This window comes from Myripristis murdjan, chromosome 19 (assembly GCF_902150065.1).
Source record: "Myripristis murdjan chromosome 19, fMyrMur1.1, whole genome shotgun sequence".
In the NCBI taxonomy this organism is placed as follows: domain Eukaryota; kingdom Metazoa; phylum Chordata; class Actinopteri; order Holocentriformes; family Holocentridae; genus Myripristis; species Myripristis murdjan.
In genome coordinates, this window is record NC_043998.1 from 21,238,112 (window position 1) to 21,351,284 (window position 113,173).

A 113,173-nucleotide genomic window follows, 5' to 3' on the forward strand; every position below is an offset into this window, starting at 1 on the left:
GCTGTAGGAATAGATTTGACTTGATTTGGCCTGTGGACATTGTCTCTTTGACATGGCAGCATGCTGGGCAGCTGGAGTTGGCCCTCTTTTTAAACATCAATTATTAGCTGGGTTATGTGCCGCTTCCCCAGCCCGGTCAAGGCGGCAAGCGCTGTGGACATGTCAAACAAGAAACACATGGCTGCAACGGGGGATACTGAATTTTGTTCTGAAAAGAATTACCTGAAATGTATTTAGCCATATATATAAAAAGTTAGTTGATAAAATGCATTTTATTTAGAATTTAGATTTTGGTTAGTTGAAATATTGTTTATGTGGCTCCATTTAATGTGGAACCCAATCATGTGATTCCTAAAGCGGCTGAAAGCTGGTACTCTGCTTGTACCACCATGACAGCGAGCAGTGTCAAGTCAGAGGTCAAAGAGCATGTGATTAAATCCTCGGTGCATGTCCTGTTTTTATTTGGCGAATGCATTTCCATCGCAAAAGATCTCGTTTCTTTTCATAAAATAAAAAAAAATGTATCCACCCTAAAGTGAGCATAAACACTTTCGGTCACATTGTTGAGATTTTATTCAATATTTGCAGTTTCCAAATGTCTTAACTTCCATCAAGTCTCCTTTATTCGCATAAAAAAGGCTTGATGAAACATGTTTAGTGTTGTCACTCCTCCATCTGTGTAACATGGTGCACAGGCTTATACTTGGATAGTGTGACTGAAAAAACTACAGGAGACAGTCTCAACACACACATTGTTTCCTCTTTGAAAGCTGAATGGCTTATTCTGAGCTCAACCTTGTGAGTGCATGTTCATGTGTGTGTGTGTGTGTGTGTGTGTGTGTGTGTGTGTGTGTGTGTGTGTGTGCATGTAGGCACTAGTCCTCTGACATTGTTGTGAAATTGGCAGAGCGTTCATTTGGAATGAGGAAGTGAAAGAAAGGCAGAAACACATCTACGTGCACGCGCTCATACACACACACACACACACACACACACACACACACACACACACACAGGGTGTTAAGTAAAGCAGTGCATATACACCCCAGCAGACGTGTGGTTTTCAGATTGCTTGTTGTTTTTACACAGGACAACATATGCTGCTACTGATAGGCAAATCCTCTGGGTGCCATCACTGACTTCACAGTGCTCTGCTCACAAGCTGAGAGAGAGAGAGGCAGAGAGAGAGAGAGGGGTCAGGGAGAGAGAGTGATGGAGAGGAAACAGCTGGAAAATGGATGAGAAGATAGATTGCATCTATTTACAGTTTCAAAGGTTTCAGCTTTTATTTGAAGGTCAAAAAATGACGCTTAGAAAATGGCTCCATCCATTCAACAGTTAAGACATTTTCTGTGTTGTGCCAACAGGAAGAAAGACATGTCGCTTTTCCCCCTGTGTGCCACTCCCTGGCTGGAAGAGAGAGTGAAAGTGACAGAGCTGTTATGAGTAAAGACCTTTGTTTGAGAACATTTGATTGATTGTTCCCACAGTTCCGGCTAGTTTCTTATACCAGGGGATTCCCAAACATTTTCATGCTGGGACCCACATGTAATGCGCAACCGTTTGTTACAAGGCCCACAAATTATTTTGCAAAGTGAAGTTGTCAGAAAAGCCAAAGAAAAAAAATCCTTCAATCTCTCCACCTAAGCAAACCGCTGAATGTGCCTTCTCAGTTTGTTGCACCGCAGTTTACGTTTCCTGCAAAGAACAAATTCTGGGGGTTCCACACCATCAGGTCGTACAAAACTGTAATCAGTGCTCATATTCATCTTCTGGTGTTTTTGGAGCAGGATCCTTGTTGATCTAAGGCTTTTCTTGGTTTTCAATATTTATCCGTGAGTTTGAAAGGCTGCATGTTCACGTTCACAGGGCATCATGTCAGTGATGCATTACATTGTTCTCGTTTGTATCATTTAAAAATTGTATTGTTATTGAAAAAAAGAATACATTGATGTAACTCTCCCAGGGCCCACCCATCCCCCACACAGGGACCCGCCACAGTTTAAAAAATCATTGTGTTTGTTAGACCAAACTGGCCATTTCTCTGTGTTTTTGATGACACTGTTCTAAAAAAAAAAAAAAAAAAAAAAACTTTTTTTGTAATAATTTTTTGGTCTTGTTGAATTGAGCTGAATTGTATTGAACCGGGCTTAATTGAAACTTTCTCATAAGTCAGAAAATAGTTCATTGTTTTGAGATGATTATCTGCTAACTATGAGAGAAGATCCGTATCATAATTCTGAGATAATTGTTTTAATTCTGAGATCATGAGATCATCTCTGGCCAAATATGATCTGAAGGAAACTTTAAATGTGTGTGTTAAACGCTGCATCTGATCCAGCATCAGTGATCTGACTATTGAACACACAATTTTAATAACTGTAAATGTGGTTGTCTTTCCTGTTTTTAATTTGAGATGGTATTTTTTTTTTTTATTCTGTTGTAACAATCAAAATTATGTGACAACATTCATGTTGGCCAGAAGATGAAACCTGGCAACTTGGGTGAGCCCCTGACCTTTGTGCCGTCAGGAGGCCCAGAAGAGCATCTGTGTTAGAATTAAGAGTTCTGTCTCCTAAAAATTATGTTTTCATACAACTAAACTGCATTTTAAACTACATTGTGAGGGGAGTGAATTTGGAATTTTGGATTCCCACATTACATTTCTATAAAATAATTTGATCTATACGTTCTATAAAAGAACGTTTGTAATCACTTAGTCTGAAGTCCACACTAAGAGAGATGTGGGGTGGCAGATCGGCCACACAGCCACCTTCCGCCCAGGTGACCACGTTCAAGTCGAGTCTGAAGCGATGGTGCCTCATTTGTTGTAAAAGTTACACGTTACATTTCCATAACCAAGTTGTTTTTTTGTCTAACCCTAACCTTAACCAAGTTGTTGTTTTTTTTGTTTGTTTGTTTGTTTGTTTGTTTTTTTGTCTAAACCTAACCTTCCTCTAACCTCAACCAAGTGGTTTTGGTGGCTAAAGTAACAAAACAGTAACAAAACTGACTAACATGCCACGCGACATGACATACAAGATATGTTGATTAGAAACTTATTTGTGATTTGTCAGAGAAAAACATAACCTGCAATGTGTTTCCCCAAAACATAATTAAGAATGGAGTTGTAATTATTTTTGTAATAATTTTAAGGAGACAGGGTTGGAAATAACAAGCTTGCTTCCACAGCAACTGTAAACTACATAAATTTGACTGAATTATAATATAGGAATTGTTGATTCCATTACTTGTCATTTTATACATTTTGTAATTAATGTATGCCAAAACAATCTAGGTATTTACTATATTGCCAAGCACAGACGAAAGTAATACTTAAACAACGAACTGCTTTACTGCATCCTCCATAGTGCTGCACACTGTCAGTGCTATTTGGTCAGAGTGTTATGACTGACCAAAAAAAACTGGTGTTTGTGTTTTGGTGAAATGATTTGATTTAGAAAAATGTGCATCGTTCTGGTAGCTTTGGTGCATTGTGGGCATGAAACTAAGCGTTGTGCAAAGCAGCGTGTTGGCAGAGACGGTCGTATGAAGAGCTCCGATAAAGTCATCTCAGGCTTGTAAAATGCCTTGGACCAGTTGTAAAAAAAACTGTAATGTTGTTTCCTTTCTCTGTGACCATCACTGTTTCCACAGTCCTTTGCAGGAAACCAGATAAATTAACACTGCATTGTTCTGGCTGCTCACATTATGGCGGGAAACATCAGTACATCAATAGCTTCCTTAAGCTCCACATTACAGTCATATGCTTTGGCCAGGGCAGCAGAATGTGTGTGTGTGTGTGTGTGTGTGTGTGTGTGTGTGTGTGTGTGCAAGATATGAGACAGGAAGGGTGTTTGGATGTGACGTGTGTCAAGTTGATATGTATTTGAAAGTGCAGTGTGAGGCATGAGAAACATTTGAGAGAGGTGATTGTGACAGTCATGCATGTACACAGGTGTGTGTGTGTGTGTGTGTGTGTGTGTATGTGTGTGTGTGTGTGCGCAGTGTGTTGTGGGAGCTGAAAAGGAGGCCTGATAAAGGATTTGAGGTTCTCAGTCTCTCTCTTTGAATTCCCCTCACTGGGTCTGTGTTTGTGAGTTTGTCTCTTAGCAAGACAAGGGATTTTTTTTTAGGGATTTTGATGAAAGTTCATGGATTGGTAATGAGCTGATTACGTTTTGGATAATCTGAGTCAAAGGTCAAGTTCAAGGTTACCCAAAGTTCAAAATTCACATTTTAGCTAATACTTACAAAGAGGCTACAAGCACCTAGCTAAAATAAATAATCCTTTCTGCTGAGTAAGACACTGACCCCCTACCAGCCCCAAGGATGTTGTGTGCAGCTGACTTTGACCTCTGACCTCCCTGTGGAGAGAACCATTTCCCTCGTGAATGACATAAATATATTCTTAAAACTGACGAAGAAACTATAATTCTGCTACTTCAGTGAGACAAGAAATTCTCACTTCATTTTAAAATTAACCAGTCCTGTGCCAAACTGCCATAACTGTATAACCATAGATTTCACACCAGCTTATTATTTCTGTCTTCATTATAAATACTGGGCTGTGTAACATTTTGACCATCACATTTTTGTGACGGTCAGGTGTCTTTTTTCTGTCCAGCAGCAGTCAGTGGATTTGGTTTGCTTTTAATTTTCTATAGCCTGCAGAAAAAGGGAAAAAGGGGAAATCACAGTGGTTAGTGCAAAATGTATTTCTAAATGTATCAATGTATCAAAATGTATGAATTAATGAAACACAAGCCACTCTGGTAAACTGACATACAATTAAGTACAGTAAAAGTAGAAACATCTCCATCCTTAGCATTCAGTATGTGCATTCAGTCATGATATAGGTACCTTACCTCAGTCTTTTTATATGCATCTGGTACTGGTCATTATGTGTTTGTATGTTAACCTGTGATTGTGTGTGTGTGTGTGAGCAGGTAGGATTTTGATTTTTTTTTTTTTTTTTTTTTTTTTAATTTATTTCAGGATGTTTTTAGGTTCAGGCTTTCGTCAAGACCTTTGTTTGTTTTTTGCCTATCTAAAGAGAGAGACTTGTGCTCTCCAAAAATCAATCAGGCTACAGCTTTCATTGTTAGAAATTAGTGAATTGAGGACCTACTGAGGACTCGAGGAGCTGTGTTGCTGATTCTAGTGCTCTCTTATAGAGAGAAAAGAGAGAAAAGAGAGAATGCCTGTGAGAGATATTGAGAGAAAGGCAGGCAAAAAAAAGGGTAGAGAAAGAGGCATAGAAAAGAGACTGACAACAACTGAAAACTAGCTTTGCTCTGTAGTTATGTGCTTGTTAACTTTAAGGCTTGGAAAATATTACAAGAATAATTCATTATTACAGCTGAAAGGAAATCTCCAGGCTAAAATGACATAACTCTGTTGAAAAAAAAAACTGTTATATTATGTACCCTGCATTCCTCAGCCCATTTTGTTATTTGAAGGTGTATTTTTGGAAACTATGTAATGCAAGCCATGTCTGTGAGCCAACACAGATAAAATGAGTTTGTGAGTTTGGTCACAGAAAAATGTTCCACCGTCTAAAATTAAAGAGCATGGGCTTGTTTCAAGTCAGACAGTCAAACAGGGAGAAATACATCACAGGAGATGAAGCGACACCAGTTTCTGCACTAAGAAGATCCTAACAGTGGTAAGTAATGCAGTGCAGAGCCAAAATGTGCCATGAAAGAGATGATCAGCTTTTCATGCTGATTGGTTAGAAGGGGGCACGGCGGTGGGCGATGCCTATCACAAAAAGGCATATGACTTCTGAAAGGATTCATGAAAACATGGCAAAACTGTGTGAAAAGCCTGGTCATGGGGCAAGAAAGAGCTGATTAACCCTTCATTCTGACTGTCCGAGAGGGAGTGTGGTGGGTGTGACCCAGCACAGGAAGGCACATAACTCCAGCAACAGAGATACTAAGAAAGCAACCACACACACACACACACACACACATAAATGTTTGAATCTATTACAGTTTTTTTCCAGTATAATGAAACTGGGATCCACTTTGTCGTCATCTTCACCTCCAAACCACAGCAGAAGTTTTCTTTTGCAAATGTGTTCATACCTTTTCATTGGATTCACACATTTTTCAGGCTCTTTTGCACAACACTTCTCACATGTGTCATTTACATGGCCCTGACTCCATTGACTTCACTCTGGTAGTCAAAAGCAAAACATCTGCTCACAGCTGATAGAAATGACCTGCATCACTGTGAAATCACTAGTGCACCTGCATCACTGCCCTTTCCACCAATCACCATTCACCAATCAATCAGGATGCACCTACAAAAAAGGGGCCTATAAATTGTATTCTGTAATTTTTTTTTCAACTCCTTTGAGTTTTTCTGTGTAATACTGTATGTGAATTACAGTATTTCAGTTTTTGCCATCAATACAGTAAAATTTCACTTCAAAGTCTTTCTGAGTTTGGGTACAATTCTTTACTGTAAGTTCACATTTGAATGTGCAGCTCACAGGAGAACTTGTTCAAACTGACAGCTGTATTTTGTATTCTGCTGTCAGTGTTACAGATTGAAAGAATCTGCTCATTTGGGCAGAAGTTGAGCTGTTTGGGGGAAATATTGGCTTTTGCTACTTGCTTTACAATATGTAACTATGTAAATTGTCAAAAAAAAAAAAAAAATGACTGCAATACACACAGGAGAAAGTGAGGTTGAACCTGCTCAGACTGAAAAGGGTGTGTTACATTTTGGTGTTGAATATGAAGTGAGTGAGTGGCTGGGTTAGTTGTATTGGGCGGTGACAAAATGTGCTTTTGCTGCATGTTTGAAATGTTTTGTCATGGTAAGAGCCTTCTGCAAACAAAATGTGTTATTTTGGGAAGAGCGCCTCTCATTAGGCCGATGGATTAACTGTTTTGATACCAGGGTTTCTGAGTTGACAGAGAAGGTAAAGCGATTGAAAAAAAAAAACTGTAAAAGGTAACTACAGCTCATAATAAGCTGCTGAACAAACAGGAGGGCAGTCTCCTTTGGCCACTTAAGATACCATCTGTGCTTGAAATATTTTTCTAAGTATTAACTGATAACTGATGACTTTATTTTTTATTTCAGAAGTTTCTTGCTCTTATTAACAAGGACTGTTTCGTTAAATGTCATTTTGTTATGCACTGATTGTGTACCTACTGTACACTTAGCAGGTGGGAGCGTACACCGGGGGGGGCCTCGCGACAAAATTTGCTTAGGGCCCCAAAGTGGCCAGGGGCAGCTCTGCTTACCTTACCTAAAGTAAACCCTAACACAAATAGAATAAAACATTTTATTGTTCTTTGTGTCAAAGCTCATTAGAAAGAAGAGCAGTTAAACAGTGTCTCTCATTGATCTATGATTATCAACTTCCAGCCACAGTGTACACATACACACACACACACACACACACACACACTGTCCCTAACCCTAACTGGTATACTAGGCCAGTTTTACAAGGGGGCCTGATATTTACACAAGCTCTAAAAATCAATGGCCTGGGATTGGAAAAACAGCAGGAGGATGTGTCATAAAATCACCAGTAGCAGATCAATAAAAGCTTTTAAACTGGGTGATTTACCTTTGCTTGTTTCCATGAGGACTTGATAAGAGCTCCTATTCAAAGCTGTTGACTGTAAAAATGACACAAACTGTGGCACTCCTACTGACACATACCTGTAGAGATAGTGACACACACACACACACTCAGCACAACCAACCTGTTTAAGATATGTGGCCATTAAATCATGATGAATTCATGAATTGATTATTGTGTGTATATATATGAACCCTTTGAAACCTCAGGAAATTCACTTGATTTTTGAATCATTATAAAAGTACCACAAAAATGATCAAAAATTTGAAAATAAATAAAGAAAACTGCTGATGAAACTGCCTCAAAATAAATAAGTTCATACAAATAAATAGATAAATATTGAAATGTTCATCACTTCCTGGAATTTCTGTTCTTTTGCTGTTTTTGTTTAATTGTTTGTTTTTGATGTTTTACTTGTTTTACATTTTGTGTTTTTTTTTTTTTTTTTTTAATGGGTTCTTGCCAAATTTCAGGTTATTTTCTGCTAATTGACTCATCTTTTTTTCCCCATGTTTAAAAAAATTAACAGAATTTGCTTCGGTTTCAAAGGTTTAAATGCTGTTGAAGGTGTTTCACAAGCATTTAAACAGAAAAAAGACACTGGGTGAATTATTCACTGACTGGACGAACTGTAACAACTTGTAGGTGGAATAAAGTGCAGAGGACAGAGGGAGCAACTTCCATCCCTTCCCCAACCTTACATTTCCCCAACCTTAACAAAGTGGTTTTAATGCCTAAACCTTACAGTTCTCAAACCTTAAACAAGTAGTTTTTATAGCTAAACGTAACTCCTCTCTTGCCTTAAACAAGTGGTTTTGGAGGCTAAAGGTAGTGAAACTGGCTAAAATGCCACCTGACATGATATAAGAAATATGATGATTAGAAACACATTTGTGATTTGTCTGACAAACATGACAAAATACATTTTCCCCTAATTGTAATTAGGAATGCAGTTGAGTTGTATGTTAATGTGATTTTTAGGAAACAGGGTTGAATTAAGAATAAAAAGCAGTGTATCGTGAGGAGTGATTTAAAATGGGCCACTGATTCAGCACATGGCATAAGCCAACACACCCAGTTAAAAAGCTTATCTTTATTAAGTTATCACAATGGAAAATTCAACTTTCCATTTTTCAACAGTTACCCACCCACCTAGGGAGATATCCTTTTATATTGTTCCTAAAATGTCACTTGTGCGCTGAATAGCGCCTTAATTGAGTCGGATGTTTGCCACATTTGGCCATAACTATTTATTATCAGTGTGTGTGCTCTGCCAGGGGACACTGTTTGAGCAGCTAATCGTTCGGATGGACTCTATCTAAATTGGATGGTGAGGCAGAAAATCCTGCACTCCTTTAACTGGTGTCTGAATACTTTTAAAACGTCCCTATCTCCCATTTGGATATGGCCTAATTGAAAAGCAAATAGCACACTTGAGCACACACATGAATCGGTGAGTGATATCTCCTTAGTTGCCTGAGGAATGAATCTCTTTTGCTGCGCCCCTGCTCCCTTCCTTGTTTTCCATCGCTTCAAATGGCCTCCCTGATGCATTATCCATTGGATTAATGTTTTAAGGATTAATGCCTCGACGTGAATCCTTTTCACACACACAGAAAGTGGTTTCTGGGACAACTCCAGGCCTCACTGTTGACTCACCAGATGGGTGGATAACTAACACCGGACTTACACTGAATATTAAATGTGGGTTTGATTGAGGTTTTTTTTTTTTTTTTCCAAAATCAAGAATTCATTTGAAATGAAAATGAAAGTTGCAGTCGTTCAAAACCATTGAAACTCGAGCACTGGGGAAGGGAAAGTAGTGCTTTTCTCTTCTGTGCATGTGTCTATCCGCTAATCTCACATGCTGCTGGGCCTGTCAGTTGCGGTGATTCAAAACCCTTGAAAAACCTGTTATAGACCACAAATGAGTGCTAACTCCTCAGCTGTTTTTTCACTTAGTCCAAGCACCAGAGAAAGGGACCGATGCAGGTAGTGCCTCCGCATTTTCCTTTCTCCAGGTAGGCTGGTTTACCACCTGAGTGTGAGCACCAGAGAAGGGGAGATACGCCCGGCAGTGATCTGCACTCTACTGAGTGCTCTATTCTGATTGTTTTTTTGTTTGTTTGTTTGTTTGTTTTTGGTCTTTTAATTGGGGCAGGGATTTGACTTGATTTGAATATGGAATTGAAATTGCAACTTTCAAGTCACAAACTCGTCTCTGTTATATTGACACTGCTGCTCTAAAGATCCAGGTATTGTAAGAGCAAGTTAATCTTTATGCAGTTGACTCAACACAGCCAAAAATAAGAAGAATAGGCTGTTGATTCTGGTGTATATGTGATAGCATGATAGTATGTGTGTGTGTGTGTGTGTGTGTGTGTGTGTGCATGTGTATGTATGTGTGTACATGAGTGATTTCCTTAATGGCTCTTTGTTAGCCAATCTCCTTAATGATTAAAGAATTTTCAATCAACTAACATAAACAACATTCCCCACAACTGTTTGATCGTGAGCCAATTGTATATGTATGTGTGTGTGTGTGTGTGTGTGTGTGGAGATACAGTCAAGATAACACAAAGGACAATAGTTAAGGCTTCACAAAGTCGTAAGTGTTAATAATGTCTTTTGTTCGTATGTGGAAGTCTGTAAGTTAAATCAGGCTCTACTAAGATGCTTTCCTGAGATGTGCGAGAGAGAGATTTTTCTTACTGCTAAATGGAAGTCATGATGAGACAACAATATGACAACAACCAATGTGTTGGTCATCAACACAGACATGACGCATTGGTAAACCTTCTTTTTACAGTATGGTAACATTACTTCGTATTTACAGTGATAATTAAGCACGTAAATGTGGGGAAATACAGTTCACATCTGCACTTAAAGGACCAAAGCCGTAATTATGGATGTGTAGCCATAACCATAATTGACATATAATCACATTTTTTTAAATATGATTTTTTTGGTGGACACACCCACTTTATTATGATCTGCTTCTGCTGCTAAAAAAGTCATCCCCCTTCATAAACCAGGGGACTGATAATTGGCTAAAGCAAACATTTCCCACTATTTTCTACTATTTTCACTATTTTCCCTGGCGGAGGGACACATTTCAAATCATCAAAACGCAACAGTGCTGCTGCTTTTAGGAAAACTAATGTCTGAAGTCTGAAGTCTCTGAAAGTTCATTTTCATATCATAGTGGAATTAATGGAAACCAACAGCTGGATAAAAAGGAGGAAAAACGATATTGGAGTTCCACAATATGACTGCTTGCTCTGGGAAAAGATTCAAAGAAATGGAAAACGTGCGCTTTCCAACACCTAAAAAAAAGTCTCTTCATAGTTCAAAGTTGTAATTTTTAAAATGTGTATTTAGGGTTAGGGTTAGGGTTAGGGTTAGGGTTAGGGTTAGGGTGTTTAATTATTTTTGTCTAAAAAATTTTTTTAGACAACGCTCTATATGAGAAAAAAATTGGGTCTTCATAAGGCAAAGCATCAATTTTTTATCAAAGGAATTTTGTTCAAAGGGTCAAACAAAACATTTCAGAATGAAAGTGGATGAGTGTCAGAGGGCTACAAAGTGGGGTAGAAAGAATTTCAGGTGACAGTTTCTTTAGAATGGATATACAGTATGTGTAGCTTTTTAGAATAAAACATCCTTTTTCTTTAGGAGGGATGCAGGTCCTCTCAACAGGACGCTAGGCTACAACCACTGTCTAATGGCAGGTTAATGATAAGGGGAACCCTGGTGTGCAGCTTAGCTGTCTCCCTCATAGCAAACCAGCTAAAAAGGTATTTTTCATCATTGTGAGTCTTCAGAAACCTGTTTGGTTTTCTGTGCCACCCACCAGAGAACATGAGCCACTGTTTGCTATCTTTCACCACAAATCAGTGCACAGCTAATTTAACTCCGAGATCCTTTGTGCTGGTGGGCGAAGAGATGACTAAATGGGAGTCCCATGAGCCATAAGTGAGAGAGAGTTTGTGTGTATATAGGAACCTAAGGGGACCCTCATCTATGCTCTCACTAATGCTCATTAGTAACTCACACAGGAAGCTGCGTTCAGTGTCTCCCTCTGTCTCTTTGTCTGTCAGTCTCTTGCTCTCAGTGGCTGACTAGATGTAGGGTCATTGTAAATGATGGCTCATTAATATATCTGTGGTTCTCTATGATACTATCCTTTCATTTCCTTTGGCAACATAGTAGGGCCAGCACACATAAAATCAGCCTCTATTCTATCTTTTCATTACAAAAAAAAAAAAGAAAAGAAAAGAAATTTGTTTGAATGGTTACTAACTCCAGCTGGAACACCTGTTCTGCCCCATTCTTTCAAACCCTGGAGACCTAAGAGGCATAGTTCACCCATATTGAAAAAATGTGCAATATTTCACTTTCAAGCTGTTCTGTAGGACAGTAGTGGTGCTCTCTTCCTCTCATTGTCACTCAGTGCTGGAAACTGGCTGGATGCTCCAGATGCTAACTGTTAGCCTCCTGAGCTAGACTTCCCCCAGCTAACATCTTAAAAAGAGCAGACTTAATCCACTCAAAGATGATTTAACATCACTTCATAAGAGTTGCATTCAAAAACAGAAATGCAAATACAAATACCAAGTGCATAGTGATAGTTTTGTTTGTTGTTGTATTTTTCCTGTTATCACCACCCAGAAAGAACCCGTAACGTCTGCACTTCCTGTATCACTCCATGCCAGAGCAGCAGTGGCCTCCACAGAGATAGGAGATTGCTGGAGTTTGCTATTGTTTGTTTTCCTGATTGAACACATGAACACATGTTGGAGGACAAAAATAACATCTTTCCCCAGAGTACTAAAAGATAGCAGGTAGGTAATGTTGTGGCCAGCTTCTTTTCCTCCCCTCCCCTCAATTATATCAACCTTTCAGGCTCCTGCCTGCCACTTTAATTGTAATTGTGCACCAACACAGAGAGCTTAAACCAGAGAATAGTTCCACCATTTTTTAATTTAATTTAATTTTTTTTTTCTTTTTGGATTAGTCAACATTTTAAGCCATTTCGGTCTGTAAAAATTCTGCTACACATCATCAGTCTAAACTTTGTTTATTCAACTATTTGAGTGGAGTGAAGTGGTTATTTTTAAGTCTGTTAGCTGGGGGGAAGTCCGCCTCAATGGCAGGAGGCTAACAGATAGCATTTGGAGCAACCAGCCAGTATCCAGCCAGTATCCAGCACTCAGTAAGACCACTCCTGTCCTACAGAACAACTAGAGGGGGAAGCGAAGTATCACATTTTTCAAAATGGGTGAACTATCCCTTTAAATGCCATGCAACGAGACTAAACCAGTTGCGTGTTCCCATTATTATTCATTGCTGAATTTTCTCAATCAAATTCACTTCCCTTATCAACACATTTTTTTTTGGCATTAAGGGTTATTTGATTTAAATTTGCTGTTTCCATATAGAGCTTTCATAATTCAATACAAAACAATACAGACACTCAATATCAACACTCATAAGGATGTTGGCTATACTCTCTCTCTCAGTTAGGAGCTGGATGCCCCCCACCCCAACACACACACACACACATACACACACACCACCACTACCACCACCAACCACCCTTCACAGTAGTATTGATGCAAACAGTGTTTCCTCTCATTAATTTATCAGCTCAGTGGAGGAGGGAGGCCTCGGCGGGGACAGATAATGGCGTCCATTTGGCCAAGGTCAACAGTCAACACATTCCTCAGTTGTTCAATTGCAACCACACATTAACTTGTGTGCACCAATACCGCACACACACACACACACACACACACACACACACACACACATATGTAATTGATTGTTAGCAAGTTGTAGTAAGACTGCAGCATGAGGGCTTGGTCCTGTTGAAGAGGTAATAGAAAGTCTGGAAAAGAACTGGAACAACAGATGAATATCAGAACTGCTAACCTTGTTACGCTACCGGGTGCAGAGACCAAAAGCTCAGTAGTTTAGCCCTGCCAGTGCCCACATGATCTCTTTAAATCTCACCTGTTGTTCTACATTATCTTGTACATTACCTTGTAGACGCTTCAACAGGAAAACACTAACTTTGGCTCAGTAGCCTACTGATGCTTTTTAATACATCTTTGGCTGTTAGAAATTCAGCTTTGCTCTGAGGTCAGGGCTCAAAGTTCCTCTGTTACAGATCGAGATTAGTAGAATAGAGTAACAAGACATGGACTACAGAACAATAGAGAACAGTGGAGTATAATTTAGTGGTGTAAAATAGAGCTTTATTTAACCCTTTGAGCAAAATTCCCTTTGTGTCTTCTCACAAATATTTTAAAATTGAATAAGAATTACATTTAGATGCTACCCACACTATTATTTGGACGGTTCACCCATTTTTCAAACTGGATGAACCATCTCATGAAAGGGTTCTGCGTAGTACCTTTAAGGTACTGTAAAGAACCCTTGAAGAATATATGAAAAGTTCCAAACTGTTTTTAAGCATCATATGGGATATTTAAATTAAAACCTGATGTTTGAGCCATTAGGATTCCTTTTTTTCACAGCATTTCTTAGTCTTTTGACAAAATACCTATATATTTTGTGTAGTCATGACATACTGCTGAAATTCTGTCAGTTGCTACATACTATTTTGCAGCTCCACCTTAGAATAGAAAAGAAGTAGTTTTTTGTCATTTTTTTCATCAGAATGAAAATGAAACAGACTTATTTTGCATATTCTCAAGGGACAGAATATTTGATGAGATTATCATTGTATTCAGAAGTATTACCCCAATGAAAAGGCCCAGTTGAACAACTCTCCTTATGCTTGGTGTGTAGACATCAAAACATTGTACAAACACACATTTAAAGCACATGGTCACATGATGGAAGCAGTGACAGGCATGAGACATTTGGTGGTCGGTGATGATGTGACCCTGTGTGAATTGACCAGATTAACCAGGCCCTTTGGAACCAGCTAGCTATCTGCTGACCGTTTCACTGTGTGTGCTATTTCTGCAAATGTTGACTTTGGCTGCACAATTTGTGAACCATTACACAATACAGAACCTGAGATCAATGTGCATACTGTTGATTTTGGAATGGTATTGTATGTGTAAGGCCATTGAACGTCAGTGAATGATCATTGTGCTAATCAGAACTATGGATGGCCCTTTTGCTGGAAATTAATGTGAAGGGACAAACATTAACTGATGTTTCTCTCATAATATTATTTATTTTGCAGCAACTTGAACACATAACTGTGGCAGAGTAACTGCAATAATCCTTAAAATGATCACATAATGTATACTGTAAATTGAGATACTATTAGTTATCTAATCAACTCATTAATCACTCATCTATCATTATTTAAACTGACAGTCCGACTTTTACATCAACAGCTGATACTGTGAAAGCTTACTGTTTACTATTTGGAGAGGTGAGAACAAGAGGGGGTGAAATGGAGATATATGTATCATATGAAAGCTCCTGATGAGCTCTTTCTACTGCCAAAAGGACACAAATGAATGCTTAATCAGTTTAGAGTCATTTATCAAAAACTAAAGGACTCAACACTGAACACTGAACACACTGAAACAACTGGAGCCAGAAGGATGTAAGCACACCTATGCCCTTTTGGCATTGAGAAATATATTGTGGTTAAAGCCTGTGATAGCAAATGAATCAAAATGGCAACCATCACATGTGAGCCAGGTAGGTCAGCCAACAGAGGAAAACTGTCTTACTGCTGACCAAGTGTTACTAAGCAAATTTCAAAATGAGTAAGAGCTGGATGAAAATGGAACAAATGAAAATATTATCAGTCAAGAGTAACAAAGGTGAGATCGGGCTGATTGCTGGCATTTTGAGATCATCGGCTGATATCTAAACATCGTGCAAAAAGTAAGGAAATTTGTGTTTGGTAGATTATTTCTTTGTTGTAACAATGCTTCTTGGCAATAAATCTTAGAGTGTTGGAAAGTCTCTTTATTTCCCTTTTTAATGGTGCCACATTTGTAAGGAACATACATTTGTGGGATGAGCAGCAGAGCTGAGTATGTGGGTTGCGCCCATGAAAAATTCGCCAAATCTTCTCTGCCAATGTGACTTCATGATCTCAGAATTTTCAAGTTTTTTCTCATATATTTTCCACTTTAATTTCAGAGAATAGCCAAGGTTTTTTCTTGTAAATTTACGAATATAATCTCAAAAATTCTCAGAATATTAGCCCCCTCATTTAATGATACTGGCATCATATTTTTTTTCTTTACTACAAAGACATCTGTGTCTTTTCAATCGCCCATCCAGCCAAAGGATTAAGTGGCTGGGATTAATATTTTAGCCAAATTAATAACATTCAATGAACTGATTTGATGTAAGGATCATTTTGATTTATCACAATGGATTGTTCTCTCTTTTAAATGTATTAATGTATTTATTAATATTGTCAACAGATGTGCCTATGTTTTATATTCAAAATGGAATGAAACGTTGGTGCGAAAAAGGCACATGTGACTTTTTTGTTTGTTTGTTTTTCAAATTTAAAAGAGGAGTGGGGGAAATTTATTCTAATAAATGATAAAATATTGTTCATTAAGTATAATGTTATCAATGTCTGTGTGAAATTAAAATCAGTACACAAACTAAGAACAAACTATGGTGAGTTTTGGCCCTCCTGTAAAGTTGGTGAAATGTCACTTACGCCCCTTTGGTTCTAAGCCCTCAATCTATCACTCACACTATCTGTTGTCTGCTGTTCTGAGGGCTCACACAATCATTAACCTAATCTACTTACTGAAAAAACTCCCTCACAGTGTTTGCATGTGAGCTAAATGATAAACTATTTGAAGTTGAATGTGCTGATGGGACAGCCATTGACATGAGCAAAACTGTTTGCTCATCTGTGGTTGCCTTCGATTCCCCAGGAAATCAGGGCTGAGTGAAACAACAGTGGAATGAGCATGAAAAGCACCAAGGCCCTGATAGGTTCCATTTCTTTTCTGATTTTAATTTTTTTTTTTTTTTTTTATTATTATTTGGGGAAGGTCAACATCCAGGTTCTTTTCCAGAAACACTTTGCTTCACAGTCAGACTGGGAGCTCCCCAAAACAACCACAGGCTTGAACTGTTGGCCACTGTTGCATGAAGCTTTTGTTGCAGTTTCATCATTTTTGTAACAAATTTTGGGGTAATTAAGTGGGAATTTTCTTTGTTGTGTGGGGTTACTTTTATGATAACTTTATTTGTGATATAATTCTAGCTTTTATATACTTTTATATGAAATACAATAATGATAATTACAGATATACCTTTATGGATTTTAAACTATTTTTTTTTATTATCTTAAATAATTTATGGCTAATTGTCTGATAAATTTCTGGTAATATCTAGGTTTGTGTGTGTGTGTGTGTGTGTGTGTGTGTGTGTGTGTGTGTGTGTGTGTGTGTGTGTGTGTGTGTGTGTGTGTGTGTGTGTGTGTGTGTGGCTTGTGCTAATCATCAGGTTATTTTCTTGTAATATTTGAGGCATTTTTTGCTAATTTGCACACTCCTTTCCCATGTAGTCAAAATAAATCAAGTAAATTTGTTCAAGTTTCAAAGGGTTAATTGAGCTTTCCAAAAAAAAAAAAAAAAAAAGCATGGGGCATAAAGACCATTAGATCGTCAGAGGACACTGAACTGCTCAGTGAAAGCAACAGATCCAAAATTCTTCTCAGATTAGCAGCTCTCTAAGACGAGCCAACCCCTTCCATCTACTCAGTGGTAGCATACATCAGTGTCTTAAGGTCCTTTATTCAGCTTTCATCATGTTTGGTTAAGCCAGGGATGGTAAACCCAGTTAAAAATGATGATTTTATTATTTTGTATTATCCTTGTGCACTATCTTCATCATCCACCAAGATTAGAGAGGTCCTGAAAGTCACTAGCTTTAACAAAACAGAGTTTTAAAGGCTACACTTTGTACAGTGATCCATTCCAACAGGGCAGAGTGGGCATCTCCCTTTAGCAGCATTACTGTCGTAGCTCTGGTAAGGCCAACTGGAATAAAAACTGAGGCTGTGTTCTGATTGGATCACTCCACTCTTACATGTGAAAGAACCTTGTTAATTCCCAGTAAAACCTCTGTTTTGAGTCAGGAGAGAACAACTGACAGGCCTCTCTTTGCATAGACAAAACTTCAGGGTCTCACAGTTTCATGATGATTTCTACAGCCAGTGATGACAATGAAAAACAATCATGAAAAAGCGATAATTTTTCATTAAAAATTGTACAGTTTAGTTTACCGTTTAATGCTGCTTTGCCAGTAAATGTGTTTTATTCTACACAATAATGGACCATGAATGGCCAGCAACACTAGTTCCTGCAGTTCAGCTTTCCAATTCAAATGCTGCAAACTGGAGTAATTCTTCAGTCAGGATCAAATCCAGTGGTGGATTTGACCCTGATTTGATTTGGAAACTGAGGGGTTACTGCGTTTTTGAAAATGCATTGACTTTGAATGTAATTATTCAATCAAATTTAGATATGTCCTCAAGAAAATCTTTGATCATGCTTAAAATAAACAGACACTGGAATTCCTATAACAGGACTCCAATTAAATGGAGAATACAGTTCAGACAATATTATTGGAAAATTACATAAATGTTTAAAGAAAATAAGAATTTGTTGCAGATTTTACAGACTCTTTTATGTAGAGGGAGGAAACTTTGTCAAATCAGAGAGGAATGACATTAATAGTCCATAGCTTATATTTAATAATTAAATAAAATGGTGTCAGCCAAGTACAGAAAACACTGACTGCCAATCAAAGTCTTAACACTTTGAAACCCAGGAGCCCAAAGGAAAGCTTTTATTTGGAAAGGTCTAATTTAACGATCCAAACAAAATTTACTTTATTTCTTTTAATTCTCATTTTATTTTTTATTTTTTGGGAGCTATTTTTGCCAGTTTTGTTACTTTCGCCACTTGGTCAAGGTTAGGGAAAGGTTAGGTTTAGACATCAAAATCACTAAGGTACAGTAATGTAAATGTTTGCAAAAAACAAACACCACTGTCACTTCATGCTGGACTCGAATTTGCAGTGCTTGGATGAAAATTACATCCAATTACAAACATTCTTGTGACACGTTAAAAACACATAGTCCACAAGAAAAATATGTTCCCCTTGTGGCGTAAGTGAGAATGCAGTTTATTTGTATGAGAGCGTCATTCTTAGGAGACAAGGCATGAAATCTCCCTAAATTCTGACATCAGTGACATGAATAACAGCCAAACATTCGCAGAGATTATGAATATCCTATATGAGGCTCTTTATAGTGAATATCTGCAAACTGACAAACCTACCTGGTAAGCATGACCAAACATAGTTTTTATTTAATATAACTCATTAAATACTACAAACTGTTGTAGTTTAGCTCAACTTTAGTGGAGAACAAAGGGCTTGTGTTCAGAGTCTAATGGAGACCGGTTCAAAAGGAGTTGATCAGCTATAATGGGAACACATCTCCAACTACTCACTGTGCAAATATGTCAAACCTTTGACCTTCGTAAAAAGGCAGTAGCAACCTGTAAAAGTCATTACCCCAGCAGCCTAGCCTCTGTCAGCAAGGCTCCAGACTCCACTGCTCAGTTAATCGTTGCTGCAAATCATCATGTTAACCATGTCAGCCACCTGCCGCCAGTCAGTTTATACAGAAGCTAGCCCACTACAACAACCAACCATCCCCCTGTGTCCATTTGAATGGGAAAGTCCATTGTACTCCAGTTCAAGTTCTATGGGCTGGACCATTCACACAGAAAATAATAGCTCCATGAAGAACTGACAACTGCTAAAGAACCACTTTATGTAGTGGATGATTCCTAATAAAAATAAATAAATAAAATATTTTAAAAGGACTCAACGTTGAAGCAAGTGGCTCCACCAAGAATTACTTTCAAAAAGTTTCAAAGTTCTTTGAAGACCCATTTCAGTACCACATCAAAGAACCTTTCTGATTGGTCTTTGAAAAACCTTTGGGAATTCTTTGTACAACCATCTAAAGAAAGTGTACATTATATAAATGGTTCTTTGAGGAACCATGGTCTGAAAGGTTCTTTGTGGAATCAGACATTGTTCTCCTGTAGCCCCATTATGAAGAACTATTTTTGGTTCCAGTTGGGATCTTTATTTTTCCTTTAAGAAAAGAAAAAAAAAAATACTCTTTCCATGTACCTGTTCTCTTGTTTCTTCTCTGAAGAACCATTACTGGTTCCTCTTAGAACTGTTTTTCTGACTTTTTGAGGCAACTTTGAATAATTTAGAAAGACGATTCTTTAATAGTCCAGTCATTTTATGAAAACACCTAGGACAAATTGCAAGAGAAGCAAACTCAACTAATTTTATATCCTCAGTTTGTCCTGAGTGAGGGGAAAAAAGTCCCAAGGAATCCCATTGGTGGAAAGTTTTGAAAATCACCTATTTATAACCACATTTTACCAAAAAACACTGTTTTTAACACACAGGGGAAAGGGGGTCAAAATTTTACTTTCAGATATCACTATAAAAATTCACAAGTTGATTACACACACAAAGACAAGAAAAAAGTCAATTACAAGTTCTTTGAATTTTTCTGTTTACACATGCATATCACACATTATCTGATTTGATGTGCACTAATACGGAATTTAAGGAATAAATGCCAGAACAGATATTTAAACAGTGAATTAAAAGGTTACTGTATCTATAGTAACCTTTTAATTCACTGTTTAAATGTCTCTTCTGGATTTTATTCCTTATATTCCTCATTAGCGCATATCAAATCAGATAATGTGTGATATGCATGTGTAAACAGAAAAATTCAAAGAACTTGTAATTGACTTTTTTTTCTTGTCTTTGTGTGTGTAATCAACTTGTGAATTTTTATAGTGATATCTGAAAGTAAAATTTTGAACCCCTTTCCCCTGTGTGTTAAAAACAGTGTTTTTTGGTATTATATGGTCATAAATAGGTGATTTTCAAAACTTTCCACCAATGGGATTCCTTGGGACTTTTTTCCTCTCACTCAGGACAAACTGAGGATACAAAATCAGTTGAGTTTGCTTCTCTTGCAATTTGTCCTAGGTTGACCCCAATTTTGGCCTAAAATTACTGGACTATAAAGGATCATGGTCTGAAAGGGTCTCTGTAGAACCATAAAAGGTACTACTATAACATCACATTTTGGGTTCCAGTTGGCTCCTTTATTTTTCTGTGTTCTCTGTGAAAACCCTGTGGAACTGACTCCTGTGATGTCATCAGAGCCAGAGCTGTACAAGTGAACATGTGATGATGACGCAGTCTCTTTATCGGCTTCCACAACTACTTTCAAAATGTAAAAGATTATTACTCATTGCTAACAATTAAAGATAATGACTTCTTGTTTGATGTGTCAAGTCACCAACCAGAAAAAAGTCCTTTTCTTCTTTGGTGTTTTGCCAGGAAAGGAAACTTGATGAGATTGATGTTTTTTTCTGTTTCCTGGTGATTTCATGAATTCTAAATGAATAAACATGTGGACTAACTGTGATAATATTACTGAAATTATACTTGTGGTATGTTATGTTACTTAGTTACTGCAAAAAGCAATGTATTCAATTAGCAAGTTACTTTTGCAATGTGTTCCTCCCAACACTGTTTGTTCCCTCAGGAGGATGATGCAGAGCCACCAGAGCAACTAAAAATGTAGGCTACATCCCAGCTGCCATCACATTACTGAACTCTTGATCCACATGCACATCGCTCAGCGCTGTCATCTTTTGTGTTGTATTGAGTTTTGGATAGGTCTTCTGGTAATTTTCTTTTAATTTTGCTTTTCTCCTTAAACTTTTACCAATTTTCCATTTGTTAGCCTTTGCCCATGTTTTTGATAATATATTAATTAATTAATTAATTAATATATCATTTGATAATAATATAGCTCTACGGTTTCTTATAGCCACTGCAAATATTCCCTTCTGAAGTTCTAAAAATTCATTTTCATAAAAAGAAAGAAAGAAAGAAAGAAAGAAAGAAAGAAAGAAAGAAAGGAGGATAATAGAAACCTCAGCTACCAAAAGTAACATTTTTTCCTTATTACAAAATAGTTTATTAGATATGACCCAAGGCAACATAATTTGAATTACATCGACAATTTAGTGACACATCACTTCTTTTTCGGTGGTAAAACAAACAGCCATACAGGCTCAAGGGCATTTATCTTCCACAACAAAACAAAACCAAACCAAACCAAACAAGGTGTTATACTGGACTGACATTAGAAACCCTAATCTATTCTAGACTACTCGTTTACAGTGGATATCAATATAGAAAAAGCACAACAAACACAAAGTACAGCAAGTAGGCCATAGGCCTGGGCTACATTGGATACAAAAAGATGTCCGAAATATTTTCAAATGGAGACGACAGTCCTTTGAAAAACATTGGACGGATGAAGAATTGCCACTGAGGAATAAGGTGGCGGCACGACGGGATTCATTTATTCTCCCTGCAGTTCCAGAGGAAAGCTTAGTGGAACGAATGATCGTCAGGGTTTAAAAAGCCCATTCGGCTTAGTGACAGTTCATTTGGGCTAGCCTGGAGGCTTCACACAGCATGTCTTATGTCTGAGATTGCCACCATAGCTGCTTCATTCACGTCAATGTCAATTCAGACACTATTTCAACACGGGTGTCATTGTGTCAAAAAGGCCTAAGTGTTAGGAAAAGTTTTTCCAAACGGTGGACAATAACAATCCTGATGTGGTTCTCAGAACTGGGGGTTCAATGTGAACTCGTCGTCGTCCTCTATGTCCAGCTCTTGGTCTGAATCGTCTGACATATAAGAGTCCAGCTCTCTGTGGGCCTGCGGGGAGGCGGAGCGCGCACAGCGGCCCTGCGCCAGCTCGGAGCCCGGCCCTGGCGCTCTCTGCTCCGGGCTGTGAGCCCGGGACGTCTCGGTCGGCTCATCTCCTTTACTTCTCCCGACGGAGCCGTCATCCGACACCTCCCTCTTACCTCCTTGGGGATTTTCCTGACGGAGGCAAAAATGGCATTTTATTTTATTTTATTTTCTTAAGGCCCTTTTCACATTAAAAGCATACGAGCAATGTTATGTTCGCTTATGTTTAACCTATGGAAACTGCATCTATATAAATTACGCACTGGCTGCGCGGAGCCCACTGCCCACTGCTACCTGCCTTGGCCTGTACCCTATTACATATTTAGTTTGTAAATAGTAGAGTTTGAATAATAGTCACCCAGTAGCTACAAAGGAGGCTCATTTTAATTAAGGTAATTTCTGATGATCCTTGGGGTTACTGCGGATTTCAAAAAGTTAACATGGAAATGTCATACTGGCTTGTCTGGGGAAAAAATGAAGTCAGCGTTTTTTTGTTTTTTTGTTTTTTTTTTAAGTAGAGTTCATTCATGGGCAAATAATTCTTGTTTACTTACTTTGTACTAGTTTGATTTAGTCTCATATAATGGACTGTTATAGTGTGTGGGCCACCAGTTGTCCCACATTTCTTAACAAAATAGAAATGACTATCTCTCTGTTACCATCATAACAACTAATCATCATTTAAGAAACATCGTAAAAATGATTCTTGACAAAATAATGACACTTAATTATTGTTTGTGATAATGTGATGTGTAATTTCCTGTATTACAACTGATTTGGATTGATCTCTCTGCTTTGCCATGGAGATTGTCTTTGATATGTTCTTTTCTTAATCCACCCCTTCCCTTCATAGTGTATTTCTACTGATATCTGTATATGGGGAGGTATCCTTCGGCCTTCGGAGCCATTTTTGGCTTCAAACCTCTCAGTGTTTCATTGTAGCTTTGGAATATTGTCAGTCGCACCTGTTTAAGTCTTCGCCACTTGGCTCTTCGGTTTTGGAACCAAGTTTTAACCTAAAAGACAAAGACAAACACGAATTGTCATTTTCGATGCATCGAAAAAAGGCAAGTCTAAAATGGATCTTTGGATTTAAATACGACTATAGGTCCCTCTAAAATGCAATGATTTCCTATGGAGAGTTTAAATTGAAAACATCTTATTGTACGAGGCTATACTCTCCGGTGTTATAGATATTGATTACAGCAGTGACTCCCTGATCTCTCATCTCGCCCTGCACAATAAAGCGTCGGCCCTGCTGACTTAGAAAATCGAGGGCTGATGAAATTCAGCCACAAAGCCAAATTGTGGTTATGAAACCAAAAATCATATAAACAGATTTTTGCCCTATTGTGTTGATTTTTCACTAGCCCGCCAATAATTTGTGTTTCGGGTTTGCCACTGAAACATCACTTGTGTTTTACGTTTTGATTTTTTCCCTTTTAAGCATTGAACCTGCTGTGCTGAGACCATATCCCAATGAAAATCACTTTTAGCTATTGAAACCAACACAAAAAATGTTTAAATCATCAGTCCAAACTTCTAAATGGTGTTAATGCGTTTTAGGCTGCAGCAATATAGGCTAATTATTTCTTTCAGAGAACAAAGAGTAAGGAAGGCTACTCTTATTACATTTTAGAAAGTAATGAGTAGTACTAGGCCTAATAGATTATATTTTTTCTGAATAACTTCCCTAACTCTAGAATAAATGCGTCATGTTCTCAAGTTTCATATCTTTCACTGATGATAGGTCTAACTCTGAGGTGGATTAAAAAAATAGAAATATGCACCATAAAAAAAAAAAAAAAAAAAAAAGGACTGGACTGGAGGTGGACGTGGAGGCTCACCTGTCTTTCGCTGAGCTGCAGCATCTTGGCCAGCCGTTTCCTCTCCGGAGGCGACAGGTATTTCTGCGTCTCAAACTTTTTCTCCAGCTCAATGGTCTGGTCGTTGGAGAAGCGGACCTGGCCACCCTTTCTTTTATGTAAGGGCCGCTGGATGAACGGAGTCCACAGCAGAGGTTTCCCTAGAGGAATGGAAGAGACAGGAACGTCTTTTCATTCAATCATAAAGGCAAGGAAATCTTACAACATTTAATATCCAACTGTAAAAATGAACAAACGCGACTATTATTATGTGCGCCGAGTCGTGGGCCATCAAACGTGTTCTGAAGTTTTTTCTTTTCTTTTCTTTTCTTAAGACCTGGTCTGCAATTTTTACTTCAACTTGGCAGTGAAAACTACAAGATACACTGTGCATTCAAGTTTAACCCTTTCAAACCTGAGCAGATTCATTTGATTTCTTTCAGAATCACGAGGAAAAGGACGACTAGCAAATTTACCATAACATTAGTTAAAAGAAAGAAAAAACAAAGAAATTTTCTAGAAAATTAGGTAAAAATAGATAAACCGAAAATTTTCACAATCTATCAATCTATTTATTTACATGCGTGTGTGTTTAAGATAAGTATATTTCTAATTATTTTAATTATATTTAGAAGTCAGATTAGAGAAAGACTGCAATAGGGAGTGGACACTGATATTTAATTGACGCCAATTGAAAAAGAAAACTAGGTTGAGGACAATGCTTCGTAAAAAAAGATGACAACATTATTGTCATTGTTCCTGATTATTGTCTGTACTTTCAGTGCAAATGGAGATTCAACTGGTTGATAAAAAAAGAAAAAAGAAAAGAAAAAAGAAAGCCAAACCTAAACCAATCAAGGCTGTTTTTCTATTTGTCTCGTTTCCTCTCCAGCTAATGGCTTTAAGCAAACAATAAGCGAGGCTGTGGCCGCCACACTGGCCTGCTGCATGTTGCCTTTTGAGGAAGGTCGTGGCACAGCGAAAACTATGGCCAAATATCCGCTCATGTGCTTCCTGCTTTGTGGTGTGATTATAGCCCATGGCATTCACTAACAGACACAGTAATATCCTCTCCTCTTGCGACACGTTTGGCTTTTCAATCCATTGTGATTCAGGGGACCAGCAATGCTGTCAACCCTTCGTCTATAACAAGTTTTATCAAAGGAAGCCAGTTGTGTTGCAGTCTTGGCCTACTCAAACTGAAAATAATGAAAGATTTACAGCAAATCCAGAAAGTACAGTAAATGCAGTTTTCTGTTACTTGAAATTGTAGGCAGTTTAAAGGGGATTTTTTTTTCATGTAGTGTCACTGAATGGTTGTTTAGGCCTTTCCCACAGCAGAACTCTTAAATTAAGAACTTATGAAATGCTCCAAACCGGCGGGCTGTCTAATTCAATTAAAATTTCCCCTACAAGTTGTTGAGAACCACACATAGGGTCTTAAGTCTGAGTTTTTTTTCTGTTTCTTTTTCTTAAAAAAAAAAAATCATAATGATATGAGTGATTGTTTAGATAAACCACATAATTGATGTCAGTTCATACCAAGGTAAATGTGGGCAACATCAGTTGGAATACAGAGTACAGTTTTGTTTTGACAGTTTTTGTTTATGTAATTGCATAAATCTATAAAGATGACGAGAGGGGTCTATGGTAGAGACTGAATGTATCTTCAAATCCTCTTCCAATTTGAAAAAAAAAAAAAAAAAAAGCTCGCGGCATTAAAGTGAGCCTTTATGAGGATGGGAACTTTTTAAAAGAGGAGGACGAAACTTTCGCCCTTTTCTGAAAATACAGTCACATTTTTGTTGTTAGTGTTTTTTGCCGTATGATGATCATAACACTTTACATCCACTTGAGGGCTTTTTGCCACTGTATCAAACTTGCAGAACCCTCTATTTGTTAATATAAATTCAAACACTTATAAATATCTTTTTCGCTGCTGCCTTGAGGCATTATTTGATGTGCTCGCGGTCTGTTTGGTTTATTTTCTTTTCGCCGCCGACCATAAAGAAAGTCAGTCACATCCTCGCTGCCCAGCCAGAGGAAGTGCAACAATATGTGAAAAACGGATCCCGGGCTATCAGAGGCCGAGTGTTTCCTGAATATGTCTGTATTGAGGATGTCGATAAAATAATCAGCAGCGTGCAGCGGGCTCCCGAGGAAGCGGCTGGCCGGGGTGAGCCAGGAAAACATTTAACAGCTTCTGAAACCAGATTTACTCCTATCGACAGGCGCACGGCTTCCTGTATGAACGGAAAAAGGCTCGGCTTGTTCAGCACTGCTGCAGCACAAGAGAGAGACAGAGAGAGCAAGAGACAGAAAGAGAGAGAGAGAGAGAGAGAGAGAGAGAGAGAGAGAGAGAGAGAGAGAGAGAGATGGTCCGGCAGGCGCGCACACGCACGTTTATCTTCCTATATTTGTGAGGGCATTTATTAATTATATTAATTCCCTAACCTATAAACCTAAAATCCTAATTCAAATCTCAACCCTAACTCTTAACCCGGACTGACCTAAATCCAATCCTAATTATAATAGTAGTCCTAATCCCACACCCCAAATCCAGACCCACCAAAATATCCGCAGTTTGGAGGATTCCTTGTGAAATTATTTGGTACTTAAAGGTGTATAAATGCAAGCGCGCGCGCGCACACACGCACACACACGCGCGCGCGCGCGCGCGCGCGCACACACACACACACACACACACACACACACACACACACACACACACACACACACACACAGTGCATGCCCTTAAATAACAAGTGATTTAGACCCCATAGTCGCAAGCTGACTTCTCTGATGTTTCACAACAATGGGAGTCAGGAAAACGAGTCAAGGCTGCCACATACCCCCACCCCACCCCCCTCCACCGCACTCAGTGGACAAGTTTTGCTGATATTGTGGCACAAATATGTCTGACACAATATAACAATGTGACTCACACATGCGTGATCCGGCACGGCCTGAGAGCTGCACTCGTGTAAAATACCCACTCTCTGGAGCCGAAATGAAGCTGAGAAATTCACTTTGGAATATAAAAGCACCAAAGTTGTAATTGTGAAATGTGGCTGTATAGGGGCCACCTGAGCCCGACATGCACGACCAAGCGTGATATACTCATGCAAAACGGTTTCATTCGCTCTGAAACGAGGTTTACCAAGACAGAGCAAGATTTGCGCTTATATGGAAAGACTCAAACTGTAGATGTGAATACAGTCTATTCGAATACTTTGTTTTACGGTTAATGTGCTGAATTTATTCATTTCCGATTTTGAAAGGATGAATGAAAAAATCACCAACTGTGCAATGAGGTCAAAAGTAGGCTATTGTGTAACGTGATGTATCAATAAGGCGTAGGCTAAGTGTAGAAGGTTATGGGCTTTTTCGTCCACATGATATGAATTCTTGAGGCATAAAAGGGATTGACAGCCGCTGTGAAGTCAAAAACAATGAAATGTTTTATAGGAAATATAACAGATAATGTCTAGTTATTCCCACCTAAGATTAATTTCACATATTAACCTTTAGCCCTTAGCGCAAAAAGCTGTCAGCAACTGAACCTATAGTTTTTTTCCCCATTCCGAGAGAAGCGTGGGTTAGCTCGATAGTATTTCAGTTTCTGAAGTGAAGAATGGGTAGCCTATAGGCAAAACGCGGCTGCTAAAGAGCTTTACGCACGACTGTATCCAACTTACCTAGAGGGTCGTGCCTCAGCAGCGCCTGTGCGTACTCCCCCATGGAGCGGTGGTGTTGGAACGGGTAGATGGAGCCGGTGAAAGCTCCGGTGGATGCGTAGGTCGCCGTTAATGCCGCTGCGGCGTGGTGAGACAGGGCCGGGTGGATGGGTGTAGGTTCGTAAATGGGCGTCCGGTAAGGCGAAATTAAACTGGTGAAAGAGGAATTGAGAGACGGGAGAGTCGGTGTGGGGACAACCGGAGTCGAAGAGGAGGAGGATGAAGAGGAGGAGGAGGTAGTGGTCGCCCCGTTCCTCCCGAGAATGTCCTCGATGTAGAAAGGAGTCGGGTGAGGCGGCTGGATGGGAGTGGGTGCGTAAAGAGGGACGCTCATCGCTGCTGCCGCGCGTTGGAACTGCATGAGAGGCGAGTCAACCACAAGCGGCGTCCCTCCTTTCTCTCCCTGCGACTTTCCTCTTTGTGCCCTATCACTATCTCAGCCTTTCACTGTTTCATTCCACTGCAAACCAGCCCGCTAAGTATCCTAGCCGACCAACAGGTAGCCTTCATGAGCTGTGAAGGAGACCGTTTGTGTGCGTGCGTCCATCGGGCCCTGGTGGTTAAGTAGCTGGCACTCCAGCCAACTGTTTTTGAGGTTGTTATCTGGCTGCAGGCGAAGGAGGGAGGAGATAACGGGACGGCCAACTTCCTGCAGGTGGCCCAGCACCCGCCTCTGATTGGCTTACAGGTCCGGCGGAGCCACATAGTGATCTAATGACAAGAATAAAGAGAGAATGAATGCCGAAATCTCAGGAGAGGCAGCCCGAGAAACGCAACTGCCTGCCTCGTCAAAACCGGCAAATCAAAATGCTGAGGGGTAGTAAAGAATGAGCCACGGCTGACGTCTGATAACATATTACTTAGTCAACACTGGTCCTGTTTTATTAATAAGGAGATTTCCGTTGGTTTTTTTTTTGCCTTTGGGGTTAGTCTTTGGGTTCTTATTACAATGATAAAAATACAAGATCAAGTTCGGACTCAGTTAAATAGCCTACCACTCAAATGTATTTACAAGAAATCAGCTCATACTCTGTAAGACAGGGAGAGAGCGAGAGCGAGCGAGAGAGAGAGAGAGAGAGAGAGAGAGAGAGAGAGAGAGAGAGAGAGAGAGAGAGAGAGAGAGAGAATTATAATTGGCATTGGGCTTACAGTAGGTACAGAAATAGCAAATAAGCTATAGGGCTACCATAAAACGAATCTCTATTTCTGTTAACGTCCAAAGAGACAAGCAACTATCAAATCTGAAAATATACGACTATCTCCTTTCACACCGAGGGAAAAAAGCGTGACTGAAGATGAGATGCTTAATGGTTCTCAGATGTTTAGTGGCGGAATCAAAAAACAAGAAAAGATGAAAGTTGTGGGTGACGTTTTTTCTTTTATTATATTTTTCCCTCAATATTTTATCAATATTGTAAAGCTGCGTGTAGGGATATATTAATTTTAATTTTTATTATTAAGAGGTGAATCTGCAGAGATCGTCTGATGGTCTGAGTCTATGGCTTTTCAACCTGAGGTACCTTAAAGTTACATGTACATTGTTTAAAACACATTACACATGAGACTGTTCATAGGATATAGACAGCACCATATGGGACACTTGTATATTTTCTGTATGAGAAATAGGCTACATACAACATACATAACGCGTTTATCAAAAAGAGTGCAGGGCGGCCTCAACTAAAACACACACACACACACACACACACACACACACACACACACACACACACACACACACACACACACACACACACACACACAATAATCGCTCTATTTTTTTAAAAAAAAAAAAGACACGCCCACTACTAAAGACGTTATTTAGTGGATGGTCCCTCATTTAAAGAAAAAAACTTTGAAAAGTGTGCATTGAAACAACTGGCTCCACTGTTTTGAAAAATGGTTCTTCAAAGAACTTTCAAAGTCCTTTTGAAGCACTATTTCTGGTCCCAGTTGGCACCTTCATTTTTCCTTTAAGAAATGAGAATTAACTTTTACTTTCGTGTACTTTATGTTTTCCCCTTTCTCTGAAGAGCTATTGCTTGTTCCTTAAACAACTGCTTTTTTCTTTTTGTAGGATTTTTTTAGGCACCAGAAAGGGTTCTTCTATGGCATCACCCAGAAGAAGCATTTTTTTTTTTCTGTTTCAGTTGGCACCTTTATTTTTCGGTGTGAAAGGTAAAAAGACCAAGGCCTACAATCTAACAGGCGGTTTCACAGAATAAAATGGGGATTACAATAAAATGAATAAAATGTGGATGTTATTACGGACGTCATAACAAAACCACAGTAGTATATGATAGTAGCCTACATGTAGCATCCCTACTATCGGCTTAATGATAGCTCATTTGTCCTTGGTCATAATATGGACAAACACGGCCCTTCTGTTTTTTTTTTTTGTTTGTTTGTTTGTTTTTGATAAATAAATAAAGTCTTTTTCTTTGTTTATCCCATGAGTTTGAAGAGATTTTTGACAACAGTACAGGTTAGACTGGCACATTTCACATTTCACATTGCATAATATATCACAGCGTGCAACAATTCTTTTGTTAGTCACCACTCCATAAAAGGGAGTAGTTCGGTTAATATTACTGTGTCCTCATTGAGATCCGCTGCGCACAGCCCTTAAGCTGAGGTGAGACCTCTGCCACTGGTTTTACTCACGGCTTTAACAGTGTGTTACATGTTGTTTTGACTAATCAAACAGCTTGAATGTTATCTTTAACAAAGCAATACAGTACAATTCACTACAATACGCATCCCTAACGGTGTAACTGAGTGGCAAGTGATTAACTCATGATTTGAATGTTCCGTCTTCCCGTGAAGCTGATGTGTGGGCCTATCGCTGCGGTCACCGTGATAACACTGAAAACGTTAGTCACTTTAATAGCTCAGCAAGTACATGTTTATTCCCTGTCATAAGTTGTCGTTTCCCTAAATTGGTTAAACAATAACGAATAACTTCTCTCTTTGGGTGTTCCAAGCCCGGCCACCTGTCTTCCATTCAAATTGATTCATTTGCATTAAGCTATTATGGCCCAAGACTTCCTAATAGCTTATAGTATTATAAGTTCAGTAATAATTTTCCATGATTTAATAAACTGGCAGGTTATCGGAAACTTAAACCCAATTATTGATAAATGTGGTTGGACTTGGGAGCAGCACCCCCCTCCCCCGTGACCCTCAGCAGGAATAAGTGGCTTCGGACAATGAAAGGATGGATTTTCCTGCCACCGCTTAACGGCCAGTCTTCTTCCAGTTGTAATTTAGATAAACAGACACAAAGAGCAAACAGGGATATGTGCAGCCTTGACGATACATCGCCCCACATGAAAGTAATCGCTTAAATGGCCAATATTTGAACTGTGGCAATCATTGCAGGTAATTGATCCGGCCAGCCTCCCGTGGCGTCAGGCTCCTGTCCAAAAGCAATTGATAACTCCCCAAAAGAGCAGGTTAAGAAGCTCCCAGGCGACTCAGAGGGCGCCTCATGTGTCATACTATGGAGAATTCATAGCATTAAAAGAAGAAGGGGGGGAAACACGTAAAGGTGAGCTGTTTGAGATAGCGATGAATTTACAAGTCTGAAAACTCTTGAACTGAATAACTCCCGATTTAGTGGTTCATATCGTGACCACCTGACCATCATGATCTCATTTCCAGTTTATTGAAGTTTGGGGTCAAACGGATGATGTAGTATTCTCCTGTTCCCAGTACCTTACCAAAATTAACCATGGTTTACTATGACAAGAAAACTTTATAATAGATTATTATTATGTTTGTTTTTGTGTTGTTTCTCTATTTGTCTATTGGCGGAAGGTAAAACCATGGTTTCTTAACTATGATTAACTATGATTATGATTAACCACTGTCTTCCTACAGTATTACTACCAATTAATCGTAGTTACCATATGTATTAAAATTGGGGTCTACCATGGTTAAGAGTATCATAGTTATCATAAAGTAGTATGTTATGGGTTGTTTCATATTTGATTAGGGAGAGGCTCATAAAGAATGATAGGAAATGCATATGATAAGGTAGAGCATGTTGGCCTACACCGTCTAGTAGATATATATTTAGCTGTCTTTGAAATAATATCACCTGTTGATTGGAATGCAGAGAAAAGAAAGAAATAAGTATTTGCTGAAGTAGCTTTTTCATTTAAAAAGTGTAGAGCGATTCATCACAGCAAGCAATGTAGCCTATCTGTTTCAAAGATTTTACATATGTTCAGTACTCATTTCAGTCAGTTCAAAATTAAAGATTATTGTGCACTTTAACACGGTATTACTTTGTTAAGTGCTAACATTGTAGTGGGTGATTATTTCAAGCTATAGTGAACATTTGGTCCAAGGTGTCACATTTTTAAAATAGGAGATATACTGTTATTGTATGAAGTTCTTTAGTTTAACTCTTGTAAAAATCTTTTATCCCAAAAATCCCATGAAAAAAGGAAAAAAAAGAAAAAGAAAAAAGAAAGACAGGCACTGCATTCTATCTCATATATTTAAACTCTTTGTACATGTGTCTATAGCCCAATATTACAGTGCTGGAAATGCTCCGAGCACTGCCCTCTTTTGGTGGTAAGTTTGTGCATTTACAGATTTTAAATTGCCTTGGCCCATCTCTTGAAGTATTTCTATAGGCTATTCCCAGGTGCATTTGTCAAAACAGATGCAGGTGCAGCCACACCACCATATAGTTCACCAGCAAAAGGCTGTAACTTACCCAAAACATTTAACTCACTTTTCAAAATGAAAATGATTGTGTCAAGGAATATGTCATTGCCACCAAAATGAAACGTTTCTTTGCCATTGTGTAAAAACCAAGGTGCTCAAAATATTGGAATGTTTTGTCAATATGACCGTGAAGCCTGGAAATGTGTTCCTTAGCTCTAAATTTCAGTTTTGTTTTCTTTTTCACTGACACAGAATGCTTACTGGACTGGAATGCCATTTTTGTGTAACTGAATGCTAGTATTATCAAACTGAATAGCTTACTATTCAGACTCAGATTTCAACAGTATTATATTACAGCGATATAGGACTCTCATTTGCATGTAACTTCTGGAAAACCACACCAAGGGCAACTTCTTCATGGCCAGTGTTCACTTGTATTTATTACTCTTTCTCAAATTTACTGTGCACGTTCATAATCTAGAAAAAGAACCCTAAGTGATTTTGGTAATGCAAAGTTATACAAAACACTATCAATTGTACAGTAACACCTTGAAATATTATTGTATATACAGAGATTGAACGTAATTGCCTTAATTGTGGGGTAAATTAAACCACTAGCTCAACTTAAGCCAAGCTATTTCCTCAATTTGAGAAAAGTGCCTCCCTTGTACAGTAATTCAGAATGAACCTTTTAACTAATTCACATTTTATATCTCATCAGTTCACTGACATGATTGATAAACAGAAGGAATACTCAAGTAGTTTGCAAAAATAAAAGGAGGCCAGGGGCCGCTGATAAATTGAGCCATTTTATTCTTTATTTTCAAAATGGTCATTGCTAAAAGTAGCATGACTTCTTCCTGTTAGAAACCCCTGAGAACATTCTATATTTAAAATGAAATTACAAAAAGACTGGAAAATTGTCTGATAACTAAAAATAAAAAAATTAAAGGACAATAAAATAGGAAAAAAGAAGAAAAAAATAACCAGAAAACACATTTGCAATGATTATGAATACATATTTTAAATTTAACTACACAAAATAATAATAAAAATAATACCCTTAAAAATTAAAAATATGAAGGACTCTAGTAAATTTTGTTCAGATGGTGAAATAAAACCTTTCAGAACAAAAGCACTACTGTCCATGGGCTCCTGGGATTTACAGGGTTAACAGGACACTCTAGGATTGCAGTTATTCTGCACACATCGTTTGGGTTTTGATTAGGGGGGTGGTGGGAGGGGTGCTGCTCCTCAGTTACAACAGTGGCTGGCACGTGTCAGAAAGGTTCATGAAACATTTGATAGAGGGGAGGGGAGGAAAAGAAGCAGCTAGCTACAACATTACTTGCCCACTAGCTTTTAATGCTCTGGAGGAAATTGTTATTTTTGTCGTCCAACATGCATATATGTGTTCAGTGAAGAAAATGATAGCAAATTCAAACAATCTACTTGTGAAAAAAAAAAATCAGTTATAAACAGTAAATTGAACGACTGTCTATAAATACACTTTGTGGCTGTTGAGATTCTCCTGGCCACTTGTCGATATTTCCTTTATTTATTAGTTGACATTCTGATGAACATCTATAGGGGACTATCCACAGAAAGTTTGACCAAACATTTCGATATCTGAGAGATGGTTGCATATCTAAATATCTGGTTCACACTTAGCTCGTTTGATAAGGTTTTCTCAAATTGTTATCACACCATGTACTTCATTCAAACAGTAACATGTAGTATCCCACTGTTGTTGTCTTTAACAAGTCACAGATACACACAGCTGATATGGTCCTCTTTGTGCAATGCTTGATTATTGCTACTTTATAAAGGAATTTCATTTAAAATTATTTTCCAGTTGTTTGTAACAATGTGAAAAGAGCTTAGTGGCAAAGTCTTGGGCCAAATTGTTCCCGAGTGCTTGACGTTTCCAAGAGTCCTGGAACAATGCACATTCTCAAATATGTATCCTCTCTATGCACTCTATGTATGCAAAAACATACATAGAGTTTGACTTTTAATCATTTCTGACAATACTGACACTTAAAAACATAATTGTGAAAAATTATTCAATCTTGTTTGAGAAATACTGACTGTCTGTCAGTAATTACTAATAGTTCCTTCATGGCCAGCAGCCTCTTGTGACAGGTGCCAAATATAGCCATGGTGAAGGAGTCAAAGAGCTGTTCATCCTTTTAATGTATACAGTAGTTGGATTCACAAAAGATGGATTGCATGCATTCAGTCTCATTTTAATAAATGTTATTTCTCAGCTGAAAATATAAAACAAATGATGTGAAGGTGTAACTATATACAGAAAACTCCAAATAGTTTAGCTGCAACAGTTTTGTGCAGTGGCACAGAACAAAACAACCAAAACAAAACAGCGTGAGGCTCAGCCCTACCTTACACTGTGTACAAAGCAGAGAAACTAGAAACGCTTTCACACCGATGTAGTTACACATTTTCTTTAGGTCATGTGTAATATTTTAAACAAACTTCAAGTATTATTCACTTTAATTTCCACAAAGCAGATTGTGTGTGTGTGTGTGTGTACACACACACATACACACATTTATATATACATATACACATGTATATATATGTATGTATATATCGATATATATCTATATCTATCTATCGATGTGTGTACACACACACACACACACACACACACACACACACGATGATGACCCATGGCAGACAGGATCTCCACATTTGTAAAGAAACATACAGTACTATGTACTTGTTCAAGGATGAGTCTGCTATTTTGGACCTAGGACCTATTTACAGATTACCTGGCATCATCCACAGATGTAGAGACCATCATTTCACCAGCTGCCTCAGTGATGATCCTGATATCGATGTGCTGCAGGCTCGACTATAACAGCTGTCAGTGGTGCAATCCTAAGTGGCTTTGGAAAGTTGAGGTAAGGCTGCTTTTATGAAACGAGATGCTTGGTGTTTACTCTCAGAATATTCTCCTCAAAAAACAGTCCGCAAGCTGATCATTAAATCAACAGAACTGCTCCGCCTGGAACAGGACGACTTTATTTCACAAACAAAGCACTACCCTTTCAAACTGTAATCTTCTGTGCCGTAGCTACACTCTGCCCAGACAAAAAAAAATCAGCAGAATCAGACAAAAGTTCCAAATGAATACTACTGACTAAGCCCATAACTATTGAGAAAATGCTTAATTGGCAATACCGTTTTCAGAGGAACATTCTGAGATCGGTAAGAGCATTCACTGATCTTCCCATTTACTGAGAGCAACATTATCTTAGTTTTTCAAAACCATTTTTGATTGCCCCACTGATCGCTGCTGCAGCTGAGTGGGAACCTGCAGTGCATCGATATCATGTCGACTGGAGAAATGATGCTCTCTACGTCTGAGGATGATGCCAGACAATCAGTAAACAGGGCAGAGATTCCAAAATAGTGAAGTTGTCCTTTAACCGTATCTAAATTTTACTACTCCGGGGTATTTTGAACACTCCTCGTGTCTGCCTCTGGTGGTTTAATACAGTCTGAATGGTCCTCTGACACAGGGCAGGGCTGCATTGAGTGGAGGATATGTTCCAGTGTCCAGTGTTCCTCACGTAAGGCATGGTCCTTAAGGGTGAACTGACCCTGCTTGGTGCGGGTCAGCTCCTTGACATGAGCACATGATGACAGAGCTGAGGCAAAGGAGAATCATTTAATCGTGATTCAGAAAAAATCACTTTTTTTTAAAAAAAAGCAGAGGCCTACCACATGGATTCTGCCACCTTCATATTTACTTTGTCATATTTGCACAAAATTATTCATCTTTTAATCAATCACTCATCTCATATCTTATATATGTTGTCCTCGTTAATGTACAAGAACATTATGGAAAAAAAGTATCTCACCTTTTCCAAGGTCATCCACCAAGCTTCTGACATAGAATCCACCACCACATTCAATATCTGTTAATAAAGTAAAACCATCATATTCAGACACCACAAATTCCGAAAAGAATATCTGTTATAGAGGGTGGCAACAGTGTTAAACAATGGACTAAAACAAACAAAACAAACAAAAATACATGATGTCCTTCTAACCAAGAGTGAAGAGAGGGGGCTTGAACTCCTGCAGGGTCAAGCTGTAAACAGTGACTGCTCTTGCAGGTTTGGCCTCAACCTTGTGACCTTTCTTAAGCAGGACTGACAGGCGCTGGCCATCTTTCTTCAGTGCTGAGTAGCTACAAAATAAAAATGTAAAAAATTATACTATGGTTATTGAACAGGCATGCTTTTTCCACTCCCATAATTAACCTGTGTACGCAAGATTTTTATACAAGTAAGCATGCTGTCCCCCACTAATGGTGCATCTGCGCCACACACTTTGATCAGTACCACGTGAGGCAGCTGGATGTAGAAATCTATGAAGAAAGCTTTTCATTCCCTCAACATGGTAAGAGATGAACCAATAAAACAAACATGAATCAAACTCAGTAGAGATAGTAACTCTGGTCTGAAATCTGTAATAAAAAGCACAACCAAAAGTGAAAGTGGCCATTTGTGTCAACTGACTTGCTGGCAGCTACATGCCGAGTCACAGGACACCAACCAAGGCCCCCTTTGGAGAAATTGCAAAAAATGGAAGCGGGCGTGGCCTGGAATGCGGGTGTGGCCCAATCAATGTGAGAAGTTAATGTGTTATTCCATATCCCCAGGACAAACCCTGTATCAATATTTGTGGTGTTACACTAATCCTTGGAGAAGTTCTGTGACATTTTGTGGTGTACCATACCCACTGCCACACCCCCTTTTTATTGAGTGGCCTGAAAAGTTGATCAGGTTTTCTATGGTCAAAGTTTTGTGATGATGTGTGAATCTGTTCATAAGTTATATACCTTATCGTGATATGGCATGTCCACGACCATGCCCGCTTTTGCAAAAAGTTAATCATGTCTTCCTTGGCTCAAGACCAACCTTTACACCAAATTTGGTGGAAATCCAAGGATTTGTTTGGAAGCTATTCCACTGTGTGATGAATGAACAAAAAGACAGACATTGATTTGTAGTCTCCTCCTCCAATTTCATCAAGTGGAGCACAAATAAACTTCTGCAAATGAGAAGAGCTGGTGGGAAATCCTTTGTAACAGGAGGTGACCTGTCAAAACTTAATGAAATCCAGTCTCTTAAACAGCAGCAGCAGTGAATTCCCCATCCAAAGAAAACAGCACCAACCCTTAAATATTTTGTCCTGCCACTTTGGTAACCTATGGTTTAAAGCTGGGCTGGGATTTTTGGGTACTGATGAACACCTATGTTTGGTGATTTTAATTTCAGTTTGTACTGTTGCTTGTTGCTGAACTGAAAAAATATTGCAGGGGATTTCGTCAAAAAAAAAAATTGGTCGCTTCCCACACAATTACCGGTGTCACTCAAATGCAGGATCCTTACAAGTTGTATCTCATTGGAAAGAGGACGAATCAGGCTTTACAACGGTATAAGATACAACATTATTGGGTATAAATAAAGGGGAGAAATTATAGACTGAAAAAGCGGTGCAGAACTTTTTTTGCCTAGTTTATATATATTCTATAAGCACAGGCAAAGCTCTCTAACAAGGGTCCTTGCTGAAGAGTCAATTGCAAACGTGTAAGTACGGGTTTCTACATGTTTGGCACACATACTCTGGAGGTACATCCTCAAGGCTATTGCCCTTAGAGTCCAGTTAGAGGGCCTCCCCTGTGCTTATAGAAGTACGCTTACAATATTGTAACACTAACAGACCTTATCTTAACCTTTATTCTGCCGTTAAAATAGCAAAAGCGGACTATATATAGATGTAGATACAGATATAAATACAGTTATATATACAAACACACAAATACACTACACGGACAACAGTATTGGGCCACCTACACATTATAACTACAGGAGCTTTTATGATATCCCATTCTAAATCCATAGGTATTAATATGAAGTTGGTCCTCCTTTGCGGCTAGAACAGCTTCCACTCTTCTGGAGAGGTTTTCCACAAATTTTTGGAATGTGTCTGTGGGAATTTTTGCCCATTCATTTGTGATTTGTTGGACGAGAGGGCCTGCCTAACAATCTCCATTTTTGTTCACCCCAAAGGTGTTGGATGGGGTTGAGGTCCTGGCTCTGTGTATATGTATATACATATATATACATATATATAATACACACACGCGCACACATGCGCACACACACACACACACACACACACACACACACACACACACACACACACACACACACACACACACACACACACACATTTATGAATGTACACAAAATGTGAGGAAACATATTGTAAGCTTTACTCACAGTGGAGGAACTTGCATGATATCGCCAGTGAATATTTTCAGCTTCTCTTCAAAGGCCACTCTGGTTATGTGCTCTGAAGGGTGATAACCATATTAGCAATTACTGTGACTGCAAGCAAGATTAGCTACATTCAGTTAGACACATCAAAAATGTACAGTCCATTCAGAAAGTATTCGGACCCCCTTCATTTTTTTCACTTTTCTTATGTTGCAGCCTGATGCTACAATCGTTTAAATTCATTTTTTTTCTCTCATTAATCTACACTCAGTACCGTATAATGACAAAGTGAAAAGAATTTTAGAAATTTTTGCAAATTTGTTAAAAAGGAAAAACTGATGTATCACATTGACAGTATTCAGACCCTTTACAACAACATCTGAAATTTAGTTCAGGTGCCTCCCATTTCTCTTGATGGTTGCTGAGATATTTCTACACCTTGATTAGAGTCCACCTGTGGTAAATTAAACTGATTGGACATGATTTGGAAAGGCACAAACCTCTCTATAAAAAACAAAGCCATGAGGTCAAAGAACCAGGCAGTGCTCATCACCTGCCCAATACCATCCCAAGAGTGAGAGCATGGTGGTGGCAGCATCAGTCTGTGGGGCTGTTTTTCAGCAGCAGGGACTGGGAGACTGTTCAGGGTTGAAGGGAAGCTGAATAGAGCAAAGTACAGATATATCCTCAATGAAAAGCTGTTCCACAGCGCTCAGGACCTTAGACTGGGCTCACCTTCCAGCATGACAGTGACCCTGAGCACACAGCCAAGACAACACAGGAGTGGCTTAGGGACAACTCTGTGAATGTCCTAGAGTGGCCCAGTCAGAGCCCTGACTTCAACCCTATCCAACATCTCTGGAGAGACCTGAAAATGGCTGTCCGACAGTCCCCATCCAACCTGGCCAAGCTTGAGAGGATTTGCAAAGAAAAATGGCAGCAAATCCCCCAATCCAGGTGTGCAAAGCTTGTTGTGTCATATCCAAAAAGACTCGAGGCTGTAATTGCTGCCAAATGTGCTTCAATTAAGTACCGATTAAAGGGTCTGAATACACTGTATTCAATTCAATTTTATTTGTATAGCATCAAATCATAACAAAAGTTATCTCAAGGCGCTTTACAGAAACCCAACAGATCTTGGCCAAATCCATGGACCAAAATCTCCCCCAAGAGCAGCACAGGGCAACAGTGGTGAGGAAAAAACCCTTTTAACAGGGTCAAAAACCTCGAGCAGAACCCAGATCTGGGTGGGCGGTCTTCTGCCTCGACCGGAAGGGTTGAACCAGTTGATGTGACATTTCAGTTTTTCCTTTTTAATAAATTTACACATACTTCTACAATTCTGTTTTCAGTTTGTCATTATGGGGTACTGAGTGTAGATTAATGAGAGAAAAAATGAATTTAAACGATTGTAGCATCAGACTGGAACATAAGAAAAGTGAAAAAAGTGAAGGGGGTCTGAATACTTTCTGAATGCACTGTATATGCTGTGTAAGTTTTGAATGTGAGGGCAAAAACTGCTGGTCAAAGAAATGACTGATAGCCTACAGAAGTGGTAACTTAGCTTGAGAAGAAAACTAATAAGGATTTGATTCTGACAACCTTTAATAGGCACTTTGATATGGACTGAATCAATAAGGAAATGACACTGTCTGATTGGTCCTGTAAGAGGGAGGAGACAAAGAAACACAGGGTTTGTTGAAGAAGCAAGCAGGTTGGTCGTTTCTATTCTGAAGAAGGTTCACTGACCAAAACATTATGAGATTTTTGTAGCTGAATCTGTAGCTTTGGCGATGTTTTAATGAAAATGATAAAAGTCTCTCTCTCTGCACATTTGGTCTTATCAAATGGAAATGATATGTGTTTATTTGCATACTGTGGGCAGGTGAGACGCATGTGGAGACATGTAATGCCAGGTGTCAACGGACGGAGCGTTGTCCATTTGTGATAGGAACACCCAAGACACAGTTTAATGCCAGGTGGATACACGGCCATGGTCTGGCTTCAAAACATTGAGCTGACTAAAACTGGAAGTTCTCCCTTTGTAATTTAGGCACAAACCAACAGTTCAACACAAAAAGCTAGATGGGGCTTTTGCCAGTGTTCTGTGCAGTTTAACAGTAGGAAACGTTTGCATATGGCTTGTGAAAAAGTCAGTAATTACACAAAGTTTGAGATCAAAAGCAGAGTTGTTCTACATTACAATGTTCTACATTACAAATGTGTACTCGGTAATTTCATATCATGCCAAAATAAAATAAAATCAAACAAACTACACATGCAAGAATCACAACACTCCTAAAAATCAGCAAAATCAAAAAGATCATGTAGCAATTTTTTTCCTCTAAATCAACAACCAGAAAACAAACTCAATTGTAAAATTTACCAAAGTCCTTCTCAAGAATCACTGTGCCAGTGGCATCAAGAGTGTCTGTTGCCTTTCCGAGTTCACCCACAGCAGTGTATTTCTGAAAAAGAAAAAGGACATGTCACTATCTCAACTCTGTGTATTCACATCTATTTATATAGAACCAATCAATAGATGATACTGCAAACACTATGTGTACTATGTCCTTTCAATGCAAAATGGATGAAAGCTTGTGATGCACAACAAAGTGCAGGGAATTCACAAGCCTAACTACTATCTAATATGATCAAACTAAAATTTTGTTTTAAACACATCTTCTTTGAACAAATAGCAAGCTATGATTCATACACAGGAGATTGGAGTGAGTGCCAGTAGGCCTACCTCTTGCTTTCTATACTGGCTTTTCATATATCTGCTCAAGTTCAATTATTTGCTAAATGGCTAAAACTGTGCTAAAATAAAAATTTTGGGACCTGTTTTCCTGCACTACAGAAGAGGCTGAAGAGATTAAAAAAAAAAAAAAAAATCAGAATTGTGGATTAGCAGCCTATAGGAGCACAGAGCAACTGAAGATATTTCACCACCATGTGGACTCCTAGCACCCAGGCAACTATACAACCCAGCCTAAGTTCAGCTTTGCTGAATTTTCATTTTCAGCATTGGCTGATGCCCGTTTTTTTTTTTTTGTTGTTGTTGTTGTTTTCCTTTTTACAAAGTTTTTTGAATAACTTATTTAGTTATTTTTTTTTTATTTAAAATAAGTATACTGCAGACAAAGTGCAGATCAACTTAAGCAAACAGACAGTGAGGACAACAGTACTGTTAAATAAATGTTTATTTTGTGTATTTGTCAAGTTTTTGTGCATTTTATTAAACCATTATTAAACTGCTATATTTTGTCAGATGTGTAAAGCACAAGGGACAGGACCCTGGCTGAGGACACTGCTTCACTTATCCTCTAGTCTCATCACTATCACATGCCTTTTACACCATAAAAAGAACACAGTAAGTATGTGCAAAATCAATGGTATGTATTTTTTTTTTTTTTTTTTTGGCAGATGTGTATGTTAATGTGAGGGAATTTCTGTTTAGTGTTGGCAAAAACATTTCTAACCAGACCACAAAGTTGTCTGGGTAGTTGTGTCCATCTTTCCTTGTAGAATAATACATGCCCACTTGGTTCCCACTTAAGAACTACTATTTTCTGGTTCCAGCTGAGAACCAACTTGTCCATTGAAGAATCAAACTATATGTGGTGGTAATGGGAAGAGGAGTACAGAATTTGCTGCACGATCCAGAATTGTGCAGTTCTTTGTTGGTGGAAAAAGCAGATCAGACTCCTTAGCTCACAGCTGGCACTTTGCTTCTGGAGTCATACACCGGATGCTTTACAACCTAGAGGCCTAACTGCTGAGAATGAATGCTTTAACAGTTTCTACTGTGCTGTGTCTGTCTGCTTTGGCATCTCTGATGAATCGCTGCATCATTTATCTATACCTAGCCATCATAAGAGAAAAGGTATTCTTTGATGTCAGCACAAAAAAAAACAACAAAAAAAAACACACCCACCTTTGAGCCTGCCAACATTGTGCTGAGCATTTTTGTACCATTGCCAACACCAACAACTGAAAGAAACACAGAGGCTAATTTAGGTGTCATTCAAATTAATGCTGTAAAAAAAAAAAAAAAAAAAAAAACAGTACATCGTCCAACACTCATTATAAACAATGTGTCTTTTCCTAAAAATGACACAACAAATGAAACAAAAACATATCTATTGTCTGTATTTCTAATGTAAGGCAGTTATGTAGTGCGAAAAGAGTGGCATGGTGTGTTTTATACCCAACTCACCCCACAGTTCTGATGTGAAAAATGAGTGTTTTTTATATTAGTGTATAGGTCCAATTGGTTCCAGGGTCCCATTTGTCACATTATTCCCAAACCCCAGTGGTCTGAAAAATGACCCATCGGACTGAAAGATCATCAGTGAGAAATGCATCCAATCCCTCAATGTGGCTATGCTTAGGCAGAGCTTTCCTCGGGTTAGGGTTAGGGTAAACAGGTGAATGCATTTTTCTGCAACGATGCAAAACATGGCTAATGGGCTCTCGGTCCAATGGGACATTTTTCTGACTACTACTGCAATAGTGGGCCGTCAGACCATTGCCACGGCACCAGCTTATATTAGCATGGCTGTGTTTTGGTTGTAGCCACAAGGCCACAGAGCAAGAGTCTGAAGATAACGCCAGGACTCTCTCTTGTGTGGTATTGCTACAGCGAGTGCAGGTGAAGACAACATGACAAGTGTCTACAACAGAGGAGAGTAGCGTCAGACAAGGCTGTCAGCCAGGAGCTAAATATCACTCTAAAGTTAGATTAAATTTTGGCAAGGCACAATCTGGCACAGGAATTTTCAAAGCAGTTTTCAAGAACATATTCCCTGACTTGTGCACATGCTCGTCATCTAAAAATGTTTCAGAACGGACAACTTGGCTGAAAAAGTTGAAAATACTGTGAAACTGAGGTTAAAGTAGGCCTACATGTTGTTTGTGCATTGTGTAATATGTTGTTTATGTGTAGAGAAGATTAACCTGCAAGCAACATGCAAACATGTTAACAAAAAACAGCAGATTGTTTATATGCAAACCCAATGTTGGTCAAAGTGTCAACGCCACCTGTTTTTGGCCTGTCTGGGCTTCCATACACCTGACACTGCACAGGGCCAAAACACAACACCTGGGTGTGAGGAGCCACTGAAACTGAGCAGTGTGAGCTGAGGGGAAAAGGGCTCGACTAAGATTTTTTTTTTTTTTTTTTCTTCAAATTATAGTGACTTTGCTCAGAAGAATTAGGAGATTTTTCTCACAACTGACACTCTCCCCTTAAGGATTTGATAACTGAGATAAAACTTAAAACTGTCATTTCACTCAGAATCAACAGACTTTTCCTGGTAATTGTGACTTCATTGAACCTGTGATTTTTCCTCGCAATTGCACTATTGTGAGATTTTAACTGACAGCTGTTACTTTGTTATTAACTCAGAATTGTGAGTTTTTTTTTCCCCCAACAGCTGTGATTAAAAAAAAAAAAAAAAAAAAAAAAAAAAAACTAAGTGTATGCATTCATTTGCCGGCTGCGAGTGACAGTCCCTGGTGCAGATCCGCAGGAAACTGGACGAGTCACTCACCCAGGACACCACAGGCGGCGCTGTCCAGAGTCCCTCCATGGCCCATTTTCAAATCTTGCTTTTTCCTTTTCCGCGGGTTGGGGTTTTTCACTCCAGCCTCTGCACCGTGAACACAACAAACACAGTTAGTGACAGGTCAGGCTCAGCTCATCAGGCAGCATGGACAACGCTAGCCTAGCTCCTCATGTCATGACACACTACCCTTCAGTAAGGCTTCCTTTAATTTGTTTAACACGTCCGCCGAGGTTGGTCCTTGTGTTTTGTAGATTGCAAACAGGCCGTTCAGAGCCTGCAGTTTGGATAAGGACACGCTTCTAGGAGCAGAGCTGCTCAGATTTCCAGCCATGCTTGCTGCTCTCCTCCCTGTCCCTCCTCATCCGTCTTCTTCTTGTATTCTGTTTTCAGCAGGCTAGCCAGTGCAAAATGCACTGCTGCCCCCTGCTGCCCACCAGCCACTTTGCAGCTCCATGGGCACCCCCACCCCCCTTAAATAAATTCAAGTCAAGTACATGATGTACACACTCAGTGTCCACTTTATTAGGTAAATCTGTGAATTCAATCCAATCCAATCTAACTGTTGAGCCATAAAGTTCCTTTCCTGCTGCCTATAATGCTCAGGGTTTCTTGTTGTCACGGTAACAGAGGTGTTCATTCACTTCTATGTTTGTCATTGAGCTCATAGTTAGTGCTGCTGTTGGACTGGACTTTGTTTTATTGAGAGCTGTTTCCACTATTCTGTCCCCCCTCACTGTATTCAAATAGAGAGGACAAAAAAATTAGAAACACCTCTCAATATAATGTAGTCCAGTAGCAGACCTCTGCAAACTACAACCTCAATAATAAACACAGAATAAAATTTACACATTCTCCACAATGTCAACACAAACTGAACATGATACACTTTGTTAAAAGGTAGAATTTATGGCCGAGCTGCTGCACTGAACTGCATTAGACTGTGCAGGTGGAGCTGATCAAATGGACACTGAGGGAATATAATACATATGTTTTCATTAGAAAAGACTCAGATTCAGTAAATATACTTCTGTATACAAATAATATATAAATAAATAACAATGAATGACAATAACAAAATGTAGGGAAAAGAAAGAAGAAAAAACCCTCAGGATATGCTAACCAATTGGAGTCAATTTAAAATGATAAAGGAGTTTGTATTTCAGACTGTACACACGTTCTGTCCTGTTCAAGAGGATATGTGTAATTTCTTCCCAACGATAAACAACAGATGCACTTTTTGTGACTGTGAGGAGGGAAACTGTTGAACATGTCTTTGTCGACTGATTTCGTAGAACTTCTTTTTGGTGTGATTCACAGAATCATTTCATCACTCCAAAATTTAGACAAAGATTTCATGCTCACAAACACTGATACACTACTCATGTTCAACAATCCCACTTTTGCAGCAGATGAATTTTACATAACTGACCTGATTAACATTTTGGCTTAATATTGCATCCATAAAAAGCTTTGGCTTAAACAATTGCTCTCCTTTTACATTTACATTTCAGATTTCAATTTTAAAACATATTAGACTGCTTTTGAAAATTTACAATTCAGAGAAAACTATTAAATTACTTATAGACTTTAAATTTATTCCAATTATAGATAGATAGATAGATAGATAGATAGATAGATAGATAGATAGATAGATAGATAGATATGCTTTATTCCAGAATCAAGGTCCGTACAAAAAAAAATTAAATTAAAAATAAAAATAAAACACACACAGAATAATAATAATTAGTTAGCAGTTGTTGTTTTTTTGTCTTTCTTTTCCTTACATTTTGTTACATGTGTTTCATTGTAATTCATTTTTATATAATTCTATACTGAAGTATATTTAACAAATTTATTGATTAATGAAGTAATGTATGTAACATTTATACTACTTGTACTTCACTTGAACTTAATCAAATAAAGAAAATAAAACTGAAGCCCACTCCTCCACGTGTCATCATTAGGGGGAGCTGTTCGACCAACCAAAACGCAATATTCAGTATATGATGAAGAAACATTGCTACGGGAATATATTTCCGCCGCGCGTTTTGGGTTTCTGGTTGGCTCACAAAGGTTCCGCCCCCCCGCTCTCCTGACGCTCCGTCCTGCCAGGCAGTCATGTTCCGCGGTGTGAGAGGCGTCCAGCGGCTCGGCTGCAGCTCCGTGGCTCTGCAGAGACACCTTGTCAACTCCAAGCTCGCTAACCAGACCAGAATGGTATGTTTTGTGACTCTGTGACGGGACAGACTGACGTGTTTCCTGAGTGACCTTCCTCACCGTAGCCCTGACGCAGGCCGGTCTAAATGAAAGAGTGTGCTAGCGGGCCAGCGGCATGCTGTGTCCGGGGAAAACACTGCCGCTTGTCGCGCTGGACATTTAAACAAGCGCACGCTGCTGCCTGCACGGACTTTAACCACGTGGCTGTTGCTCGACACGGAGAGTTAGTTTCAGCTCGACAGGGTTTTTTGTCTGTCAGTCACGCTGCTGTGCTGCTAACATTAGCAAACAGAGGTCAAAGTTGCCTTTCCCTGCGGGTCACCAGCGGCTCCAACTTCCAACATGGAGTTTGACAGGAGCTCCGGAGACACCGGGCCCTGCGACACACACACACACGAGGCCCACTTATGCACATACATGCGCGTGAATATATACTTCCACACGTGCTGTTCATAGTACATGATACACATGTAGAGCTACGTTACTAGTTATGTACGTTGCGTTGTGATAGTACACATACATAGTGCACTAAACGTAGTTTTGTTCGCAACAACCTGGTGCTGTAATAGGTTTTAGTTACATGCTTTTATCATTTTGACCATCATCTATGGTTTAAACTAAGGAAATGCTATGTTTTGTAACTGTATCTGTGTCCCAAGCAAGCTGTCATGGAGCTGATTATGTGAATTTGCTCTGCCACCTTTGATTTGTTCAAATGGAAGTGATTTATTAACATGAATGACAGTGTATTGTCATATTCATTTTTTTATTTACACAGACTTCACTAATATATTGTGCTATGTTACTTATGGAAAATTGACACTGATTGTACAACACCTCTCTGAAATCCTTACTCCAGGAATTCATCCTAGAGATGGAAAACTTAACTTCTTATGTAGGTCAATAAATCTACTCGAACGCAGAATTCCTATGCTTCTGCCTTAATCTAATACATGAGCTACAAATTATATTTGTGGATTCAAGCAACTCTCCCAAAGCTAGAAAAGGCTTATTGAATTTAGTAGCACCCTGTTAGCCCATTATAGTAAAATCATGGTAAACATGTGATGGTTTAATTTGCACTGTTAAATTGAGTGCGCATGCTTGTGTGTGTGTTTGTGTGTGTATGTGTGTCTGGGTGTCTGTGTACTTTTGCAGGCCAGTTCAGAGTACAGGGTTGAACGGGACACGTTTGGGGAGCTAAAGGTACCAGCGGATAAGTACTATGGTGCCCAGACGGTCAGATCCACTATGAACTTCAAAATAGGGGGACCGACTGAGAGAATGCCAGTAAGTTAAAAATGAACAGTTGAAACCAGCCAATGAAGTCACTTAAAAAGTGAATGATTTGTGCTTTTACAAGCCATGAGGAACATGTTTTGGTTGTGTAGGCCTTATGATCATCAGTACCTCCACCAGCAGTGTTGAAAGTGGCCTTTTTGTCTCAGATCCAGGTGATTAAGGCCTTTGGTATCCTGAAGAGAGCTGCTGCTGAGGTTAACAAAGACTATGGCCTCGACCCCAAGATTGCCGATGCAGTCATTCAGGCTGCAGATGAGGTGGAGTGGTTACACAAACCCACACACACTTTTACTTCCATTTGTTAATGAGACATCGGTGCACACATGTAGAGACGGCGGCATAACATGACTGATGTGTGCAGGTTGCGGCTGGGAAGCTGGATGACCATTTCCCCCTGGTCGTCTGGCAGACTGGATCTGGAACTCAGAGCAACATGAACGTCAACGAGGTGATCAGCAACAGAGCCATCGAGATCCTGGGCGGAAAACTGGGCAGCAAGGACCCTGTTCACCCCAACGACCATGTTAACAAAAGTCAGGTAATTTGTGTGTGTTCAGGTAACGTTTACTGAGTGGGTACGCACGGCAGACTTTTCTGAACACGTTATTCAGATGCTGTCGTATGTGACTACAGCAGGCTTACATGGGATGTGTGAATTTTTTCTAGGCATGCATGACATTTATCAGTACACAGGATATAATGATACTGTTTCCTGTGCCATAATCCAAGGTGAATAAACATTTTAGAGACCCAATTGAGAGGTTACCAGAATACCAAACGACCACACAAAGCAGTAACATAGAGAATATCAAGTCATGCTGTAAAAGAGTGTCTGTTGATCCTTAAGAAATCTAAGAAAGGCCTTTATTTTTCGTTTAAAAAAGGCCTTAATTGGCTTTAAAATGTACTATATCCTTCTCTCAAAGTTCTTAAAATACAATAGACATGGAAAATTGGTATTAGGATTGCGTGAAGTCTCAGGGAAGTATGGATAAGGGGAGATTTTGCAATTACTCTTTAGTGCGTCACACCCCCTTCTGAAAGCTTCTTCAGTCTGAAGATGAAGATGCTGCAGTTAGTTATTTAGATTCAAATAGGCTGTGACAATATAACCATCAAATAAATTATTGTACTCCATACATTCTGGTCAGTTGTTGCTTGAATAGCTAAATCTGCTTCCATTTCATAAATAGATAGATAGATAGATAGATAGATAGATAGATAGATAGAGCTTGATTTCATGCTGTTTTTCCCAGATTTGTTTCAAAGGATGTGCATGTGTGTGTTACCTTTTCTAGAGCTCCAATGACACCTTCCCAACTGCCATGCATATTGCAGCAGCCACAGAGGTCCACCACGTTCTGCTGCCTGGCCTTCAGACTCTGCACGACGCTCTGGCTGCGAAGGCCAATGAATTCAAAGACATCATCAAGATCGGACGCACGCACACTCAGGACGCTGTGCCCCTCTCACTTGGACAGGTACAGCAGTATGGGGGTTTCTACACGCTCAGCTGCTGAAGTTACATGGTTTTGCATTAACCTTTAGTTACAACAGAAGACTTTTAGAAGCCGTAAGACACTGAAGCCCTAACCACTACAGCTTTTGTCAAATGCAGCCCATTTACCATTGCTAACTTAATGTGCCACACTGTGAAAAGAAAAGGCAGTATTACATATATATACTTCACGTACAGAATAGTAATGTGTGTGTGTGTGTGTGTGTGTGGGCGGGCACATGCAGGAGTTCGGTGGTTATGTTCAGCAGGTGAAGTACAGCATTGAGAGAGTAAAGGCAGCCATGCCCAGAGTCTATGAGCTGGCAGCAGGTGGCACTGCAGTTGGCACAGGACTCAACACTCGCATTGGCTTTGCTGAGAAAGTAGCTTCCACTGTCGCTTCTCTTACAGGTATGTCAATCAAGGTACACCCATACATATGCATACATTTTCCGTTATTAGCTAGACAATAATTTATTGTTGACTGGCAACTGTGGCTTGTAAATAGCTGGTAAATTTACTCATCACTTTTACCAGTTCACAAACCAAATACCTTTCTTAAACTGAAAATCTCAGTTCCAGCTTGTGCCAGAATATATGCATGTTTGCTACTGTAAAGTGTTATGTATTAATGTCTCCATTAACGTGTCATGCTATCTGGCTTTTCTCATTGTGAAACCACAATCCACCTCACTGATCTACAGTATACTCTGAGTGGATAATCAAAGGTTGAAGCCACCAGAAATTAGTTGGCCACCATATTGATACACTCAAATAATCTGTAAAGGGGGTGTGAAAACAGTCCACAGGTGATAGTAAGGTTAAGAGAAGGCTTCATACTCGTGTGTATTCATAGGCTGTGTAGATCATCTAAGTAGTTTTTGCTGTCTAATGGTGATAACAGTATTTTACAGAACATTTCATGGATCTGTAAACAGACTAAGCTAGCCTAACTAACTTGTTTGCTCTGCATTAACACATGATAGAGTGGGACAGTTTTGCCTGGGAAAATATTATTCTGACATCAAGAAGAATGTATATATTATATATATTGCTGATAATTTCCTTTCATCGCTGATAGCCAATGCCATTGTCCATCGTTGCACATCTGTTTAGCAGTTAGGCTAACAGCCAGTGAACTCACTCACTAACTTAAGTTACTTACATCTATCCATACCACTAATGATACAAGCTAAAAAATGTAGTCATTGTTTCATAAATACAGTTTGCTTTTGTTCTGTGTGTGTGTAATGACTTAGATGACGAGTTTCACGTCTGTTAATCATAAAGGTAAACTAAAAATCCAGTGTTGTGCGTACCAGCATGATATTGGAGTGGCTTCACACACAGTCTTACATCCTTGTGTGTTTCCTGTAGGTCTGCCGTTCGTCACAGCTCCTAACAAATTTGAGGCTCTGGCAGCCCACGATGCCTTGGTAGAACTGAGTGGAGCGCTGAATACAGTGGCTGTCAGTATGATGAAGATCGCCAATGATATTCGTTTCCTTGGATCAGGACCGCGCTCCGGGCTGGGAGAGCTCATCTTACCTGAGAATGAGCCGGGAAGCAGCATCATGCCAGGTCAGAGTCAAAGGTCACTGTAAGGGACAATGAGGCTCATCCAGTGGTTGAGCTTCACGGTGTGTCTGGTCTGAACATGCTGAACGTTGCTGTTAGTCTGTTGGTCGTTCCCTTCCTTCCCCTTCCTCCTCTCTCTCCTCATCTTCCTTTTTAAAAATAAACAGCTTTATTTATGGAGCGCTGTAACAGCTAAATGTGTCCTCACCTTAGCAGAAAGTGAATCCCATGCACTTGCAAAAATTTTACAACATGAAATTTGAACTCATATCTCTTCCCATGATAGTTATTCCACGTTTTAGAGGCATTTTTTCCAGGGTAGAGGCACTTAAGCCAAAACTCTGGGGTTTAGTAACTCTTTAATCAAAAAAATTTGCTGTTAGTAAAATGAAGAGGTTATCACCACCAGGCTTGTTTTTTTTTTTGTTTTTGTTTTTTCTTTGAGAAAAACACACGTTTTGCAAAGTAGCGTTTAGCTCTGCAAGATGAGAAAAGTGGCGTTGGTTGCAAGGTATCAGGCATAAGCTGATAAGCGATGTTGGACTGAGTATTGACTATTTAGGATTTCCTAACCTGAGACAGGATGAATTATGGTAAGATAGCATCTCTAAAGTTAGTTAGGATTTACTTCTGTAAGATGAATTCAGGAAAATCCTATCTTAAGATTTAAGATAGAATGTTTCTGTAATACAGCCCCAGATTAATAAAATAACTTTCTTACTGGAAAATTCTTGGATTCCAGGTTTAGTGTAAGGCTACAAAGTTGAGTTACCTACAGTATATCCGTTTCAAAGCATGCTACTTGACTGAATCACAGTTGACAGGGAACTTGCATTAGTAAGGTGTTTCCTTCTTGGTTCTTCACCCTTGCACTTGTGTTGTCTTTGGGTTAGTAGCATATTACAAGTCAGGATCAATGCTCACTTGCTTCTGTTGACATCCGCTGGTTCAGGATGCCCCTCAGCAGTGGGCTGCACAGCCCTGTTACCATTGTGACTCTGACCTGGTTAAGCAGCAAGAGGCTGGTTTGTTTTGTGATAGCCACAACCATATATCTTTTATGCATGTCATTCCTATTTAATACAGTCAAATATCCGGTAAAGCAGAAATGTCAAATTAAAATGAAAAATATAGTGCTAAAACACAGTTTAATTCCTGGCCCAAAAAGCTTTGTATAAAAAGTCACTGAAAAGAAAACCTCATTAGACACTTTGAACTCAGTGTCTTCAAACCTGTGATGGTAAGAACTGTGTGTGTGTGTGTGTACGCAGGTGCTTTATCATATCAGTGTGTCTATACTGTGTCTGAACTCGGTTGCCTTGATTGTGGAAAGTGTTCTCCTAGTATGTTGGAGTAAGGGCCTTCATCAGGTGTGCATGTAAACAGTCATAAAGTGAGGCAGTAATCCAGTGAATTTATTATATAACCAGTGTTAATTTCCATCCCAGGCAAAAGTTTGTATAAAAAAAAACATTGATAAGACAACCTTATTAGACAGCAAGCTTTGTTGGCTAATTTGAGGCAACCCTCTGCCTATCTCACGTACAAACCATCTTTACGTTCCCTGTCCCTGTTATTATTCTTCTTTTCCCTTTTTGTTTACACTCTGCCTCCCACTGTGTCTTCCAATTCATTCATTGTTTCATTGTCGCTCTTCCTCTCTCATGTCACTATCTCTGTCTGTCTCTGGACCTGCAAACCACCATCCATGCCAGCAGTTTCATATTTCAAGCCATATTTTATTTTAGGCCGGGCCTTTGGTCACTCCTTAACCCTCCATGTAACACACACTCACATAAGCTCTAGTAACTGCTGTCACTGGAGCTGCACAACTGTAAACACGTGCTGCATGTTGGGCATATATTAATGCACATGTTACAGACTTGTAATGTTCCTTGGTGTGTGTTGGCTGGTTGGGTACAGTTACGATTCAGAGATGGGGCTAGGAAATCAGTCTAACTTCATTTAACACAATAACGGTAATAAATTTGTTTGTCCATTTTGTTTTCGTTCGATATATGTACAGGCAAAGTGAACCCTACCCAGTGTGAGGCCATGACTATGGTTGCAGCTCAGGTGATGGGGAACCATGTTGCAGTTACCATTGGAGGCAGCAACGGGCACTTTGAACTCAATGTCTTCAAACCTATGATGGTAAGAACTGTGTGTGTGTACATATACATATGGGCTATAGCACATGAGTTTGTCCATACTGTGTGTTCAGGTGTGTGCACTCAGTTGCCTTGTTTGTTGTTCTCATAGTATATCAATGACTGTTTACATGCACACAACAACCTGTCCTTATGTCAAGCAAGGCAGTTGACCCGCAAATTGGCTACATGAGCAGTGTTGATTCTGGTGACAAAGACTTGTTGACACTTTCTAGGATTAAAACAAGATAAAAATGAAAAAAAAACAAAAAAAAAACATGACCATATATAATGACATTTTCATGAGCAAATAAAAAAAGATGACGATGCCAGCAGCAGATGAATCACAACACAACTCCTTGGATAGATCCAGTTAGATAGATACAGTAGATAGATAAAACTTTATTCATCCCCGAAGGGAAATTCAAATGTCCAGTAGCTCATCAAAACATAAAAACAGCAACCACACTTCCACTCAAACAGCAATGCACATTGGTATTGGAATAGACACGGGATAAAATAAGTTAAAATAGGTGCAAAATAGCAGATGAAAAGTTTCAGTTAAAAATTGAATTAAACTTCAAATTAAAATTGCCCACTCTATCGTTCAGTCCAGTTGTGGCAGAGGTGATATCTGTGTGAGTGAGTGTGCGACTGAATTCAGGAGGAGTTGTAAGTTTTGCAACGGGCACAAAGTTACAAACCACTGGATAATACATGTCTAACCAGAGGACGTGTGGAGCTGAAATGAGCTGAATGCTACCTAAATGTGTCTACATAACACATCTACATGCCTTTAAAACTGCTTTTGGGAGGGAAAGAAACTGGCATATGGACAAACCATACTTTTGATATTTAGTTCAGTATAATAACAAATGCTAAGTTAGATAAGAAATGCTCGACGCACTGGTGGGGAATGCACTGCAGTCTGTCACTCTGTCACGTGTCCATGACAATTTAGTGGAGAAACCAGGGAAAAAATGTGAAACAGCGCCACTGTGTGGTCTTCAGTGTCAGCATTACAGCAGAATGTAGTTCTGCTGTAATGCATTCTCTGTCTCTCCTCTAATTTATTTTAGAGCAGAACACTCCTGATGAAACTCTCATTCTTGCAGTAGTGAGGGAGTTGATGGACCAAAGTTTGGAATACATTACACTCTTATGGGAATGACAGCAGGTTTCCATTAACTACTTTATGTGAATTATCCTGAATAGGGCGCTTCGGTTCTATGTGATTAAATGCAGACAGAAGATGGAGAGACTGAATGACCTACTTGCTATGGGAAGAGTGGTTATTACAGTCATCAGTATACATGGCTGATGGCTGAAGAGACACAGGAGAGGGTGTGCAGTGACTCATTTTGTTGTGATCAGACACCATCCGCCGTGTATGAGCACTGGTGTCATGCTGTAGCTCGTCCACTGCTACAGAGTGTCCCTAATTTCAGGTTTATTTAGTAGGAGTGCAGGAAAATATTGATACACATCAGTATGACAAAATATTGTGATATTTATAAAAGTTATGTTTTGTGATACTATATCAATTCTCAACACAGATTTTTAATCAGCCTTAAACTCAGTAGTAAAGCTAGAGCTAGATATAGTGTTGACCTTTTATCTCCCCTGAAGATCCCTTGTCCCCCACAAAAATGGGTGTAGAAGAGATTTTAATGGTTTACATGTAAAGATTTGTGGCAGACAGTGGTTCATTTTGTGTTGAGTGTGTTTAAACCTCCAGCCACTAGATAGCAGCGTTGCAATCTGTCTTCAGCCATTTGACTCTTCCATTCTATCGTAACAACTTAAACTGAGACAGGAACAAGAAAACACATATCAGTTGTACTACATTAGCTAAAAAAAAAAAAAAAAAACACACAATATATGGCCTTGCACACAATATTGCAATATGTCATAACACACTGAATCATAAGCCCTGTAACATGATATATGTTGTATTACCCCATTCTTGCCAATATATAGCCTCTGTTATTTAGAGTCCAAAATCACTCCCTCCCTTGCCGCTGCACTGCACACACAGTCAAAAGATGCTAGTATCACAAATTAGAGGTCCATATGTATTACAGGAACAAGAATTTGTCTGTCTCTCAACGTTTGGGTCAGGGCAGATGGCTGCACACCCAGAGCTGGGTTCTGCTCGAGGTTTTTGACCCTGTTAAAAGGGTTTTTTCCTCACCGCTGTCGCCCTGTGCTGCTCTTGGGGGAGATTTTGGTCCATGGATTTGGACAAGATCTGTTGGGTTTCTGTAAAGCGCCTTGAGATAACTTTTTGTTATGATTTGTTTTCTGCTTCTGTTGTCATGCTCAAATGTGTTCTCTTGCCTTGTACCTTAACCATACAGTTTAGTGTGCTGTATTGGGAATTTTTCAGTTGTGTTCAGTTCTACTTTGCTGCTCTCTGCTCTTCTCTTCTAATTCATCTCTCATCCTCTCAGATTAAGAACGTGTTGAACTCTGCACGGTTACTTGGTGATGCTTCTGTCTCCTTCTCCAATAACTGTGTGGTGGGCATCCAGGCAAATACAGAGAGAATCAACAAGCTCATGAATGAATCTCTCATGTTGGTCACTGCCCTGAACCCTCACATTGGTAGGTGCAAATATTTCTGTCATAGTATTCATTGTGTAAATCAAAAGCTGTGGACACAGACACAGAAACAGCTGTCAGTCCTCCTGTTTAGTACACAACACTAACCTCAGTCTGAGGCACTGGTGTAATAATAGAGTGGTTGAGCTTGTGCCTTTTATGTATGTGATTGTCACAGTATGTTTTTCCTTGTTGTCAATTTTTACTACAATAGTAATAAGGGATAGTTCACCCATTTTGAAAAATGTGATATTATTTCACCCCCCCACCTGCCCTCCGCCCCCATATCAGCAAATTGAATTGAATTGAATTGAATTGAATTGAACATTCATGCTTTGCAGTAGAGGTTCTGCTCTATAGGGTGCAGAAGACTCAGCAGGAAGCACAATTTGTACAAATAATGTTACTTAAAACTTCTCTCTCCTCTCCCCTCTCTTTCTCTAATACATATTATCTACTGCAGGTTATGACAAAGCTGCCACCATAGCCAAGACGGCCCATAAAAAGGGCTCTACACTGAAGGCCACAGCTGTGGAGCTGGGCTACCTCACTGAGGAGCAGTTTGACCAGTGGGTGAAGCCAAGTGAAATGCTGGGGCCCAAGTAAACGGCAGCTGGAAACAAAGAGGAAACCTTTTCTGTCCTGTCAAAATGGAATATTTCTTTTGTTTTTTTCTTTTTTTTTTCTCTTTTTTTTAACTAAGTTTAGTATAAAGGAGAAACACTGGGTCTGGATCCTGAAGAATTGCCCTCTTCCAAATACAAATGCCAAGAGTCCTTTGTTTTTACTTGATGAGCATGACCCTCTCTGCAGCAACATGGTGACAACAATTTTACATCTATTCATGATCTTCACCTTTGCTCAGCTGAAAAGAATTGAGACGGTTGGTCCAAATATTAATTGAAATCCTTTGACATTGTTTTGTTTGTTTTTGCCTACTTTTAGTCAGCTGGTCTTAACAGACACCTCCAAGACAGTTTAATGTTGCTGTGTGCCACCCCAAACAACACTAGACTGACTGTCTTGAAAGGATTTTCATTGTATTTTGGACCATTGTTTGTCCATGAATGGTTTCATGTCTTATGTCTTTGAACAAATAAAGTACTGCACTTTTACTGAAACAAACATCTGGTCTGCATTGAATTAACATCAATTTACAGTATTTGATTTTTTTATTTTTTACAATGCTCCTTTGCTATATTGGCTCTGTGTTGACATAAAGATGGAGGAAGGTTAAGTACATAAGTTCAGAACAATTTTAATATCTACAATACTTTTAGGATCATTTTTTGGTCTAAAGTAAAAAAAAAAAAAAATGCAGCCTTTGCAGTTTACCTTTTATATTCTTTCAATGTGCAATATCGATAAGAAATCAATTTGTCAATCTAGACATGTATGTGGAGGAACTCCAGGGGGTATGTGAGATTTTTAAAAATTATACAACACGTAGATCCGACCGAGCAATCTGATTGGTCAATCAGACATTTAGAATGTGCTCAAATGAGCATGACCGCAGGGCTAGCTGTGCTCAAATGAAAAATACCTCATAACTGAAAATATTACTGCGCCTACATCTTATTGCCCGAGTCTGTGTGGTTTCCATGGCAACACGAAACGTTTAACTGAAACCCGCATCAAAAGCCGCTGTCAACTTTGTTAGTCTGCATAATGGACCGTTTTGTCAATTTTGACTTATTTGGCGACCTAAGTTTGGATGAATGATTGAACGAGGAAAACAAAACAGAACAGAAAAAGCAGAGATACGCGAGAGTGACGAGTGAAGAGCTGGATCAGCTGGAGAGGTCAGGAAATGAAGCCGGTACGGCCCGGTCAACATCTTGGGCCATCAAATGTCTATAAGACTACCTGAAAAACACTGGGCAAACAGCAGATTTCTCAACTGTAAGGAAAGAATTTTATGGAGCTTTAATTTCTATAATAAAGAGAATGAAATAGCTCGGCAGAGTCAGCAGCACGGACAGTACCCGCCTGAGCAGATTCAGCACCGCGGACAGCACCGGCCAAGGCAGGTTCAGGACCACGGACAGCACCTGCCTCAGCAGATTCAGCACCACGGACAGCACCAGCTGAGGCGGCTTCAGCACCATGGACAGTATCCGCGGAGGCAGATTCAGCACCACGGACAGTGCCCGCGGAGGCAGATTCAGCACCACGGACAGCACCCGCTGAGGCAGATTCAGCACCACGGACAGTACCTGTCAGATTTTCCACGGAGATGTGCAGGCCATAACTTTGTTCTTGTTACTAATGCGTTAATGTTATCAGTTATTAATTTGCCTATTAATCGTTATTACTTTGTTCAGTCTTTATGAGTTTCCTAAGCCATTGATTTAATTAATTTGTCAGTTTGTTTGCATCTGTACAATGAAGTGAATATTTAATAAATCAACACATCTGTGAAAACTGTCATCTTTATTTCAGAGATAAATTGAAAATAGCCCGAAAAGGTAATAAGCAAAAGCCATGAAAAGTTGGGTTGAAATTATATAACTGTTCAGCCTTAATGTTACTGCTTACTGATGTTACTTTTGCTGCTTAGCCACATTTATCGGAGTTGATGTTAAATTGGAGTGACACACCCCCAGCTGAAATAAAACATCTGCCGGTGAGTTTCTGAAAAGACAGATGTTTGCTCTGGCACCGACACTGGAAAGCAGTAGCTCATATTTACATATAACTGTTAATATAAGTTCTTTTAGATAAAAATCAGCTGTGCTGGTGAGTCGCTGTCATGGCACCTGTTAGATTAAAAATGACTGAGAAGTCGGTAGAAGTATAACTATCAGTCATGAAGAAAATATTTTTTTCCAGCGGATATTCTAGTTACAACATTATTGAGCTAGCAGAGCAGTTTTGTGTTGCTATGTGTGGTATTTATTCAATTTGGGGGAATCACAATGTCTAGAAAACATGATAAGCTCAAGTTGGCTGGCTGACAAGGACTGGTTAACGTCAGATCTCATGTATTTCCGCTGAAACGGAGAGAATACTAGCAAAAAACTTTTATATTTTAGAGCGAAATGCCCACAGTATGAATACATTTTGGTTATACATTTTATTTTGTTGGTAATAGTTGTATAATCGCATTATTACACTCAATGGTGTGCTGGACCTCCATTATTGTCACTTCACACCCTCTCGTGTAATAATGCTTAAATATATATTAAAAAATAGCATCCATGCAAGGTTCCTTAAAAATCATTATTTAGCCTAATAAATATTCATTAAAATATTAATGGAAGTTCATAAACTGAATTTTATATTCAGTATTCAATTTCATCATCCTGAAAAACCCCGAGACCCCTCCCCCCCGCGCCCCTCCCCCCACGTGCTGAACTTGGGGGTACTTGGCTGAAAAAATATTTCATAGGGGGTACATCACTGAAAAAAGTTTGAGAACCATTGGTCTAGATCATTCCTACCTGATCAGAGACAGTTTTTAACATGTAAACATGATGTCCCATCTGCAGTGGACTAAACGCCTGCTGAGGGCCCTGTGGTCTCTAGGTGGGCCCCAAAAGCGCTTGAAATGCCCCTTGACATTTTTGATACAATGGTGGTCATGAAAAAATTCAGTTGCATTGTTTAAGCACTTTAAAGACAAAGTGTTGGAAACAAAATCTGATGACAGAGGACACTGGATTTTCTTGGTGATGGTTGTGAGTGTTAAATACTCTTGGTTATGATCATATTGGTTTGTTCGGGAATATTTACAAATATAATTCAGACTCTTTAAACTGTTTCTTATTGGGAGACTGGAAAACACTATCAGTTCCCTCACAAATAATTACTCTTCAGCCAAGACTCTTTTGGAAGGAGACTTTAACATGATATCGCCATATCAGTTGGACAGACGCCCCTCAACATCCAAAGATGGAGAGAACAAACTTATTAACTTTTGCATCCAATCAAACTGACTGGACATATGGAGATTTTGAACCACCTGATCGACAATACACTTGGAGCAACAAAATGTTCTCTCTCTGTTGTAGAACTGACTTTTGGCATTTTTTTTTTTTTAAAGGAAATGGAGAGACAGATCACAGGGGAAAAATTTGTCCTGCTATAATGATAGATCACACAACAATCCCACTCAAACTAAACCTTACAAGCCAAGATAACAAAACAATAATGTTTAATCACTACAAATCTAACAGTTCATTACTGTGTAATAAGGAATTTCATGAAGTTACAAAAAAACGTATTGGACAGTACTGGAAATATGCTATCTCTAACAATGCCTGGAAATATTGGATATTGCTTAAATATGAAATTAGGAAATTTGCAGTTCAAGGAGTTGGCAAGGAGTTAGCTAAAAAGAAAAAATCAAAAATAGAAAATGTAATAAAATGCATTTCAGACATCACATCAAATATGTTAGATGATGATGATCTGCCCCCACAATTAGGAGTTAGATTATTTTTACAAAAAGAAAGGCAAAGGTGCTTTTATAAGATCTAGAGTAAGATGGTTTGAAGAGGGTGAGAAAAACAGCATGTATTTTTTTTAAATATAGAAAACAAGAAACAAAGAAATTCACTGTGTAAATTAAAAATAGAAAACTTTAACAGGATTATATGGTGATATCAAAGTATGTGTCCAATTTTTATGCAGATCAACATAAAAATGATCTTTGTACTAACACTTCTTGTATATTCACCTCTTTGACAGATGTCCAAAAAGCAAGTGACAGCTTCAAAGAGGACATGATGAAATCTATCTATCGAAGAACTAAAGTGGGGTATCATAAATCAGATCAGGAAATGATGGCCTTACTTCAGAATTTTATCATGCATTCTCCACATAACTGAAATGTCAGATTTACATAACTTTTTTTCCCTTGTCCCAAATTTTAGACACACCCCAGAATCAGAGATTTATTGAAGTTTATTACTGTTTTTTTGTGAAGAAGTTAGGGTTGAGGCTGATGGAAAATAATCAGTATTACATTTGGAGATCTTTTAAATTTCCTGACAAAATTTCTATAATCTATGACTTCTCCCAACAATTATTTAAATCTCTTTTCCTGTCTAGAAAATCCCATGACTTTCCAGATATCCTGTGAGCCGTGTGAACCCTGGCAAAACACATCACATCCAGGTGTAAACACACACACACACACACACACACACACACACAACACACATTGTAAACCCTGGAGCTTCACAAGCTTAACAAATGAGTGTGTAGATCCAACCAGGCAGCACACACAAAACAAAGAAACTCCTCAAAAATGGATTAACACACTGCTGGATGGAGGAAAAGACGGCTTCTGATGCCTCTTGAACCAGAAATATTACCAGTATCTCCGATCTCTGATCCTCCCAGTGTCTGTGGTTAAACTGGGCAGCACCGTGAAGGAGTTTTCTGAAAACAACATTTAACTGGACCAACACATTATTTACCACTCACAAACAACCTAATGCTATTCAGCAAGCTGGACAAAACAAAAAATAATATTCCATTTGAACTAAAGGATCAGTTGCACACATGGAATTCTTCACTACTTTAATTTAAAAAAAAACAAATTAAATTAATTCAGATACAAACTGTGATGCACTCTTTGACCTTGATAGTCCTGTGGACCATCTAAGAGCTGTTCAACATGTAGGATGGGAGTGACAAAAAAAAAAAAAAAAAAAAAGTTTTCCACCCTATGGTTCTATATGCAGCATTTTTCATGATTGTATACTTTTTTTTATTATACATATTTTTCTTATTTACCTTGTTCCATAAAAAGGTGTTTGATTATTCTCTGATGTAAGCAGTATGTGTAGGGATGGCAGGAGAAAAGGAAAATAATTTGTTATATTAAAAACCAGCAACAAAAAGACTGCACTAGCAGCATTCAGCACACAGGAAACCGACTGCATTTTGAACAAAGGTCATTTCTGGGAGGAGCTCAGTTTGGTTTTTAGCAACTGACCTAAAACACAGTGAGGGGAAAAAAAAAACTGCGACAAGTGTGAACACACAGTTCCCATCCTGCATCTGAAGATGAAATCACACAGACGAAAAGAAAACCAGCCCCACAGGAGACTTCAATTCAACCTTTATTATCTTGTTCTTTTCTGCGTTAAATTAATTTCCTCTCCTCTTTTTTTTCTTTTTGTAACATCTGAAATAAACAAAAAAACATCCTTAACAGGAGTGATAATAAAGACTGACTTAATTTAAATTGATACACAATAACGAAAGGAAAAAAAAAAAAACAACAACAGCAAAACAAAACAGGTAACGTCTTTTAACGTGTCTGTAAAACACTGTTCCAGCTCAGCTTGGTATGGGTAGGATTTGGCATCTTAATACAAAATGCCTTCAGTTGGTTGCTTTGTCTTAAAAACAAAAACAAAACAGAAAAAAAAAACACTCTCTTATTGCATTTGGACAAAAAATATATATAAAACAGGAACAAAATGCTGCTAAAAAACACAACTTAAGAGACATATGCATTAGTGCCAATGTTCTTGAACGTTTCACCTACACAAGACTCAGACACACACACACACACACTCATACATGATGCAAGCTGTCAGATTAACATTTATTCACTTCCCTGACTGGCGCAGATAAGTGTTCAAAAGCACGTACATACACACACACACTCGCACACACGATTCATGAATCTCTCATGGACAAGAAAAACAAAAACAAAAAACATTCACCATTGTAGCAATAACACAGACACTCCTGATATCATCGTCATCGTCGTCATCTTCATCACGTCCTCCTCCACACATCATACTGTCATTGCTCCTTTCATGCACACACAGGCAGGCAGGAGGGCACCTTGTACAGCGAGTAAATAAGTGATCATAGTCATAATTATCATCATCATGACAATATATAATAACCAACTTGATTTCTCGAGTAAGAAAAAAATAAAATAACGAGGTCAGTGTTTGAAGGGCAAAAAAAGGACATCTCTGGATTTTTCCACAATGTTCCACATATTTCTTCTTGTTTTCTCGCTTTTTTTTTTTTTTAGTTTGTTTTAAACAGAAAAAACAATAAACAATTGACGTACATACGACAAGGAGATACAATTTTGCTTGTCAAATATAAGAGCAGTGTGTAACTGGTGAGAAGGGGGTGTGTTTCTGACGTGTTGAGGCGGGCCAAGGCCACTGCTGTTGTAACATTTTGTCGTCCTGTTGAGGGTTTCTGTGTAGCAGTTTGTGTTTGTAGCTCTGTGTCAAAAAATGGAGGGATTCTGGCGGATGTGTCAACAAACCCAGAGGCATATATAGTGCAAGTTTGGCTAATGTTGTTTTTTTTGTTTTGTTTTGTTTTTGTTTTTCACCCTGGGTGCCATGTTGATGGCGTATTTCTACCAAGGTAGAGGTGTCGGTACCTAGCTAAAAATGCTCTCCGTTTCCAGATGTCGGGCGGCAGGGTGGGGGGAAGGGGTTGCTGATGTTCCTTTTGACTCAGTAGTGTGGGGGCTGTCCCGAATTTTCTCCAAACTCCAGACCCGTTCCCACTCTCTGGCTTCCAAAACTTTGAGAACTTTGAGAAGCACGCCAGCCAGGTCTACAGGGGGGGCTCAGTCCGCAAGTCTGAATTTTTTTGAGATTCAACCATTAAATAGTAATACAAAAACAAAAAAACTGTGGCACACTAAAAACAGCAATAGCTAAACTTGTTCATGTACGACTCTGGCTGAGCCTGTCTACAGTGCATGCCTGAGTGATCGGGTCTCTGAATGCGGATGGTGGGACTTGGAGTAAAAAGACAAGAGCTATCCAGTTGAGTCCTAAGAGTTTGATGGTTTCACCTTTTTCCCCCGGTTCAAGTTTTGCTGTCGTCTTCATTTAAAGTTATACGGGTGAATGCATGTGTGAAGATAATGTGTGCATATACTATGTGTTTATGTTGTGTGTGTGTGTGTGTGTGTGTGTGTATCTGCATGGTGACCAGTGTAGTTGGAATTCATGTCATCTCTGTGTGTAAGTAAATACAGAGTGAGCATGGTCGTGTGTGTGTGTGTGTGTGTGTGTGTGTGTGTGAGTAAGTCAGTTGGCCTCAGATGGAGTCTGCCCCTCCACCCAGCAGGTCTCCTGGCAGCAGCGAGGCAGGACTGCCCATCTGGTGGCGGTCCTCCAGGGCGGGGGACCCCCAAAGGCTACTGCTGGGGTACCCTGCTCCGCCCATCCCACCCATCCCTCCCCACAGACCCTGCCGCCCGGCCTCCACGCCTCCGGCCCCGCCCACTCCGGCCCCGTTGCTGCTCCACTGGGCAAAGATGCCCAGGCCGGGCCCCTGGGTGGCAGACGGGTCCGAGGAGCTGCCTGTACCGTCGAGACTCTGCCAGCTGGAGCCAGAAGGAGCCGCGCCTCCGTTTCCTGCAGCTCCGGCTGCGGAGCCTCCTTCTACTCCTCCTCCTGCTCCGGCGCCGCTTCCACCTGCTCCCCTCTCAGCAGTCCCACTGTTACCGTTGGCCCCCACTGCCAAGGCTGCCGCCGGCCCGGAGCCCGGAGAGGTGGCTGTCGTCCCTCCGCTCCCTCCTCCTCCGGCCTGGGAATGTGCAATGTAACGAGCCACTTCCTCATCGCTCACAAACTCCGCCAAGATGGTGGTGTTACCCAGAACGCACCTGGTCGACACAAAACACTCAGTCATTCAGACAGAAACAAACACCTGCGTAAGTAAATACCCGAGTCATCACCTAAGGGTGCTGGGACATCTTGGGCCAATGAGTAAACAAGGCTTTCAAGGTTTGCCTCCAGGAGATTTTTTTTTAAAATGCTGTTTTCACTGTCCACATGCTAAAAGCATTTTACTACGTGGACGTGAAAACTTAGGGCTGATTTTGCTTCATTGCTCATGTTTACTGCAGAACGGCTGGCCTCATGCCACTGCAGCTTTCAGCCTTTACTCTGTATTCATTGGTTACTGTTAACAGGAGCTGACTCATCGTCTGTCCATATAGACTCTTGTTATTATCTGACAGCTTAACGTTATTATGACATTTTTAACCGCATTTCTACTTGCATTTGTGACTCAGTGACGTCAACAAATTGCTCCAGTCACACTTCAGCATCTTTTATACTCACACAACGAAGACTTGAGCATTTTAGGCATTTTCGAAAAACACTATGCCTACTTGTGGATGGAGTTTTTCATTTCTCAGTTTACGTCAGTAAAAACAGGAATAAAGGTTCATTTTCAAAAATATCTCTATCCATGTAGGCATGACCAAATTGGCAGACCAGCACTTTCAAAGTTTGACATTTTTCTTTTTAAATTACAGTGCCACCATCAGGCCAACCAGTGTCATCATCCTTCCAAGTTTCTCAGCATCAGTGTTGCCTGAGACATTATAAATTATAAGTTAAAAATGTGTCGCTCCTGAGTCTTACATGTGCAGCGCGCTCTGGGCCTTGGCTGCTTCCTGCTTGGAGTTGTAGCGAATCAGAGCGGTGCCCTGGGTCAGGCCGAGGTGAAAGGTCAGCAGGGGGCCGTGCTGCATGCAGATGGTCCTCAGGGTGGAGCCGTCAATCTGCAGGGAGACACAAGATGAACTGCCTTGAGCTTAGAGGAATGAGGGATGTGAGTAAATGCATGAAGTGAAATTATTCGAGTCTGGCAGCCTTTATGTAAGGTAAGCAGAGTTCCACATGAAAAAAATAACCTTAACTTATCTGATGGAAATGGAAATTCACTTGCCTGAACTGAACGAAAATACATGGTCATGGATGATGCATTCTGCAAGATGCATGTGTGTGTGTTTGTGTGTGTATACCTGTGGTGTGAGATTGCTGAGCACCAACCAGCAGCTTCCCCTGGAGCTACCATCACTCCAGGTGGAGCCTGTGGCAAGAGAGCAGACGACAGAAAACCGGATTGAGACTCTGAGACTCCTTCCTGTGCATTACCCACAGCTTCAAACACAATAAATGATGAATAACTTTCCCTTGCTGCTTTCACTGTGGCCCACCTGCTTCTCCAAATCAAATATGAATGAAGCCTTAAATTCAAAAGAGTGCTGTGTTGCATCTGAGCAATCAAATTTATGTTTCACTTCTTGCGCACATTTACATCAGCTGAATATTTTAACAGAAAGCGCAGCTGAACAAGGAGGAAGCACAAGTTTGCAACAACAAAAAACATGAGAAATGCGCCTGGGCATTACCGGTGGTGCCTGAGCCGCCACCCCAACCCCTGGCAGCCAGTCGCGGGGCTCCTCCTGACCAAGGGGACGGCTGCTTTTGATTGGCTAGTCCTGGAGGTGGGCGGGGCAGTTGCGTCTGGCTGCTGCCTCGACTGGCTTTCCACGACTTGTTGTGTCCGATGGGCTCCGGAGGCCAGCTGGTCTTGTAGTCTGTGTACTTTGCTGTGAGGGAAACAGGAAATAAATGAACTCAGACTAATTACTTATGAATTACTGGTAATTCTAACATTAATATACAAGTCACATGTAAACTGCGGGTCTTGACATATGATTTTATACTGCATGTCCATGTGACTGAGTTTTGTCATTTACACTGATTAAGAAACATCAGGTTTGTATCATTTGAGATATCACACAAAACAAATCAAAACAAAACAAAACAAAACAACAAAAATCATCTGGAAGTGTAGGACAATTAAAACTGAAGTGTGAAGGCAGTTATACTTGACTCAGAATTGTTCATTTACAGGTTGTGACAAAGAAAGAAAAGACTTAAGAGGGAGAAAAAGGAAAACCAAAAGCAAGCACACAAGCTGTTACTCTAAATGAGTGAATTTGAAATGGGCTGGTGTGTGTGTGTGTGTGTGTGTGTGTGTGTTACCTGAGTTGTGTGCGTTGTTAAGGGGGCTGTCTGAGGCACTGTAGGGCCAGGCACCAGGTGAAGGCAGCAAGGTGTTGAGGGGAGGGGTGGAATCTGAGGCAAAGCACCATTTCATCATCACTTTACCCAACATAACTATTCTGATGAAGTGACAACGATTAAATCTACCCTGAACTGCATTGGAATAATGATACGATCCTAAATAAATTTCTCATAAAAACAAAATAATGCGATCCATATTCATGCACAGGAATCTGCTAGCTGGCTAGCCTAAGAAACCCCTTTATCTGCAAAGTGAAAAAAGGCAAAATGACAAAGTGATAAAAGACCCTAATAAAAAAGAAAGAATACAAATTTGTTCAGGTGAAAAAATAGTGACCTCGGGGCACAACAATGTGAAAAATGGTAGAGCAATACGACATAAATAATGATGAAAATTACATTTAACAGTATGATTATATTTTGGTATAAGGCAGAGTTGTGCTTCTGCAGTGCTTACCAGTATTGTCTTGTAGCAACTGGTGCTCAGTGTCATTGAGGCTGGGGGACCCTGTGTTTCCCATCATGCTCCCTGGGGTCATGTAGGGGTCAGACTCGGGATCGACTCGGTCGATTCCCTTCCAGGGCACGCCAGGCTGGAACTCTGGAAAAGACACAAATATTTAATGTTGAGGTTAGTTTATCGAGAAAAGAGTTCAGGTGAAGTAAATGTGACACACAGTCATCAGTGACGCCTTATGAACTGAATACATGGGACATAAGAAGCTCATTCGTTTTCACTGCATAATTAAAAACAAAAAGAAAGCACAACTGGATTGTTGAGATGACAGAATGTCACTAAAAAGAAAATTTAAAAAACATTTTGGCATAAAGGTTCATAACAAGCATGACAAAGGTGTTTAATTTTATCAAACATTCTTTTCTCTAATACATTTGCACTGTATTATCATCCTACCAGGGTTCCTAGATTGGTTCAGACTAAAAATTACACACTTTTTCCACTGTGATTTGATGATTTTGATACAGTATATCTGGTATTTTAGTATGAGGAGACAGTCATGCTAACTCTAACATATCTCTCTGGTGGAGGATTATATTCAGAGCAGCACCCATCAGAATGTGTGACGTGACAAGGGTCAAACACCATAGAAAATGTGTCATATCGGGACTGTACAATAACATTTTTGAACATATATCCAAACTTTTCTGCACAATTCCTACACTTTTCATGACCTGAAAATACCTGATTCATTTCCATATATTTCCAGACTTTTCAGGCATGTAGCATCCCTGATCTGCAAGTACACAGTGACTATGATACTCAGTAATACTTTTCCTTTCCCACAAACTCTGATGCATGTTAAGGACTTGTTTTGGGGCTTATGTATATGACATTCCTCCCTCTCATCTATAGCCAGGCCCTCACTGCAGCTGTTTGTTCATGACCAACATGTTTGGGTGAATGATGGTCAAACAGAATTCTGTATCCTGAGTCACTCACCAGGGGGCCAGCTGGGCGCGGTGGTAGCCTTGGAGCCCATCTTGTTGCCGGGAGTGCGATGCCAGTGATCACCCAGCCCGTCTCCAACCAGCATGTCATACTGAGAGTAGGGCGAGCCCCCTGGCATCTTCATGGGGGTAACAGGACCTACGACGGGGGTGGCAGGTGAGGATACATTACATCATCTAACAACAGATGGGGGAACAGCTATTCACCCTGACATGTGACTACAGGTGTGATCTCATTCACAAACTATGTGCCAAGCTTTCTGCTCACAGTCGCCTCACTCTGTCCCTCACCACTAAGAGGAAAAAAAAAAACATATCTTACCATTTTTGTGGAGCGTGCTCTCAGGTGGGGTGGGGTCAGGGGGTGAGTGTCCCTCCATCATCCATTTGAAACGGGACTGTTGCCCTCCCAGGTCCTTCATGGACCCTGCACCCCCCACCACAGGACCTCCCAGGTCCAGACCAGGCAGGTTCACCCCTGAACTAAAACCTGTTCACAGGCAGAAAGAGAAAGGAATTATAAATACTCTTAAAATCATAAAGGTCATTACTGTTTTAAATTTGAAGTTAAGTATGTGCAACATAATCTCTAAATAAATGTGAATTTTGCTACTATCCTAATACTTGGGTTTGATCAAATGCAGAGAACAAATTTTCCTAGAGGGATGAACAAAGGATACCTTACTTATCAATTGCTGACTCAATAGAGTACAATAGTGATAATCTACACGCAATTCATCAAAGGTTTTAAATGTCCTGTTTGGTGTCTGTTGTTGTTTTTTGTTTTTTTTTTTTTACTTAGAAAAAGTCATTCTGCTACACAGGAAGTGATACATGTCATGTTTCTAGCTGCAGCAACAGTGGTTGGCTTGGAGAAAGTAGTGCAAGAACTGGTTAGCTGCTGCTATATCAGAAGAGAATGAAAATAGACATTTACAACAAAACCTCTTCAGTTTCAAATCGTCTGGAGTCACTTGATCAGTGTTATGTTTGGCTGCAAATTATATACGAAAAAAAATAAAAAATAAAAAAATCATTGTATTCAGAGCAAATATTAGGCAACAACATCCCAGTTTTTAATCAAAAATGTTTTCTAATTGACAAATGATCTCTTATAAGTGCTGTGCGAAACCACCACAGCACCAAAGATGTTGCCAAAATGAACTGCAACGAGATTTCAAATTTAATACAATCTCACAAGCTTTATTCTGATTAAAATTAACAGGCCAAAAGCTCACCAGAGTATGGCCCATGTGTTTTCGGATGCAGGTCTGCCACAGATCCTGCCAGTCCAGGGTGGGGCAGGGAGTCAGCCCCAGGCAGTTTGGGACCCCCTACGCCTCCTCCACCGAGGTGGGAGGGGGAGAGTTTGGAGCTGCCACCAACACCCCCGATCTGCTGCTGCTGCCTCTGCTGCTGCAACACCGCCATGATCCTGGCCAGCTGAGGAGGCACCACAACACACCAGTCAGCAGGACGGAAAAAACTTGTGGTTAACGCTGTAGTCATCCATGATGTGTTAGGAGGAAATGGACTTGAGGGAGCGTGTGATGTGACGTATGTGCACCTGTTGAGGGTCGGCCTGCTGGCGTACGTTCTGCGTGAACTTCCTCTGGCTTTGCAGCAGCTGCTGCTGTTGTTGCTGAGGCTGCTGCTGCTGGAGGAGGAGCTGACAGGCCTGAGGGAACCAAGGAAGGAGAAAATTCAAAGAGGTAGAAACGGAAATAAGTAAAACAGCAAGTTACAGAAATGAAAGCATGATGCGTGACAAGTGAAGGTAACCACCATTATATTGCATTAGGCTTTGGATATGTGCCGTGACATCACGCTTAATGCATTGATTGCTACTTGCCAAAGCAATTTTCATTCATTTCAAATTTAGAGCACGAAGAGAATGAACAATCACTCCATCATTCTGTTGCAGATGCACTATGATGGTGTTCCATGTGTTTTGTTTTTTTTTTTTTTTTTCCGATCTATGCACAGACAATGCATGTGTTAACTAAACCAGTGTTGCTTCCCTCAAAGGAGTGTTTGTGATCATAACATTTCTGCAATGAGTCAGAGCTACAACAAAAGGTTAAGCTGCGATACTACAGCTGATAACCATGTCGAATCAGTTTTATCTCAGTACATTTACATTGCAGGGTCCTTATGTGGAACACAATTATGGCAACACAAATTCATTTTGAGATTAACTATGATCCTGGCAATATATTTGATAATGACAAGGTTCCTACAGTTTCAAATTAGAAATTCCATTAAAAAAAATTATGATGATTCTTAATGGCAAAAATGTCAGAATGCGAGACAAAATTTCTATGTGCACTTAACTTCCTAAGACCTAGAGGCTTTCTTTTTTTAATTAGTAAGGGCACAGGAGTTTCAATATTCAGAAAAGTGATGCATAATGGTGTATTTTATCTCACAAAACAAAAAAAATGTGAGACTATCTTAAGCCTCTCTATACCACAATTTTCTTTTTGCACATTTGTGCAAGACATGCCAGATCTGCAGTGAGATATTAAAAAAAGTACTGAGCTGTTCCTCACCAGCTGAAACTGGATGTGAGGTGGGTAGATGCTGCTGAGCATGGCGATGTGCTGGGGCGACAGCTGTGGAGGGAACACACCTCCCCCGACTCCTGCCACTCCTCCCATGCCGCCGACACCCCCCACGCTCCCACTGGGAGGGGGCATCTGCTTCAGCATGGAGCCTGGCACCTGGAGACACATGCAGCAGCGGGCACACCTGTTACCACGGAAACCTGGAGCATGCAATGCTTCAGAGCCGTAACCACTAGCAACGACATTAGCCTCCCACTCCCCTGGCATTGACATTGATTATCTTTGGTGTTCTTATTAGCCGGTGTTAACAACTGACCCAACCTGAGTGAGTAGGTGAAATAGATCCAATTCCTGGAAAACCACATGAGTTTCACATAATTGTATTCCTTAGAAACAAGCAGGGAACATGATCAATGAGGTGCTGAAGAGTGACTCTGGTCTCTGGGGACTGCACTGACTACCAGAAGCCACACATGCAGCCGGCTGAGAAAACTCAAGAACCAGACAATTACCTCTTCTTCCACAAAACCCACAGCACAAAGAATCAAAAGAGATTTCTGGAAACTTGACTTCCTTGACAGTCATTCTTGAAGGTTTATCAAATTATGCCATCAATAGTAGGTGTATTTACATGAGGTGATAAAACTGGTGATGTGAAGATCCAACTATTTCATAATAAACACTACTTTTCCACTGCAACGGTACCATATCTTTTGGCATTTCTCTCAAGGTGAAAAATAGTACATTTTATTTATTTATTTATCTATTTATTTATTTTTATCACAAAAGGTCCTGTGTTCCACTTTCACTTCCACTAGATGTGTTTTGTTGTTGGCTGTTCAGCATCTCAAGAAGCCTAATGGAGAAAAACATGGTACCGTGGAGCAAATACAAGGATGAGGTTCAACGGTAGGTTGAGGGCATGAAAAGTAACGAGAAGAAAACATCACTGTGTTTGAGGGAACGGAGCTACAACCATGATCCAATCTGCAAAAAAATAAAACTAAAATAAATAGAAATAGAAATAAAATCTGTAGTGTCATTTGTCTTTGTCTGTTGTTACTACTATTATTCCCGTTTCCTGTAAGCTGGTTGAGACACAAACAATGACTAGAACCAGATCTAGCACCAGTTCCTGTTTGCTCCCAGTTTTGGACTAGTTGTATTTTCTTGCTGTGTCACTGCTGTTAAGTAACAATGCTGTAGAGGGAAAAAACATAATAACTCGAAAATATCAATGTGGTTAAGGGAACTGGGCTATGAGCCTGATGCTGCCCAGTGTCAAATGCTTTTAACATCACACTCCTGTGCCAAGAGAGCAAGCCAAGGGCGCTTGGACCCACAATGCAAACTCTACTATGGTCAGCAGTTTTCTCCATGTAAACAGCATGGCTTTGTTGTATTCATAATTTCACAGAAACAGTATGTTGTTATACCCCACTTACTATGTATAAATTAAGTACCTCCTACGATTTTCAGAAGGCGCTAATGCTAACAATGTCTGAGGGTTCCCAGTCATCCAGTTGCGCTCGATTCAACTCTCCACAGATAATGCTAACAATGCCACAATGCTTACATTTGGATCTCAGTTCAACAGCTTAGAAAGAAAGGTCTCATGTAGATGTTGTAGATGTAAAAATGTTTTTGGAGAACAGAGAAATATCGAACATCAAAATACAGTTTTATTACCTGTGGTGACAGGAACTGATGAGGCACTTGCGCTCGTATCCCTGGGGACTGGTTTATGGGTGGGACACTTGGCTGTCTTGACTGGGCCATCCCTCCACCGCTGCCGAACATATTGTGACCGCCCTAAGATCAAAACCGAAAATTAAAAACACATCGCAGAACTGGCCACAGAGGGGGGAGACACACAACACATACTGATACACAAGACGACATCAACAGATGAGGATAATTTGGGGTTATATTTGTGTGATTATCTTATGAAAGAATGGAAATCTATAAGGATTTCTATGAAGTAAAGATGGCAGGACAGAAACAAGAGGAGCGCAATCTTACTTGTCTAAGGGGGATAGTGTGGTTGAAGAGGGGATGGGACTTGTAGACAGTGGGTGGAGAGTACAGAGAGGAAGGACCCTCCTCCCCAAGGCACCCATCCTGATTGGTGAAAGGCAAAGCCTGTCACAGCGACAGCCAATGGAAGGTGCCCAATTAGAGTGGTGGTGGTGGTGGGAGTGTTGGGTTGGGGGATGTCGAGACAAGGAGAAATGGGGCAGACGTGAAAGGAAAAGAGAAAGTCAAAGAAGGTGAATCACTGCAGGAAAGAGGAAAAGACTGCAGCGGTCAAAGACAAAAAGTTAACTAGACATGAGAAGCACATAAAAGACAAAGAGAGGCCGTTAACTTGACAGTAAGCTAGCACCTTTTCGTAGTAGGATCCAGCGTCCCCAGGTCCCGCCTCTTTGGAGCCGGGTGAGCGGTAAGCCATGCCCCCTCCTCTTCCTCCCTTTCTCAGCTCTCCGTTGTAATCGTTCATTCCCATGCCTCTCTTCTCTCCGTCCATCTTCTTCTCCTGGAGAGAACCTGGAGCCAAGTCTATGTTTCGGCCGCTGGGATCATCACCCTATCCAGCAGAAAAGGTCACCATCGTCATCATAGTCATCATAGTCATCATCAACATCATCATCAGGTAGGAAACAACCACCAGCTAAATGCCTGCAAACTGTAGCTTGTAAGCCTGATCGTCACAGTTGCATCAAGGGCCCGGACAAACATGGATGCAGCTAATGATTCTTTTCATTGTCCATTAAACTGATATTTTTCCTTATAGTTTTAATTATTCAGTCTACAATGTGTAAAAACAATGACAAAGGCTGATGGGAAGTTAGCATAGGCCAAAGTGATATCTTCCAGTCCCTTCTGTATTCTGAGCCGCAGCCAAAAAACAAAGTACTGACTTTATAATGATATGAATGAAGAACAGAAAGACAATCTTAGCATTTTAGAGAAAGCTGGAATCTGCACATTTGGGATTTTTATGTGATAAATGACTAAAACCGTTGATTATGTAGATAATAATCAACTTATTGTCCCAACATCAGTGTCCATTTTCTATTTTGTGGTTTTAATTTGATTTCTTTTTCACAATTAAGCTATTTATTATTAGAGGTGCTAATCGTAATCTGAGTAGTACATTTGTATTTTTTTTTAGTGTTTCTTCATTGGCCAGATATCTAATCTTTAAAATTTCAAAGTGCATCTAAGTATTGCCTTTATAAAACAGTTACTAGATTATTTCTATGCATTGAGACATCCTCATCACACTGCAGATTAAACAATTTAACTTACAAATGAAAACAATAGATAATCTCAAATGAAATTAACTGTAAGGCAAACACTTTGCTGCAATTAAAAATGGCTTATGTACATCTAGCCTCCACAAACAAGAAAAAGTAAGCCTGTGGTTTTTAACAAGGATCCTTCATGTCCGCCCTGCACCTTTTGTATGAAAACAAATGTTTTTTTTCCCTCCCACTTAACCGCGGTATCAACAGTGTTGATCTCTGCGCACACCTGCGGTGGGGAAAATCCAGACAGCAACAGCTCAACACAAGTGACGTTTTTCCTCAGATCATCACCATGACTGGTGTGATACAGCAACCCTGCCACTGACCCAGATAGGCTCACACTTACGAAATCCGCTGACACGTGGCTCACTATCTCACCAACACCTACACATCCAAGTCTCAGGATACCAAGAAATTATTAGTTGGTTGTAGGAAATCCAGAATACATTCAAAGACTTTCAACAACAGTCCCACCATCAAATAATTTTCCAAACAGGACTGTCTGTAATATATGAACTTCCTTGTCATAGTACCAGCGTTTTGCTGAGGGAATTCCCTCCCCTTGACTTGCTGTAATAGCACTAGGGTGATAAGTAAAATAATAATAAATCCTCTGTCTTACCAGCAGCCCCATGTTAGAGAACTGTCTGTTGATGGGGTTCATCCATGAGTCTCCTCCACCAGGCTTCAGAGGACCCTGATGAAAAAATAGATATTATTCCCAAATCTCCAAAGATTTTTGCTGAAGCATAACTACTGAACCTTGGGCTGCACCCAACTGCACAAATTCCAGAATTGACTCAGAGTGAGCCTTTCAATATGTTCTGTAGCTATATCTTCATTTTGTGCACTTGCACGTTTTCATGTTGATCATGGGCTTTATTTATGTCCTATGACACAAACTGAGTAAGAGTGGCCATGGGCTTCAGTACTGTCCTTTGCAATTCACCTGTTAATCAATCTAATGTTCTAAAAGGATAGGAAAGAATAGAAAAATTTAAAATTTAACACAAAAAAAAAACAACAACAAAAAAAAAACACCTTGACTCTTCAACTCCATCTTCTGAGTCGACTGTGGAGCTCTATGAGGTCTAATCACCAACTTTCAGGTGGTAGTCCTGGTTGAACTTAATGTGAAACTTTCCTTTTTTCATTTTACACTGGATTGTCAACGAATACAAACTAAAGGTCTCGCTTTGATTTAATTTTTCTATTATTTATTCTTTCATTTTTCCTTCAGAGGGCAAACCAGAAACCAAGGAAATAAGTAAGATTGACATTAAGAGGCAATTTAGCTTTATTTTCCCAAAGGAGCCCACCTTGTTATTGGGCTTCTTTCCAGCGTGGCCCTGTCCCCAGCCCCCGTTGCTTCCTTGTCCCCAGGAAGAACCACTTCCCTGGGAGCCAGTGCTGTTCCACATTCCCCCTCCCTCCTCCTCTTCCTCCCAGCTCGAGTGACGCGAGGCAGCCACAGAGCCATCATTCTCCCCCCAGCCATCTTGCATAGACTTTGAACCTGCAGGTAAAACAGAAAAGGTCATGCTTAATGCCATTGCCACATCATGCATAAGCAATAAGCAGCTCCATAATGTGTGTCCAGGCATGCCAATGTCCAGTATGCACTGTATACTGGACACTGGCACTTTCCGCTGTCTCATGTCTGTATATGCCATAGCTTTTCCTTTATTTTCTAACCAGGTTTAATGGGGTTGGGAGATGGGTTGCCCCAGCCCGAGGTCTTCCCTGTAGCGTCGTCAGGGTCTCCCCAATTGGTAGGAGGGTCACTGGGCTTTCCCCAGGCCGCCGTGCCATTATCTACTGTAGGGCTGGTGGGAGAAGTACCACCCCAACCTGATGGACCTGGACAGACACAAAGACAAGACATGTTATAGTGCAAACAACTGACAGAAATCCCACATACACAGTCATCTATAGAGATAAGACAAAGCTACTTCAATTGAGCAAGATAAAGGCCCAATCCCAATGTCCAGACTCCAGATTTGAGCCCAGAAACTTTGGAAAATACCCAGCCATTGTCTAGAGTTCCCATTTTTTAAATGTTGTTATCTGATAAAATCGTGACTGGTGAATTTAGGGATATGCAAGCTGTCATGGTTGGTTGATAAAACAGTGTCCTACCCAGCCCTTCCTGCTTGGCAGGGAGCACCAGGAAACGAGAGGCCAATTATAAAGTGGTTTGTCTCTCCCTGTTAGTACCCTGACACAGAAAGCCTACAGTCGGCTGCTGGCCCTGGTCTGTGACCAATGATCGCCTGCAGTTTGTGCAATGTTCCATGCACCTTCAGCCCTATTCAGCTCTCCTCAGCAGGTTCCCAGCCGATTCAGCATGCTGAGTCAGCAGCAGAAGCCATCAATGAGAGAGAGCTTTCTGATTGGCTGTTCAGCCTTAGCAAATCAGGTCACGTGAAGGGAAACGCAAGTTTTTTGTGCTGTTATCAGCTACCAATTGCTAGCTAGTTGTGGAAAACAAATCTACCAAAGGCAAAGGTTCAAGAGCTGACAACTGAAGTGCAAGTTGCAGCTTCTAATTAGACGTGATGTATTCTCAGTTCATATAACATTATATAAAAAAACTGGCACTCATGCAGAGTGAGTTTGCAGAGAACAGTTATAATCTCTGCAGTGTGTTCAAGGACAAATCTTAGAGACATGAGAAGATGCAAAGCGATCATCATCAGCCTCAGCTGGCAATACATCTCTGATGTCAGCTCGGTGTGCCCCTAGTCTTACTGAACATTCAATGGTGGGAAAAACTGAATTTAACAAAATAACAAATGGCTACTGTGAAAATTTCAGCATAACAAATGACTGTGCTGAAAAAACATGACAGAACAGCTCTTCAAGTATTTTACCCATAGCTGTGGGTTTCCCAGGTCCAGTGTTGATGTCTCTGTTGCCCCCAAGTCCTGCAGCCTGTCTGCTGGGCTGTTGCTGCACCGGAGGGCCCTGCTGCTGCTGAGCCTGACCCTGGCCTAGCTGCTGCTGGCCAGCGGGGGCGCTGTTCTTATCCCACAGGTTGACCGGCTTGTAGTTGTAATGGGTTGGGTCTCCCCATGCTGATGTTCCATCATCTATCTCATTCTTCCTGCTTATGGACTGCGGAGAGGGTTCCTCCCAGCCACTCGGTTCAGATCCACTTCCACTTCCTCCTGGGCCGCCGGGAATGGGCCCCGAGGTCCAGCCTGAGCTTTGGTTCTGATTCTGGGCTTGGGAGACGGGTTTCCGCCCCCAGCCCCCTTGCATAGCCCCTTGGTCCAGCGCTTGCTGCTGCTGTGGATGCTGATTGCGGGGCTGTGATTGTTGCTGTTGCAGTTGTGCCTGTGGGCCTTTGATGGAGCCCGACTGGCTGTTTGGCATCTGGTGCGTTTTGTTTCCTCCGCCATTCCCTCCACCCCAACTTTGATGGGCTTTGGACCCCATGTCTCCGACTCCACCCATTCCCCCTCCTCCACTCCCTCCTCCCCCTGTGCCTCCAGCCCCCCAGGTCCTCCGGGGTGCACCCTCATCCCAGCTCCCCCATGCCCCAACATCTGAATCCCCACCTGAGTTTCCTCCCCCACCTTTCCTCTCATCCTCCCATCCCCCTCCTCCACTGTTTGATTTGGACTCTTTCTCTCCCCAGTCCCCACCTGCCCCAGCTCTCTGTCCTGAACCCCACCCACTTCCTCCTCCATCCCTTCCCATCTCTTTCCATCCCCCTGTCCCTTTCTCCTCCTGACTCCCTCCCCAGCTTCCACTTGCTGGATTACCCTGTTGTCCAAGATCACCCCAACCTCCTCCATTTCCTCCCCTGTTGTCCCTCCATTCCTCTTTCCCCCACCCTTTGGCCTGCTGGCCATTCCCAGATCCCATCCCTGCTCCACCCCAGCCTGTGGCCTTCCCCTGCTGGCAATGTCCCGTTCCAAGTGCCCCTGATCCCATTCCAGCTCCAGTGGTGGTCACTGACCCAGATTGTGAGACGCCAAGATTCCTTGTGTTGGGGCCTGAAGTCAAAGGGGCCCTCCCAGAGAGAGAGGCCCCGCTACTGCTACTGTTGCTGCTGCTCTCCCAGCCCTCCCCAGAGGACCCAGCAGAGGGAGCAAGGGGAGGATTGGCCCCTGGACCCACAGGATCAGTGATCATAGCTCTGGGACCACCAGAATACTGAGAAGAGGAACCGAGAGACGATGCATGTTTGGATGTAGCTGATGATGACGATCCCCCTCTACTTCCTCCTCCACTTGCTTCAACGTCCCAGGCTGTGTTTTGTCGGATCTGTGTCTGCCCCCAGCCGGTGTTAGACAGGACCCGTGGGTCCAGGTCAGACCGACTGAGCAGGTTCTGTAAGGCAGCTTCAGCATTAGGTGCCGGGCGGTGGGTCCGGTGACTGTGGCTGCTGTTAGGACCACTCCCACTTCTTGAATTCCCACCGCTGGACGAAGACCCTCCCCTTCCTCCCTGTCCTCCGACTCCCCCACCCCATTCCCCCGTTTCACTCTCTCCCTTCTGATTGTCCCAAGCTCTGGTCATAGTAGTGGCTGTAGGGGAAGAAGAGGAGGTGGCAGGGGGGTTGCCAGTGGTGCTGCCCCCACTGCTACTGCTGTTACTGCTGCAGGCTCCACCCAGTCCCTCCCCTCCTGGATTAGCTCCCCCCATACCTGTGGAGTTCCCACCCCAGTCTCCACCTGACCCTCTCTCTCCTCCTACTCCTGATGACCCCCACCCTCCCTGAGATACCCCGGAGGTTTGACCACCATTTCCCCCACTTCCAGCACTGCCCCAAGCGTTAACCCCACTGGCGGAACCTGGATACCCCCAACCCGAGGTCCCGTTATCCCCTTCAGCAGCTCCGAATCCCCCTGCACCACTTCCTCCACCCTCCCATCCATCAGTCCTTGAGGCACCCGTTTTGGAGTTAGCAGCAGGGTAAGAAGGCTGGCCTCTCCAAGAGGAGGCGAGGCTGTGGTCTCCCCCGCTGACCCCTCCTCCTCCCACACCACAGTCCATTCCTCCCCCAATCCCCTCCCCCCCTGCCATTTTTGGTCCTGCTGATCCACTCTCCCACTTCCCCCCTCCCATCTCTCTGTCTCTGGATTGCATTTGGTGAAGTTGGTGCTGATGGGCGCTTGATTGATTCACAGATAAAGGTGGGTGACCCCCCAGCACCCCGACTGCCCCGGCTCCCAGCCCCAGGCCCAGGGAGGCAGGGTTGTTGGCAGACAAAGACCCTCCAGAGCCCTGGTGATGGAAGGAAGACGGGCCTCCTTCTCCTGCAGAGGTGGGCCCATCCTGCTGCACCAGGGCAGGCCAGGCCGAAGGGTTGGCATTTGGGTTGAAGTTGGCACCTGGAATCCCACTGCTGCCATCAATGGGGCCACCGGCGTCATGGCTCCCTGGCACAGTGGAGGCTTTGGAAAGTGAGGAGGGCTGCTGTAGCAGGGGCCCAGCTGAAGCTGCTGCATTCCCTCCTCCAAGATGACCCTGGGAGGCAGCCGTCCCCCACGCCACGCCACTGGACGACTGCATACATTCATTGGGCAAAGAGAACGAGGAAGTGGGTGAGGATTGGTTGCCAGAGGCACTGATGCTGCTGTTCACAGGCATTCCGTTGTTGCTGCTGCCCCCACCAGCCACGGTGACTGAAGCTCCACCCCCGTCACCGCCAGCGATGCTCGGCCACTCCTCCAGGTCGTTGCCATCAACAATCACCTTCTCCCTGCCCTGAGAGGAGGCCTGGCTGCCTGAGCCCGCCCCCCACATGGAATTTGCATAATTAGAAGTAGTAGTAGAAGCAGCGACTGATGATGAGGTGAGGGCTAGTGAGGAGGCAGCTGCACCGGAATCTGAAAAGGAAAATCCCACAACACAGAGACAATAAGACTAAGGAAAGAGACACTTTGTGTTTTCAAAATGCTCAAACACAAGATGTTTCGTGTTTATTAAAGAAACAATTAAAATAACCTTTGCATGGAATGAAACCATCTTGAACATAACCTACTACTTCAATTTCACCGACTCTGACTCTCACCTGAGGCAGCAGCCATGTTTGCATTGGGGCCATCACCCACTCCTCCCCCTCCTCCCCCTCCCAGCAGCATGGAGGACAGTGGCGGCTGACCCCTCTTCAGTAGCACTTTATGGTCCTGCTGGCAGCGGAATCGCGGCGGCACTTCTCTCGGCATGTAGCGCTGCTGCTGAGGCGCCTGGGCACCACCACCACTACTTGTATTGCCGTTTCCAGTAGCACTGGGGCCGCCAGCGGTGGAGGAAGAACCGGTGGTGGAGGGGGACTGTCCGTTGGCCACCGCCAGGCGCTTGGCATTGTTGCCGCCCTGTGATGGGGTGGCAGCACTGCCAGGGCCCGGGGTGGCTGGAGAGGGGGAAGCAGAGGGGGTGGGTCCAGGGCTGGGGGAGGCAGAGCTGCTCTGGGTGGCAGGAGACTGGGCTGACGCCGGCTTGGTCAAATCTGGCACTGCAGGAAAGGAGAGGCAGGGGGAGGAAATAAGGAGATGAAATTCAGAACCACATAACCTGGTACATCACACTGCACAGTTTATTTTCAGTAAACTTAGTTTTTCCCTCCTCTGTTTATCAGTAAGTTAGAAAACTGCATCAAAAGAATGGTAGGAAATTCTTTCAGATGCTAATAAAACCCTCTGTTGTTTTGACAGACAAGCTAACAGCAACATTCATGAACAATATAGCAAAAGACACATTGATGAAACTATAAAAGAGGAAAAGGGAGACGGTATTATCTAGAAACCTATTGGACAGCATGCTACTAGAGTGGGAATGCACCACCAATCACCATAGCCAATGAACTATCACAAATACAGAAAATGATAAGTACAGCTTGAGTATACTGATAGCTTTTGTTAACAAAGCAACCAAACACACTCTACAGCAGGCATCACCTTACCTTTGTTTTTTTGCTCTGCAACCTAAAAAGGGACAGAAAAAAGCACATCAGTTGCCAATTCATCATTTAAAACAACATCAAAGTCAAGACACCATTAATGAGTGGCATGCCATCCATTCAACATGTCAAACATCAGTAAAATAATGTGGGCTGAGTTAAGAAAAAAAAGACAAGAGGCAGCATGAGGTTTAGAGGAAAGAATCTGTTATGGTGGTTAGAGAAAGAAAAAAGCAATCTCTCATCAAGGTGTGCCAGGTATAATAAATAATCATCCCTCAATTCAAGATCTAAGAGCTGTTGAGACTTGTTGGGCCTTTAGCAGTCCTCTGTTAACCCTGAGAGATGTCGTCCAAACATAACTCAGGTCTCAGAGTGTGACCATTTGCTCTTCTTTTCAGTAAAGGATCTGGATGGGTATGACTGAGGAAAACATTATGACAAGTTTCTGCAATCTTATTGATTCAGTACGTCCCTGAAGGAGAAATTAAAACACTAAAGCAATGTTGTGCATTTCTGTACGATTTTAAAATGGCAGATCCCTCTTTAGAACTTGTGTCATTCTGCTCTTGCATAAAAGCCAGAGAGGTGAATGATAGGAAGACACAGTGGGAATTGTCTTGGGAAAATAAAAACATATCTTGGGATAAATATAAAAACAAGTATCTACTTTAACCATGTCTTTAGGTTGGGAAAAAGAGATTTTAAAAGCACCATTATTAGACAAAGGTGATATGGAGAGCTTGCTTTTTGAACTGAAGACAAGCGATTCCTGAAACTAAGGTAGTACTTAAATGTTTGACATGAAGAGTACAAATGGGTAAGTGTGCCTTTTCTATGATGATGTAACTTTTGTCATAAGTTCCATTTTGTTATTTCTGACCAAAAGCATCCAAATGTACCAAAAAGCAAGTATTTGCAACTGCTGAGCTCAGGCTTAGGAGATTAAAAGAAGACTTTGACTTGTAAGTCTCAATGTTGAGGACACTCTCACTTTAATATTTATGAAACAATTTGTAATTTGGTGAAAGTGCTTACTAACCTGTTACTTTGTAAGATATATATAAAAAAACAAACAAAAAAAAAAACGCACTATGCAATAATTGAGCCCTTTTTCACAAGCTGGTAGTCTCAGACATAGGACTGGGCAACACAGACTGATTCAAATATCACGATATCTGTGACTGAATACCTCAATATTGACAATGTACGTATCTCATGAAAGCACCAATAGGTATCCTTAAAATATCATCACAAGACATTTTTAATAATCATTCCATGTGGATATGCAGTGTTTCCCTTAGGTTGACTGCTTTGGGGTGTAGATGGGCCGCGGTCCAGCATTTGGGAAACAACAAACAGGACTTTTCTTGGTCTTGAGAAGCTGCAGCATTTATTAACCAACACACTGTAGCCTAGTCTGACAACTTAGTGCTAACCTTTTCCTCTGCTCACATTCAGTCACTGTTCTGCCGCTCACTCTCTCATACTCCTTCAACCACACATTCACTACACACACAAATTACATATTGCCCTATTGTGTAAAGGTGCTACGCTACTCTCATAACAGTACCTTTCAGGTAGATGTCATTTAAAGAACAAGGAGACGGAGGAGACGGAGGATTCTGGGATTCGATGCACTAGTCGGTGACTCAAAAAAATTCTCCGATAACACAGGGTGTTATGCTCACATAGTATGTGAGTCAAAATCACTAGTAGCCCACTGATATGATTGTGCAGCAGCACTCATAATTCAGAATGAATACAGGCAGAAAACTGATATGATGACCAAGCAGGCAGAGGCAAATACTAGAACAGCTAGACCAGTCTAAGTCCAGAAAATTCATTCTGTTACTGTAATGCAGCCTTTAAAACCAGGAAAAGAGAAAACATATACTCCCTCACAATATAATGATATTCAAAATCCCAGATGATATCCAGTCTTAAATCATAATATCAATATATTTCCCAGCCCCAATCAGACATCACACTGTGTTGATCAGTGATGTAAAACAGCCAATCAAAAGAGATTCATAGTTAGCCTCATGTCTATCTTGCTGCCCAGAGTTTGGCCTACAGTTAGCTAGTACAGTTAACTAGCATCAGTTATTTTGTGGTTTTAATGAAAATGATTTTTTCGACATCAGCTCTGTTTTATTAATGTGGAATTGACATTTGGGTCACACAAATTCACTTGAACTATTTGAAATATCTTTAAACTCTAAGGTGTGATGTGGCATAAAGAGGATGTGAACAAACTTCTTCAATCTCCACATCACAACGTCACATTCTAGATACAATTTTTTTTTTCAATAGACAATATGTGTAAACATCGACTGGTATGTGAGAAGCGGTGCCTGGACCAAAACACCCCCAACCCCAAACACCAAATTTCAACTTAGCTCATGGAGAGAAGACGATCAGATCACCCTAATACTGATTAACTGCTTCTTCAGAAACACTGACTTAACCGTGCACATGAATGCTCTTAGGTGGCCGCTGGCATGAGGCCTCCATTCAAGAAAGCTCTTACATAAACTTAATGACATCAGTTCCTTTTGATATAAAGACACTTTGTTCAGAAATACAACCTTCCATCATGACAAATTCAGTCAACTCAAAGCACAACTCTCCTGTCTCCAAAAACAGAGCCCAACTGGCACACACAAACAGATGATTAAGTCTAATATACCAAGAAAGCCCTATCAATAAACATATGAAGTATGAATCTGCTTACCTTCTGAGAGGTTTCCCTTTTCCTTTTGTCGTCTTTTTTCCTTTTCTTGTCTTCCATGAACTACTGCTCCTGTCCTGATACTCCTTTCTAGCAGCAGAGAAAAGACAAAAACATTTCAACATTTGATTACACATCACCGTTAAATCATCATGCTTCTCGGAAAACCCATGACTTCTAGTATTAACGTTAAAAAACAAAAATGCTCACGTAACACAGACTATCATAGCAATCGCTGCAAATCAGCATAAATCAGGACAGCATAGGACAATATCACAGTTGCTACATGAACATGTGAGCCTCCATCAATGTGTATGAGCTACAGTGGACTCGCTGCATGCTTGATAGGATGAATCAGCCATCAGGTGCTAGAGCTAAGAATATTGCTGGACATGTGGGCAACAAACACTGTAATTATCCTCATCCTAAGCATGCAGAAAATTGTAAGCTGATCACCCTCTTTACTCCAAACCCTTTTAGAGAGTTTACACTGAGGGGTCTGTCAGCTAACATATTTTGTCAAAAAGAACTGAAGGACACTGTACACAGTCATGTAAACAAGAACAAGCCAGCAATTACGCCTGAAACCCATGCATCTCTTTAAATGATTTCTGGCTGGAATGTGCGCATATTTTGAAGATTACGATGTTTACCAGCTATGGGAGCTATGGAGCATGAAGAGAAGAGCACCCACCCACCCACACAATTGACTCTCCTAGGGGTAGCAAATATTGCATTGTCATTTGGATCCCCAATATATAAATGTGCGGCGAACAGTAAAAACCCTGACCACGCAAGCATGCAGTCAGAACTTAGGTTGCTCATCTATAACCCTCAAAAACAGAGCAGACATTTTGAACATGTAAGGCCTGACTGTGGCTTGTATCCCTGCACAGTTTCGTTTCGGTGCCATAACTCTTCCAAGCAGTCGGGATTCATGGAAAACGACACCATCAGGCATCGTGAAGCTTTTCCTGACCTCAGGCCTGGCGCATCAGAAAACGACAAAGCTGTCAGACGTGCCTTCAAATGATGTCCAAACTGCCCTTCAAATAACACTGCAGAGAAGCTAGCTACCTGTTATCACTATTAATATTACAACCTCATCATCTGTGTCGCTTCAGCACCCACGGTATGCTAGATTCGCATGAACTCGCTATGAAAAAAAAAAAAAAAAATCGAGGAAAAATCACACAAACACCTCGCTGGCGTTAAGTTTAGGACAGTAACACCACGTAGAAGGCTTGGGGGAAAAAATCACAAGGCGAAATAAACTGTAATTTCACTACAATCTGCGACAAGTTTTCTTCTATCCACCGATGTTTCACAAGTTAGCAAACTACAACACTCCGAGCTAGCTGACATGAACGAGTGATGTTTGCAAGGCAATAACGCCGATCTCTTTTAGCATCACCTGTGAAAACGAGCACGTCCTAAAAAAGCTGGTAGCCCACACGAAAAAGAAACCCTTCTAATCCGAGATCAGCTGTCAACTAGTGAGCTAGTTTGCTCAAATGCACCAAGCCACCTACCTCTGCTAATGCTAACGTTACTGGCTTTACCGCTGGCTAGCTCAACGTTACGGCGTTAACTTAGCCTTTAGCTTTGCACCGTATTACATTAGCAAAGACCCTACGTGAATTTGGGATTATGTAACGCCCGTATGTGCATACAAACAACGTCATTTTGCAATTCTATGTGGGGAAAATGCAGTACGTTTATCGTTTTATCTCGGGTACTCACCTCAGGAATCACATATGAAGAATAGCTAGCGCGCTGGCTAGCCTGCTAAAGTGCTTCAGTGCGAGTCTTTTTTTTAGCTTTTTGAGGCATTCGTCGAGGCTACAAGAACAGCGACGCCTGAGCGGATAATCAAGTAAGTTAAGTTCAGTGGGCAGATAATGAAATACACTCTAGTAAGCTACTGTTTTTTCGTAAGTAAGTACTAACGCTGCGATAGTGTAAACCTTGTATGTGCAGAAGAATTTGAATTTGAAAGCGCTGTGGAGTCAGTTGGGTTGATGGTCGGCCATTTTGCTGCTCGGCATGAAGCGTCTCCAGCGGGCAGCCTGGGCAGGCGCCAGGGTTGCCAAGTCCGCGTTTTTTCCGCCAAATTGGGCTACTTTTTTATGAGGGACGAAAAATGACAAAACAATAAATAAATGAATAAATAAATAAATACGCATATAAATATATAAATGCATAAATAATTAAATTAATAAATATTTCTACATTTATTTATTTATTTATTTCTGTTTTTATTCATGCATTTATTTATTTATTTGTGTATTTATACATTTATGCATGTATTTATTTATTTATTTTTACATTTATTTATTTATTTATTTCTACATTTATTTATTCATTTGTGTATTTATATATTTATTTTTACATTTATTTATACTTTTATTTATTTCTACATTTATTCATTTATTTATTCTTTCTTTTATTTCTACATTTATTTATTTATTTCTACATTTATTTATTTATTCCTACATTTATTTCTGTATTTCTACATTCTACATTTTCTACGTTAGAAATAAATAAATAAATGTAGAAATAAAAGAAGGAATAAATAAATGAATAAATGTAGAAATAAATAAAAGTATAAATAAATAAATGTAAAAATAAATATATAAATACACAAATGAATAAATAAATGTAGAAATAAATAAATAAATAAATGTAAAAATAAATAAATAAATGCATGAATAAAAACAGAAATAAATAAATAAATAAATGTAGAAATATTTATTAATTTAATTATTTATGCATTTATATATTTATATGCGTATTTATTTATTTATTCATTTATTTATTGTTTTGTCATTTTTCGTCCCTCATACTTTTTAAGTGTTGCCGCGGGTAACAAATTTTGTCCGCGGGTTGGGCTTGGGCAGACCCGTGGCATACAGATGATGAATAATGCCTGTGAATAAAGATACATATTTTGAATGACTAATGAAATCTGCTGCCACGAGTTTGAGCCCACCAGAGAGATGCTGGCCTTGTTCAATACAGTTCTGTATGACAGGGACCGGGGCGAGGGATCTCAACATGTCTAAAAAGAAACTGGACAACGCTGTAAATAGTTCAAGTTCATGGAGTTTTTTCCCGTTCTTTTTTTATGTTGGAGACAACCAGCAGTTTAACAGGTGAGCTGAAATGATTTTCAATTGCCTTTGCCTGGGAAATTGCCTTTAATGTTTATGATGTTATTTTATAGATATTATAGTGCATTTTGCAATTATAGCAATGCTGTTGGACTTCAAAAGCAACATATATGGATTTTTATGGGCATATTTTGAGTTCTGGTATTGGGCTGATTTTTGGGCCGTTTTTATACCCGGTTGGGCGGGTTTTGGGCTGGTTTTGAGATGCTGTTTGGCTGCTTTTGTCTCACAGATCTGGCAACCCTGGCAGGCGCTCTGACTGGCTGCCTGCCGCCGGGAGGGACGCAGAAAAAAAACATGCGTGTTGACCTTCACAAACTTTGGAGATCCAAGCTTAGCGCATCTGTGCAAGTAAAAGCTTTGTGCGTCAGTAACCCCGCCGTGGCTCGACCATAGCGCACATTCACAGCTGAAAGTGGCAGATAATAAGCACTAAAGACTAGAGGTGGGGAAAACGATTCAAGTTAAGTATCGTGATTCGTTTTTTTGTTGTTGTTTTTTTTTACGATTTTTGTCGATTTTGTACAATATTGAATCGATATATAGTAAAGATATTGTTATCAAGTGACCCAAGGAATCTCGTAGTATCGACCATGTTGTGCTAGGATGTCAGTAAAATATTGCAGTAAAGTTGGGCTAAATTTTGGCTGGGGAAAATCTGGCTTGGGTATTTTCAAAGGGGTCCCCTTGACCTTTGACCTCCAGATATCTCAATAAAAATGTGTTCTTTGGACACCCACGGTTCTCACCTTTGCAGACATGCCCAGCTAAATGGCATGGGACCGTAATCTCATGCATACTGGGGCCTTAACAGTCTTGTTGCATCAATTGGCTTTGACTAGAGAGCTGAGACTCTTGTGGATTCAGTGACCCACATTTGATTCATGTGTGGTGATGTTAGCCCCCATAGGAGCCATTTCATTGACGTGAGACCATTTTTTGAAACTTGATGTCACTGTATAAAATGACCCATTGGGACCTTTAGGATAATCACAGCTTTATGGAACTTATTCTCCACAAACTAGAGGATAATTCAGATGAACATATCGTTCCAGCCCTACTAGAGAGGGTCAGGATGGCAGTGGAGTTGGCAGATTTATAGTCGTTGCTTAAAAAGCTGTGTGTTTTAATGTCTTCTTTGCAGCATGGCTCCAAAAAAGAGAGGGACAAGGAAAAGGAAAACCGAGGAGACACTGGAAGGAGACAAGGAGGAAGAGGGGGCTGGAGACAGGGGGGAAGAAAGGGAGATAAAGAGGGGAGACCGTGGAAACAAGAAATATATAGGGGCTCATGTTGGCATTCAAGGCAAGATCTTATTTTCCCTCATGCTAAAGCTGGCTTCAGTCATATAAACAAACATAATCACAGCTCCTGCACCTGAACGTTTGATTAAAAGTTGCAAACTGACTCATTAATCCTGTTTTTGTCCTCAGGTGGGATATGGAAAGCAGTGGCGTCCTGCACGGAGATGGGAGGCCGTAGCTTCGCCCTGTTCCTCGGCTCTCAGCGCTCATGGAAGAGGCCTGCGCTGGACCAAGCCGCAGCTGCCAAATTTCAGGAGCAGTGCACCCTGCAGGGGTTCGACCCGGCTCACATCCTGCCTCACGGCTCCTACCTGATGAACTGTGGATCTCCTAAAGAGGGTTTGTTTGATAGACGCCTCTCCCGGTCACCGATTCCCCTTGATCCTGTACTCTCGATGTGTTTCCATCTCTCTCCCACACTCAGTGACTGCCTTTGTGGATCATTTCATTGAGTTGTTTATTTTTGTAGATGTGTTTGAGAAGAGCCAGGCCTTGCTTGTGGACGAGCTGAGCCGCTGCAGCGCCCTGGGCCTCAACCTCTACAACTTCCACCCGGGCTCCTCGCTGGGCTCCATCACCACCGAGCAGTGTGTGGACAAGATAGCGGCGGCCATTAACCACGCTCACCGGCAAACCCCTGCTGTGGTTACAGGTACGTTTATTTCAGGGAGTGTGCACCTTTGAGTCACTGGAGTTCTGCAGCTGTGGCCAGACCCACTAATTCAAATCCAGTGCCACTAAAAGAACGATTAGAAGTTATTCATATCAGATGTAATTTTTAAAATTGGGCTATAATGTACAGATTTGATCCTATTCAGGGATTAAGTCTCATTAGCTCAAGTCAGCGTGTTTCAAAACCAAGCAGCAGACCATAAATTTAGTTTTTGCTGGCATGCTGCCATCATGTACCAGGGCCTTTTGATCTGGGATCGCCCCTCATGTTAACACATTACTTCTAATTATCGGATGTGACTACAGGCTTTACACTAGTGTTGCATTACTTCTGATTCACAGAGCTGTCTGCAGCTTTTTGACTCAAATACCTAAAATGCCACTGGTGATATGCCTGCAAAAACATGTAAGGTGTGGCAAAAAGTGGCCTCAGGCTGTATTTAAGGAATGAACAACAGGGGTTGAATCTATTTCCTCTGTTTATGATGTAATGTGAAGGAGAGGAAAATATTAGTTCAGTGATTGGGTGCATCTGATTGATTTCTTTTTTTTTCTTCATTTGTCCATGTGGTCAGTGTTGGAGAACATGAGTGGTCAGGGCAGCACGGTGGGCGGTAAATTCTCCGAGCTGAGGAGCATCATAGACAAGGTGAGAGACCAGACCAGAGTAGGAGTGTGTCTGGACACCTGCCACGCCTTTGCAGCAGGCAAGTGACGCCCAAGATTCATGTTGTTTGCCCAGTACAGTCACCAGAAACCGATGAAGCGTGTATTTTATGTTGGAGCTTTGGAAAAACTCAAATAAATGGTGATAATGCTTTAGAGATGCAAAGTTTTCACTCAACAGCAATGAAATGCAGCCCCAAAATACTGAAAGGTACTGTAAGGGCTGGATTGGAGGTGTTTTTGTATTTCTTGGTGAGGCTGAAGAGTCATTTGTCTTGTTAGGATATGACCTGGCTGCAGAGGGAGGAGTGAAGGCGATGCTGGATGAGTTTGATCAGGTAGTCGGGCTTCACTATCTCAAAGCAATCCATCTCAACGACTCCAAAGGTAAAAACTGGAGGCAACCTTTTCACACCTAAAACAGTTTCTATACAAGTTTACTGAGATAACTGGGTGGTTGTGCAGGTATAAATCACTTTTTGTGCAGGTGGATGTTTTCCTACAGATTCACTTGTTTACATGCAAATAGAAGTGATTGTAGGGAAAGGTTTCATATTACATACAGTTTTTGTCCAACTCTAGTCATAAGGAAAAATCAACTCTCTCATCAAAATAGTTCAAAAGTATGATCTCAAGTCTCTTATTTGGGAACGGGATTCTCAAAAGCAAATTTTGTCCTTAGAAAATTTCTTAACTTTACCATACCTTCCACTTAAATTACATCTGTTGCAGCAAGATGAAGAGAGGAAAAGAGTATTTCTGATTCTGAAAACAGAACATCTAAGTTCATTAACATAATCACATATTTTAGACTTAAAGTCCCACTCTTATGCTTGTTTGCATCACGGTCATCCCTGTTTGAGAAGTAGAAGTACGAGGCCAAGAAAAGTTGGTTAAAAACTGGAAACTGTTAAGAAATTGTCCTCATGAGCCCTAAGAATATCCTGAAATCTCTTGTTGGACAGTTTCTTAAAATCCCTTTTCCAGAGCACTTTTGTGAATGTGGGCCTTGCTGTATAAATGTAAACCACCATCATCTTTACCAGTTCTGTCTTTGTGATTCCCAGGTAAGCTGGGCTGCCACCTTGACCGTCATGAAGACATCGGGAAAGGACACATCGGAATCTCGGCTTTCCGAGATGTTGTCAACGAGCCCAGACTGGACAACATCCCTCTGATCCTGGAGACACCTGGAAGGTGAAGCCTGGAGGGGCGAGGGGTCGCAGGTCATGGATAGATTTGCACTTGACTTCCAGGATGTTTTAGGACTTCCAGCTGTCCCACCAGTTTAAAGTGCAAAGTCACTGGGATAGACGGAAGGATAAATGTGTTCAGCACTTACAGCTCCACCATCAAACTACTGTTCCACTATCAAACCCCATCAAACTACTCTTGTTTATTAAAAAAAAAAACAGCAGTGAGCTTCATGCGCTTCATGCAGAAACAGCTATTAGATTCTTTTCTCTTTGTCCCTTTGGTGTAAAGCATTTCAGACCAACCAGGTTAATAAATATGAGTGTGCCTGTGTGCACTTCACTGATGTCACCCTCTGCAGGTATCAGACTACACAAAGTCAGCCCGATTTGACAGTTTCCCATAGCCAACAAATTTCCAAAGTCATGCATGAATATGAAGTCTGAGAATGACAGTCAGGCAACGTTAACCTGTGTAGCTTGACATGCTGCAAAAACTGGGATCTGTGCTCCAAAATAGCCCATGAGTTTTTTCACACTAATGGACAAAAATAACAAACTTCTCATGTTAATGTGTTGATTGTCAATTTCCTGTGGATGCCTGTGCTGATTAGTCAGGGTCAGATGTGTTGTGTGGCCTCTCTTGTCTCTTGATCTAACATGAACATCGTTGTGATAGAAATATCATGTAGTCTGGGCCTTGGAATATAGGATTTCTGGGAGCCAACATGCAAAGATGCCAAGTGCAGCTTTCAAGTAACAGTTTTTTCTTCTCTCTGCAGGCCGGGATTTGAGTATGCCGAGCAGATTGAGCTTCTGTATTCCCTCTGTGAAAACAAGTAGAAAGGTACACTTGGGTGAATTAGGAGCGGAGAGCACACACTGTCTGCAGGTCCTTTTAAAAATTCCTCACATGCCTTTGAATTTGAATTTATGAGGCCTTAATTTACACAGAAACATTTTATTGAATTTAATTTATCCATCTTTCAGTTTCTCTTTGTAAAAATTAGTCAAGCCCTTCCACATGAAACCAAACACTTCTGATGTTACAAAATCTGGATCTAACATTTCCTTTGCACTAACATGCTGCACATACACTTATGTATTTACATGCAAACAAGAAACCAGATAATTCAATAATTCACTTTAGCATCTGTAGAGAGAAGTCCACAAAAATCTGTGGACTTAAATGTCCCAAGTTCTGTGTAGTAAAAAAAAAGTTCTTATTAGATTTATTCCATCAGCGGCTGTTATCTAATAAAGGAGTCTTTTAGAAATGTAAATGTGGTCAGTAGTCGACCATATTCCTAAACATGACCTCAGCACAGAACCAAATATACAGCACGTACCTTTATATTTACCTCCTGTGCTCATATGAATAACAAAAGGTGATTTTTTTTTTCTAAATCTGTCTTAAATTTGGTTAAAATGTACCTTGAAAATGTTTTTAAAAGCATTAAATGTAACTCTCTGGTACATGTAGATACCCTGGAACACTTCTGAAGATCTCCATCGTGTTTTTAAGGACCAAGAAGGAGGATCGATGGTGCAGCATCACCAAAAACATTCCAAGTCTGTTCAGCGTGGACCGTTTCGAAGAGCTTTGGTATCACACTAACGAGCATGTTAAAAGTTGAATAAATATGTTTATTTTATTCTTCTGATCAGCGGTGGTGTTATTCCCCATTGATTCACGATGGGGGCCAGTAGGGGGCAGCAGGAACACACAAACACATCACAAATCCAGTTTCAGAGTCTCAGAGCTGGTGCTGTCACAGGAGATGAAAATATGAAAATCCAATCCACACGAGGGACTGATCTCATCGTGTGCATCAAACACAATCAACCAGTGTCATTAGTGTTTGACACACACGTTTATCATGGGGGCCTAATGTCCCTGCCAGCATCACCTTTATCCAAACTCAGCTCACCCTCCTTTTAAAGCTTAAGACATATTTTTCAAAGTAATATCAAACTAATGTAAGTTAAATGATGATATGGTCTTTCTTTTTTTTAGCTGGAAAAGGCATATTTCTTTTCTGCAGCTCATTTAGATTCATTGGCCAAGTGAGTACAGGTTGAGAAAATAATATGCTTGTGTTTACGTTGGTGGTGTCAGGCATTATGATGATGACGGACTGTGGCTCACAGTTTACACACCGTGTTATATAACACCGCTCGAAAAATATGTTTATCACCTGTGGTGTTTCCATAAGTGGGCCGAGACGCCAGGAGGAGGGAGGAAATCCTGTTTCTAATGCTGCTGCCGTGTCAGCAAGGGAACCACTCTATCATCACCGTCAGCTATGTATAGAGCGAACCACCTCCCCATAACACACACACACACACACCATATACACCCCAGTCATCCATATAGCACACCCTCACATTCCCCTTCTGCATCAGCACAGCTGTCGAATACCAACGCTTTTGGTGCAGCTGTTGCCTCCTGGGAGGACAGCAGTCGATCGTAACACCTTCTCTAACCCCCTGACACGTACATACACACACACACACACACACAGTGAAGTCCATAGGAAACCATATGCTGGCATGAGAGCCTTGGAATCCACAGCGTTCCAGTCATGTATGGAGCTGAAAATAAGACGTGAGGCAGCAGATATAGTTTGGGGGAGGTTGCAGCTGAGAAGCCGTGCCGTCTCTTTCTATGTGCTGTGATGTAGTGAGATGGCAGCCGCTGATCTATGTGGCAGCAGCCAAGTGAAGCCTACAAACACTCAGACCGTGTCCAGGTTGTGTGTGACTTGATTTTTTCTCTCAACTTTAACCAGATCCATTGTGATTGACAATAGACTATTTTTTCCCTTTTTATAAATAATTGAGATCATTTCAAGTTTTTAAACTACAATTCAAATCATCAATTCAATTCAGTCATCTTAACCAACATTTTATATCCATTAAACACGTGCACTAATGTCAGACTATCCTTTTCTGTATGAAATGTGAAAACAACAATTACTTAAACATTTATTTCAAAAATAATTCTGTCACAGCAGCACAACCTTAGGTCTCCTGCTCTTTTTTGTTTTTAGGGATCATGAGTGGTTCATTTTAAAAGCATTTCATATCGATTTAGGCTGACGTCAGAACAATTCGATCTGCTCATCTCCGGCAGCAGATCGGTGCAGCTGAATTAGCACAATTGATAATCGATGCAATGAGTGAATCGTTAGACCCGTAGACTTCATTTAAAAGGGATCGGTGAAAGGAGGCGGTCAGGGAGAAATGACAGGAAACTCCCAGCACCTCAGTTTTGCAGTCATGGGGATTCCCACAGTCTTTGCTTTAAAGTTTAAGACTGAAAGAAGACAATATGCATGCTGGTTGTTGACAAGCCTGCATGGGGAGAAGGCAGCTAAGTGAGTCGTAAGCTTTAAAAACCTCCTCTCTACTTATTCAAGTCTGAGTTTTCTACACGTTTCTGCAGCTCATATCTCCCCCAGGGCTTCTTTATCTTGAAAGTCTGCAGGAATATTTTGTTCACTTGTGCTATCAGGCCACTTTTCACCTTGTACTCCTTAGTCTTGTTTGCTCGCAAGGTTGGTGATGCAGGAATTTAAGTTTAATCTACCATTTTGCTCAGCTATCATCACGGATAAGAGCTGAAGCTAAAGGCCTTGAACCTAAACGTCCTACAAGCGCGGAGCCTCAGACTGCTCGCCATCCAGCGGGGTGTCAACACAGACAGGAAGTGGAGGTGCCTGGCCCAGGAATGCCTCCGCTCTTTGTCCCCGCCCACAGGAAATGCCTGTCCAGCCTGCACTGATGAAAAAGAAGTATGCTGCTGGTGGAGGCTGACTCTGAGGCCCGGTGATGGATGGAGGAGAGGATGGACGTGCAGATGGGTAGATGAAGAAGAAGAGGGAGAAGAAAGAGGAGGAGGGGGAGGCTGGTTCTGGTGCTGCCTGCTCCGTTTAGATAAACAAACCTGTGACGGTTTTCAGAGACGTTCTGGTGATCTGGTCGGGTCAAGGGGGCTGCAACCCGGCGAGGACACAGACTAAACAATGCCCACACACACATACACACTCTTGTATTGTAAATGAGTCATTCTCTAGAGGAGGCATGTGTAGGAAAAGACATGGATAAGGATAGGGATATTGTCTCATTCCGCTCTCATGCCTTTCCATTCTCTAATTAACTTAAGATGTGTGGTATTAGCGGGCTATGTGCATAATATCCGCACACGTCTTGCGAGTGCACGTCCAGCCATTCCTCCTCTTCCCTCTCTGTCATTACATTATACAGTGAATATTTTCCACTGCTGCCCAAAGCCACTGATCTAATTATACGACTTTGTAAATACTTCCAGATAACTTTGGTTTAGACTGTTGCAGGGCCTTTCCAGACTCATATGTAAAAGCTTTGAGAATAGCCAAGAGATGATCAGTCGCTGGCTTCAGTTTCCATCTGTGTAGTACTGTGTGTGTGGGGGGGGAGAGAGAGAGAGCTATGAACATCTGAGAGTTATATGGCAAACAAACTGAAGCTGGAAAGAACTTGCAAAAATTTTAAAACGGACATTGTTTTCCTTTTTGTTGGACCTGAATGGCTCAAATGGCTGAGCATGGCACTAACACTGCCAGGGTTAAGGGGTTCTTTCCATTCAAAAAAAAAAAAAAAAAAAATGCATTCAGCTTGCATTTGTGGTAAAATGCTGTGGATAAAAGCACACCCTCTAAAAGGCATAAGTCTGCTGTTATTGGTGATTGCATTCTGTTGCATTGGGAAGTCTTAAATTTATTCAGAAAGAGACACTGCATACTTAATTAGTCTTTTTAGGTGAATTCCACAACATGTCCATCAAATATAGTCAAATTTATACAGTAGTGCAATTGTTTTCTTTCATTTTAATGTTGTTTCTATCAAGCACACAGTCAAGTGTTTGGACATGCACATGCAAGCAACATTTTTGAGTTGGGTTTTCAATACTTCAGTCTCCTTCTTCATCCTCATTTTAGCTTTTATTTATTTGTGCAACATTGAGCATGCATGCTTTCCTCAATAAAGCCCTGCTTCACATCCGTACAGTTACATCTGGGAGCTTCCCATTAGGATTTAGACTTTCCTCTCTCTGTGTATATTTTGCAAATTATGCAGACAAAAGCAAAATTATATGATAGAAAAATAAATATAAATAAATATAAGCATCAATAAAGTAACTGGGAGTTCTCTAGCACAAATTTAAGAATAATGCTTTAGCCCTAACACTGAAATGGAAGCTGATGTTATTTAAATGACCTTTTCAAAAGGCTGATAAAATGAAGAAATCAATGTTTGCATCATTAAATCAAAAATAAAAATGAAATCAGGGCTGTATTTTTTGCACATGCTAGACTTGATATTTGCAAATGTACTACTACTGAGTACTACTGAGATGTGTATCCAAATTAGAAATGTGAGTCCCTATATGTAAATCTGTCTGGATCTTCAATTTCATATTTACAAATGCATGTCCAGATATGTTTTTACAAATCTGTGAACCTTTGCGAATTTGATTACAAATCCAAATGCATACTTTTTCATCCATACATATTTTTGCAGATATGGATTCACATTTGCAAATCTCATTACAACATGCATGTCAACATGCACTGGCAAATCTGGGAACTCATTTGCAATTTGGGTGCACATTTGCAGATCTCAGTGCCAATTTGCAAACGTCACAATGCACATTTGCAACAGTAACGTTCTGATTTTATTTGCACAGTTAATTGGTTGTATGAGTGTGTTAGCCCAGGAGCAGTGAAGGCAGAGGCAGACTGGTGTCAAGTCAAACCAGCACAGAGAGCAGGAGTGTCTGCGTGGCTCCTCTGCTCCACTGGGTTTCACGCTGAGCCAAACTTTATCCGTCCCCGTATACCCACAGTCTGACTGCTCCATCTGCCAGCAGCTCTCAGTGCAGATGCCTCACACACACAGACACACGCTCCTCTGAATGCATGCACACACATGCCTCAAAACACACAGACACACGCATGAAAAACCCACATTTGCAAGCGTGCACATGCACTCATGAGTGGAAGCGTTGGATAGAAACAGGAGCTGCAGGGCAGGGTGGAGTCCACTCTGCTTTCTCAGCAAAATTTTGATTTTGCACCTCAGCAGTGAAAGCATCGTATGTTACCCTCTCTCTATATATATATGTCATTTCATTCCACCCCCAAAAAAGAGTGGGGCCATGTATGTCTGCATGCTATGAGTATTTTTGTAGTCCTCGGTGCGGTAATGTTGCGGCCGGGCCGTATTTGTGGAGTAACAAACAGCACAGTGAGCAGCTTAAGACTTGAGTGGATGTGACTATAAACAGACCTGCTGAAAGCGAAGGTTTATGGCCAGTAGGCACTATCGGAAACCCAGAGAGCAGCAAACAACTCCAAAAAGTCAGCCTTCACCTCCTCAGGAAGGTCACAGCAGCGTTTAGGTGCCCATATAACATCAGTCTCTATATAAGGAGACCTGCTGTGGTTCTTTCTCTTGCTCATTTCTTTTTCTAACTCTCCTTCTCTCATTCCTCCTCCTCCTCCTCCTCCTCCCGTTCCCTCTCTTCCCGTTGGCCCTGGGTGAGGAATGCTACCCAGTGGTGGTTGGGCATGGAGCCACAAGGAGACAGGCAATCACAGCAGCAGCAGGAAAGAAAAAAAAAAAGATGAGGAGAGCGAGAGAGACAGGAGGAGCAACAAGAAGAACAGAGGAGAAGAGAGGAGAGAGTTACTGTGGAAGAGAGCGAGCAGAGAGAAATAGTAACACGGGTGTTATTTGTTGGCGTCATCTCAGGTGTGCAGACCTTTCCCTGCATTTAATCTTTCTTTTTCTCTATTTTCCACTGTACTAATAGTACCTCTTGTACCCTGCTCTTCTTTCTCTGCATGTTGTGCTGATCCCTCTCAACATCTCAAGAAAAAAGGAGGAATCTTACCGCAACACTTCCTAACAGAAAAAAAAACTATTATGCATTTCTGGCCCCATTTAATTGTAGGTGATGCATTTTTCTTATTCCAATGAATAATTAAATGCAGGTAATATGATCTCAAGTTATTTCTGCAGTTAGTTTGACAGCAGCAAATGTTTTAATGATCTAAAACATCATCAGTAAATGGTAAAGGTGTTACTGTCAGTGCCTCGCAATCAGAGAGCAAGGCCTTCTTGCACCAGTGATCTGTAATCATACAAGGAGAAATCCATTGTTGAAGAGGACAGAGACAAATTTCTGCACCACAGGAGCATCAAACAGACCAAAATGCAATGCAGCTGCAGCTTGCATCTTTGTGAATATGATGCTGGTGCAGGTGAAATAAAACACCCAGTTCAGCATCTTTTTCTGTCATATGAACAATGTGACACCATGGCTTTGTTCTTTATCCACTCTCACACTCTCAGTGTTCCTCAGCTGGAAAACAATTAATTCAGCACTGCAGTTGTTCATTGCAACTACAGGAAATACATGCATGCTATATGTATACATTTAGTTGGAGCGTCAGCCCTCCCCCGATCGTTGAGGAAGGGCATTCTGTAGGAAATGACTGAAGCAGAAATAGATGAGGCTGGTTGAGGGAAAGTGAGTATACTAAACAAATAAATAAATAAACAAATAAATTTACAAAATTTCTTCCCAAAATATTTAATTTTTTTCAACACCAATATTTAGAATTGAAAAATTTACAAAAAAAGTGAGATGACAGACAAAATCAGTGAAGAAATTGTGGTGTTACATAGAGATGCAGGGTTTATCTGAGTTTCCCTGCAGCTGCAATAAGCGATTTCTGACCAATAGAAGGTGCTGAGAGCTCAAATTCAGTTTATAAACAAATGGAGTCAGTCCTGCTTCCGGGTTCAAGGCAGATCGCTTGAACAAACCAGGAATTTAAGGGGGACAAAATGTATTTTTTGGATGAGAAATGAGGGATGCATTTCTCTCTCATAAGAGATTTGGGAATACTTGGATTATTTTGTCTCTGATCTCCAATTCAAACAGACTTCCAGCTGCAAGGCAAGCTGCTTTGAATTCACTTTTTCTATCACTGCAGTGGAGATCGTAGTGACGGTAAAATTTGGATATGTTTATCTGCAAAACGTGGCGTTTCAGGGATGCTGTGAAAGAAGCTGAAGCGGTGACGGGGTGAAGGGGAGGGCAGAGGAGGAGCTTATTCTACAGAAACTCAGAAAGCTCCAACCAGGAAAGGCTGGCTGTAAATTGCATGGTGGCGAGAAGAACCGCAGTGATGACTCTGACATTGCCAAGATGTATTTTACTGCAACAAAATGCATGTAATATTGCTTAATGTAGCTTTGCATTTTGTTTTTTTGTTTGTTTTTTTGTAGGAGCTTTTACTGCACCAGTGAACGGCTGCTGCACTTTGGCACCATCTCTCCAAAAACTTCCTCGGAAACATCAAGTTCAAATTCAGCACCGCTGTATTGGACGTTAAGAGCAGCGGCAAGTCAGTTGTGAAACATTACATAAATGCATGGAAAGAGGACTCTACAATGTGAACCATTGTGCGCACCATGCACAGATGAAATCAATTACTTTCAGAATTGGCATCGGAGCAGAAATTCTATCACAAGTGACTACAAGTCTTGGCGAAACGGCAGAGCGGAGCACAAAACACCAGTCACTCATTCACAGAAAAAAAAAATGAAGAAGAAAAAAAAAAAACCCAGCTGTTAAAGTTCTCTCTCCGCACGAAAATAGAAACTTCAGTCTGTAGTCTGCCTCTTCCACAGAGCGACTGACCGCATACTGCTATTTTCACACTTACAAACCTACTGACACAGATGCACACACTGTCATTAAGATGCCACGCAGCCCAGTGTATTGAGTACTAATTACACTGAGGTGAAGGAAAACACTCGCACGGCTTGGCTCGGCCTCCACTTGTTGTCAAATGTGTCCAAACACTCATGAAGCCTGTATGGCATGTTTTTGGTCATGTCGGATGGCCGTACCTCATGTTTGAGGTGTTTGTCTGCGTGTGTGTGTGTGTGTGTGTGTGTGTGTGTGTGTAGGTGAAGGTGTGAGTGAAGCCAGGCCATTGAACCAGCACACACAGGGTCGTTCTTCTAGGTCAGCGGTCCATACACACGGATCGGAAAGGTCACACACTCACATTCCTCATAATGCTAAAACACACACACACACACACACACACACACACACACACACAGACCTGACCTCTCCTATCTCAAAGGTCTCAGGCTTTGCCATCCAGTGGCTTCAACAGAGTAAACACATATTACGGTTTATGTAAGCGTCTCTGCTCTGTTATCACACCTTCAGATTCACACACAGTCACATGTACACACACACACACACACACATACATACACAGCCTGTGAACCGGGTCATGTCAGCCTTCAGGTCAGATGAAAGCGGCGGGCTCTGGGCTGAGATGATGGACGGCTTCACAGCGGCTGTGAAAGGAGGGAAGGGAAGGGAGCGAAGTGGAGGAAGGGAGGCTGTGTTTTCTATTTACAGAGCTGGAGGTATGTGACAGAGCGGTGCTGCTTTCTGAGACGGGAGGGTCGGCTATAAGCGAAGATGGTCATGTATCGAGGCGGGTTACACTGATGCTTCATAAAACTAATGTTTGTCTTTTATTAAAGCGGCAGTAATTGAAATCACAACAATGGAAAACCGTTTAGACGTGGAGAACTGGACTGATGATGACAACCATGTAGAGTAAACATCTGATTTCAAGCTTGTTCTGCACCTTTTGTGTCAGTTGAATCTAAATGGTCCTCGCTTTCAACATGCGGAAATTTGGATTATTGCAGATTTAAAAGCAGAATGATCAACGGATAGACTCATGCAAAAATAATCCCTCACAGTCATCATTTATGAGCCACTAGCAGTGTGTGTTGGTGTGTGTGTGTCTGCAGAGACCCTGCCCTCTGCCTGGTTTGGCTGAGCTCGGGACTCTTCTGGGTGTCAGCCTTTGGGCAGCAGGTGTGCAGCTCCCAGCCAATCACAGAGCACGGTGCCAGATCAATAGCACAGCATCCAGTAAGAAGCTCCGAAAATCACAAACCGTTTAAAAAAAAAAAAAAAAGGAAATATAGCCAAAAGACAAAACGGCAAATGGACAAATGGAATCTGGGGTTGGCTTTCACACACTGGCGAGCGCTGAGGGAGAGGAGGAGGATGAAGAGCGACGCTGTGTTGGTCTGTTTTTCCTCCTAGGATGGTGACGTTACATTCGGGCGGCCGTTTCTTTCCGTCACCATCCTAGGCTTCGCCCTTAGCCAGGGAGGAGGGTCCGTCTTGTTGTGTTTAGAAACAGCAACCAAGGAGTCCTACTGTCCTAATCCTAATCCCATTCTGATTTTAAAGATTCTGTTGTAAAACTGAGAACCGTTAAGCCTCAACTGACAAAGAAAAAAACACAGATTAAGCGCGTAGTTTAGTGGTGGAGTCTACATGGTTCTCATTATCAGCCATTATTAATTTTGCATAGCGCACCTTCATTGAAACTTTACTTGTGCCACTTACAGTATCTCAAATAACCTTACAAAGTTTTCATAGGATAATGCTAAAACAAAAGATTCACAAAATACAGTATGAATTATGAAAAGAAATGAAAAAAAAACTGATTGCATAAAAAAACAGACAAAAAGAGACTATCTGAAACAAAGAAAAGTAGAAACAATATACTAGAAGAATAAGACCTATAAAATGAGATGGTCGCAGTGAAATCAAATCTGATCAGCACACAGAAAGGCCAGCCCAAAGTACAGTACAAAATAAAAGACGGCAAAAGTGACAATGAAAGTGATGACGAGGATAAAACAGAATAAAAACAGCGTCAGGGAAAGGGCTCAGCATAAAAATGTGTGATGAGTGACTGATGGAGGTTCCTCCCTGCACAGCTACAGAAAAACAGCCTGGAAAATATAATATAGTATAATGAGCTTGTTTTTTTTTTTTATTATTTCTTTGAACATTTGTTTTCATGTCAGTGCTCAGTTATGATTTAATTATAGCGTCCTGTGATGGATAAATATATAGATACTGTCTCAGAGGCGTCATATCGGCCTTTCAAAGCCCATATTGGTCAAATCCTCCTGTGTACCATAATGTTTGTGTATGAATGGGTTTGGGTGTGTGCATATGTACGTGTGTGTGTGTGTGTATATCTGTTTCCTGTCGGGCAGTGTGTATGTGGTCTTGTATTTCTGCACTTGAGAAGAACAAAAGTCCTCACAGGGATGGGGAGGCTTCACTAAACTGGGGCCATTTCGTCACTCGTTCCGTCTTCGAGAGGCGAGTGTGGGGTTTGGGCTTGAGTTTGTGGTTGAGATTAAAATTAGGATGTTGGGTTTAGGCCGGAGTAAAAGGTTAAACTCAGGCTTGTAGTGGAAAGAGTTAAGATCCGGGATTAGGGAATAAAAATGGCAAATGAAAGTCTTCAAAAGTACAGTAATGAAAATGTGGAAGAATTGGAGTGAGACATGAGGGCATTCGCTCTGTGTGTTTAAGTGCATGTTAGTATGTGTGTGTGTGTATGTGTGTGTGTGTGTGTCTTCCTGTTTTAGCCTGACATGGACATAAAGCGCAGCCTCACAATAGTCCATTGTCCCGTCTCCCCGCCACACTTCCTGCCAGGTCAGAATTCACGGAAATAAGCGCGCAGTCCAAACAAACCCAGACGGCTGCAGCCCTCCACCGTGGCCCGGCTCTCCGGGAGGAACCCAGCGTCCCGCGGGGGTGGGGTTCCTGCCAGGAAGCTAATCAGCGTCGCACCCCGGGCCGACGTAAGCAAGAGCCACATTTATGCATGTATGCGATCGGATGCGTGTGACTGTGGATTGATGGTGGGGATTTGAAAATGAAACCGGGAGAGGTGGGGGATTTCCCACAGGATGATACTGTGTCATATCAAGTGTCGCTGGCTTTCTTTGGTCTGAACCAGAGGGGGAAAGTTTGCTTGGCTGTATTTTAGGTTCACGCTTTTGGTAAAATCTTGACAGGTTAGAGATTTTGTCATCAAAACAAATCTAACTGAGGCTAATCATGACAGACTTGGAGTTTTCATTAAAGGAATACTTCAACTTTTTGGGCAGAATACCCTTTTTCCAACTTACCAAGATTTTTTTTTTTATAGATGTTGGATACCATTTTCACCTCTGTTCGTCCAGTAATTCAGTTCCTATGGGTAGCATTTTGTGTTAGCTTAGCATAAAGACTTGAAGCCTATGGGAGTCGTTAGCCTGGCTCCATTAAAATGAAAAAATAAACCTCACAGCAGCTCCACACGCCAGCTGTCCTACTCCGTTCAAGTTCTGTGGCAACTTCATTCATTACTAACAAAATAATTGATTTCTCACTGATTTCTCATTCAGACATGCTGGTAAATCTGAAGAAGTTAGTGCAGTGGGGCTCAGCTTCTCATTGGTGGAACTGGAAATGCATCATCTTGCTTCATCAGAGCACCTGTAAGTGTCACCTGGTTTTCAAATGGCACTGTTCTCACCTGTACAAGCAAACCAAACTAAAGGAAGAATCAAATCAAAAGCTCTAGACTTCAAAACAAACCTGCTGCAAGCATGCCTGATGAGAAAATGCATTTTTTTTGACATTCACTTCCTGTCTGGTGCCCCTGGACTTCAGGACTTCCTGTCAGAATCAGTGAACGGAGATATGAGGCGTTATCAGGCCGACGTGCCAGACTGTGATTTGTGACGCCGTCAACGAGGATGATACACTGCTGCTGGCTGTGTGTGTGTGTGTGTGTGTGTGTGTGTGTGTGTGTGTGTGTGTGTGTGTGTGTGTGTGTGTGTGTGTGTGTCCATACAGCAAAGGATTTCTGGGCCTGTCTTCTAGCTGCTCCAGTATATAATATTGGAGCTACATGAATAATTTCATGTACAGAGATGTATGTGTGTGTGTGTGTGTGTGTGTGTGTGAAAGGAAATTAAAGATTCCATTCCAAAAGGCTGTGTATGTTTTTTGGGAGACACAAGATAACAGAAGTCGTGAACTTTTATTATCATGTATTTAATTTAGGATTCAGCGCCCTGGTGAAGTTTATTAGAGTTAAGCTTCTTTTTACGTTTATCTGTTCTGGGAGAAAATGTTTCCTCTAATAGACAGGTGAATATTTTCTAAAAAAAAAAAAACAAAAACAAAAAAACAACAACTGTATTTTGTAATTAAGAGTCTTCAAGTGACTCAAACCTTTAAAGGGAATCTGCACTGAGCTTTACTGTCATGCCACCGTCCTTCAAAGTACAATTCACTTTCTGCAGATGGTGGATGTCAGGTTATGTAATCGAGCTCTCTTATTCTAGGTAACAGGACCACAGTAATCTGATTACAAAAACTGTAATCTGATTACAAAAATTGTAATCTGATATCACCATAATAACGCAGAGTAATCTGATTCCAAATGCTGAGAATACTTAAAAAAAAATTAGGAGATTACATGCTTCAAGTGTTGTTTAAAAGATATCATATTGTGACATCATTGATAGTAACATTTGTAAACTGAATTGGATTCATCACTAGAAGACACACACACACACACAAACACACACACACACACACACACTCAAACACGCATACACATAAATGCACATACAATGTTTGTAAATGCATTTACGCAATCACACATGATCCACAAAGTATGCACACTCTACTCACATGCATACATTTATACACATGCACAAAACTTACACACACACACACACACACACACATAAAAGAAGCTCACAGAATGCATTACCTCCAAATTCACAGACAGAAATGGAGAGCAAAGATTGGATCAGGAAACAGACTTGATGAAAACAAGACATTTGGGATTTTTTTTTCTGCCACTAAACTAGTAAAACACATGAGAGAGAGAGAGAGAGAGAGCACCTGTGTCCACTGCAGACTCCCCAGACGGACGTTTGGTTCCAGACTCATGAAAAACACAGTAGCTGCTGTTATTCTAGGAGTCAAATTAGTGGACGGGCCGCTGAAGGGTGCGGAGGCCTAATTCAAAACAGTCTGGCCGCCGGGGAGCCAATCAGGACGCAGAACCAGGATTTACAAACCGCTCCATGAATCCTGGCTTTAACGGGCGCGGCTGCGATAAAATTATGATATTACTTAATGTGAGAAGTTGAGTTTAATGAAGTTTGGTCGTGTTTGAACGCGATAGTCGTACTTCATAAAACCGGCGTGTTGGCAGGCGGCTCGTCTGCTCCGGCCGCCAAAACTCACACCGACGAGCGTTTAGCGGCACATGAGCCGCGCTGTTACTGCACCGTTTCAGCAACACGGAGCCTTTTCCAAGCCATTACCTATAATTGGAGCCGTCTGCTGCCCATTACCTGAAAATATTTCTCGTCTCGCATAAAAAACACTTTGCAGTTCACGGCTGGCTCAGCAGTGGATTCTGAAACGTTACTTGGATTGGTTGAGAAGACCCGACCGGCGCTGGAAATGGTTTCAACATATCTGGCCGGCCCTCACACTGTGTGAAAGCAATTTCCTGGAAAGACGTCCCCTCTCTCTCTTTCTGTCTGGGAGATATTCATCCTGTTTTACTACTCCTCCTCTCCTCCTCCAGCCTCCCTCATCCTTTCCTCCACAGACTTTGAAGCAGCCAGACTTCCTCCTCCGTCCTCCTGTCAGCTTTTTTTCATCACGTTCTGACATCAGCTGCTTTAAATCTCCCTTTTCCCCCTGCCTGCCACCACATTTTGATAAATACCCATGACAAACCAATTCTGTTATTACTGTTCTGGGTTTAAAGGGAGAAATCCATCCTGAAACAGTTTAACATTGAAAAAAAAATCTGGATCCATTTTGTTGTTTGGTGTATTTTTCCACAGACATGATGCACTGTAAAAAAGACAAAAAATCTCCATTTTGTTTCGTCTTCAGTGTTAAAATCGTGTTTTTCTTCAGACAAGGTAAAAATAATCTGCCAGCAGGATGAGATAATCCCACTTGTTTCCAATGCTAATCAACTTGTTGCCAAGATTTTCTTGAGTCAGGTGTCATTTTCTTGATCCTGATGAGCTGATCTGCTTTATTCTGCCTTGTTTCAGCAGATTTATATTGTTCAGAGATAAATTCCTCAAACAAGTAAAACTGCATTTGAAACAAGAGGGATTATTTCATCCCACTAGCAGAATTTTTACCTTGTTTTTAGAAAACAAGATTGTAACACTGAGACTAAATGAGTTGTTAGAGGGAGATTTTTTTGCAGTGAAGGCAAGGCAGGTTGTGAGAAAGTATGTGCACCGAAAAAGTAAATTACAACACTTTCCCACAAAATAACTCATGCATTGAACGTTGATGATGTCTGACACTGTGAAGAGGATCCAAGAGTGGATTTTCCCTGTAAAATGCCAGTTTATTTTCGGGAAAACATGGGAAAACATAACTTTTTTTGGAATAAAATTAACATTGTACAATGCTGTGCTGCCTTAACTTCACCAGACATTCCCATTCAAATCTTAATAAGTCATTTAATTTCATATCCAGTGTTAAAAAATCTTGTTTCTCTTCAAACAAGGTAAAATAAAAAATCTGCCAGTGCGATATTTGATAAGACAAAGACAGAATGCAAGTCTAGGATCAAGAAAATTACACTTCAGGAAAATTCTGGTGAAAAGGTTGATTAGCATTGGAAACAAGTGGGATTATCTCATCCTGCTGGTAGATTTTATTACCTTGTAAGAAGAAAAACAAGATTTCAACCCTGAATATGAGACAAAACGACTTGTTAAAATTGAGATTTCTATTGCAGTGCCTGTTTTATAAGCTATATCAGGGATTATTGCATGAATCCAGACACCTTTTTTTTTTTTTTTTTTTTTTTTTTCTTTAGCAATGTCCCCTTGGAGAAGCAGAGCGAAAACGCTGTAATTGACGCAAACCACATATCAGACGACAACTCTGCGGCTGACAAACTCAACGCCTGGAGCTTAACTCGCTTTTCCAAGACGCCACTCGGAGGAAACCCGCCGAGGCAACAAGCCACAGACGGAGCTGCTGAGGGCAGAGCGGCAACTTCCAGACACCAAGAAAAACACCGGGCGGTTAACAGGGGAGGCAGATGCTGTCGTGTGTCCTCACACACCTACTCACAGGCCTGTTGGGGGGGGGGTTACACATACGAGCGTGCACCCACCGCCGCTGACACCAGCTCTGCAGGAAAAGTTGGAGAAAGGCCTCCTCTCCCTCCTCCGTCTCTTTTTCCAGCCTCTCTCAGTCCTTTTTGTCCTCCCGCCCCCCCTCCTCCTGCCTGTTTTCCCTCTGGTTAGCTATAATTACCCCTTCATCATGCTCGGGAAGCAAAACAGTGATCTGTATCTCCATATAGGAATGGTGGCCTAGTCTAAACACACCCGCTGTGCATGTGTGTGTGTGTGCATTTGTGTAAAAAAAAAAAAAAGTGTGTGTCACAAATATGTTGCGCACACTGGTGGGTTTGTGTGTGTGTGTACGTGTGATTGTGCTTTTGTGTAAGCAAAAAGTGGGTTTTCAGTATGCGTCACCAAATACTCACTGTTAGCTTTACGTCAGAGTGTGTGTGTGTGTGTGTGTGTGTGTGTGTGTGTGTGAGTGTGTGTGTCACAGCACCCATGGGTCCGAAAACCCTGGAGTCACCAGCTGGTCACTGCATCATGATGGTAGATCTGTTTGTTGTTCCACCCAATAAAGAAATGCACGCACACACACGCACGCACGCACGCACACACACATAAATGCCAAGAGAGTGAACCACAGAAAATAAGTCATTAAGGTGAACCTACCGCCAACTGAGGAAAACAGCATGAATCCACAGGAAGTGGCATCGCAAATGTCAAAGGTCACACAACTAAAGTACATGTATCAAAATAAAAGCTCCCCAAAAGAAATATAAATAAAAACACGTATACATGGAAAAACTGCCAAACCTGAGCAGAAGTGGGAGATGGGTTGTTGGTGAAATATGAGCCTATTACATTAATACAGTTCAATTACATCCGCCCCTCCTAGACTTCACCAAAATCCAGACCATACCTCTGAATAAACTTCTAGAAACACTCGGACAACCAATGCAAAAGGTGAAGAGTCCACTGAAAAACCCTCAGGTTTACCATCGGCTGTGTAAGCTGCCTACTATATCGATTCAGAGAAAACATGACGATCAAGCCTTAGGAAGATGATGCCTTTTGCACCATACAAACTCCCTGCCACCTTCAGACACATAAAACACACTGCAGGTGAAATCCTACATTTGTCACATCGTCCCTCAGATGCATCTTCGCAAAATTACACACATAAGAGAAACTAAACATGTTTACCCTGTTAAATCAGTGTAAGCAGTGACTGAGACGTTCTGCTGACTGAACTTGCCAAGCCCCTGAAGTCCAAAGGCTTTTGAAGTGGGGCGATGTAGCTCAGGTAGAGCAGTCATCTGGTAATCGGAGGGTTCTCGGTTCGATCCCCGGTGTGTCAAAGTGTCCTTGAGCAAGACACCGAACCTGTCACTGCTCCTGATGGGCAGCTTGGCACCTTGCATGGTAGCCTCTGCCGTCAGTGTGTGAATGTGTGTGTGTGTGAATGGGTGAATGTGTTGTAAACATTGCAAAATAGGCTCGAAAAGTGCTATAGAAATGTGGTCCATTTACTATGGAATCAATGAGATGATTGACCTTCCTACTGACCCTGACCACACACTCTGTGCCTGCTGATGAGTGAACTAACTGGCTGTTTGTTGTCCTTGAAGGTACATCTGACTTGAGTGGCAAGTTTACCACCAACTGAGGAGAATAGCACGAATCCATAAGAAGTGGCATCACCAAAATATCAAAGGTCTCACAACAAAAATACAGTTATCAAAATAAAGGCTCCCCAAAAGAAATATAATTAAAAACAGGTATATACACTGAAAAAATGCAAAACCTGAGCAGAAATGGGGGGATGGATTATTGGTGAAATATGAACATTAATACATCAGTTACACATGGTTGGGTGTATAATGTGATAATTGGGACATGGTTATTGTGGCTGAACTGTATGTGTTCAATGTCCAGTCTGTAAAATAAAATGAAAAAAATTTAAATCTAAAAAAAAAAAAAAAAAAAAAAAAAAAAAAAATGTCAGCCTCTCTCCCAGCTTCCTTTCTGTCTCAATACAGTTTCTATGATTTCGTCAAATTCCTAGTATCTCTGAAATGAATTCATGCAAACAAACATTGTGGAGCCATGAGAGGGGCTATGAGGTGCCTGCTACAAAAACATTTCCCTTTCAGATCAAGATTTACAGTTTTTACAGTTTCAATGCAGAACCTCAGCAAAAACAGGAACGCCATGAGTAAAAGTATACATCTCCATCAAGAGGCGGATTGAAATGGTTTGTCTGTGTTCTTTGGCAAGAACTAGTTCCCAACAAAACATTTAGTCCCCGATGGCTGTGGATTATATCAGATATGTGCATCTTTGGCATTTTGGAAAGAGCTGCTGCTGTTGAGTTTTTCACAAGTAAATTTCTGACAGTTTGAGCTTGAAAAACAATGCAAATTTGGCAAAGCTGCGCTGTGGTGAACTGGAAACCTCAGCAAATCACACGGAAACTACCCGGATGGATGGACTGCCCTGAGGGTAAATGGGAAAATCTATTTTGTATGTGTTTTGGGTTAAATCTCCCTTTAGATTACATGGAATAAGAAAAATGCATGGTCATGTTTGCATATGAATTGGGAGCTGGCAGCACATGAAAACACACAAGGGAAAGTGTGTGAACCAAAACAGCCATCAAGCAGTGAACGCTGATTTTAATGTTCCAGGTTTTATCTCAGCACAGGATGCTGCATTCTGAACGCCCACCACACACACACGCACACACACACGCACACACACACGCACACAAGCAAGTTCATTAGCAAACCAAGTCATATTCCTCAGAGAAAAGTCAGCTTCAGGTCATTGCTCAGAAAAAGCTTTCCCAAACAAGTCGATGATAAGTGAATGCCAAACTAGGAGTCTGCTGCCACAGTGTCATTGAAGTGTGTGTGTGTGTGTGTGTGTGTGAGTGTCAAAGGGACATAACACAGGCCAGACAGAGGCATGAGAACTGGTGTTCGGTTCCCCCTGTGCATGTTAATCAAATCAGAGTGATGAAAACTCCCGACCGAGAGATAAATCGGCGTTTGACAAACACGACGGGAACCGAAAACCTGATCCAGTGAAGCCGGCTGGCACTGGCAGGAATGTTGGGTCAAACACAGAGGTGTCAGGGTGTCAACATCCCCAAACCTGGGAATCGCCAGGTTCCTTGACTGACCGGTGGGTGATTTTTTCTGATGAGAGTTGGGGGGAAAGAAAGAGCAGCTTCGAAGGAGAATGAAAAACAGAGAGGGAGAGATTGTGAAAAAGGACTAATTTGTAATCTTGCCTCCCTTCGGGGACCGACTTCTGAACAGCATCCAAAAGCTGGGAGCTTTTTTGAACAAATAGCTGACATGCCTGAGAGCAGAGGTTGTTTGTCTTGGGCCAGGAGAGCAAGGGAGAGAGAGGAGAGGGATGCAAGGAAGGCCTGGGAGAAAGAGGAGGAGAAAACAGAGCTGGGAGATGGACAGACGGATCTGAGAAGAAGCAAAAACAAGGCAGAAAACCAAAGAGATTAGGAAGAATACGGATACTTTTTTCTTTTCTCTAAAGTTATCATGGTAAACTACTTTGTTCAAACCCAATGTCAGCTTCAGAACGAGGCAATGGCAAAGTGCAGAAAAGTAATCACACAAAAAAAATACCCACTGTAATAAATCATTTAGTCTCACCTTCAATGTAAAAACCTTGCTTTTCTTGCAACAAGTGGAAAAAATCTGCCAGTGAGATGAGATAATCCCACTTGTTTCCAATGCTAATAAACTTGTTTCCACCGTTTTCTTCAATCAGGTATCATTTTCTTGATCCTAGTGGACTGGTGTGCCTTATTCTGCCTTGTTTCAACAGATTTATGAAAACTCCCAGTGTGTATTTACTGAGAACACCGAGGACGCACGTCTTGTTTCAACATATTCTTGTTCCTAGAAATATTAATACAACAAATGAAACTGCAATGGAAACAAGTGGGATTATCCCATCCCACTGGCAGATTTTTTTTTTACCTTGTTTGAAGAAAAACAAGATTTTAAACACTGAATATGAAGCTAAATGACTTATTAAGATGGTTTTTTGGCAGCGTCTGGTGAAGTTCAGGTTCAGGAGCGGCAGATATCTGCAGTGTGCTCTCTGCCCCGCGGCGCTTTCCTGCGATATTTATGGAGAGAGGAAGTCGCCATGGTAACACAAACAAAACAAAACCCTGTATCATCATCATCATCTTCATACACGCAGTCCCTTGCTAAATCTGTTGCATTTTTTCTCAGCTTCCATCCTCTATATTTATACAGAAACCTTCGGGACGCTCAGAAAGTCTAAAAAAACAAAAAGACATCCAAAAAGCGCTGCTGCTGGTGTTTTTTTTTTTTTCTCTCTCTCTTTTTTTCATTTGACACAAGCTCAGCTTTTCAGAATAATGTTCTGTGATATCAACCACAAACAGAGATCGGGTACAGGTTACCGAGTGTCAGAAATAGAGATGGGATGTGGGTGCAGCTGCAGGTTCCGGAAGTATCTTAACCACCGGCTGTATTCACATGGAGCTGAGTGGCCCGGTTATGAGGCTTACCCCGGTTTTGATCATGTTTGGGATATGATGTTGACTTCAAACACTGATGAATCTGGTTACTCATATCCCCGTATTCATGGTAAACACGAGTATCCTGGTTACTGATTGCTGCATGCTGTCTGCGCAGGCGCCTGTGATATTGACAACACAAACCGGCAATTCTGAAATGGTTAATGTGATATTCCTCTGTAACGGTTAACCTTAAATCAATTTGACCGTGGCTATTGAAAATGAGGCCACTTTGGCTTACAGCAGGCTTAGCATTATTAAAATCCAAATCATGTTGCAGATTTGTCTTATCTACCTTATTACCAGCAATGGGAGACGAGAGCAACGGGAAATATTAAACATGACCTCCACTGTGACCACTGGCAGATTTGAAAGTTGCTGGGCCAGAGTCACTTCACTTCTTCTAATGACTCCCATTGACTTCAAGTCTTCATGCTAAGGTAATACCAAATGCTACCCATAGGAACCGAACCACTAGACGTACAGAGGTGAAAATGGTATCCAACATCTTCGACTCTATAAAAAAAGGGTTGCTGTGATAGGTACATGGTTCAAAAGGGTTGTACTTAGTCTCTTCATTAATCATGGCTGTGTTTTGGGTGTAACATGCTACAAACCAATCAGAGTAGCTATGTCCCCTATTCCCTTTAAAAGCCAGTTGCACTTCCACCTTGGTGTATTGCGATTATAATGGAGGAATTTTCTGGTGAGAAGGAATGCGTCTGTGAAAACTGCAGCACTGACTTCAACTGCTTCAAAATAGCAACGCACCAGCAATGCACCTGACCACACCTCAGTTTAAGAGCAGCATGCCCATGGGCACTCAAATGGACACAAGAGACTTTGACAAGTTTGAGCGATGTCAAAACTTAGACTGAAAATTTAATCGACTGCAAGGTGAAGTGAATTATTCAGCCAAACCAAAGCTGAGCGGAGATTTGCTCTGCTTCTGGCTGGGGGTGAATTCTCTGCTAAGTCAAAAGTGTCTTGATGCTGGACGGTGCCAGCTCGTCATGCCCGAGCCGCGCCGGGCCAGTCAGAGAAATGTGGGCAGAGGTGGCAGCAAGAGCTTGTCCAGACCAAATACAGAAATGCTCTTAGACACACAGACACTGAGTAATCCTCACATGCCCTCCAGTATATACAGATTAGAAGTGTGTATAAAACAGCGTCCAGCCCTCTGCAGCTGCTCCCTTTGTCACAAAACAAACCATGAACCAGCTAATGCTCTGAGAGCTCTGATGATAACTGACACACACGGGAGGCAAAACTTTGCGTGCCTCGTGTTTTTCAGCTTTTTTTTCAGATACCAGCAAACGTACAGTCCGCAGCCTGAATTTAAAAAATGCTCCTAAAAATGTAACATCAGTTCATATCAACATTTGAAGCTTTAAGGATGGAAACAAAAACGAGCGCATTTTCCAAAAGTTTACAAATCTTTCTAATGCTGACCAAAAATGCTGTTTTTGTGTCCAAAACTGAAGAAATACGCGAGTTTTCACCCTGTGGAAGTGGCTGATATGTATATGGTTAGATGCTGAATTGAATGAATGAATTTTCTAATCTGTTACTTAAAGTGAACCTGCTGAATGGAGGCTTTGAAGTTCAAAACGCTAAAAAAATTCCTGATTGGACGGGTTTCTGT

The 113,173-nt window shown here is 41.0% G+C and overlaps 5 protein-coding genes across 8 annotated transcripts; 2 read left to right on the plus strand and 3 right to left on the minus strand.

The window, feature by feature from the left end:
* Positions 1 to 21,717: 21,717 nt before the first annotated feature.
* Positions 21,718 to 28,627, minus strand: hhex (hematopoietically expressed homeobox). Its single transcript, XM_030078047.1, has 4 exons — positions 28,044 to 28,627; positions 24,328 to 24,506; positions 23,446 to 23,496; positions 21,718 to 22,612 (listed from the first exon to the last, which is right to left on the minus strand). The coding sequence occupies exons 1-4, from the start codon at positions 28,441 to 28,443 to the stop codon at positions 22,349 to 22,351; spliced, it is 894 nt and encodes a 297-aa protein (XP_029933907.1). The 5' UTR covers positions 28,444 to 28,627; the 3' UTR covers positions 21,718 to 22,348.
* A 6,784-nt stretch (positions 28,628 to 35,411) lies between these two features.
* On the minus strand, positions 35,412 to 45,045 carry trub1 (TruB pseudouridine (psi) synthase family member 1). The gene is made up of 8 exons (XM_030078548.1): positions 44,839 to 45,045; positions 44,638 to 44,736; positions 43,020 to 43,075; positions 41,469 to 41,550; positions 39,086 to 39,158; positions 36,845 to 36,984; positions 36,653 to 36,709; positions 35,412 to 36,439 (listed from the first exon to the last, which is right to left on the minus strand). The coding sequence occupies exons 1-8, from the start codon at positions 44,981 to 44,983 to the stop codon at positions 36,234 to 36,236; spliced, it is 858 nt and encodes a 285-aa protein (XP_029934408.1). The 5' UTR covers positions 44,984 to 45,045; the 3' UTR covers positions 35,412 to 36,233.
* A 1,725-nt stretch (positions 45,046 to 46,770) lies between these two features.
* On the plus strand, positions 46,771 to 57,126 carry fh (fumarate hydratase). The gene is made up of 10 exons (XM_030078224.1): positions 46,771 to 46,869; positions 48,028 to 48,159; positions 48,318 to 48,428; positions 48,533 to 48,709; positions 49,470 to 49,652; positions 49,915 to 50,080; positions 51,047 to 51,250; positions 53,274 to 53,401; positions 55,851 to 56,004; positions 56,465 to 57,126. Exons 1-10 carry the CDS (start codon positions 46,771 to 46,773, stop codon positions 56,605 to 56,607), a joined length of 1,497 nt encoding a protein of 498 aa, XP_029934084.1. The 3' UTR covers positions 56,608 to 57,126.
* A 4,936-nt stretch (positions 57,127 to 62,062) lies between these two features.
* Positions 62,063 to 85,690, minus strand: tnrc6ba (trinucleotide repeat containing adaptor 6Ba). Of its 2 annotated transcripts, XM_030077260.1 has the most exons (22): positions 85,578 to 85,690; positions 83,838 to 83,924; positions 81,104 to 81,125; positions 80,213 to 80,656; positions 77,058 to 80,027; positions 75,880 to 76,044; positions 75,504 to 75,700; positions 74,807 to 74,881; positions 73,260 to 73,460; positions 72,896 to 73,015; positions 72,563 to 72,685; positions 70,859 to 71,029; positions 69,874 to 69,984; positions 69,545 to 69,749; positions 68,629 to 68,796; positions 68,299 to 68,445; positions 67,297 to 67,440; positions 66,798 to 66,890; positions 66,158 to 66,358; positions 65,768 to 65,835; positions 65,385 to 65,524; positions 62,063 to 64,618 (listed from the first exon to the last, which is right to left on the minus strand). In XM_030077260.1, exons 2-22 carry the CDS (start codon positions 83,892 to 83,894, stop codon positions 64,048 to 64,050), a joined length of 6,393 nt encoding a protein of 2,130 aa, XP_029933120.1. In that variant the 5' UTR covers positions 83,895 to 83,924; positions 85,578 to 85,690; the 3' UTR covers positions 62,063 to 64,047. The 2 variants fall into 2 exon arrangements, with proteins under 2 accessions (XP_029933120.1, XP_029933121.1); XM_030077261.1 differs by lacking the exon at positions 72,896 to 73,015.
* Positions 85,596 to 92,506, plus strand: LOC115377487 (probable endonuclease 4). 3 transcript variants are annotated; one of them, XM_030077265.1, is made up of 9 exons: positions 85,596 to 85,710; positions 88,152 to 88,312; positions 88,441 to 88,650; positions 88,781 to 88,963; positions 89,559 to 89,690; positions 89,932 to 90,036; positions 90,717 to 90,846; positions 91,625 to 91,689; positions 92,326 to 92,506. In XM_030077265.1, the coding sequence occupies exons 2-8, from the start codon at positions 88,153 to 88,155 to the stop codon at positions 91,683 to 91,685; spliced, it is 981 nt and encodes a 326-aa protein (XP_029933125.1). In that variant the 5' UTR covers positions 85,596 to 85,710; position 88,152; the 3' UTR covers positions 91,686 to 91,689; positions 92,326 to 92,506. The 3 variants fall into 3 exon arrangements, with proteins under 3 accessions (XP_029933125.1, XP_029933124.1, XP_029933123.1); XM_030077264.1 differs by lacking the exon at positions 85,596 to 85,710 and adding an exon at positions 87,278 to 87,470; XM_030077263.1 differs by lacking the exon at positions 85,596 to 85,710 and adding an exon at positions 87,279 to 87,452.
* Positions 92,507 to 113,173: the final 20,667 nt, after the last annotated feature.

Excerpts from the sequence above, each read along its gene's own strand:
- LOC115377487 (XM_030077265.1), top strand. The coding sequence starts at position 88,153 with ATGGCTCCAAAAAAGAGAGGGACAAGGAAAAGGAAAACCGAGGAGACA. Across the intron at positions 88,313-88,440 it reads GGCTCATGTTGGCATTCAAG|GTGGGATATGGAAAGCAGTG; the intron begins GCAAGATCTTAT and ends TTTTGTCCTCAG. Across the intron at positions 90,037-90,716 it reads CCATCTCAACGACTCCAAAG|GTAAGCTGGGCTGCCACCTT; the intron begins GTAAAAACTGGA and ends TGTGATTCCCAG.
- hhex (XM_030078047.1), bottom strand. The coding sequence starts at position 28,443 with ATGCAGTTCCAACGCGCGGCAGCAGCGATGAGCGTCCCTCTTTACGCA. Across the intron at positions 23,497-24,327 it reads TGCAGCTCAGCGAAAGACAG|GTTAAAACTTGGTTCCAAAA; the intron begins GTGAGCCTCCAC and ends TTTGTCTTTTAG. Across the intron at positions 22,613-23,445 it reads AGTGGCGAAGACTTAAACAG|GAAAATCCCCAAGGAGGTAA; the intron begins GTGCGACTGACA and ends TGCCTCCGTCAG.
- tnrc6ba (XM_030077260.1), bottom strand. The coding sequence starts at position 83,894 with ATGGAAGACAAGAAAAGGAAAAAAGACGACAAAAGGAAAAGGGAAACC. Across the intron at positions 68,446-68,628 it reads GAGCACGCTCCACAAAAATG|GTCCTGTTACCCCCATGAAG; the intron begins GTAAGATATGTT and ends CCCCCGTCGTAG. Across the intron at positions 64,619-65,384 it reads GCCCAGAGCGCGCTGCACAT|GTGCGTTCTGGGTAACACCA; the intron begins GTAAGACTCAGG and ends TGTGTCGACCAG.
- trub1 (XM_030078548.1), bottom strand. The coding sequence starts at position 44,983 with ATGGCTGGAAATCTGAGCAGCTCTGCTCCTAGAAGCGTGTCCTTATCC. Across the intron at positions 43,076-44,637 it reads CGCCGCCTGTGGTGTCCTGG|TTGTTGGTGTTGGCAATGGT; the intron begins GTGAGTGACTCG and ends TGTTTCTTTCAG. Across the intron at positions 36,440-36,652 it reads GGTGGATGACCTTGGAAAAG|CTCTGTCATCATGTGCTCAT; the intron begins GTGAGATACTTT and ends CCTTTGCCTCAG.
- fh (XM_030078224.1), top strand. The coding sequence starts at position 46,771 with ATGTTCCGCGGTGTGAGAGGCGTCCAGCGGCTCGGCTGCAGCTCCGTG. Across the intron at positions 46,870-48,027 it reads TCGCTAACCAGACCAGAATG|GCCAGTTCAGAGTACAGGGT; the intron begins GTATGTTTTGTG and ends GTACTTTTGCAG. Across the intron at positions 53,402-55,850 it reads ATGTCTTCAAACCTATGATG|ATTAAGAACGTGTTGAACTC; the intron begins GTAAGAACTGTG and ends TCATCCTCTCAG.